At 46.0% G+C, this 144,179-nt stretch overlaps 3 protein-coding genes and 1 long non-coding RNA gene across 4 annotated transcripts in view; 2 read left to right on the top strand and 2 right to left on the bottom strand.

Annotated features, from left to right (window-relative positions):
- Positions 1–16,151, bottom strand: part of itprid1 (ITPR interacting domain containing 1) — a 58,548-nt gene extending 42,397 nt beyond the window's left edge. The window contains exons 1-5 of the mRNA XM_072450449.1: positions 15,959–16,151; positions 11,762–12,219; positions 8,057–8,114; positions 7,857–7,969; positions 3,633–5,246 (exon numbers count right to left, since the gene is read on the bottom strand). Coding sequence (XP_072306550.1) covers positions 3,633–5,246; positions 7,857–7,969; positions 8,057–8,114; positions 11,762–12,219; positions 15,959–16,151 — 2,436 coding nt within the window. The remainder of the gene's footprint in view (positions 1–3,632; positions 5,247–7,856; positions 7,970–8,056; positions 8,115–11,761; positions 12,220–15,958) is intronic.
- A 29,752-nt stretch (positions 16,152–45,903) lies between these two features.
- On the bottom strand, positions 45,904–106,889 carry LOC140364353 (putative ferric-chelate reductase 1). Its single transcript, XM_072450448.1, has 18 exons — positions 106,694–106,889; positions 89,259–89,389; positions 80,874–80,962; positions 80,677–80,800; positions 79,388–79,437; positions 76,844–76,954; positions 63,334–63,487; positions 62,998–63,195; positions 62,727–62,828; positions 59,596–59,737; positions 57,886–57,993; positions 55,762–55,877; positions 51,170–51,256; positions 51,008–51,099; positions 50,874–50,932; positions 49,466–49,609; positions 46,189–46,208; positions 45,904–46,107 (listed from the first exon to the last, which is right to left on the bottom strand). Exons 1-18 carry the CDS (start codon positions 106,887–106,889, stop codon positions 46,018–46,020), a joined length of 2,013 nt encoding a protein of 670 aa, XP_072306549.1. The 3' UTR covers positions 45,904–46,017.
- LOC140364845 (uncharacterized) lies at positions 81,620–82,345 on the top strand. Its single transcript, XR_011927738.1, has 3 exons — positions 81,620–81,691; positions 81,840–82,049; positions 82,251–82,345. It is a non-coding gene; the product is annotated as an uncharacterized lncRNA (long non-coding RNA).
- A 13,764-nt stretch (positions 106,890–120,653) lies between the features above and the next one.
- On the top strand, positions 120,654–122,467 carry LOC140364352 (uncharacterized). Its single transcript, XM_072450447.1, has 3 exons — positions 120,654–120,661; positions 121,105–121,326; positions 121,534–122,467. Exons 1-3 carry the CDS (start codon positions 120,654–120,656, stop codon positions 122,465–122,467), a joined length of 1,164 nt encoding a protein of 387 aa, XP_072306548.1.
- The last annotated feature ends 21,712 nt before the right edge of the window (positions 122,468–144,179 follow it).

Raw genomic sequence — 144,179 nt, 5'->3', positions numbered from 1 at the left:
CATTTTCACTGCGTTTCAACTGATTTAACGGCAGCATGTAGAGGTTGAACAGAATTGGTCCCAGGATTGACCCTTGGGGCACCCCACAGGTCTGAGACACAGTTACAAATTACTTCCTGTCTTCCAGATAGGACTTTAATAAATTTAGGGCAGTGTCAGTGATGCCCACCCAGTCCTCTAGTCTCTGTAGAGGCCCGTTCACACTGCTGTGTCAAAGCGTCCAGTTTATATTCAAAGTATATGTATATGAGCGTCATGGCCATCCAGCGTTTTTGCAGTGGGTTTTGAGCAGTTTTGCGGCACGAATCCTGCGTCGGACACTCTGGACGCTTTGGACAGGTGGCAAGAGCGGCCAGAGCAGCCAGAGCGGCCAGAGCAGCCAACTTTTTGGAGGGAGACGCAGCGCAGCAACCAATCAGAGATTACGCTCTAGTGACATGCCTACACACTACCCGGAAGAAGGCCCAAAACAAACCCTGCAACGATAAAAAAAAAAATCCTCAAGACGCAGCTCTTAGAGCAAATAATGATATTCACTAAACTCTGCTCACCTCTGAAGTATCTGCGTGACCCAGACAGGCCCCGGAGCCCATCTCCTTCGTTTTTGGACTTTGTAAAGTGAATACACCAATCCACTTTCTCTACATGTTCTACCATCGCACAGCTGCGCGGGGAAACACAACAGCTCCTCAACAGCAGATGAAGTTTTTTTTGGACCTAGTTTAAATCGTTTCTGGGACTGTTAAACTACAACGAGTTTCTTCCCAACTTGGCAACAAGGTTGGCTCCTTTACACAAACTGTTGAGTCATGATGTTGGTTGGAATTAGAACAAAGAACAAGAACAAGCTTTTCAAAGCTCTAAAGACTTGTTGAACACATCTAGGGTTGCCAACCGCCCGGGACGTCCTGAAATATGGGTGATTTTGATTTGTCATATCCAGAGAGGGAAACAGAAGGTAAAGCGCGTTGAAACCGAGGCGCCCACACATAAGCTCATAGATTAGGGTCAGTATTTCTCAAACTAAGAATGATTTGTTTCTTTCATTTACTGCAGGGTCAGAGGAGGTCCATGAAACAGACAGAGACACAGACATCTGAGGACAACAACAGAGACACAGTCAAGAAGACAATACAGTGTAAGAAACAACAGAAACAGGTCAGGAGAGCAACACCAACACAATTTATGTTGGAGAGAAAAACTGAAGACAGATGGATAACAACAAACAGTTCTACAGCCGTTAAATGTCATGTTTTTTAAAAGCTTAAATGTCAGAGTTATAATAAAAATGTTAATATATAACTTACATAAATGTCTTTTTTCCCCCTTCAATATGATGTGGCCTCATGTGCTGCTCAGAACTGGGACAAATGAGTTTGACAATGGTTCAGGCCTAAAGCTTTTCAGTGTCTGCAGCGTATTATAGTCTAATGCTAACATGACATTTGAGAGAAACTTGTAATAATTGTCTTCACTATTCCTATGTACAATACATCCAAGCAAGTCCAGTAGTGGTTTGCCAAAATTACACTGAAAATAGGTTTATGTTATGGCTAATGAAACCTTGCTATTTCCATTATTGTTGGTCAGCTGTTGGCGCGAGCGCATGTGCGTGCGCACCTGGAAGAAAGTGTCCCTCATTTGGGGTTGAGATAGTTGGCAACGCTAAACACATCTTATGTTCTGGTGCACTACTCAGCTGATCGAGAGCTGATACTGTCTTGTGATGCTTCGCTTTATGGAGTAGATGCAGTGCTATCACACGTCATGGAAGATGGAAGTAAGAAACAGTTTGGATTTGTCTCGTGCACTTTGCAACCGACAGCGACAAGATCCTCAACTAGACAAAGAAGGACTTGCCATATTTGGTGTTGAAAAATGTCACAAATACGTACATGTGGTTCACCATTACCATGTGTTTTGGGACTGTCGGACTGAGACATAAATATTGGACCGAGATGAATGATATTAATGTTTTTAACATCGCCATCCCACTCGATTTCAGAACAATGTACTGTATCTACTACAATGGACACTGTGACTAGATACCTTTGGAACAAGAGCATACCAAGGCCTTGAACATTGCCCTTCAGGAAAATCAGTTCATATCTGGTGCTTATGTGAATGTATTAAGCACAAAGTTCCTCCGAGGCCACGACCATGAGTGTGGGACTGGAGACTTGGATACGTTGGAAAACTCCTCATTATAATAATATTGACAGTCGCGCCTCATATTCGTGTTTGGACTACTTTCTTCGCTGTTAGGACTTTAAACTGAGATGGTTTGGATGGCAGTGTGGGCAGGTGGATCTGGGATCACAGCGTTGGGTTCGGAGGCACCAGAGAGAAAACTCATCATTATAATCATCTCTAAAAGTAGTAGACCTAAACAATGCTACTGAGGAGGACAGGAGCGACATGTGATGCACACTTTGAACCGCTATAATGGGACAAAGACGCACCAGGCAGTTTGCACGTGTGGTGCTTTGAAGCTGTGCAGAGAGCTGATGCACAACATGGCGCCTCGTCTTTAATCCAAGTTTGGACAAATCTTTCTCCACTATGAGGACTTTATAAGGATGTGGTTTGAAAATGTCAAGGCGCCACATGATGTGAACACTCCAGTTTAGTGGAATACGACTTGAGTAAGTGGAAAAGTTGTAGTGTGCTATTTTTCATTACCTCCACCTTCAAAACAAAACTAAGCCAACTTAATCACTGTAAAAAACTTGATGTGTCAATGCTTTTTTGGTGCTCAAACTGCAACTCTATAGTTTGCGTCACAGAGAATTGCACAATGGCCCTTTCCAGTCTGATCTTGACAAACTTTGGCATCCACACATCCTGTCCTCTCTTTTTCCCCTTTTTAAAACGGTGTACCATGAAATAAAACGAAATTACACATAAAAATGTGACAGGTGTCAATAAAGATTTAGTTGTGAACTTTTTAAGCACCGGCAATAAAATGGAGAAGCCTCTCTTGCACATTGTAATAACCTATGATTCAAGGCTTTAGGTGTTGTAGCACAACATGATAGAATAAATCTCATCTGTGTGTCTGTGTTTTAAAATGTAAATATAATCCACATGCACTGAGCCTGGAAACACTCACAGGCAGTCTAAATGCTTACACGTGTTTCTCCGACACAACCCGTGTGGGGGACTGAACAGGATTACTGTTTCTGCCATGCAAGAATTACATTAATTCAGAGACATTATGAGCAAATATTGGAGGGGTTGAATTGTCTTTCTCTGAATATTGGAGGATCATGAGCCCCCTAACCCACCCACAAATTACGCCCTAGCTTTGAAACATACTTATGGCAGCAGGGAAAAGATCATCACAAAGAAATGGATGACACGGACTGAACCAACGATAAAGGACTGGACTGAAATGCCTTAGTGTTATTCGTCGTTATTGTATGTACTTTTTTACATTTAAAAAAAAAAAATGCTCTCTGGTCCTGTTATAAGTTCTGTTTTTGTGTGTTTAATATATAAAACCTTTGGATCTAATATATCATTAATTCCCTGGTTTTATTTTTTTTTTTTTTTCAGTTTCAGCTCATCTTTTCAAATGTCAAGTGTTAAACTTAATGCGGACTCCTATTGACCAGTATACTGAAGCTTACCATGTGCTGTTGGCTGCCATGTTTTCTGCAGTTGCACTTGTCACAGGTAAAGCATGTCTGTGCACTGTCTTGTACTCCAGCCCTGTCCACTTCCTCGTCCTCGCCCTCTTCCCACAGACCCGTGTCCCTGGAGTCCGACCACGATTCCTCCTCCCGGGACGTTCTGTGGAGACAATCGTCAGACTGCCACTCATGAGCCAGCACTCGGCAGTGCGACCAGTAGCTCTCCATGGGCCTGTTCAGACTTCCCCCGGCGCTGGCGGACACTTTGCTGAACTTTGGGTTGTACTGAATGTGGAGATCCGTCCACGACTGAAGTGCACGGAAGGGATCAGAAGTGTCCAGTTTGAACCTTTTTGGGAGGGCTACATGTTTGGGGTTTTCCATGTAAGGAATGTCCTTTCTGTGGACAATGTGAGAAGAAGACGAGGACAACATCTGAACGGAAAGAGAACGATTGGATGTTTTGTCCTTCAAGTCTGTAAGGGACATTGAGGATGACTCATCTTCAATTTCAGATGTGATTAACTCCATGGAATCTCTGACCGTCCTGTCGTTTTTTAAGGGAGGTTTATGTGTTGAAGGAAGAACATCAAGATCCGACTCCATAGCCAATTCAGACGGTTCTTGAAAGATGTCTAGATCCTCCAAGCTCCCGGATGAAGGGCTCAAGTCTGCAATAGCGATTGGTTCTGCCCAATACACTTGTCCAATTGTGTTCAGCTCCTGGAAGAACGTCTCCACATCTCCAGAGTCTATGTCAAAATTATCCACAGACGTTTCAAAGACGTCATCCAAGCTCTCAACTTCAATCAGCGGTGACGATTGTGGACTCAGTTCATCCAAACATAAAGAATCTTCAGAAAAATTCTTTTCCTTTTCAGAATCCTTACAAAAATCTTCACTTTGCATTTCTTTGTCAACCCAGTTTTGAGTCTCTCCCAGCCAATCAATGTCCGTCTCAAAAACATCTTCTGATTGTGATTTGGGACCATTTGGATAACGTACAATGCACTCTGAATCACAAACATTTTGAACAGGTCCTTCTTCATTTAAAGTCAAGCTTTCAAAAGAATCTTGCCGACTTAGAAAGTGTGACACACCAGGAAATTCTGTCTTTACTTGAGAACGAAAGACCTCTTCAGTAGACTTTTGGTTGTGGTAAGGCCGAAATTTGTCAAAATTATTCGAATGAACAAACATACTGACCTCATTTTTTGGAGAGGGAGCAAAGGACATATTTTTTTCATCCAAGCCAAATGTCTTCAAATGGATAACATCAATGTCTGAAGAACTTGTTTTAGTTTCAGTCTCTTGATTATCATTTACAACTGGTTCCGATATAGCCGGAGAAAACTGATCAGAAGGTAAGAAGATCTCATCGATGGCAATTCCATTCTCATGAGGAACTTGTTTGCAGGACTGGAGTGGGGAAGGAGATCGAGAGTCCAAGGTTACCATGGTGTCCTGCTGTTGGTTTAAAGCCAGTGGAGACCCAGGCCGAGGGAGGGGTTCAGGTATGTCATTTGAGGCAACGGAGGAGCAGACGGTATTCTGTGGGGGCGTGTCTCCAGGGTGGCTGTCAGTGCTCCCTCCGGACAAAGCAGAGAGAGCCTGCAACAACAAAACAAGGTAAGTGGTGGATAGGAAACATATAAACAACATACCTGTTTTTTGCCTCGCCATGTTGCTATTACTATTGACATTTTCATTCCACTATGATGGACGGCAGAAGTACTGCAGATGTACGGGAAAATTATGTAAACTCCGTCAAATAACCTGCCCATTAATAAGCTATATGATATTCAGTTGTCACTATGATTTCCTGTCAGTTTTGCGTTCCTTATTGCTTCATTCACACACTTATGCTGTCTGTCATGGCGCACCCACGTGATAATGTGATGTGATGCAAAGGATCAATGGCCTCGTTTCAACTGGTCTTGGCCCCCCAGACCTGTTTGTGTTAGAGCACTTTGGAACAGATTTGTCTCCAACCTCAGGGTTTGGCCGGAGCAGAGGTCTGCTACATGAACAACTGATATCACCCAAACATACATAATATTATCTTTAAAAAATACTAAATGGAACATATATTTTTACTTGTGATCATGAGGCTGATCTCAGGTATTCACAAAAAGACATTTAGTAATTTCAGGTTTGTGGCACAGTGAGACATTGCTAAAGTGAAACATAATTTGCAAACATAATTTGCAAACATAATTTAACATAACATAATTATGTTTGCAAACATAATTTGCAAACATAATAATGTTTATGTTTATGTTAACATAAATATGTTTGCAAACATAATTTGAAAACATAATTTCCTATAAGTGATCTGTTCTGTTCTTCTGTAGTCTCTACACAGCATTTTATTGTTTATTTAAATAATGCTTTGGGTTTTCATAATGTTAGATGCATTATACACTGGTGTAGGATATGCAGACCCTACACTGAAATATAGTTGGTGTAATCCATCATTCGTCCATGAGTTTTCCATTGTAGAAAAATATTCAGTTGTAGTGATCTGGACACTTCTAGAAAAACAACATCCTACTCTGAGCTGAGTAAGCCCTGTCCACCAGGCAGAACCTCCTGATAATAGCCTGTCCTGTTTATCGATTTGTTTGCACTATTTTAAGTTTCACCTGAAACCAGTAGCATGCGGTGACTTTTGAGGATGGGCAAGCAGACTTGGAGCGGTCATCAATATTTTATACACAAAAGTGAAAGAAAAAAAAACCCGTGTGAACAGAGCCATAGCTACAAACAAAGACTAAGTGACTGATTGAAACTTGACACTGCTGTTGCTTCACTCTGCACATGCTCAGTTAGACACAAGACTCCCACACAGGTTTATTCCGCGTGGTTTGAGCATTGATTTATGTGTTTGAGACTGTGTGGCCCTTTGAGCGCATGTGCAGACCTCTAAAATAAGCTGCTGTCCACTCTGGTTCTAAAGCTCATATTAGAGAGTAGAACATTGCCTCTGAACACGGCCACAGACTGAGCAGCTGCAGGAGAAGAAGAACCAAGCTTCCTACCGTACTGCTCAGCGGCCTGTAGTGGCCACTAAAATACAAAGTTCAGCGGCAGAAGTGAGGCGAAAACAGGCATATTTTTATACATTTTGGAACAATTTAAATATAGTTGTGACACACTGTAATTTTAGATTTTATTGGTCAATCACTGCTTGCCTTGATTGCCCTGACCACATGCCACTGTGCATCCGTCCTGGTCACACAGGTGGCACAGAGGTTAGCAACAGGCCAGACTCAAAGGGTGACTGCAGAAGTGAAATCAGGGACGGGCACGCACACCAAGCATGAGCCACTTTGAGACCCAGGATCAGGTGAATCCCTCCAGACGCTGGGAATAAACAGCACTGACCTGAGACCCCGGAGGACGCTGCATTGATCAAACCTAAGTCTTGCCGCATTCAAACTATTTTGGAGAACCTTAATTTGATATAAATAGAGGGTTGACATGGAGTTTACTACACGGAATAATCAAGGACAAGGGGACGGCCGCCCTTACGCTTGCATTTACATGGACTCAAGCTGTTTTGAACACTGGGGATGTTTCTCACGCCACAAACACATTCTAAACGACTCAGTCTACACGCCAGTTTTGATCTTACGCTGCTACACCTCATATTTGCGTTGTTCTGGTTAGAAAGCATTATGAGGGAATGTTGAGCTGTATTCATTTAGTGGGATTATTTGTGGTCGTCGCTGGCCCTGTTTCTGAGCTCTTTAAATGCTTCAACAAGACGGGATGTGCAGATATGGTGTAATGAACTGATTTCAAAGCATTGATGTCCATTCTCTTTTCTCTGTGTGTCATAAACAATCACGAAGGAAAAACATTCCACTTTATGTCTAAAAATGTTGTCCCTGCGATCCCTGGGCACTCTCCTGGCCTTTCTTGCATGAATGTTGCAGCGAGTGTCCCTGTCTTACCCCATTCTTCCTCACATTAAACTTTTGTTTCTGTAACATTAGATCCAATTCTGAAGTGGCTTAAGTTAGCAGCACCTTACGTGGAGGTTATGTTAGCAACAGGTTAAATGAGCAGCAGGCTAAGCTGATTTGATTTGGGGTTTTACAAAAATAAATTGAATTGAACTAAAAGGGAAAATAATAACAGCGGTTCAAACAGTAATATGTGTTTTGTTTTTTCCTCAAATGAACTCTTTACTTGTAAATAGAGTTCTCAACTAACCTTGAGAAGATCTGTTGCTGGGGAGGTGTCATGAGGCAGAGCTGGGATGAGAAGGTCCTCCAGAAACCCGCTGCTGTCCGACTGGCAGCTGTTGACCCGGATCAGCCCCCGCACTGTGTATAGGAAGGACAAATGCTTTGGTTTCAGCTATACAGTACGGACTCTGACAAAAATCCTCCTCTGTCCAAACCCTGACCCACCAAAGTGTGTCCCTGCAGGGTCCGATCCCACGGTGCTGCTGTCCTCGAAGCTGCCCAGCTGGAGCCATCAGAACACAGAGGGTTAAAGGGTTAGGGCATAGCATTCTGTCCGTCACACACAACTCCTAGTTTTACATAGGATATCAACATAACTTCAACTAATTTCAAATAAAGCGCAGATTTTAAACTTCTACCGCCATTTTCTTGGATGTATTGGATTGAGAATGAACTAAAACTGGACTTTCCTCAGGGTGTATTGCCTCCCCAACATTAGCACAGAACGACTTCACTTTTCTCTCTCTCCAGAATTGTGGCGCAACTGTTTTCAGGCAGAAAGCACGTTTAGATCATAAAAAACACACAGAATAGTGAGAAGTTTGGCTGATGGCAGGTGTGAACACTGAATGGGTGCGAATCGGTGCACACTGCAGATCCGCAAATGTAAATAATAGACGTGACAATTGTCCTACTTTACTGGATTATGTTACTTAAGCACCAGTTTAAACAATATTTTGTATTAATTAATGATTATTATTATTATTACATTTTCTTTTTTTTAAATGGATGGATGGATGTTCATAGGGGACTTTTAAAATAGCAAGAGAGTGATTCATTTGCCTTTAAAAATATCACGGATCAAAATAGCTTATGGCGGAAACTTATTTATTCAACACATAAATGCATATATTTTATGCTTAGTTTTAACCCGTATAGTATTTTTGACAATAGATCTCATGCAAAGCCACAAGCCTGTAAATCCAGGTCATGTGGTGTCCAGCGGTCAATGGTCAACTTTACTCTACGACAACAAGTTTGTGCCCAGGGAAGTGGGCATGTCCTCAATGGCTGTAATACTGTATGATAATGAGGATCCACCCATACCACCTATGGCCCTTCTGAAGTCATGCCTCCTTCTGAAACATGTTGAGTGCCTGTATTGGCTGTTGTAATTGTAGGAAATCTGTCTATGAAGACAGGAGACAGATCATTACAGTGTCTCAGGGTCGAGAGGGAGACACCATCCGGTCCAGCAGATTTTCAGGGGTTGGATTTCCGAAACAGTTTGTTCACATCTGTAAGTCTGGAATAAAACTGGACTAGTTTGTCGGAGCCCACTCCACTCAGAGGTTGAGAACTGCTGCTTCAGACGTGTATTGTACTAGGATCTAGCTCTCCACACATCCTGCTACATCCATACTTTGCATCTTTGTAGCGCTCTCCATCACCGGCCCTGTTCTCCGCCTCCTTCTGCTGCCTCAGCCTCAGTTTAAGTGTGTGTGTGATGTCTAATGCTGTCCTCACAGAATGTGTGACATTACAGTGTCTGTGTCCTCATCCAAACTGTCTGTGGCAGCTCTGAAGACCTCCCAGTCTGTAATGTCCACACACACACATAGCTCCTCCCAGTCTGTAATGTCCACACACACACGTAGCTCCTCCTCCTCTGCCTCATTGGTCCCTCTCTCAGAAGTCCTCACTACAGGTTGGGAGAGCTTCAGCCTCTGTCTGTTCGTGGGGATCAGGTGAACCATGACGTGGTCTGGGGCCACGGCGTGGAAGGCGTGGCTGACTGTTGTGTAGCAGTGATCCAGTGTGTTCTGCTCTCTGGTCGAGACTTTAATAAACGGTCTGTACTTTAGTAGTTTGTGGTTGAGATTCCCCTTGTCAAAATCACCAAGGACAATAAACAAGGAGTTCGCAAAGTTCTACTCGTTAGTAGTTTCCCCTAAAACTAGAATAGGATAAAATTATCCGAGTTTTCAGACTAGATCCACAGATTGAGGATGATTCTTGGATGAGAGCCAAAATGTCTTGTTTTTTAATTAAAAAGTGTCCAGATGACAACAACTGAATGTTGTTCTTCAATACTTAAGTACAAGGGTCTCACTATAAAACTTTACAAGGTATTCTTACAATTTTTTATTTTTTTTTAAACGTCCATAAACCTCCTCAAACTTGCTAATATCAGCACAGATCGCCTGAAAAACCCAAAGTGCAAAGTACAGTACTTTTACTTTTGTACTATGTGTAACAATCATTTGTGACTCGACGCGCTTAAAACCTCAACAAGTCGGCGTCGACGAAACGGAGAAAAAGACCAATTTTATTTATTTTTTTCAAATTTGTGATTTTCATTTTTTTTAAGTTGAAGTCATGGAGCAGCCACTCCATGTATCAGACAACATTATTGGCAGCATTAATAGCATTCATAAAGCCGTTAAAGTTCGGTAGTTTCTGCTCCTCTCTCGGCTTTGTCAGCCAATGAGCTGCGACACACATGGCTACTTATTATTCAGCATCGCCCTGTCCTGTTAGCAACTAGGCTAGGCTAGCGCCATGTTATGCGGCCTCTCTGCTGCTTATTTTTCGGTTTTGTTCTGTATTCGTGCAGGGGGGGTGTTTTATGGTGGTTTGGTGTTCGTTTTCGTGATTTTCGTCACTTTTGCCTCGGGCTTGATCGAGCTAGGCTCCACCGGAGGCTACACTGGAGGCTACACCGGAGGCTACACCGGAGCCGGACGGAGCTAAGCTAAGCTAAGCTAAAACGCTGCTTCAGGCTGCAGCACTGGACTTCTCTGCCCTTTGCAACGGAACTGAGGTACTTTTACACTAAAGGATTGCTTTACCGCTGACTTTTGGGGGCCCACGTAAACTGCGTGCTTTCGGAACCAAACTTTCATTACCATGTAAACGCGTCACGCTGTTGAGCGCACTGCTGTGAGATCTAGCAGTGTTATTGACTCCAAATCACAGGTTGCCAAACGTGAAGTTAAACTGACACCAAAGGGCTTTCTGATAAACGTGATTGACTGCAGACTAAGGAAATCATTGATAAATAAGGCCTCTAATATTAAACGGACAATGCAGAGTTTTATTGAAAATGGTGAATATCTAATGGTCCAAGATGCTCTTAATGAACTGGTTTTAAAGTTGTGGCAAAACAAGATGTGATTTGTTAATGGAAAATAAAATTTCACTTAACTCTGTTTGTGTAGATTGTTACCGTTAGCGATTAGTGTAATAAACATTTCTTAAATCTAAGGTTGTTCTGAATGCACCAAAAACAGTCAGTGTGACAGTGTGAGGAGGGGAGGGGCTTATCTCAATGAGATGCAAATGAGCACATTGACCTCCATGTGAGCCCAGGTCAGGAATGTTTGAGCCCCGTTTTCTCAGTAAAAGTTTTTCAGAGGAGTTTACATTCAAATGACCACAACTTATTCAAATATTATCAGATGTACATGAGTGAGACATCATTGGATAACTTTGAATTTACACTTTCAGAATCTGTGAATAACTCAAAATGTCTCTGGGGAGACTTGTTCCTGGTTTAACCATGGTCAGTCACATTTCTGTATGTTTGGTAACTGGACCAAAATTTGATCCAGTTTTCAAACATACAGAGATGTGACTGACGTACCCTCATCAGGATTAGCATTAGCATTAGCTTGCCCTGACATGGTTGATGTAAGCACACATTTGTAAAGAACGTGATTTGAGGCATAAATGCTCTAAAAGAGTCTGGCGATGATATGTGGACTGCAAGAGACCTCTGGATTTCTACCTAATGAAACTAGCGTGAATTAAGCTAAATACAACTCCAGGTATGTTTTTTATGAGACAAAAATGTTAACATGGTTTAAAGAAGAAGAAAATACATGGCCTAAGTCTAATTGCTATAACACAATATGATTAAGTACACACCTCTTCCATCTCAAACGATTCCCTCATTTGTATACTCCTCTTCCTCTGGAGAACTCGCTCTCTTACAGTTCCCATCCTGGGCTCTCCATCTGCAACATGTGCAGTGGTGTTGTTGTCGGCCTCAGCCTCTTCTCCTTCCTCCTCCACAAATGGACTCAGGCTCACAGTATCCTGCAGCTTGACCCGCTTGAACGGGACCTTTCTCTCCTCTGGCCCGTACATTGGCTCCAGCGCTTTGGGAACGACTGCAGCTGTGGCCACGGTGAGTTCCTGCTGGATGGGGCTGTTTAGCTGGCTCAGAGACTTCTTGGACGCTCTGCGGAGCAGCATGCCCATCCGCCTGCGCCTCTCCTGGGCCTCAGGGGACTTGTCTCTGGTGTAGTGGCCTTTTTGGGCGCCGGCCAGGGCGGAGAAGGCCACGGACACCTGCTGCAGAACCTCCAGCTGCCTGAAGCGATCTGAGAGGACATATAGGAGCAAAGAGGATGAGGAGGAGAGTCAGATTTTGTTTGGCAGAACAAGGAGAACCTAGAGCATATATAGGTTGTTTACATTTTAGATAGTGATGAAAATCCACAAATGCATTTCACTTCCTCAATGTGGGTTGCCAATATGTAAGATTAGTACAATTGGCTATGTGCAGGTAATTCATGTTATAAATAAATAGATTTTTAAGGCACCAGTAAGAGATTTTAAGTCAAGACATTAATAAACCTACCTCGCTGGTCTGGAGGTGAAAAGTTCTCAATTCAGTGACTATTTACATATGAAGTTTTCAAATGGCCGTTTTTGTCCAGTCCGTGTCATCCATTTTGAGTGACGGCCATTTAGCTGCCACCAGAATATACTCCAGATGTATCCATTGCAAGTTATCTTGGCAGGAGTTTTAAGACCCAGGTACATAGTTCTAAAATTGAGTTATGGCAGCTGATCATTTCTATCCAATATGTTTGAGCAACAGGACAGTCCCTAAACACGTTTAGTTTAGTTTAGTCACATGCGCCCCCCGACACCCGCTCCCCCGACACAACCTCCCCGACATGCGCCCCCCCGACACGAGCTCCCCCGACATGCGCCCTCCGACACAACCTCCCCGACATGCGCCCTCCGACACGACCTCCCCGACATGCGCCCTCCGACACGACCGCCCCGACATGCGCCCCCCGACACAACCTCCCCGACATACGCCCTCCGACACGACCTCCCCGACAGGCGCCCTCCGACACGACCTCCCCGACATGAGCCCCCCGACACAACCTCCCCGACATGCGCCCTCCGACACAACCTCCCCGACATGAGCCCCCCGACACAACCTCCCCGACATGCGCCCTCCGACACGACCTCCCCGACATGCGCCCCCCGACATGCGCCCTCCGACACGAGCTCCCTCGACAGGCGCCCTCCGACACGACCTCCCCGACAGGCGCCCTCCGACACGACCGCCCCGACATGCGCCCCCCGACACAACCTCCCCGACATGCGCCCTCCGACACGACCTCCCCGACATACGCCCTCCGACACGACCTCCCCGACATGCGCCCCCCGACATGCGCCCTCCGACACGACCGCCCCGACATGCGCCCCCCGACACAACCTCCCCGACATGCGCCCTCCGACACGACCTCCCCGACATACGCCCTCCGACACGACCTCTCTCCGACATGCGCCCCCCGACACGACCTCCCCAACATGCGCCCTCCGACACGACCTCCCCGACATGCTCCCCCCGACACAACCTCCCCGACATGCGCCCTCCGACACGACCTCCCCAACATGAGCCCCCCGACACAACCTCCCCGACATGCGCCCTCCGACACAACCTCCCCGACATGAGCCCCCCGACACAACCTCCCCGACATGCGCCCTCCGACACGACCTCCCCGACATGAGCCCCCCGACACAACCTCCCCGACATGCGCCCTCCGACACGACCTCCCCGACATGCTCCCCCGAAATGGGCCCCTCAACATGCGCCCCCCGACATGCGCCCCTCGACATGAGCCCCCCGACATGGGCCCCGCGAAATGCGCCCCCCGACATGAGCCCCCCAACATGGGCCCCACGACATGAGCCCCCCGGCATGAACCCACAACATGAGCCCCACGACATGAGCTCTCCGACAGGCGCCCCCCGACACGAGCTCCCCCGAATTGAGCCACCTGACATGCGCCCCTCGAAATGCGCCCCCCGACATGGGCCCCCCGAAATGCGCCCCCCGACATGAGCCCCCCGACATTTGTGAATGTGTACCCTACAAGGCACAAAGAACAGACAAGGAGAATGTACGCAATCTTGGATGAACAGAGCAACCGCTCACTTACAAGTTCCCAGTTCTTTGACATGTTTCGAATCCAGGGAGCAAACCACCCTTATATTTTAAAGACGTACGCTGGACTCACAGGAGTGTCAGGAAGAAGATCTCGTCGCTTCATGGTGGAGTCGGTAAATGAAAAGTTGAGTCTTCCTCTACCAACACTACTTGAATGCAACGACATTCCCAACAACCGCTCAGAAATACTTACTCCGGAAGCTGCTCACCACCACGCACATCTACAACAAATCTCCGACATGATCCCATCATTGGACCCCAACACTGACATACTTCTTCTGCTGGGCAGAGATTTGCTACGGGTTCATAAGTCAGAGAGCAAATAAACTGTCCAGGTGACGCCCCTTTCGCTCAAAGACACGACTTGGAATGGGTTGTAGTAGGTGACGTCTGTCTTGGTGGAGTACATAGACCCTCACAAGTGAACAGTTACAAGACTTTCATATTGGAGAATGGTCGTGCAAGACATCTTCAGCCATGTAACAGTCAGCTAACTGCTAAAGAGACTTTCACAAAAACTCCTGAGTACTGTTACAATCTCTTGTGTCAGGAAGTAATCTGGACCAGCACGAACCCGGCGGGGACGACAGACACGCACGCAATGGCGACGCACCGGCAGCGACTACGAGCGCGACCCCCGGCGGCCACGACCCCCGGCGGCCACGACCCCCGGCGGCCACTAACAGCACCACTCTGGACGACGACGTCAGCGACAACGGCATCACCACAGTTTAACAGACGATTGGGATGCACCTCTTCCGGACAACAGGAAAGCAGAGTGGTGGAAGTGGAGGACTCTCTTCAAAACCTGCAAGGACTCCAATGGCTATTTAAATGTGGGATAGTTATAATGCCTGGCGGGGAGTGTTATGTTACTGTGTTTGGTAACCTCATGTTTATTCTTGGTAAAATGCACTATCCAGTGGTTGTTATAATTAACACCTTTTAGCGTCAGTAGAAGAAGAACTCTACACAGGAAGTAGTTGTTTCTAGCCATGTGTTTCTCAAAATGGCAGCTCCTCATTCCTGGCTTCTCTTTTTGGAGTTAGTTTAAGCATTGTCTGTAAGTATTACATGGTTAAAATCTGTAGACACTCAGAATATTGTCCTATTCATATGTAAATGTGTTTGCTGATTCATATGCTAATCATGATGTACTTATTTGTCACTGTTTGAGCTGTTTGCTATTTGAAATCACTATTGAGCACTGTATGTTGATGTGCATTTTTTAATCCAGTTTAAAAAAAAATATAGATCATCAGTAAATAACACAAAAGGCATCTGTTGTCTGTGGAGTTTCTGAGTCCTTGTTCAGCTGTATCGATAAGCTAGTGAGGCCTAAAACATCTGATTTTGGGGTTCTCCTCTAAGATGTACAAACATTCTCCCATTCTTTGTCAGTCAAAATAAAACTACCTTCTCGCTTCCATTTATTTTTAATGCATTTTGTCAAGTGGTTGCAAAAGTCTTAATACATTTGTATATTTAGATATTATTCCCCTTGAAAGTACAGATATATATTTTTCAGTCAGAGGGTTATAATGCTCATTACTTTGTTTTATTTCTTGGTCATAATAATTCCTGATTCGTAACTACCTATAAAGTCCTGTTTCTACCGCATTATCTGTGAACTGGTACAAACAGTCTTAAAGCTGACATCTAACCATCAGAGCCAAACAACAGCTATATTAACCACAGTTACACTTTGGGAAGACGGACAAGACAATACAACAAGCTCCTGTTTTCCCTGTATGCACCAAATAAAGACCTCGAGAAGGATCCTGGCCCCTTGTAGTTTATTATAGACTAAACTTGAACAGTACGCTTGGCAATCGATTAATAACTAAATTAGGTCGTCTTGTACTTACTGCTGACATCCGGGTTCTCTATGTCAATGCGGTTCTTCTGGGCTTCTAAGAACACCTGCAGGTTGATGCCTCTGGCCTGGGACTGGTAGTTGATGAAGCGGGCAGGGATACGTCCAGACAGGTCAGGTTCATCACAACCAAAGCCCAGCTCCAACAGCAGCTCCTCAGGGTCATCGTTCCACAGGAGGTCCATCTCTGCTGGGACAAGAATATAAGCTCTTTTCATCACTAAAGGGCAAGTTTTTTTGAAAAGCACAATTTGTACTCAAGGCAAATGAAAGTGCTTCACACAACAGGAAAACAATGCATTAAAATCCGAAATAAGAAATTACAGAAATCACAAAAGAGTTTAAGACATGAAAGAGAAGAGTGCAAAAAAATCATTTCAGCCATATGCACAAATGGTTCATATGGCACTAACTAGAGATGTACTTTGGTGCTAGGCCATGGAGAGACTTGTACACAAGCAGAGCTGCTTTAAAGTCTCTTCTCTGAGCCACAGGGGGCAGTGCAGAGACCTGAGAACAGGACTAATGTGATGGTACTTCCTGGTTCTAGTCAGGACCCGAGCAGCAGCGTTCTGGATGTACTGCAGCTGTTTTACAGCTCGTTTGGAGAGACAGTGAGCGGCCGTTACAGTAGTCTAATCTACTGGAGACAAACACATGGATAATTCTCTCTAAATCTGGTTTAGACACTATACTTTTGATTTTGGCAATGTTTTTTAGATGGTAAAAAGCTGCTGATGTTATTGATTTGATGTGTTAAAGTTCAAGTCTGAGTCCATTATTACCCCCAGATTTCTAACTTGGTTTGTAGGTTTTAGAGCGAGACTCTGGAGGTGACGCTGACACTTTCTCTTTGTTTCTGTGACAAAGACGATGATTTCAGTCTTGTCTGAGTTCAGCTGGAGAAAGTTGTTTTGCATCCACAAACTGATCTGTTGGATGCAGTGACAGAGTGAATCCACTGGTCCATATTCACCTGCGACAGTGAAACATAGATCTGACTCGTCTGCATCATTGTGATAGGACACATTTTCACTGCGTATCAGCTGACCTAACGGCAGCATGTAGAGGTTGAACAGAAGGGGTCCCAGGACTGACCCTTGGGGCACCCCACAGGTTAGGGGACAGAATTAAGCTTTGCCCGTGTCAGTGTTCAGGTGGATGTCATTTGTCACTTTGAAAACAGCAGTCTCAGTCACCATGACAACAGCAGTCTCAGTGCTGTGATGAGGTCTAAAACCTGACTGAAAAACATCAAATGAGTTTTTTATTAAGAGGAAATCTGTGACTGTTGTAAACAACCTTTTCAAGGACTTTGCCCCAAAATGTCAGATTAGAGATGGACCGGTCATGACTCAGTACTGCAGCATCAAGACTGCTCTTCTTTAGGAGAGGCTTTATGACCACTCCCCCTGACGCCTGACCCCTCCCCTGACCCCTCCCCCCCTCCCCCTGCTCTTCTTTAGGAGAGGCTTTATGATCGCAGTTTTCAAAGACATTGGGAATGTTCCAGATTGAAGCAACATGTTAACTATGTGAGTGATGGTGCTAACAAACTGTTCAGCACTTTAGAAATCTGGAGGGTCACACATGGAGGCAGCATGTAGAAAACAAACAGGACACGCCAGTCGTTACTGCAGCTTCCTATTATTTCACAAAAATATCTTTCCCTAGTTCTACATAAAATGAGGTTGTACATGTTCAACTTCTCTCTGTAAATCTCTTTTTGAACCTGGAGCTTTGACTCACACCATTACCGTTCAGCCAGGTGGCATTCCCTTTTCTTTGCCCTGACCCAATCATTCTCCATGGCACCTTCCGGTTATTTTTATTTTTTTTTACAATTTTAGCCTTTCAATGCTGCAATGGCTTCCAGAACACTGTTCAAATCCAAGCTAAAAACAGTTTTCTTTAGCTGAGCATATGACTTCGCTATTATGTCTTAAACTTTTTTGTGATTTTAATGCATTTCATGCTGTTGTCTGAAACCCTTTGAATTAACTTGTGTACGAATTAACTCTACAAATAAACTTGCCTTACCACTAGATGTAACAGTGTTCAACAAATCATTTACATTAGAACATGAGACATTTTCAAAGTTTATCATTTCCATAAACAGTGCACCTGTGCCATCACTTATGTGTCTCCACTGAACAGCTGCAGGACCAGCCAGTGGTTTGGGAAAAACAGACCACATTGACGTTTGAAATATTTACCTCCTTTGTAATTATGAGATTTAGAGTGTGCCCTCTGCTGTGGGTGGGGCCTCTCTGCTGTGGGTGGGGCCACTCTGCTGTGGGTGGGGCCACTCTGCTGTGGGTGGGGCCACTCTGCTGTGGGTGGGGCCACTCTGTTGCTGTGGGTGGGGCCTCTCACATGCTGAGTAAGACTGAATGTTTCAAGGACAGCATCAAGCTCTTTAGCGTTTCTGTCCCAATATTATCAACATGCACATTGAAACCACCTGTAATGACCAAACCATCAAAGTCTGTGCATACGACTGAAACATCTCAGCAAAATCATCAATAAAACCTTGGCAGTTGTAGATCATTGCATGATTATATGTTCGCTATTTGTTCACTGCCAGATGCCGTACTTATTAGACAGTGCGCATGCTCCACCTTACGGCACGCGCTTCGAAAGTAGTTCTGCTCTGATACACGGTCACAAAACAATGGAAAGGCACAAGTTTCACACACTAAATCAAAAATACGGTGAGACAATCGAGTCGTTCATCAGTGATTTGAAAATAAAAGCCAAAAGTCGTCACTTTGGAGAACTAACAGATGAACTGATAAAATTGTGTGTGGCATCAACATTGACAGTATCAGAAAAGCCCTGTTACGTGATAGTGACTTAACACTTGCCAAAGTCATTTTCATCTGCCGTATTTATGTGTTTTTATGTGTGTATTTAAGTGACTGAGGAGAATACCAAAGCCTTGGCTAAATAGGCAGTCACCTCAGTGGATGCACTATAACAAAGCTCCACTGGGGGGAACCAAAGATCAAGGTTTAGACATGGAAACAAACAAGATGCAAAGTTGATCTCAAACTGTAACAATTGTGGGAGCAGCCACCCAGCACAAAGAGACAAATGTCCAGCATTTGGCTAATAATGCCACAAATGTAATAAAAAATGCTGCAGATTCAAACCATCCAGTCAACGTTATGAAAATAAATGTTTCACAAAAGGCTACAACAGGAAACATGTGCAAAACTTGGATGTAGAGCAGCCAGAATACACCGACACTGATGACACTTTCTACGTGGATGGTGTGTCAGTGGACACTGTGAATACACAAATGGACAATCGTGAAGAAGGTTTGGTGACTCTGCAGGTCAATCATAAATCCATCCATCCATCCATCTTCTGCCGCTTTATCTGGTCGCGGGGGCAGCAGTCTGAGCAGGGACTCCCAGACTTCCTTCTCCCCAGACACTTCCTCTAACTCCTCCGGGGGGATCCCGAGGCGTTCCCAGGCCAGCCGAGAGACATAGTCTCTCCAGCGTGTCCTGGGTCTTCCCCGGGGCCTCCAGAACAGATGCCCGAGCCACCTAAGCTGGCTCCTCTCGATGTGGAGGAGCAGCGGCTCTACTCCGAGCTCCCCCCGTGTGGCCGAGCTCCTCACCTTATCTCTAAGGGAGCGCCCAGCCACACGGCGGAGGAAACTCATTTCGACCGCTTGTATCCGCGATCTTGTTCTTTCGGTCACTACCCAAAGCTCATGACCATAGGTAAGGGTAGGAACGTAGACCGACCGGTAAATAGAGAGCTTTGCCTTTCGGCTCAGCTCCCTCTTTACCACAACGGTCCGATGTAGCGACTGCATCACTGCAGCCGCTGCACCGATCCGCCTGTCGATCTCACGCTCAATCCTTCCCTCACTCGTGAACAAGACCCCGAGATACTTGAACTCCTCCACTTGGGGCAAGGACACCCCACCCACCTGGAGAGGGCAAGCCACCTTTTTCCGGTAGAGAACCATGGCCTCGGATTTGGAGCTGATTCTCATCCCAGCCGCTTCACACTCGGCTGCAAACCGTCCCAGTCCATGTTGCAGGTCCGGGTTTGATGGAGCCATCAGGACAACATCGTCTGCAAACAGCAGAGATGAGATCCTGTGGTCCCCAAACCGGACACCCTCCGACCCCTGACTGCGCCTAGAAATTCTGTCCATAAAAATTATGAACAGAACCGGTGACAAAGGGCAGCCCTGGCAGAGTCCAACATGCACTGGGAACAGGTCTGACTTACTGCCGGCAATGCGAACACAGCTCCTGCTCCGGTTATACAGGGACCGGACAGCCCTGAGCAAAGGGCCCCGGACCCCGTACTCCCGGAGCACCCCCCAAAGGACACCACGAGGGACACGGTCGAAAGCCTTCTCCAGATCCACAAAGCACATGTGGACTGGTTGGGCAAACTCCCATGAGCCCTCGAGCACCCGATCATAAATCCATTGAAATGAAAATTGACAGACGCTTTCTGGACGCGAAATTATAAAATGTGGCACAAACACCAACCTTGTTGCGTATGGAGGCAGCAAAGTAGAAACTGCCGGTTTTGTCACACTGCCATGTCATTTTGATGGACAGCTACACACGCTACCTTTCTTCCTAGTTTACCAGATCAGCAGCGAGACTAAAGGGGACTTTGTCAAAATGATTAAAGAACAATACAAGGATGTGTTCAACAACGAACTAGGGGAACTTCCAATAACTTACTCCATGACCCTGGATCCAGATGTTCAGCCAGTCGTCCGCCCAGCTCATCGCATTCCACTGGCAAGGCAAACGAGGGTAAAAGCAGAGCTTGACAACATGACGAACAAAGGCGTCATTACTCTTGTCTCTGAGCCCACAGACTGGGTCTCGTCAATGGTCGCAGCAAAGAAGAAAGACAAAGAGATAAGGCTGTGCATTAATCCTAAAGACTTGAACACTGCTCTAAAGAGACCCGACTACCCGATGCGCAGTGTGGAAGAGGTTGCCACTCAAATGTCTGGTGCAACTCTATTTTCAGTGCTTGATGCTAAAAACTCGTTCTGACAAATTAAGCTAGATCGAAAGTCGTCCATGCTAACTACATTCAGTACACCTTTTGGGCACTACAAGTTTCTCCACATGCCATTTGGAATAAACTCAGCAAGTGAAGTCTTTCAACGCTCAATGGAACAGCTATTTGCCGGCTACCCATGTGCTATTATAGTCGACGATATAATTGTGCGAGGCCGGGATGCTGCTGAACATGACTCTAACCTAAAGAAAGTGCTTGACCGTGCATGCGAGGTAAAACTAAAACTAAAACCACAAAAATGCAAGTTTCATCTTGACCAAAAATGCTATGTGGGACACATAGCATTCATAAGCATAGCACACAAAAGAGGGTTTAAAGGCGGATCCAACAAAGACTGAAGCGATCTCAAAAATGCCTGTCCCAGAAGATTCTCTTGCCGTGCAACGTTTCCTCGGCATGGTGAACTATCTCGGAAAGTTTATCCCGAACCTCAGCAGTATTGCTGCACCACTCAGACAACTCACTCATAAGGACACTGAATGGTGTTGGTTTCCACAACATCAACAAGCTTTTGACAACCTAAAGTCATGTCTGTCTAGTGCATCAGTCTTGTCATACTGATGTTAAAAAGCCAGTGACTTTAACCTGCGATGCATCACGTTCTGGACTGGGTGCAGCCTGCAAAATGAAAAACCTGTTACATATGCATCTCGAACTCTCTCAGACACAGAAACATGCTATGCACAGATTGAAAAAGAACTGCTTGCAGTCGTCTTTGCGTGCTCAAAGTTCAAAGACTACAGTTATGGGAAGCACACAGTCATTGAAACAGACCATCAGCCCCTCGCCACCATCTTGAAGAAGCCAATCCACACAGCTCCTGCTCGTTTGCAAAGGATGCTACTTCGGCTACAAGCTTATGACATCACCTTAGTCTACAAAAAGGGCAAACACATGTATCTAGCCGATACCCTGTCAAGAGCTCCAACGAACACTGGCTTCCAGATGCTAAGTCCAGACAAAACATTTGAAGTGATGTCTGTCAGTTTCATTTCTACAGCCAGGCTCGAAGAGCTCAGGGCACATACAGCTGGAGACAAACTTCTTCAAACTCTCAGCGCTGTGATTCAGAACGGTGGCCGAATAAGGAACGCCAGGTACCTCTTGTGTCCAACCATTCTTTCCCTACAGAGAAGAGTTAGTAGTGGAGGATGGCATTGTGGTTAAAGGCCACAGACCAGTCATTCCAGACACACTGCAGCATGAGTACATCCAAATAATGCACACAGGTCACCCTGGTCTCGACTCAACAAAGTGCAGGGCCAGAGGCACAGTGTTTTGGCCAGATATGAACAAGGACATTACAAAAGAGCTACTGTCTTGGGCAGTATGTAACAGTACTCATCCACACCAACAAAAAAAACCTCTGAAACCACATCCAGTTCCAACTCTGCCATGGTCCACAGTCGCCACCGACCTATTTGAATGGCACGGTCAACAATACTCAGTACTGGTAGACTTGTACTCAGGGTGGTTTGAAATCGACCTTCTCCATGACATTTCCTCAGCTACTGTGATCAAAAAGCTAAAGAGACATTTTTTCTGTTCATGGAGCACCTCACACCCTGATCTCAGACAATGCGAGACAGTACACAAGCCAACGTTTCAAGGAGTTTGCTGAACAATGGAACTTTATTCACATCACCAGCAGTCCAGGATATCCACAATCGAACGGACTAGCTGAACGTGCAGTTCGCAGCGCCAAACAGCTAATGGAAAAATCTCATAGAGATGGATCAGATGTGTTTCTCACCTGCTAAACATCAGAAACATCTCTCGTGACGTCACACTGGGCTCACCTGTGGAACGTCTTATGTCTCGACAAACACGTTCTGCATTTCCTCTCAACACCAGACTACTGGCACCTGCGCCAAGGAGCTCAGCACGAGTCTCTACACAACTCCAAAAGAAAAGACTCTTTCAAAAGCAATACTATGACGCAACCAGTTGCCCACTAATGCCACTCACAGAAAGACAAGTCATCAGGCTTCGGACTAAAAAAAGACACGACCGACCGCCTTGGCACGGTGAAGGAGGTGTGTAAAGTGCCACGTTCATACATCGTTGAATCAAATGGAGGGTATTACCGCAGAAATTGCCGCCACATCCTCCCTGTCGCCGAGCCACCACCACCTCAATACGTCGACCCCACTGACTCTTTGTGATAAAATGTAAATATATGATTATATTTCTGTGATGTATTTTATCTGCATAATAGTATATTGTCTGCATCATTAGTCTAAGAGAAAAACGGCATGTGACAAACTGTGTTTGTGAAGGTGTCAAAGGGCCAAAGATGGGCCAAAGAATGTTTACCCTAGGGAAGGGTGTAACACCCCAGGGGGGTTTAGGTAAACATTTCCCATGCTTTATCTCTAACGGAAAATACCAGACTGTTGTAAAAGACAAGTGCCTTGATGTGAAGCTGACCAATGAGAAATGTGACCCGCCTATTCCATAATATCTAATAAAACCAACCTGCATGAGAAAAATCGTTGTGAGACGAAGGAGGGTCGCCAGGCTGCTTACAACAGCCGGGTGACCCAGCCCGGCATTTTCTCCCATGCATGCCACACAAAAGTCTGATATTTCTGTGTCGTTTCCTATTCTAAGTTGAATTGTGTTCTCTGTGTGTTAAGGAATAGCATTGGTCTATGTCTCATTCACTGACATTTTCTGGTCCTATCGAGCCGGACGACCAGTAGCCCCTTCGCAGAGATTGAGGCGGTGAATCGGTGAAAGTCTGTGTTCAGCAGAAGGAAGTCCACTTTTCCCGTGGCCGCCCATCGCACCTCATTCTCCGCGAGGAGAGCGCGTTTCGAGGCAGCAGGAGAACACAGGCGACAAGAAGGTCAGACAAAACTGTGTGTGAAAGAGAGTTAGCCTTAAAACATTTTATGCACTAGTTTAATATTTACTGGAAAAATATTGTAGGCTTTTAAAGCCCAGTTTGATATTACTGAGGAAATATTGTAGGCTTATGGATGAGGTAAGTTTCTCACATAAGCAGAGAGTTTGATATTGCTGGAAAAATATTGGTTGGCTTTGTGTAGATAAGTTTCTCACACAAAGGAGTTAAATTGCTCACCACGAGTTAAGTTTCTCACCGAAAGAAAGTTATGAAGCCTTATGTACGAGTTGTTACTGACATAAAGATGAGTGAATGTAAGCGCTGTGCACGAGCGAAGTAAGTAAGAGAGAAAGTGTGAATGTGTGAATGAGGATTAATAGTGATTAACTAACAAGTGTGAATCACAATTAATCATACAAGGGTCACAAGGCGTTAATCTGAGTGATCTAAAATTTGCAGACGAGGGTGATTGACATTGACCGTGTCTGTAAAGCATGTAGCATTTCTCTCAGATGACCGAGACCACATAATGCCAGAATTATCACCCCAAACTGTAAAAAGAAAAGTCATAGAGGATGTTGGAGGGAGACTTCCAGCGTGCTCAGAGACGTGGCAGAGAGGGGGAGATAAGGGGGGTCAACAAGGCAGGAGAAGGGAGAAGAAAGCAGTTCAGAGGACGCTCTGAATGAATGAATTAGGCGAACTAAACTCAGCTGGTTTAAATTTTAGTATTGAGAGCTCTGTAGAACAAATTTTAAGAGTTTTTGTTTTGATTGACAACAATCAATTATAATGATTTTATTAAACTTGATAAGAGATGAAGATGAATTCAGATTTTTATAGATGGCCAATATTTTGGGGACAGGACACTTCCTGTCCTCGACATAGAATACAAAAGTTGTGTTTTTACGGTATCGTGTTTTTTGAATGCACAGAACAAACCTATGTTTTATTTTGTTTTATTTTTGGACTTGACGAAAATGATCTTTTTGGACTTATTGGTATGAAAGTACTGGACGAAAAGACAGAAATGTTTTTAAATTTAGAATCAAATGCAGGCACAGGCCTGGAAGTGATAATTGACTGACTACTGAAGTTTTTGGACATAAGAGTAGAACGGGCAGTATGTAGAGTGGTAGTAAGAATGATATCAGTAACTTATTTGTATTATCATGAGGAAACCTCGTATTGCGATGTAGACGTAAGTGAGGGAATAAGTTAAATAGTGACGTGCTGATGTCCTCCCAGGAAAGACATGACTGTGTGTCATTAACTAAGGCAAACGACACCAAGTGGGGGGACATGGGACATAATATGGGTCATAAAAGATAGTCAGAGATAACAAATGGGCCTATTGACTGGGAAAACATAGGAGAAGGAAAGGACATGAGCAGGACTCAGGATGGAGCAGATGTCGTTATCTTTACGCATCACAGGGACAGCAACACCTCAGCGGGGGTTGACGTGATGAGTAATAGGAAGAGTTAAATTAACAGGGAAAGAATTTGACATTCTAAAGGAAATACCTGAAGGATTGTGGAGATTCAATCAAGAATTGAATTGATTTAAATAAGACAATATCATCTAAAATTAGACGCTATAGAAGTTATGAAACCAGTGATATCAGGACTTAAACATTACAGGACTCAGGTCGGAGCCAAATGGAATGGTTAGACTACAGAAAGGAAGACAGAGAGGAAGACAGAGAACAGACAGAGGGGGAGACAGAGGAAGATGTGATGAGAGACAAAGAAAAGACAGGAAAGAAGGGAACAAGGGGAAAACCAGGTTGATAAAAGAGACGTGCCTTATGTACAAGGGGAAGGTTTAGGATCATTTTGATTTGTAATATGCATATAGACTTGCTAGAAAAACTAATACACAATGTTTGTAAAGCATCACATGAGCAGGTGTGAGAGAGTTTGAAACTCACCTGAAGCACATATAGAAGATTAGCACATATTACATTAGATGTGTGACTTTATTCAGGCCACACCAACAGAGGAGATGTGAAATTTGATGTTAATTATGTGAAGGATTCTAAGTTGGGAGTTGACCCTTATGGCCATCTCAACGGGGGAATTATTGAGATAATTATTATAGTTTGATGTATTTGAATTACACACACACACACACACACACATACATACATACGCGCGCACACATGGACACCAGACATTTAGAGTTTGAAACAAATGGTGGTAAAACAGATAGGTTTGGGGTGTCGGATTACAGACACAGACATGGGGGCCCGGCGCCTTGGCGGGAGGGGGGCTCAGCCAGGGATGTGTTACTGAACTGTGAAAGGACTGAGGTGACATTGCGGAGTGGAACCACAGACGCAATTCCATCTCTCCCTTGATTACATCCTGGATTAGTGAACATTGTAAACTATCTGGATTATTGAATTTTGTTTAAATGTAGAATTGTGTAGAATTGAGACATGGGAATGCAATGTCTCAAATGGAGAGATGTGTACTAGTAAACAAACATTCTGAATCAATAATTACTAAAAAAAAATTGTAAACAAGAGAACTGTTAAAAATACATGAACTGTCGAAAAGACTTTGTTTATCACCGCAGCAAGATCGTGTTGAAGATGTGGTGTTTACAGAGGCGAGCCAAGGTGGACGGAGCCACACACCGACCATTGGAGGGACGAGATCATGGGTGCAGCAGACAACACAGCACCAGATCCCTAAGCAATCTACAAGACGCAGGACTTCGTCTGTATTTGTCGTTTTTGTATGCAGAGACAACAAACAGAGGCTTCAGTGCGCAAAGCATTATACTCTGCTACGATGAATGGGACCCAGAGTCTACGGTGCACAGAGTACCATACTCTGCTAAAGGAATCAACGAGTTATCATCATCACGGCGATGACGGTAATATGGGTGCTGAACACCTGTATTATGCACCGGACAATCGATCAACATACACAACTGTGTATACGGGAATGGAAAATAGAGGGAAGAAAATAAGTGATCAACTTGAAAGGTTATGAAATGTATAATGTATAATGTATAATTGACATGACAGTGCTGAAGAAACACAATGGCATATTACACCACCACTGTTGGTTACACTAACTAAGAGAGTTATTTTTATCTGCTACAACATAACTACATGCAATGCTAATGAGATTATGAATTGAGATGGGAAATATACCAGTTCATATGTGTCAAAGGTGTGACCGAAGCGAGCAGTGGAAGGAGGTCTCTTAAGAAACCAAGCGAGGACGTATGGTGATGTGAGCACACAGTGCTGAGGGCACTTGGAAGCCAAAGGGACTAGGACGTTGTGCCTATGTATCTCTTTTGTGGCCAGAACCATAACCATCACCCAGAGCCATACCGCAAGGTCAAGGTCGAGAGGTTAGTGGACAGTCTGATCCCAGTAGCACCTGATACTACGTATTTGATTCTATTGGGGTGTCCAGAGGTCCCTAACGAGTCAAACTGACCAGAGAGCAGCGGGTTTAAGGGCTTTCCGCTTGTACTTCTATATTTCCCATCACACCGCACAAAATTATAGACAGAATAAATTGTCTGTTTGTCAAATTACAGAGATTGACCAATCTGACTCACAATTTAGGACAGTTATGGCAGTAGAAATGTTGTGGGCCGAGAGAAAGGAGTTTGTTCATGCTTGAGAACCATGAATAACCTTTTGTGATAAAATGTGAATATATGATTATATTTCTGTGATGTATTTTATCTGCATGATAGTGATCTATTATCTGCATCATTAGTCTGAGAGTAGAACGGGTGTGTGACAAACTGCATTTGTGAAGGGGTCGTAAAGATGGGCCCAAGAATGTTTACCCGAGGGGGGGTGACAGCCCAGAGGAGTTTGGGTAATGTTTACCCAAGGCTTGATCTCTACGGAAAAATACCAGCTGCCACACAAAAGTCTGATATTTCTGTGTCGTTTCCTATTCTAAGTTGAATTGTATTCTCTGTGTGTTAAGGAATAGCTTTGGTGTATGTCTCATTCCCTGACACTCTTGCCCACAATCGCCGGATGCGGTTAAGCCGGACACTCTTCCACCCTCATTGCAGACCCAGCAGGCGTCTCGCCCTTCTCAGTCCACAGTCCACCAGTGAGCACTCGAGAGCTCGCTCTCCCACCAAAGTGTCACAAAGCGTTACTTCTTATGTGACACACTCAGGTTGACTTTGTAAGCCAAATCCAAAGTACAAGGACTAAATGTTTATGTGAAAAAAAGAAGGAAAAAAAAGGAATGTGACAATGTATATTTTCATGCCTGACAATGCATATTTGTATACCTAGAATTAATGTTTTGGTACAAATTTCAAAACGAATACATATGGCACTTGAATGTATTTTTTGGGTTATTTATTGAAGCCCAATGACATGATACATTTACTTTCTAATTAGTGTTACAATTTATTTTACAAATGTCACTCATTTATAAAGTTATAAACAAGCTGTTTATATTTTCACTAAGCTGTTAGATACTGTTTGTTATGTCAGACTTAAGTTTTATTTTCAACAGAAGGCAATAACTAAAAGGAGAGGATGTAGATCATTGCATGATTATATGTTCCCTATTTGTTCACTGCCAGATGAGAAAGTAGTTCTGCTCTGATACACGGTCACACTGTACATGCTGGAAATAATGTGTGATTAAACACGAGTGAAACTCTGACCAAGACTCCTCGCACATTTCGACAGCAGTGCTGGAGAGGCTTGTATAAAACAATGAAGAGAATGATTGAAGTTTGACGGAGCAGATTCTATTAGAACTACATTTCCTGTGTTTTGAATAAAATCAAGATTATAAGAAGAAATGAAATTATTAATTAAGAATGATTTGTTACATAAGGATCTGACATTTAGCACAGCAAGTTTCAGACTAGTTTCAGTGGGACTGGGCTTTATCTTTTCACAGGGAATATGAATCACATTTCTCAAATTGGGCCTGACTCGTCTTTTGTTTTCCCATCTGTGTGATGCTACTCCAGAAATAGCACTAGGGGAGGAACCAGTGAGAAAGAACTGAAATGACTCCTGCGCTGGCTGCGGTGAAGATTGTTGTGGTGCTGTTGCTGATGAGTCCTTTACTGGAGGTGGTGGAGGTGATTGTGGAGCAGCTGGAGCTGAATCCTTTGCTTATGGTGGTGGTGGTGGTGGTGGAGCGGCTGCTGATGAATCCTTTGGTGGACGCTGTGGTTGTGGCTCTTCTGTGCTGAAACAGATCTGTCCCCGTCATATGTCGACTGCACCACGAGCACAATCAGCTGTTTAACTCCTCGATGTTTGGCCATAACGGAAGGAGTGACGTTATCTCAGAAATAGTGGCGCTGAGAAAAGAATGTGGGTTGATCTTTACATGCGTCACGTGACTTATCGCAGCGTCTCCAATCAGGACGGAACCATCAGTGACCTTGACGTTTGACACAGATTCTTTCTCGGTCTGCAGCATTTTGGACACGTCATGTCTTTGTTAATTTACTTGTCTCTGAAAGTGGTAAAAATCTATTTGTAAGCTGTATTTTAGGTGACTTTACATTATCTTTGTATCGTTTAGGCTTTGCACTGAGTTTGTTCCAAGATACAGCCTGGTCTTTCTGGTTTTTAGACAATTTAGGGAACGACAGTGTCACTCCAGTTAAGATTGAATTAGCTGTTTTTCTTGCAAAAAATGTGGACTTCTTACCACTGGATGACACTGGAATTGCATCTTTTTATTTTGTTTGTACATATTGTTAAGTTATTGTTATGTTAATCTCAGATTTTTTACTCTGTTATGAGATGTTTACCGTTGTTTTGCTTACGCATGTTTAAAGGGTCAGTACACTTGGCTCTGAGCGGTGGAGGCCTCAGAAACACTGGCTGCTGTTAGCTTTAGCTTTAGCTTCATGCAAAACCTGCTGCTCCTGCTTTGCCTGGTAAATATGTCACCAAACCAAGTCTACATCAGGACTAAACTGGACCAAAGGTCCAGTTCTAGTCCTGATGTAGACTTGGTTTGGTCCAGTTCTAGTCCTGATGTAGACTTGGTTTGGTCCAGTTCAGTCCTGATGTAGACTTGGTTTGGTCCAGTTTAGTCCTGATGTAGACTTGGTTTGGTCCAGTTTAGTCCTGGCTTTGGTCTGCTTCAGGTTTGGTTTTACAGTAAAGAAAAATGTGCTCAAAATGTCATATGTTAAATCTGCTTTGACACCAAGTTATAGAGAATAATGAAGAATATCTGTGCCACATTTATGAAAATGTCATGTTCTTGTCTGAATGATGTGTTTATGTGACGCTGCTGCAGAGGACACACTGTTACACAGTGTCACACAGTGTTACACACTGTTACACAGCAACAGTGTTACACAAGTTATTCCAGCATGTTATTACTGTATGTGAAGATGATCATAAATGTGGAGCTCAGATCAAGCACCTCTGATCCAAGCAAGGATTCTTTTGAAAATTGTGGCTCGTAGATCTCTGATATGAAATATTGATCATGACGATTGATCGCCAATCAATCAGTGTCAAACATGTGACCAACCCTCAACACAAACATGTGACCAAAGTAAACACAAACATGTGGCAAACACAAACATGTGACCAACAGTAAACACAAACATGTGACCACAGTAACCACAAACATGTGACCAACAGTAAACACAAACATGTGACCACAGTAACCACAAACATGTGACCAACAGTAAACACAAACATGTGACCAAAGTAAACACAAACATGTGGCAAACACAAACATGTGACCAACAGTAAACACAAACATGTGACCAACAGTAAACACAAACATGTGACCACAGTAACCATAAAAAATAGGAGACCAAAGTAAACACAAACATGTGGCAAACAGTCAACACAAACATGTGACCAACAGTAAACACAAACATGTGAACCGTGTAAACACAAACATGTGACCAACAGTAAACACAAACATGTGACTAACAATAAACACAAACATGTGACCAACAGTAAACAAACATGTGACTAACAGTAAACACAAACATGTGACTAACAATAAACACAAACATGTGACCACAGTAAACACAAACATGTGGCAAACAGTCAACACAAACATGTGACCACAGTATAAACACAAACATGTGGCAAACAGTCAACACAAACATGTGAACCGAGTAAACACAAACATGTGACCAACAGTAAACACAAACATGTGACTAACAATAAACCCAAACATGTGACCAACAATAAACACAAACATGTGACCATCAGTAAACACAAACATGTGACCATAGTAAACACAAACATGTGACCATCAGTAAACACAAACTCCTTATGAGCCATTCAGAGGTTATTTTATGTGGTAAACGCATTTATATGCCTTCTATTTTTGTTTGGAAGAAGTTCTGAATTTTACGTTTTTATTTTGGTGAACCGGAAGTTTCCTTGTTCCTCACTTCCTGTTAAAAGCTAGCACAGACGATAGCTGAAGTCAAGCACACTGCCACGCTGAGTCCTGAGCCAGCACAGCCTGTACGTTGGTATAACATACACAACCAATGACTGTGCACCTTTTGAATGCTGTAATGTTTGATTTGTTAAGCAAATCCTGCTAATTTGTGTTTAGCGCCGCATGTTAGCATTACCATTTTAGCGCCGTATGCTAGCGTTAGCATTAGCGCCGTATGCTAGCGTTAGCATGTTAGCTCACATTCACTGTGAACATTATTGTTGTGAGTCTTGATTGTATTGTATTTCTATATGTCAGCTCATACACTATATGTTATGTTTCTTGTTACAGTTTTACCATTCATTTTCATCATCCATGCCAATTAAACTCAGTTAAAGGAACAACGGTGTGGTTTTTGGAGATGATGGTTATCTACCTGTCAAGGTGAGTGCAAGGGCAGGACAAACAGTAAACACAAACATGTGACCAACAGTAAACACAAACATGTGACCAACAATAAACACAAACATGTGAACCGAGTAAACACAAACATGTGACCAACAGTAAACACAAACATGTGACCAGCAGTAAACACAAACATGTGACCAACAATAAACACAAACATGTGACCAACAGTAAACACAAACATGTGACCAACAGTAAACACAAACATGTGACCAACAATAAACACAAACATGTGACCAACAGTAAACACAAACATGTGACCAACAGTAAACACAAACATGTGACCAGCAGTAAACACATACATGTGAACCGAGTAAACACAAACATGTGGCCAACAGTAAACACAAACATGTGACCAACAGTAAACACAAACATGTGACCAGCAGTAAACACAAATATGTGACCAGCAGTAAACACAAACATGTAACCAGCAGTAAACACAAACATGTGACCAGCAGTAAACAAAAATATGTGACCAACAGTAAACACAAACATGTGACCAACAGTAAACACAAACATGTGACCATCAGTAAACATGTGACCAGCAGTAAACACAAACATGTGACCAGCAGTAAACACACACATGTGACCAGCAGTAAACAGAAACATGTGACCAGCAGTAAACACAAACATGTGACCATCAGTAAACACAAACATGTGACCAGCAGTAAACACAAACATGTGACCAGCAGTAAACACAAACATGTGACCAGCAGTAAACACAAACATGTGACCATCAGTAAACACAAACTTGTGACCAACAGTAAACACAAACATGTGACCAGCAGTAAACACAAACATGTGACCAACAGTAAACACAAACTTGTGACCAACAGTAAACACAAACATGTGACCAGCAGTAAACACAAACATGTGACCATCAGTAAACACAAACATGTGACCATCAGTAAACACAAACATGTGACCAACAGTAAACACAAACATGTGACCAGCAGTAAACACAAACATGTGACCATCAGTAAACACAAACATGTGACCATCAGTAAACACAAACATGTGACCAACAGTAAACACAAACATGTGACCATCACAGTGTGTGCTGTCTTCATTCCCCACATCCTTTAGTGTGACATCCATAAATCTTGTAATCAAAAGTACAGTGGACCAGACTTGACAGAAACAGAAAGCTCACGGTGCACACAGCTCTTCAAATGTAGTAACGCAGCTTCCAGCCAGACAATCCCAATCACCATCGACCTAATGTAGACTGTGAAACATTCTCATCCATAAAACTCACCAATGTTGATATTATGTGTCTTTTGATAGTTCTGATATAGTTCAAGACCATTCTAAAATACAGGAAAGGTCACATGTTTTTCTGTATTGATTAAAGAGCTAAGAAAGCAAAGGATAAAAGTTGTTGTTGTCCATACCTCAGAAGATCCAGGACATTTTCACTCAACAAAGATCAAGTCCTTACATAAGCTGCTATAGAGAACACATGTGTGGAGCCTAAAGAAAAGGAGGAACATCTCAACGATCAGGGTGAGAGATGAGTCCTGAGCCGCAGCATGATGGTGCAGACATGTCCTAAACACAGCAGGGCTATATTAGGAAACGCAGCTCCCTCCTCCTGCTCCTGTCCTGTCCTGTCCTCCCAGAGCCTTGTGTCTAACCCTGGCCAAGTGTCAAGAACATGCTCTGCTTTTGCCTCGCTGGAAAACTTCCATTATTCAACTATATGCTTATGGCAGATATTTCTAATTATGACTTTGTTTGGTGGATAACACCTGGTATGAGTACTTTAGAAAATAGTATAACAACAAAGTGATTGAACTCAAACGAGGAATTTCCTTAAATAAACAATCAATATTAGTAGTCAATTTTACTCAAGTAAGAGTAACAAGATGTCACAATTCTCCTCCTGTTTTTACAGACAGCTGATGATACAATTGTTAAGGTGTATTTCTGTAGATCACTGTAGATCTGGAACAGAAGCAAAAGAACACACTTTGAAGATTTAATGCTAGTCTGTCCAATGACCCACAATTTGTAAAAATGTTGTCTGAAAATGTAGTTTATTTCAGCTCAGGTCAGAGCGTTTCTGGTGTGACCCAGAATGTGAAGTTTAGCGGGGAAATGTTGAGCGTAATATTGTGCCGCAGGTTCCTGCAGAGGCTTTACTGGCAGAGAAATGGTTGAGCCATTTTGTAGTTATTCCTGGCCGAGAAGGAGGGTCTAAGGACAGGGGACTCTGGAACATCGTCGCCCTCAGAGGCAACTGTTGTGGTAATTTTGGGCGTTACAAAAATAAATTGAATTGAATTTGGAGGAGATTGAGAATTCCTTGGTAAAATCAGTGCTTACAACATGGAAAGAACTAACCAAAACATACAAACTAAAGAAAAATGATCAAATCTTAAGCTGGTTGGTTTATGATCAAAGTTTTACACCAAACAGGGCAGATTTAAGATTTAAAGTCTGGATAACAAAACATTTAAAGATTATCTAATAGATTATAAAAGAAAATCAGAAAGAAAATATTTCTGTTGGAAAAGTGTGTCACTGACGTGTTGAATATATACATGTGTATATATAATTTTTTTCCATGTATATATGTACATACAAATATTTTGTTATGGATTTTTGAGAACTAGTTTAGTGTAGAAGCTTTTATTTTGGGCTTTTTTCTGTACTTTACTTTCTGACTTAGGTCACGGTTATTTTATTACTTGGTTTAAGGATCCGCCGCACTTAGATTATTGATTTCAAATTTATAAATAAGATACATTTTTATCACAATTTTTTTTATAAAGTACTGCCAACAACGCAAAATAGAATTAAATGAAATATAAAAAAGTCAAAATAGTAGTATACTTCTGGGTATACATCTGGAGTATACATCTGGAGTGAAGCATTTTTTCACCAAAATCCTGCGGGAGTCATTTATTTTGAAAAGCATTATTCTGACGATATGTGCGTGTGTGCGATGCATGATGGGTATTTAAAATGGCGTTGCCACAGTGGCCAGCACGGCGCTCCATGGGCCAGTGAGGTTCTCCATAAGCTACAGTCTGGAGGACATATCGACTTGAGACATACAAGTGGTGATGGAGGTGATACAGCACAAAACATGTGACCGCCATGTCATGGAACCACCTGCAGCAGCAGCAGCCATGAAGCCTCCGATGAAGCTTCTGATGAAGCCTCTGATGAAGCCTCTGGACTCCTCCAAAATGATGAAGCCTCTGGACTCCCCCAAAGTGATGAAGCCTCTGGACTCCTCCAAAGTGATGAAGCCTCTGGACTCCTCCAAAATGATGAAGCCTCTGGACTCCTCCAAAATGATGAAGCCTCTGGACTCCCCCAAAGTGATGAAGTCTCTGGACTCCCCCAAAGTGATGAAGCCTCTGGACTCCTCCAAAGTGATGAAGCCTCTGGACTCCTCCAAAGTGATGAAGCCTCTGGACTCCCCCAAAGTGATGAAGCCTCTGGACTCCTCCAAAGTGATGAAGCCTCTGGACTCCCCCAAAGTGATGAAGCCTCTGGACTCCTCCAAAGTGATGAAGCCTCTGGACTCCTCCAAAGTGATGAAGCCTCTGGACTCCTCCAAAGTGATGAAGCCTCTGGACTCCTCCAAAGTGATGAACCTCTGGACTCCTCCAAAGTGATGAACCTCTGGACTCCTCCAAAGTGATGAAGCCTCTGGACTCCCCCAAAGTGATGAAGCCTCTGGACTCTTCCTCCAACGTGATGAAGCCTCTGGACTCCTTCAAAGTGATGAAGCCTCTGGACTCCTTCAAAGTGATGAAGCCTCTGGACTCCCCCAAAGTGATGAAGCCTCTGGACTCCTTCAAAGTGATGAAGCCTCTGGACTCCCCCAAAGTGATGAAGCCTCTGGACTCCCCCAAAGTGATGAAGCCTCTGGACACCTCCAAAGTGATGAAGCCTCTGGACTCCTCCAAAATGATGAAGCCTCTGGACTCCTCCAAAATGATGAAGCCTCTGGACTCCTCCAAAATGATGAAGCCTCTGGACTCCTCCAAAATGATGAAGCCTCTGGACACCTCCAAAGTGATGAAGCCTCTGGACTCCCCCAAAGTGATGAAGCCTCTGGACACCTCCAAAGTGATGAAGCCTCTGGACTCCTCCAAAATGATGAAGCCTCTGGACTCCTCCAAAATGATGAAGCCTCTGGACTCCTCCAAAGTGATGAAGCCTCTGGACACCTCCAAAGTGATGAACCTCTGGACTCCCCCAAAGTGATGAAGCCTCTGGACACCTCCAAAGTGATGAAGCCTCTGGACTCCCCCAAAGTGATGAAGCCTCTGGACTCCCCCAAAGTGATGAAGCCTCTGGACTCCTCCAAAGTGATGAAGCCTCTGGACACCTCCAAAGTGATGAAGCCTCTGGACTCCTCCAAAATGATGAAGCCTCTGGACTCCTCCAAAGTGATGAAGCCTCTGGACTCCCCCAAAGTGATGAAGCCTCTGGACTCCTTCAATGTGATGAAGCCTCTGGACTCTTCCTCCAACGTGATGAAGCCTCTGGACTCCCCCAAAGTGATGAAGCCTCTGGACTCCTCCAAAGTGATGAAGCCTCTGGACTCTTCCTCCAACGTGATGAAGCCTCTGGACTCTTCCCCCAAAGTGATGAAGCCTCTGGACTCCTCCAAAGTGATGAAGCCTCTGGACTCCTTGAAAGTGATGAAGCCTCTGGACTCCCCCAAAGTGATGAAGCCTCTGGACTCCTTCAAAGTGATGAAGCCTCTGGACTCTTCCTCCAACGTGATGAAGCCTCTGGACTCCCCCAAAGTGATGAAGCCTCTGGACTCCTCCAAAGTGATGAAGCCTCTGGACTCTTCCTCCAACGTGATGAAGCCTCTGGACTCTTCCCCCAAAGTGATGAAGCCTCTGGACTCCTCCAAAGTGATGAAGCCTCTGGACTCCTTCAAAGTGGCCGCTGTTGAAATGTCAACTCCGCTGTTCGTACTCAGATACTTTGGTGCCAAATTCATCAAATGTTTTCTTTAACATTTATATTTTTCCTGCCTGCGCCATATTTCTTTGAATTATTTTATTAATGTTTTATGAAAAAAAAATATTTATTTAGAAATTGGAAATTATATTTATATTTCATCCGCCTGTTCAATATATTTCATTTAAAAATCAGTAAACCAAGTAATAAAATAATCGCGGCCTTATGAGAGAATGTAGTTTCTTCATCTCACAGTCACAGATGATACATTTGTATAAATAGAGATTTGCCTTTGACAAAGTCACAAACCTGTGATTTTCAAAGTGGATTTGATTGATGAAAGCTGCATGAATGAAGCTCAAAACAACTGCTGCTGTGTTTTGGCTGACGGACAGAAGAGGAAGAGAGAGAGCAAATAGTGGAAAGTGTTTCCAGAGTTGTGGCGGCACCATTTGCATGGCGTTTGAATGTGGGAGGCGGCATGTGTGTTCTGGGCGGAGCTTTACATAAGCCTCCACAGCCACACCCAGGAGCATTACTATGTCCAACTCATATTATAGGAGAAGAAAAGTACAATTTTACCACAAACAAACAATAAATGCATTATTTCTCTTCATTCAAGCTGTCTGAAAATATGTTATTTTTTAAGTATGTATGTACATATGTCATGCAACTCTGTCTTATGATTAGAGTGTAATAATACTCAATGATTACAATGATTTATTCATTCTGAGATCCCTTTTCTGCATTAACATGGGGCCAATGGGAACCCAACCCGAAAAATATGATCTGTTCAGGACATGTCAAAAAATGATATAATGACCTAAACTCTACAGGAAGTCGGCCATATTGGACACAACCCGGGGCTGACAAAAGCGCATGTTCAGTTTTGGGAGTTGAACACAATATGATGTAAATCCAGTCTCTCTAGTGCCCTCTTAGAAAATATATTCAGAAATTCATAACAGAAAATGTAATAAATGGAGCTTCTGACTGATGGGACCAATGTATCAGTGTCTTTTACCCTTTATGAAAATGTCCTTTCACATTAGAACGCAATTGGACAAACTGGACTTTTATAGGTTTTTACAAATAAGGAGTTATTATAACAAAGACATTAAACTAAGTAATGACCATTATAACCCTCTGACTGCAATCGTTATTAAGGCTTATGAATCTGGATAACTATTCTACTAAATATATTAAAAACAAATGTGAAAGAGGTCGTCTCGTTTTGACGGATGTATTTATGATACTTCTGGAGTATACTTCTGGAGTATACATCTGGAGTATACTTCTGGAGTATACTTCTAGAGTATACTTCTAGAGTATACATCTGGAGTATACATCTGGAGTATACATCTGGAGTATACATCTGGAGTATACATCTGGAGTATACTTCTGGAGTATACTTCTGGAGTATACATCTGGAGTATACATCTGGAGTATACTTCTGGAGTATACTTCTGGACTATACTTCTGGAGTATACATCTGGACTATACATCTGGAGTATACTTCTGGAGTATACATCTGGAGTATACATCTGGAGTATACATCTGGAGTATACATCTGGAGTATACATCTGGAGTATACTTCTTGACTATACATCTGGAGTATACTTCTGGAGTATACATCTGGAGTATACTTCTGGAGTATACATCTGGAGTATACTTCTGGAGTATACATCTGGAGTATACTTCTGGACTATACTTCTGGAGTATACATCTGGACTATACATCTGGAGTATACTTCTGGAGTATACATCTGGAGTATACATCTGGAGTATACATCTGGAGTATACATCTGGAGTATACTTCTTGACTATACATCTGGAGTATACATCTGGAGTATACTTCTGGACTATACTTGTGGAGTATTCTTCTGGACTATACTTCTGGAGTATACATCTGGAGTATACTTCTGGAGTATACATCTGGAGTATACTTCTGGAGTATACTTCTGGAGTATACATCTGGAGTATACTTCTGGAGTATACTTCTGGAGTATACATCTGGAGTATACTTCTGGACTATACTTCTGGAGTATACTTCTGGAGTATACTTCTGGAGTATACATCTGGAGTATACATCTGGAGTATACATCTGGAGTATACTTCTGGAGTATACATCTGGAGTATACATCTGGAGTATACTTCTGGAGTATACATCTGGAGTATACATCTGGAGTATACATCTGGAGTATACATCTGGAGTATACTTCTGGAGTATACATCTGGAGTATACATCTGGAGTATACTTCTGGAGTATACTTCTGGACTATACTTCTGGAGTATACTTCTGGAGTATACTTCTGGAGTATACATCTGGAGTATACTTCTGGAGTATACTTCTGGAGTATACATCTGGAGTATACATCTGGAGTATACTTCTGGAGTATACTTCTGGAGTATACATCTGGAGTATACATCTGGAGTATACTTCTGGAGTATACATCTGGAGTATACATCTGGAGTATACATCTGGAGTATACTTCTGGAGTATCTGATCTGATAACATCTGATTTGGACTGAAAATCTACTTCTTTGACAGACTTTGTACAAACTGTAACTCTTATTTAAGCCGTGAATATGTTTCTTCAGAAGTTACGCACTTCTTCTTCTTACTTTGTTCTCTGGGGCTGAAAGTGTAACAAGTTTAGTTTCAGGTGAAATTTAGGCAGTGTAAAAAACAGATTAACAATAATCCCAATAATCGAAATCCAGATGATTTCACTTGAATCCTTTTCTACCAGAAATACATTCATCTTGATGTTCGCTTCAGTATCACAAGCATTTTAGTTTTCTGCCATTGAAATGTAGAAGTCAAATAGTCAAATAATAGCCATTACTCACCAGATAAGCATTGTATGAAATGTTTTGAGCTATTTAAAGGAACCACATCCAAACCATGTGTTCTATTACATATTTCAATTAGCTTCATAAAATAAATATTGCGTTGTAACTTTCACAACATTGAGCAGTGGTGAAAACTCTACATCACACAAAAGTTATGACTAATATATGACAACAGTTTTATACTGTTACATAAATGTTTTATGTATTGATGTCAGAGATAGTTTTAGCTCTACTTCCTGTCATTTTGTACTTTTCTCAATAAAGTGCCACTCCACCGAGATCAAACTATGATCAATATTTATTATCCCACAAAACCAAGTCATAATCAGAAACATCAGAATCTGACATGTGCACTTTTTTAACATCACACTCATAAGCTAAGAGTTTATTCATTGGAAAGAGTCAGTAGATGTCTAAGGGATAAATCGATCCAAATAAAGATTGAATTAAGCGCTTAGATGTTGAAAATGAGCGTTCTCTTTCCGTGTATGTCATCCGTATTTAGAGAAAAGTCTAAAATGCCTTACCATGATGTGCTGGTGTGTGAGCGCCGGCTTCCTGTGCAGCTCTGAGCAGGATTTGCATGTTCAGCTCCAGCACCTGGAGGCAAAGGTGGGGCCAGGAGCTCAGGTCAGGCTTTTGCCTTTGTTGCGCTTTCTCATTTTGGGCATCAAAGTGGGTCATGATACTGATGGAGATGATGGTGTCACACGTGATTATGACACCCAGACTTCTCGCTGATGTCCCCCAAACAGCCACAAAAACACATTTCACCCTGGAGAGTCTCAGACGACACAGAAAGGACTGTTTAGCAAGCTTTATTAATTAGGTTATTTGGCGCTCAGACCCCGGCGGAAGACATTGCGATCATGGGCACTCCATGATCTATTTGTATTAGATGTCTCCCCCCAGGGCCTGGAGACTGGTGGTGGTAGATGTGGTGAGAGGGTAGAGAGGATGATTAGGATGAGAGGGATGCAGAGGAGGAGGAGCAGAGGTGGTTGGTCGCAGTACGGTCTGAAGCGGCCGAGCCAACTGAGTGAGGGTTAATTTTGGACCGGCTGTGCGCTGATTGGGAGCAGAGGTGCAACGTGCCACGGGGAGGAGTGACTTGGGTGCGTTGATTGAAGATGGGGAGCAGGTGCGAGGGGCAATGTCCTGGGAATCCCCTGTCCTTAGACCCTCCCTCTGTCCTTAGACCCTCCTTCTGTCCTTAGACCCTCCTTCTGTCCTTAGACCCTCCTTCTCGGCCAGGAAAAACTACAAAAACCTCCATGGGATAAAGTACAAACCTGGGGGAGTTCCGTGGTGAAGGAGAGATCTGAACTCTCACAGACGGACAGGAGGACAGGAGGACAGGCCGGACTGGGTGCGTTGGTTAAGCTGGGGTGCAGGTAGCCTTGATGTAGATGGGTGGAGTTAGGTCTTCCAGGCTGAATTTACGCAGGCTTCATTAGTCATCAAGTTTGTGCCACTGTGAGACGTGGCTAAAGCTAGAGTGGGAGGTAGTGTCTCTGATCCAAAGGTCGGTGGTTCAAACCCCACTCTTGACATAAACATCCTCGGGGTCTGTGTACACTGCTGCATGTACGTGTGTGAGTACAGAGTAGACGTAACAAAGTGTTGAGGAAGCGAAATGCAACTAAAAGTGACAAAAACACTTCCTCTTCATCTCCTCAAATGCAATTCACCCTTAGCCCCTTTAGGTGCCGTGAAAGTAAGAATGTGCCATATGTGACCTTTAGATTAAACAGGAATCTACCTCCAGTTTCTCCTCAGATTTAGCCTTGTTTCTTTGACTTCTCTCAAAGCCTCTACGCCGCGTTTGAAGCTCTCTTTATGTCATGCTAATGCTAATGTTGGACGCTTTATGACCTGGAAATATCAGATTGTGGCTCTTGACAAAGCGAGTGCCGAGCGGCCATAAACACAAAACGGCTGTTGCTAACGTGCTAAACTAGCTTTGTGTTGCTAAGGCTTCACATATAAGTTAGCATCAACGCTTTAGCACGAGATCAAGTCAAGAGTTTGGAGACAAAGGATTCTTTTGTGTTTCTCTGCTTTTTGCCTCTTTTTTTGGCCTGATTCTGGTCCAATCATCTCACTGAAAACAGAGGAGACACCACTGACCATCCATCCATTTTCAACCGCTTTATCCGGGGCCGGGTCGCGGGGGCAGCAGTCTAACCAGGGACTCCCAGACTTCCCCTCCCCAGACACTTCCTCCAATTCCTCCGGGGGGATCCCGAGGCGTTCCCAGGCCAGCCGAGAGACATAGTCTCCAGCGTGTCCTGGGTCTTCCCCGGGGCCTCTTCCTGGTGGGACATGCCTGAAACACCTCCCCAGGGAGGGGCCATGGAGGCATCCGGAACAGATGCCCGAGCCACCTCAGCTGGAGGAGCAGCGGCTCTACTCCGAGCTCCCCCCGTGTGGCCGAGCTCCTCACCTTATCTCTAAGGGAGCGCCCAGCCACACGGAGGAGGAAACTCATTTCGACCGCTTGTATCCGCGATCTTGTTCTTTCGGTCATTACCCAACGCTCATGCCCAGAGGTGAGGTCAGGAACGTAGACCGACCGGTAAATAGAGAGCTTTGCCTTTCGGCTCTGCTCCTTCTTTACCACAACAGTCGATGCAGCGACTGCATCACTGCAGCCGCTGCACCGATCCGTCTGTCAATCTCACGCTCCATCCTTCACTCACTCGTGAACAAGACCCCGAGATACTTGAACTCCTCCAATTGGGGCAAGGACCCCCCACCCACCTGAAGAGGGCAAGCCACCTTTTTCCGGTTGAGAACCATGGCCTCGGATCTGGAGGTGCTGATTCTCATCCCAGCCGCTTCACATTCGGCTGCAAACCGTCCCAGTGCAGCTGCAGGTCCGGGTTTGATGGAGCCACCAGGACAACATCGTCTGCAAACAGCAGAGATGAGATCCTGTGGTCCCCAAACCGGACACCCTCCGACCCCTGACCACACCCTCTGACCCCTGACTGCGCCTAGAAATTCTGTCCATAAAAACTATGAACAGAACCAGTGACAAAGGGCAGCCCTGGCAGAGTCCAACATGCACTGGGAACAGGTCTGACTTACTGCCGGCAATGAACACAGCTCCTGCTCCGGTCATACAGGGACTGGACAGCCCTGAGCAAAGGGCACCGGACCCCGTACTCCCGGAGCACCCCCCAAAGGACAACGCGAGGGACACGGTGGAAAGCCTTCTCCAGATCCACAAAGCACATGTGGACTGGTTGGGCAAACTCCCATGAACCCTCGAGCACCCGATGGAGGGTATAGAGCTGGTCCAGTGTTCCACGACCGGGACGAAAACCACTCTGCTCCTCCTGAATCCGAGGTTCGACTATCGGTCGGATTCTCCTCTCCAGTACCTTGGAATAGACCTTACCCGGGAGGCTGAGGAGTGTGGGACTACCACCCCGGTCTGCCAGTCCAGAGGCACGGTCCCCGACCGCCACGCGATGTTGAAGAGACGTGTCAGCCAAGACAGTCCTACAACATCCAGAGACTTTAGGTACTCAGGGCGGATCTCATCCACCCCCAGAGCCCTGCCACCGAGGAGTTTGCGAACAACCTCAGTGACTTCAGCTTGGGTGATGGATGAGCCAGCCTCCGTGTCCCCGGTCTCTACTTCCTCTTTGGAAGACGTGACTGAGGGATTAAGGAGATCCTCAAAGTATTCCTTCCACCGTCCAACCACATCCCCAGTTGAGGTCAGCAGGCCTCCACCCGCACCGTAAACGGTGTTGGTGAGGCACTGCTTCCCCCTCCTGAGGCCCGGACGGTTTGCCAGAATTACTTTGGGGCCGACCGATAATCCTCCTCCATTGCCTCCCCGAACTCCTCCCAGGCCTGGGTTTTTGCACGAGGTGCGGCTCGCTTGGCCTGCCGATACCTGTCGATGACCTCAGGAGACCTACAAGCCAGAGTGGCCTGATAGGCCTCCTTCTTCAGTCTGACGACATCCCTTACTTCCGGTGTCCACCACCGGGTTCGGTGGTTGCCGCCACGACAGGCACCGGAGACCTTGCGACCACAGCTCCGAGCAGCCGCATCAACAATGGAGGCGGAGAACATGGTCCACTCAGACTCAATGTCCCCAGCCTCCCCCGGGATCTGGGAGAGGCGTTATGCCGTTATGGACAATCCGTGGCACAGAAGTCCAATAACTGAACACCGCTCGGGTTCAGATCGGGGAAGCCGTTCTTCCCGATCACCTCTCTCCAGGTGTCCCTGTCTTTGCCCACGTGGGCATTGAAGTCCCCCGGTAGAACAACGGAGTACCCGGTCGGTGTACTGTCCAGTACCCCTCCCAAGGACTCCAAGAAGGCCGGGTACTCTGCACTGCTGTTCGGCCCGTAGGCCGCTACAACAGTGAGAGACCTGTCCCCCACCGGAAGGCGAAGGGACGCGACCCTCTCGTTCACCGGGGTGAACTCCAACACGTGGCGGCTGAGCTGAGGGGCTATAAGCCCACACCAGCCCCGCCCACACCAGCCCGCCGCCCAGATCTCTCTGCACTGGCCCCTTATGGATCCTCCTGCGGGTGGTGGGCCCAAGGGAGGGCGGCCCCACGTCGCCGTCACATTCCAGGCCTGGCTCCAGGATGGGGCCCCGGTGACGCCGATCCGGGCGACGTAAACGGCCTTGTTCTTTTTGTCATCATAAGTGGCTTCTGACCAATCCACTCCAAACGTTCCTAGACTTTTTTTAAATTTCACCAAACACCTACTGTGATCATCTCTCCACCACTTGTAACTTGGCCTGGAGGCGGGACCAGCTCGTCTCCATGACGATGCGTCTGCTTTGGTTTAGTGTGTATGACAGGTTTGTAGTTTTGACTTCATTTAGAGGGATAAAAGCTGTTGTAAAATATAAAGTTGGTATAGGAAGTTTTACACCAAACAAGTAGAAAATCTTATTTGAATCATTTAAAATAGATGATAATGTGATTATGCTTTTACTTTTTGTATTATTTAATGTCAGTTTTGATGTGTGTAAAGCATTATGAGTTACGTTTGTACGGATTGTGCTGAAGAAGAACAGATGTCAAAAACACGACATGAGGGACACTCAAATGTTTTAGCATTATTTACACAAAGAAACACATTTATCTGATCATATATTTTTATTTGTCAATCATTTCTGTGATAGTGAAGGAGGTTTTGGCTCAGTGTACATGGTTGTCTGGAAACAAATTGAACTGGGCTAAACGTTGCATTTTAGCAAAATCTTGAATAAAATTGTCTTAATTGTGTTGTATACCGAGTAGTCCCACCGGTCATAAGCACAAAACGTTTGAGTCTTATTTTGAGAGAATCAAATAGTATTAAAAGTGTCTAAGGTTTTGCCTCTGTGTGTTTTTCAGATTCATTTCTGGTAAAGCATCAGGGCAAACCCTGGAATGTTCCGCAGTATGGCTTTAAAGGTTAGTATGGCTTTTTTTTAGGAATAAGCAGCAAAATTGAAGAAATCAAAGTGCAAACCTTCTTGGGCAGCTCCTTTACCCCATAAATGCACCACCAGGGGGCAGAAGGCCTGGTTTATTGCACACTGTCCCAGTATAAATAAAAGTGCATCTCATGTTTGGACGCAGTGACAGAGGACGCCAAGTTTGTGTAGGAGGAAGTACAATTCTTTATTCTTTAATGTTAGTGACATACACAAAAACACTGTAACTTAGTAACCATGTCCATTTTGAAATAGCTGTCTACACTGTATTATAAGGCATTCTCTGCTAACCTAGACATAATCAAAACATAATTTAAAAATATATGTATTTTCCCAAAAATATTAATAATGATAGTGGCCCTGCGACGAGTTGGCCACTGTCCAGGGTGTACCCCGCCTAAGGCCCAAAGTCACTGGGATAGTCACAGAGTGAACCACCCACTTGGTTCACTCTGTTCTTACTACATCGAAGGAGCTGATCAAAACATACAAACTAATGTTTGTATGAAAAAAATTTAAAATCTTAAATTGCTTGGTTTATGACCCAAAAATACTGGATTGAGAAGACGTCATCATCTCACTTCAGAACTATGTATTTCGGCCTCAATAATTTAAGACACAATAAATGGATATCTCTGGAATATTCTTCTGGCTGCAGTGAAGTGAAGTAAGGACTGGACTGACATTATAATTAACGTTCGAAAAAAGTAAAATATTTAATTTGGGCTAAAAAATTGCCTGAAGTGTCTCAACAGTAACAGAGCAATGCAGAAATGAAAGTTTCCTGTGCCATACAAGAACAGGTGTAGTGACCAGCAGAGGGCAACAGAGGGCGCCGGTGGTGAACCTGCAGAAATGGAGGGGAAGAAGCTGTAATTTGAATGCAAATGAGCATTTGACTTTATTCTTTATTCTGATCCAACGATAAATATAAAAGATAACTGCAATCAACTGAGACACACATGAATGATGAAACAGAAGAGTCGTGATGTTAGGACAGTCCAATGCCCGCCAGCAGAGCCACAAGGAAGGCCAGATTTCCCAGAAGGAAGAGTCCAGGAACCAGGGGCCCATCCATCACCTGCACATCAAGAGAGTTCAACAGGTTCAGTGTGTCTGATTACACAACTCTAGTCATAGTATATGGGATGTTTGTCCGTACCACTTTCAGTCGATGAGTATCTGTAAAAGAAATAATTATATTATTAATAATCAGCCAAATCTCAAGCTCTTTAAGAGAAGAGGTGAAATGGGACAACTTTTGATTTAAACATGAATTATCCTTTTTATAGCAATACTTTACTTTAAACAAACGTTCAAAAAGAGCTTGTGCACATTTTGTTAGAGATCGTTAGCTTTAGTGTGTCATTCTGTACTTTACAGAGTAAATGACAAAAGATAATGGGGATATTCCATTTAGGAATCACCTTTATACATCTATAAGTGTTGTCTTTTTAAATATCATTCATGCTCTTCATACATCTGTGCGCTCTCATAAAAGATTTGTCTCATGTCTCCTCTGCTTGCTCTCTCGCTGGCCCCTGGTTCAGTCAGTTGGGTTCTAGTCTCAGAGCAGTTTTCTTGTTTTATTCAGCAATTTAAACTGGTCCGGAGCATGTTAGTTCCAGGTCCAGGACTTTGGCTAGTCTCACTTTGTCTGATTTCAGTGTTATTCAAGCCAGACTTTTCAGAAAACCTGCTTCGTGAACCGAGCCTCAGAGCGCTCACTCTGGCATTATTAAGTTTACCTCCAATCTCATTTCGGAACACTTCACTTCCTTGTCAGCTTTCCCTCCCGTTTGATTACAACATACTCTCCTCCTTCCCTTTTGTGGTAAGACAGTGATTGGAGCCTGTGCCAAAGGTGCGTTTGCCCGGCTCCTGGCGGCGTGGGCTGGTGGACTTTATAAGCGCTCTCTTTCTCGTTGCTCCCCCTTTTGCCCTCACACATTTCCAGGTCCTGGTGTTGGCCGCTCGTCCTCGTGGTCCTGTGCCGTTGTCTGGCTGCCTGCTCGGCACCATGACCAGTTACCATGCTGATCTGTACGGAGCTTAAAAAGTAAATGTGTTGTGTTTTTGAAAATGTAAAGCACTGCTCTCCTGCTACAGACACAGCATCCACAGGCTTCCTCATCTCTGGTGACTTTAACCACGCTTCTCCCTCTTCTGTTCTACCAACATACACCAGTATGTTACCTGTCCCACCAGAGACAATAGAACATTGGACTTGTTTTAGAGGCTTATTCTTCTTCCCCCCTCCCTCCCCTGGGCAGCTCGGACCACAACCTTGTACATCTGAGGCCTGTGTATGAACCCATCGTGCACAGGCAGCCTGTGGTGTCCCGTGAGGTGAGGATGTGGTCTGCTGAGAGCGAGGAGGTTCTGAGGGACTGCTTCAGCACCACTGTCTGGACTGAGCTTTATGACCCACATGGGGAGGACATCAACACCATCACAGAGTGCATCACGGACTACATCAACTTCTGTTTTGAGAACATTGTTCCCTCCCGGACGGTGCGGTGTTTTCCAAACAACAAGCCATGGATTAACCGTGAACTGAAGGCTCTGCTGAAGGAGAAGAAGAGAGCCTTCAGGTCAGGGAACAAGGAGGAGCTGAGGACTGTGCAGAAGGAGCTGAGGAGGAAGATCAGGCAGGCTGAAGCCGGCTACAAGAGGAGGATGGAGGAGCAGCTGCAGCAAAAGAACATTCAGTGTGGAGAAGCCTGAAAACCATCTCAGGCTTCAAAGTCCCCCCTGTTCAGACGGAGGGGGATCTACATTGGGTGAACAAACTCAATTCTCACTTCCTGAGATTCGGTCAATCACCCACCCCTCCCCCTGCACAGCAGCATGCTCTCTCTTCCACAGCTGGACAATGCCCTGCATCCGTTCCTCTTCATTTCTCCGCCCCTGACCATCAGCTCCCCACCCATCCCCCAGCACCCAGTCCCCCTGCCATCCACTGACTGTCACAGCAGCACAGGTGAGGAGAGAGCTGAAGAGGATTAAAGTGAGGAAGGTAGCAGGACCTTACGGCATCAGCCCCAGGCTCCTTAAGTCCTGCAGATGAACTGTGTGGAGTTATGGAGCATGTCTTCAACATGAGCCTGAAGCTGAGGGTGGCACCACAGGTCTGGAAGACCACCAGTCTGGTACCTGTGCCCAAGACACCGTACGCCAAAGACCTCAACAGCTTCAGGCCGATGGCTCTCACGTCCCACCTGACTAAGACACTGGAGCTGGTCCTGGACCACCTCCGCTCCACCGTGAGCCCAGCCATGGACCCGCTGCAGTTTGCACTACCTAACAGACCAACCCCAGTTTGTGAGAGTCCGGCACTGTGTGTCTGACACTCAGACCTGCAGTGTGGGGGACCTGCAGTGTGAGGGACCTGCAGTGTGAGGGACCTGCAGTGTGGGGGCGCCCCAGGACACCGTCCTCGCACCCTTTCTCTTCACCCTCTACACTGCAGACCTTAGACACGACACGGACAGCTGTGTCCTGCAGAAGTTCTCTGACGACTCTGCCATCATCGGACTCATCACGGACGACGATGTCGCGGAGGACAGAGGACTGGAGCAGGACTTTGTGGACTGGTGTCAGCGGAACCACCTCCTCATCAACGCGGGGAAGACCAAGGAGATGGTGGTGGACTTCCACAGACACCGCTCCACTGCCCCCCTCACCAGTGAACATCCAGGGACGGGACATTGAGAGAGTGACTCATACAAGTACCTGGGTGTTCATCTGAACCACAAACTGGACTGGACTCATAACACAGACGCACTGTACAGGAAGAGCCAGAGTCGGCTCTACCTCCTGAGGAGACTCAGGTCTTTTGGAGTGACAGGGCTGCTCCTGACAGGGCCACTCCTGACAGGGCCACTCCTGACAGGGCCACTCCTGAAGACCTTCTCTGACTCTGTGGTGGCATCAGCTCCTGTAGGTGTGGTCTGCTGGAGCAGCAGCATCACAGAGAGGGAGAGGAAGAAGCTGGACAAAGCTCCGTCCTGGGCTGTGCTCTGGACTCGGTGCAGGAGGTGGGGGACAGAAGGGTCCTCGGGTGCTATGCTCACCCGTGTGCTTTAGGGATCCCATCTAACTCCGGGGTCGGCGTTGTTGCAACACTCATTTAAAAGAAACATTTTCCCTCTTGTAGCTGCCACATACTATTTTCTGCCTTTTGACCCTTGCCTGTGTTTGTACTTCAACTTTGCTTATGACTTTAAATAGCTTCTAGTCTTTTGTGTGGTTTTGATTTGACTGGACAAACGTGAGTTGCGGCTTTCCTTGTGTTTACCTGCCCAGGAGCTTGATAGATTTATCAGATCAGTGAAATCAATGAAAAGAACAAAAGTTAAATAAAAATGATTGACTGGGTGATGGCCCAGTGAATACTAGAAATACATCAGACATGCTCCCAAATAAAAGTATTTGACCTGGACTCTTCTGGCTCCACCTCAGATTCAGGTCAGACAGGAGGAAGAAGACCGCTTCCCATCCCATGAAGCCTCCCATCACCTTCATCAGCCATTGGTTCCCAGAGCTGTCAATCAACTTCAGCCCAGTCAAAATGGCCGCCACTACATAGAAAATGGTTGGCACAAGTTCATATACAATATATATATATATATATATATATATATATATATATATATATATATATATATATATATATATATATATATATATATGGTTAACCCTACTGAATCTAACATGGCGACGACTGAGACCGGTCCCGCTTATACACAGCCAGCTCAGGCAATAATGCAATCATTTTCTCTCTTGGGTCCAAGTCCGAAGTGTACGAGGCAGATGAGGGCACGACGGTCCCTCATCTGCCTGAGGAGTGGGTCCAGTTCGCCTCCGACGGTCCCTCATCTGCCTGAAGAGTGGGTCCAGTTCGCCTCAGTCGGTCCCTCATCTGCCTGAAGAGTGGGTCCAGTTCGCCTCAGTCGGTCCCTCATCTGCCTGAAGAGTGGGTCCAGTTCGCCTCAGTCGGTCCCTCATCTGCCTGAAGAGTGGGTCCAGTTCGCCTCCGACGGTCCCTCATCTGCCTGAAGAGTGGCTCCAGTTCGCCTCCGACGGTCCCTCATCTGCCTGAAGAGTGGGTCCAGCTCGACTCAGACGGTCCCTCATCTGCCTGAAGAGTGGCTCCAGTTTGCCTCCGACGGTCCCTCATCTGCCTGAAGAGTGGGTCCAGTTCGCCTCAGTCGGTCCCTCATCTGCCTGAAGAGTGGCTCCAGTTCGCCTCAGTCGGCCCCTCATCTGCCTGAAGAGTGGGTCCAGCTCGCCTCAGTCGGTCCCTCATCTGCCTGAAGAGTGGGTCCAGTTCGCCTCAGTCGGTCCCTCATCTTCCTGAAGAGTGGGTCCAGTTCGCCTCAGTCGGTCCCTCATCTGCCTGAAGAGTGGGTCCAGCTCCAGTCTCCTTGTGTCCGTCTGTCCGTCTGTGAGAGTCGGATCTCTCCTTCACTGGAACTCCTCCAGGTTTCTACGCTTTTTTCCCAAAGAGGTTTTTTTTGTAGTTTTTCCTGGCCGAGAAGGAGAGTCTAAGGACAGAGGACCCTGGGACATCGTCCCTCGCCACCACAGACATTGTTGATTCATTTCTCCCTGTGGCCCTCAGAGGCAACTGTTGTTGTGATTTTGGGCCTTACAAAAATAAATTGATTTGATGTTTGCAACCCTAACCCTTAATAATACAATCTGAAGCGTATCGAGGGCCGCCATATTAGATTCTGTAACTTCCGTCCCGTTTCCGTATATGAACTCGTGCCGCCCCATAGAAAATGCATCAAATATTCATAATAAATGAGGGTGACAAGACAGTTAGTGAGAAACTCTTACCAGACAAAGCTTTTATGGCCAGAGCATTCAGAGCATGAGACCAATTGAAGAGGAAGCGTCTGGAAAGGATTATTTCTTAAATGTCTTATTAATTTTCTTTTAATCAAGAGAAAATCTTGCTTGTTTGCACTCACTTTGGATGTTCAGGTCCACAGCGTAGCACTGCCCCTAGTGGCTGGAGGAGGGACATGATCATGACCAGACAGCCCAGCACTGGATGCGCCCCCTGGAGGCACACAACAACATCAACCTGCTTGCTTTCCCTCCACAGTGAGTAAGAGTAGAGTGAGACTGACCCCAGACCAGGTGCGGGCGTGCGAGAAGACCAGGATGAAGGCGATGATGGTGAGTGCTAGGGTTAGACACATGACCAACACGTGCACCTACGTGAACAAAAGTCCAGTCCTGTTTTAAGACCGTAATCATCATTCCTGTGCCAATGAAAACTCAAATCCCCTAAATCAGGAACCACCGGTCAGTGGCACTATCTCTGACCATGAAGACGTGCTTTGAAAGACTCATAGACTCAGTGTTGTGCCTGAACGCGTTCATTGAACGAAAGTTCATGAACGCGTTCATAATCTTGGTGAACTGAACGCACTGTACTACTGCTGACGAACGAAACTGTGAACGCGTTCATTCTGGTGTCTGTGAACAGCACATTCATTGGCTCGAGGCATGAAGTTCCAACGGAACGGAATGCTCGAGACTTTGTTCTTGCTTATAGTTTTGCATGGTAATTTTGCCAAAACTCTGGCTTTTTTGACCCCCTGAACATTGATGAATGTCCCACATGGGACATAGACGCGATCGGCTCGGCCTGAACTCCAATAAAATGGAGGTTGTAGAACGCCCATCGCAACAGTGGCGACTAGTTCAAAAAAGAAAAAACATGAAACGCTTAATCTTTGGCCTAGGCACATGAGACTTGGGACAGTGATAGAGCTACCTTTGACCTCTGACCTCTGACGAGTAAAACACACCTGGAGCATCGCTCTATGATAAACAGGAAGTCAGCCATGTTGAATCACCACAGTTGACTTTCTTTTTTCAAAATCGTACTTGTCCTAGGTTTTTTGTCCGATCGAGCTCAAAACAACACTTTTTGCATCTAGAGACATTGAAATTCAATAAATATTCAAAAGAATGTTGATATTCTTTACGGTCTCTGCGTAACACGCCCTCAAAAAAGGCTTAATTTCCTGTTTTTTCAAGGACAAGTCACGCCTATTTGAAATGATCTACGGAGCTCATATTTCACTCACTAATGTGTTTTTATGTCTGAGTGGAAATAAATACCCATGTAACAAATTGACTCTATAGCCCCCCCCACCCATTGTGTGAAAAACTCAACATCTGATTTGTTTGAAACTCATGGATTATATTCTCCTCGAGACGCCATGAAAAAAGTGTATTGCAGATATTTTGTATTTTCACAATTGGCCAGCAGTGGTGCAATGAATGCCTTCACTTCCTCTTTTATTTTGATGGGACATTTCCTCTCGTGCCGCAGTCTTAGCATTAGCATTAGAGTTAGCGTTAGCATTAGCGGCGGGTCTCTGTTTTTAGGTGACGGAGGTACAGGGAGGAGGGGGTGCAGCCGGGTCACCGAGGCTCTCTCTCCCTTTCTCCCTGCTCAGGTCAGTGCAGGACCTGGATCGCCTGTGACATTATCAAAATAAAGGCCTCTGTGTTTTACAGATACAGAAGGAGTTTTATTTTGACATAGCCTGACAGTGACAGATGATTGCCTAAAGAACTTGTTAAAAGTCCTATGTTTGTTTCTGATGTTAAACAAAAATATTATTGTGACCACGCCCTCAGACTAACCCTATGGTCGCCATAGTCTTTGATAATGAAAAGACGCTCAGTCAGCAATTTGGTTCACGTCAAACTTTAACAAACTCCTCCTAGGGCGTTACGCCCACTGGCCTCAAATTGGTGTACGTCCTCTGGACAAGTGGGGCGGTTGCACGGAAAGGCGGTTGCGCGGGTGGCGATGATTCTTTTTGATTTTGTTCAATAAGGTGTCGGATTTCTACAGACTTCCAGGCGAAAATCACACCGTCATGTTGCCCAACCAGAGCCTGGCGAGTGTGAGAGCTCCGAAGTTATATAGGCCGATGGCGCAGACAGAGTTCGGGTGTTGCACCACACTGCACATGTGCATCAAAACAAAAAGCAGCATGAACGCAACAGCAACAGAGCAGCAGGAGTCGCCCTACGACCAGTTACAAGGAGTCGCCCTACGACCAGTTACAAGGAGTCGCCCTACGACCAGTTACAAGGAGTCGTCCTACGACCAGTTACAAGAAGTCGCCCTACGACCAGTTGCGTGAGTTTTATGATGCGGTCGGTGAGGATGGAACAATCTGCATTTCTGTGCAAACTTTGCCTCTGGGGAAGTCTGTCCCTTCAGTGTGAATGTAAATCCTGGGTAAAGATTCAAAATATGAAGATGAATCTGACACATATTTTCAGCATTAAACTAATACAATAATTGCTGCCTGTGGTTGTATTTGGGCTGTGGAAATAATTTAGAAACATTATAGCATAATATTGAAAATAAGAACTGAACTAGTTCATTTTTTGGAGCTGTGAACTTAGTTCAAAATTTTGAATTATGAACTACGAACTGAACTAGTTCATGTAGAACGTGAACTTTCCCAACACTGCATAGACTTTCACTGAAGCTGCTGGACTGAGGGCGCGGTCCCTCTGCTCTACACCTGAGCCATCATCCCTCAGCATCTGGTGATAGTATCCTCAGTGACTTTTATGACTAGGCAAGCAGACTTAGGCTTATCATCAATATTCAGTCAATAACAATCACTAAATCCATTTTTTTTACTAATTACATTGTAATTTCGTGGGTTATTATTTTCTACAGGTATATTAAACACATATAAATAGTAGTTCCAAGATGGCGCCACAGACGGCCACCCTGGTGTTTCGGGTCTTCTTCCTGGTCGTGCGTTGCACGTCACTGGAGCATAATCTCTGATTGGCTGCTACGCCGCGTCTGCTGCAAGAAAATTCAGCTTTGTTCAATTTTTCTTTGTCGGATGCGCTGGCCGCTTCGACCGTGCTGGACACTCATCCAAAGCATCCAAAGCGTTTGGCGCTCAAACGCCCTCGGCGCATCGCGTCTGACGCTCAAAACGCAGGATTCGTGCAGCAAAAACGCTGGGCGCCCATGATGCGCGTCCACATAGACTTTGAATGTAAACTGGACGCTTTGTACGCTATAATGAAATGACTGGCTGTATTTCTCTCGTGAAAACAGCCTTAGCTACAAACAATGACCTGTTGCTAAAAGCTAGTAATTTTAAGCACTTATTGAAAGCTGCTGTCGTCATGCTCCACATGCGCAGTCGGTGCCTGGGAGCAAAAGGTGCCATGGTTTTAATCTGCACTGTATTGGCCTGGCGTGTCCTCAGAGCATGTGCAGAGCTCTGAAAGAAGCTGCTGTCCGCTCTGGTTCTAAAAGCTCATGTTAGAGAGCGGAGCTTGGACAGGCCTCTGAACACGCCCACAGACTGAGCAGCTGCAGGAAAAGAAGAACCAAGCTTCCTGTAGTACTGCTCAGTGGCCTGTAGAGGCCACTAAAAGACACTGACTTCGGCCAAGCTTCAGCAGCAGAAGTGAGGAATTTAAATATAGTTGTGACACACCGTCATTTTAGATTTGATTGATTTGATGGTCCTGACTTCAGGGTGGACAAACTGGGACCACAAGGCTTCAGCACCCCTCTATGTAACTGGCTGTTAAGGTACGCGCACATATACAGTATCAAAACACTCCAGACACCATGTGTTGGATGCCTGAAAATTTACACTAATTCACACGTATGAATCTGCGACGCACACTGGTCTGAAATTTGCCTGACCAGCCGTTCCCAACACGTTTTGACAGACTTTACAAAACCTGAGGGTCTGGGATCCAACCCAGTCGCGCCAATTTCCAAAGAGAGTGATTGACAGGCGGATTAACCAATCAGACAAACGCATTGTCCGTTCGTGTCTAAACAAACATGGAGGATTACGAGGAAAGGATAAAAATAACACAGACTGAGAAACGTTGCCGACTTCTGCTGAGTCAACAAGCGACGCACTAAACTCTGTAAATCTGAGGTAAATAATGTTATATATTTTGTTCTGAACGTTCCGAAAATACTTGAGAGACACGTGACACAAATTAGCGGCGATGGTTGGAGCGGTAAATGCTGGAAAGTGTTTTTTGACGCCCTTCAATGGTCTGAATCCAGACCGAGACGCATTCGAACAGAATGTGAGGCTGGCGGGTCAGGCAAGTCTGAAATAGTGACAATACTAGACTGAAGCTGATTTTGGAAGAGAGACATATTCCCCGCTGGAATAGAATATCACAAGCTCTTATTTCATCCTCATGAAACTTAGAAACAAACGTTTTTGCATGACCAGAGGGCTCCTCTGATGCTGCGGTGCTTAGCACTCATCTGAAGGTATAAAATGCACAGAAACGACACAAATACAGTCTACCACCGGATATTTTGGCTCATAGGCTTTATTAGACAGGAAATCCTGCGTGAAATAGGGGTGAGAGAGAAGGGAGGACATGCAGTAAATTGTTAGGATTCAGGATCCTGACACTGCGGCCGGCTGCACTTGGAGCCTGGCGTACGTGTGCTGTGCCCTAACCACTCGAACACCACTGCTTTGTATAGACAAAGTATCCAGGGCAGAATCTAAACTTAATGGACCTGATGGAACAACATGAAGTGATGGGAGATTCAGAGACCCTTATTTTAGGGCCTAATACCTAAAACTTCACGTCAAAAGTATCCATTATGACCCAGTATGTTACACCACTGAGTCACCTCATGTCTCAACCAGTGCTTACCACTTACCACAAACCACAAGTCCTTCCCACAGACAGTGTGACCCTTGGCCAGTCCCTTGTTGAACCTGGCCACCATCATGCCCAGGGAGCCTGTGCCCATCCAGGCGACCAGCATCAGGGCACCTATGGGAGATGGTTCACCAGGTCAATTCACTTCAAACATGCACAATGATAAGAATAAGAAAGACATAATAACACTAGCTCTGCCGTGACTTGCTAATGTAAGCACAGTTGTAATAAACACGATTTGAGACAGAAATGCTCCGAACTGTCTGGTGATGATTTATGGACTTAAAAACATCGCGGAAGGGAAGGACTTCTGAATGAAACTGAACCGCTGGATTCTTTTAAGGAGGCTGGTCTTTCTACCTGAGGAGGTTCAAGCGTCCTGTCCTTTATGACACAATGACATGTACTGTGAGTATAATAATACTATATCCTGTGTTCCCACATAGATGTAACAGTCGGGGGGGAGGGGGGGCCCTACTGTTCACATGGTTTTGGGGCTGTGGGTCGTCCACAGCAAAGTTAGAGCTAAAATGAATGAAGTAAAACAATAACATGAGTTCCTCAAACTAAAGTCTTGTGTTTCAAAGCATTTCACAGAAAACAGTTAAAATATTCAAGAAGAATAAAACATCAGATACAAAAAATAACTGCAGAATGTTAAATGACAAAGGGGAGAGTATCTGTCCACACAGCAGAGAGGACAGGAGAGGACAGGACTGACCCACGCTCTGTCCACACAGCAGAGAGGACAGGAGAGGACAGGACTGACCCACGCTCTGTCCACACAGCAGAGAGGACAGGAGAGGACAGGACTGACCCACGCTCTGTCCACACAGCAGAGAGGACAGGAGAGGACAGGACTGACCCACGCTCTGTCCACACAGCAGAGAGGACAGGAGAGGACAGGACTGACCCACGCTCTGTCCACACAGCAGAGAGGACAAGAGAGGACAGGACTGACCCACGCTCTGTCCACACAGCAGAGAGGACAAGAGAGGACAGGACTGACCCACGCTCTGTCCACACAGCAGAGAGGACAGGAGAGGACAGGACTGACCCACGCTCTGTCCACACAGCAGAGAGGACAGGAGAGGACAGGACTGACCCACGCTCTGTCCACACAGCAGAGAGGACAGGAGAGGACAGGACTGACCCACGCTCTGTCCACACAGCAGAGAGGACAAGAGAGGACAGGACTGACCCACGCTCTGTCCACACAGCAGAGAGGACAGGAGAGGACAGGACTGACCCACGCTCTGTCCACACAGCAGAGAGGACAAGAGAGGACAGGACTGACCCACGCTCTGTCCACACAGCAGAGAGGACGGGAGAGGACAGGACTGACCCACGCTCTGTCCACACAGCAGAGAGGACAGGAGAGGACAGGACTGACCCACGCTCTGTCCACACAGCAGAGAGGACAGGACTGACCCACGCTCTGTCCACACAGCAGAGAGGACAAGAGAGGACAGGTCTGGCCCACGCTCTGTCCACACAGCAGAGAGGACAGGAGAGGACAGGACTGACCCACGCTCTGTCCACACAGCAGAGAGGACAGGACTGACCCACGCTCTGTCCACACAGCAGAGAGGACAAGAGAGGACAGGTCTGGCCCACGCTCTGTCCACACAGCAGAGAGGACAGGAGAGGACAGGACTGACCCACGCTCTGTCCACAGCAGAGAGGACAGGACTGACCCACGCTCTGTCCACACAGCAGAGAGGACAAGAGAGGACAGGACTGACCCACGCTCTGTCCACACAGCAGAGAGGACAGGAGAGGACAGGACTGCATCACTGAGTTGCTTTGCTAAATTCAACAGTCACTAACATCATTACGGTGGCTTAAATGTACAGATTAAAAGCATGTTTAGTTATAATATATTCTTATAGAAGCTTGTAGCCTCCTTTGAAAAAATATACTCAAATAAAATAAAATACGTTGGGGCAAGTGGGTCCCCTGAAAAAAGTTTGAGAACCACTGATCAACATAAACAAAAAAGTCTATTTGTCATAATTATGTTTAGAACTTTACATGAATCAAACATAATCATGATAATCACCAGAATGAACCTTTTCACACACATGTACATTCATATTGTCCTGGAGCGTGCAGGCCTCACCGTGCGCCCTGATGATGCTCGGCGTCTGCGCTCTCTGGACCTGGGCTGGTTTGCTGATGTCCACCTTCTGACCACTGACGAAGGTCTTTGTGTGGATCTGGATCTGACCTGAGAGACACAAGCACGTGTTTGGATGTGTGAGGCCGGACACATGCTCGTGCTACTGTTGTTTCTGGCTAAAAGCAAACCGAACACAGTACAAGCCTAAGAAAACCACTAGGAGGCGCCACAGTTGAATGTTCTGCCTTGACTGGTGAGAGATCAGCCCAGACACTTTGATGAGGGAAAATCCAGATTTTCAGGTTTTACTGGACAAAAATGTTGATCCCCAATGTTTTTTTTTTCTTTTTTTTAAATTTACATACAGATATATTACATTACCACAAAGTATAGTTTTGTGATGCTCAAATATAATTTTGAAGATAGAAAATTATTTTTTTCTCATATTTTTTAAAGTTAATTTTTTACCCTGGAAATTCATACGAAAGCCGATTCAAAGTGCTTCACACAACAGGAAAATGCATTAAAATCACAAAGACATGACAGAAATCACAGAACCTTGCAATTCATTCAATTTAACTGTTTTGCTGACATGAATCATACATTTTGTCCATGTTTAGTGATCCACCAGATGGAAAACCAAATCTCTTGGCCCACACTGGACCGCACTGGCCCACACTGGCCCACACTGGCCCTCACTGGACCGCACTGGCCCACACTGGCTCTCACTGGCCCGCACTGGCCCACACTGGCTCTCACTGGACCGCACTGGCCCTCACTGGACCGCACTGGCCCACACTGGCCCTCACTGGACCGCACTGGCCCTCACTGGACCGCACTGGCTCACACTGGATCGCACTGGCCCACACTGGCCCTCACTGGACCGCACTGGCCCACACTGGCCCTCACTGGACCGCACTGGCCCACAGTGGACCGCACTGGCCCACACTGGCCCTCACTGGACCGCACTGGCCCACACTGGACCGCACTGGCCCACACTGGCCCTCACTGGACCGCACTGGCCCACACTGGCCCTCACTGGCCCACACTGGCAGACACCCCAGACACTCTTTCCCATATTTATTTGACATTACCATGGTGACAGGCGTCTCCGGGATGGACACATCACTTTTATATTGATTCTTTCCCATATCAACGCGCTCTCTGCCTCTGCACACGTCTGTGCTGAGCGTATGTGTCTTTTTCGACGACTCTCTGGTCGACGCCTCCATCTTATGTGTGGAGCTTTGTATCTTTACCGACGGACCCAGTCTCGTGTGCCCTAGATTTAGCTTTCACTAAACTATTTTTTCCCAGACAAAACTCCACCAAAGCTTTTTGTGTTAAACTGGCTCTTGACCTGTGGGTCAGTGCCAGGCTCTTCCTGGACTTTACAGCGGCTTTAGTGCCGACTGACAATCTGACCCCGTGTATTCTGACCCTCTCCCCAGGCTCCTGCTCTGCTGCTGGACTTGGACACGACACAATGGCCTTTTGTGTCCAGCAGAAGTATTTACATGTTCAATTGTAATTGTAACTTGCAAAATTGTAATTCTAAATTAGCTTTAGAATCGTGAAGAAGTTCTTTAAAGAAAGACCTTTTGATTTTAAGAAAATTAAAGGTGTTTTTTTCAGGCTATCCATCAAATAGTTTAAGACATAAAAGAGAAGAGTGCAATGAAAAATAAAACGAAGATGTCAGCTCCTCACCGTTGCTGCTGGGCCCGCGGGCGTACAGAAGGTAGTAGCTTTGGCTGCTGCTGCTTCTCTGGGTGGAGATGCTGTTGGTGGAGGTGAAGGAACATCTGATCACTCTGTCCTGCACTGACATCTTTATGTCCCAAACGTTGCCCTGGAAAACATCATGTGTGAGTCATGGGCCGCCACAGGTTTGTCTGCATAACAATCCTCAAGCGAGGTAAAGTTCAGCAGGGATAACCCAAGTGCTCTGTGGTCCACCAATGCTACTCTCACAGTCTATGGAAGTGTGGGTCAAATGCAGCAGTCTGTGTAACAGGGCACATTGGTTTGCCTGCACTGAAGTCAGTGCACAGCTTGCGTTACAAAGGAGAGTGAACTTTACTAGATAGAGTGAACAGTGTAATAGATAACGTTTAGTATCTATTACACTGGCAGATCATTATTTTCCATTTTAAAATGCAACATTGATTCTTAAAAATAGAAATGGGTTCATTAACTTTACAGTACGTCACTATAAATTCCCCCAGCACACATCTCTGCTCATGAACTGGACTTGTGTTCCATAAACAAGGGCAGGCAGCAGCAGAGCCACGGGAGCGGGGGATCCTGAAGCACACACCCCCAGACTGATTCGATGACCCGCATTAGTCCCCGGTGATGGTTCTCACCCATGTGTGCGCGTGGACTTCTGTGCATGCTGTACACAGTACCACACTGTGACGCAGAGCTGGACACCTGAGTGCTCGGTGGGAGAGCGAGAGGACAGAGTCCCCTGGGGTCTGCTCTGGAGCCAAAAGCCTGATGGAACGTGCAGATCTCGTGTTGTGCTGTCAGTCTGTGCCAGTTTTACTTAGACTGGGACAAGGATTTTGGGTGAATGTGACGGCTGGTCCAGAGCGGAGGTCCAGAGCGGGAGGTCCAGAGCGGGAGGTCCAGAGCGGGAGGTCCAGAGCGGGAGGTCCAGAGCGGGAGGTCCAGAGCGCAGGTCCAGAGCGGAGGTGCAGAGCGGGAGGTCCAGAGCGGAGGTGCAGAGCGGGAGGTCCAGAGCGGGAGGTCCAGAGCGGAGGTCCAGAGCGGAGGTCCAGAGCGGAGGTCCAGAGCGGAGGTCCAGAGCGGAGGTCCAGAGCGGAGGTGCAGAGCGGGAGGTCCAGAGCGGAGGTCCAGAGCGGAGGTCCAGAGCGGAGGTGCAGAGCGGAGGTCCAGAGCGGAGGTCCAGAGCGGAGGTGCAGAGCGGGAGGTCCAGAGCGGGAGGTCCAGAGCGGGAGGTCCAGAGCGGGAGGTCCAGAGCGGAGGTCCAGAGCGGGAGGTCCAGAGCGGAGGTCCAGAGCGGAGGTCCAGAGCGGAGGTCCAGAGCGGAGGTGCAGAGCGGGAGGTCCAGAGCGGGAGGTCCAGAGCGGAGGTCCAGAGCGGAGGTCCAGAGCGGAGGTCCAGAGCGGGAGGTCCAGAGCGGGAGGTCCAGAGCGGAGGTCCAGAGCGGAGGTCCAGAGCGGGAGGTCCAGAGCGGAGGTCCAGAGCGCAGGTCCAAAGCGGAGGTCCAGAGCGCAGGTCCAGAGCGGGAGGTCCAGAGCGGGAGGTCCAGAGCGGGAGGTCCAGAGCGGAGGTGCAGAGCGGGAGGTCCAGAGCGGGAGGTCCAGAGCGGAGGTGCAGAGCGGGAGGTCCAGAGCGGGAGGTCCAGAGCGGGAGGTCCAGAGCGGGAGGTCCAGAGCGGGAGGTCCAGAGCGGGAGGTCCAGAGCGGAGGTCCAGAGCGGGAGGTCCAGAGCGGGAGGTCCAGAGCGGGAGGTCCAGAGCGGAGGTCCAGAGCGGGAGGTCCAGAGCGGGAGGTCCAGAGCGCAGGTCCAGAGCGGAGGTCCAGAGCGCAGGTCCAAAGCGGAGGTCCAGAGCGCAGGTCCAGAGCGGAGGTGCAGAGCGGGAGGTCCAGAGCGGGAGGTCCAGAGCGGGAGGTCCAGAGCGGGAGGTCCAGAGCGGGAGGTCCAGAGCGGGAGGTCCAGAGCGGGAGGTCCAGAGCGGAGGTGCAGAGCGGGAGGTCCAGAGCGGGAGGTCCAGAGCGGAGGTCCAGAGCGGAGGTCCAGAGCGGAGGTCCAGAGCGCAGGTCCAAAGCGGAGGTCCAGAGCGGAGGTCCAGAGCGGGAGGTCCAGAGCGGGAGGTCCAGAGCGGGAGGTCCAGAGCGGGAGGTCCAGAGCGGAGGTGCAGAGCGGGAGGTCCAGAGCGGAGGTCCAGAGCGGAGGTCCAGAGCGGAGGTCCAGAGCGGAGGTCCAGAGCGGAGGTGCAGAGCGGGAGGTCCAGAGCGGGAGGTCCAGAGCGGAGGTGCAGAGTGGGAGGTCCAGAGCGGGAGGTCCAGAGCGGAGGTCCAGAGCGGAGGTCCAGAGCGCAGGTCCAAAGCGGAGGTCCAGAGCGGAGGTGCAGAGCGGGAGGTCCAGAGCGGGAGGTCCAGAGCGGAGGTCCAGAGCGGAGGTCCAGAGCGGAGGTCCAGAGCGGAGGTCCAGAGCAGGAGGTCCAGAGCGGAGGTCCAGAGCGGGAGGTCCAGAGCGGAGGTCCAGAGCGGAGGTCCAGAGCGGGAGGTCCAGAGCGGGAGGTCCAGAGCGGGAGGTCCAGAGCGGAGGTCCAGAGCGGAGGTCCAGAGCGGGAGGTCCAGAGCGGAGGTCCAGAGCGGGAGGTCCAGAGCGGGAGCAACAAGTGTGTAACGGCGCTGCGCTGTTTATGTGAGTGCGAGAAAAAACAACCACATAAAATTGGACTGAATTTATTATTCTATAACTTATAATCCGTGTTATTTATGCCCATGAAGGTTGTTTCATTATGATTACCTGGTCCATGTGGGGAAAGCACCAGACCACGCCTTCAAGTTGCTTCACTCCACCTGATATTTTGGCATAATCACGTCTCTTTTAGAACTCATCTACTGTGCCAATGAAAGATGTCAGGAAATGAGCTCCGCAGCGCCCAAGTTATCGCTGAGACTCGGGCAAAATTGTCTATTGTGAATCTGGTGTGTGATCAGCAGCCTCTGTTCTGTCAGTCTGCCCCAGGGCAGCTGTTGCTACAGAAGCATCCTACCATCCCCACCAGGTGTGGAGTGAATACGGAATGCACAGAATTGTAAAGTGACTAATGTATTATTATTATTATTGAAATGTTTTACCAGAGAAACATTTTGCGGTGTGACTGTCCCCGTGGAGACGGCGTGCTGGAGCTGCAACTGACCACTGCTGTCCAGAACACACATGTATATGTCATCGTCTCCCTGGAGAAAAGAAAGAGCAATCAATCAAAACCAAAGCATTTCAGCAGCAAACAAAGCAGGTGAATAGTTCAAGACAAGGGCCGGAGGAAATAAGATCTTCCAAGTTTTTTACTTTTTTACAATTTAAGGAGAAAATGGAGAAAAAAGTCTAAAATCTTGTATTTATTACCATTTCTTGGTCGTCTGAGAAGCCGAAGGAGATGTAGCCGTCAGAAGGGCCGGACAGATGGTACTGGATGGCAGAGGACCCAGGGGACACCACCATGGCTGACAGGAAGTAACAGGAAGCAGGATCCAGAGCCGGGTCACAGCCTGGAGGGTCCCGGAAGCACACCTTGGACACACCACAGCCCCCCGCTGAGATGTTCTGTCAGGAGAGTGTTGTCATTAATAAACATTTCATACATATATATTCTTGCTCTGTCGGCTTCTCTCTCATGGACTCGAGGTTAACTCTTAGTGTGGGTCTGTCTCAGATGAAGTAATTCTGTTCTTCTGCCCTCACCTGTTTCTTGACCACAACGTTGTTAGGAACGGACAGAGAAAGAACATCTTCATGGAAAAGTACTGTCTTACAGCAGAAGAGAAAGTTTGCCACGCAGAACGCCCGGTGGACGCGCACGTGAGGGGCAGAAATGTGCTGCTGTGATTGTATTAGCCTGTAATTGTCAGGGAATAAACTCATGTTTTCTCAGATATATTGAATCCAACCAGAGAGCACAGTGGAGCTGGATCACATTTTGATCAGTTCTACCACGTGTAGGGCCCGTACGTGTGCACATGTAACCACTCCAGGTGAACTGTTCCCCAAACGGAATAAAGAACAGAAGGAACACACCCAGAGCGAAAGGAGGAGGTCCTTTTGAACTGAACTGAGGATAAATCGCTATGAGCCAAATGCGCTGCACTGACTCTTAAAGCGATTTTATAAAATAGTCCTACAGTTAAGTTAAGTTCCAAGTCATTTCCTCAACAAAATGACTCAAAAACCTGTTGTTTACAGGAGCCGTGTGCAGCCTGCACGCTCAGCGCTTTAAAACAGGTTTAGTTCCTGTTTTAAAGCGCTGAGCGTGCAGGCTGCACACGGCTGAACCTGAGTCAGAGCCTTCAGCTGCAGAAGAGCCACTCGTGTTTCACAGGCTGGACTGGGATCTGGCAACTCAGAAGAGACTCATGTGAGGCTCATTCTACTTTCTGATTGGACGATCGTCCTGAGAACCAAAACACCAAATGAAAACCCTAACCCAAACATGGACATGTCCACTGTTTGTGTAAATACCAACATGAACTCTAAATTTTACATTCTGTGTGGTTTCTTTAATAAGTCTGTTTGTCAGTGATAAATGTGAGTGACATGTCATTCCTTTGACGCTTCTGCTAAACATTATGAATGTGTGTCACCTGCAGAAGCGCCACATTTGACCCAGTCAGCATCTTGTTCTGGTCACAATATGAGCACATATTCCCATGAGCGGACTCTGTTCAGGAACCTACACTGCAACTAACAGAGGCCAATGCTTCCTGCCTTTTGAGTTTAGTTTGTAACAGTTTCTGTCCATCTGCTGTTGGATCATGAACATTTCTCAAACACTGTCACTTTAACCATCGTTTAATCTCTCACTGTCACTTTCTGCTCTTCATATGTAAACTCAACTGTACATGTGGGAACATAGTAAGTTTATTTTCATTCTTATTTTTGTATCTTAGAGCAGATTGTAATTGTTTTTTTTTCTTCTATATGTTATTTTATCATTGTTTTATGTTGCACTGAATCACCAGGACAAGTTCCTGTTTGTGAATTCTGTTTATTGATAATGGCAATAAACCTTTTTCTGATTCTTAAATAAATAAATCTGAATTTATTGAGCGATATGCTAAATATTACAATCATCTGTAGGTTTGTGTCAGATACATGAGACAACATGACTTACTCTCTTTGGCCTTGAGGAGGTGACTGAAGCCATCTGCTGCTTATGAGGGTTCATACTTCACTGTGATTGGTTAAATCCACCTGTCACTCACTCAGAGCATGAGGAGTGGGTTCGAGCATCGAGCTGACGCTCTTTTGAAACCTTGTCTACAATGGCTCACTGCTGGACACATGAGGGACACAAAGACGTCCCAATGTTGTCCAAGCCTAATTCTAAAGTGTCCAAAATGTGGTGGAAAGTATAGAATGTAGCATAATGTCCCTTTAAAGCACAACTCAAAGACAAATGTGTTTAATATACACAGAGGCTACAAGAACAGGTCCATCACAACACGTCCAGAAGCGCAGTCCAAACATAGAACATCAGAGGCTCCGCCCTCTCCTCCTGGTCAGGCCCTGGGGAAAGGGTCACCTTTAACCCCGTCACCCTTTGACTGAAATGTTTTTAAAAGCTTATAAATTAGAACTTTCAAGAGCAATAATATCTAAATTATATAAGTGTCTTAACTATTTGGGCGAAAGGGTAATTCTATTTTGACTGATGAAGAATGGGAAAATACATGTACATCTCAGGTGAGGACCACCGGGAATTCTGTTGGAAAAGTGTGTCTGGTTTCTTTCTAAGCCCATGTCAAAGTGCCCATTCCTCAAAGGGAAATGCAGACTGTTGGAGAGGATGTGGCAGCAGGAGACAGACTGTTGGAGAGGATGTGGCAGCAGGAGACAGACTGTTGGAGAGGATGTGGCAGCAGGAGACAGACTGTTGGAGAGGATGTGGCAGCAGGAGACAGACTGTTGGAGAGGATGTGGCAGCAGGAGGCAGACTGTTGGAGAGGATGTGGCAGCAGGAGACAGACTGTTGGAGAGGATGTGGCAGCAGGAGACAGACTGTTGGAGAGGATGTGGCAGCAGGAGGCAGACTGTTGGAGAGGATGTGACAGCAGGAGACAGACTGTTGGAGAGGATGTGGCAGCAGGAGGCAGACTGTTGGAGAGGGTGTGGCAGCAGGACGCAGACTGTTGGAGAGGATGTGACAGCAGGAGACAGACTGTTGGAGAGGATGTGGCAGCAGGAGACAGACTGTTGGAGAGGATGTGGCAGCAGGGGACAGACTGTTGGAGAGGATGTGACAGCAGGAGACAGACTGTTGGAGAGGATGTGGCAGCAGGAGACAGACTGTTGGAGAGGATGTGGCAGCAGGGGACAGACTGTTGGAGAGGATGTGACAGCAGGAGACAGACTGTTGGAGAGGATGTGGCAGCAGGAGACAGACTGTTGGAGAGGATGTGACAGCAGGAGACAGACTGTTGGAGAGGATGTGGCAGCAGGAGACACTGTTGGAGAGGATGTGGCAGCAGGAGTCAGACTGTTGGAGAGGATGTGGCAGCAGGAGTCAGACTGTTGGAGAGGATGTGGCAGCAGGAGGCAGACTGTTGGAGAGGATGTGGCAGCAGGAGTCAGACTGTTGGAGAGGATGTGGCAGCAGGAGGCAGACTGTTGGAGAGGATGTGGCAGAGTGTTGGAGAGGATGTGTCAGCAGGAGACAGACTGTTGGAGAGGACGTGGCAGCAGGAGACACTGTTGGAGAGGATGTGGCAGCAGGAGTCAGACTGTTGGAGAGGATGTGGCAGCAGGAGGCAGACTGTTGGAGAGGATGTGGCAGAGTGTTGGAGAGGATGTGTCAGCAGGAGACAGACTGTTGGAGAGGACGTGGCAGCAGGAGACACTGTTGGAGAGGATGTGGCAGCAGGAGTCAGACTGTTGGAGAGGATGTGGCAGCAGGAGGCAGACTGTTGGAGAGGATGTGGCAGAGTGTTGGAGAGGATGTGTCAGCAGGAGACAGACTGTTGGAGAGGACGTGGCAGCAGGAGACACTGTTGGAGAGGATGTGGCAGCAGGAGACAGACTGTTGGAGAGGATGTGGCAGCAGGAGGCAGACTGTTGGAGAGGATGTGGCAGAGTGTTGGAAAGGATGTGTCAGCAGGAGACAGACTGTTGGAGAGAATGTGGCAGCAGGAGACAGACTGTTGGAGAGGATGTGGCAGCAGGAGGCAGACTGTTGGAGAGGATGTGGCAGCAGGAGGCAGACTGTTGGAGAGGATGTGGCAGCGGGAGGCAGCCTGTTGGAGAGGATGTGGCAGCAGGAGACAGACTGTTGGAGAGGATGTGGCAGCAGGAGGCAGACTGTTGGAGAGGATGTGGCAGAGTGTTGGAAAGGATGTGTCAGCAGGAGACAGACTGTTGGAGAGAATGTGGCAGCAGGAGTCAGACTGTTGGAGAGGATGTGGCAGCAGGAGGCAGACTGTTGGAGAGGATGTGGCAGCAGGAGGCAGACTGTTGGAGAGGATGTGGCAGCAGGAGGCAGACTGTTGGAGAGGATGTGGCAGCAGGAGACACTGTTGGAGAGGATGTGGCAGAGTGTTGGAGAGGATGTGTCAGCAGGAGACAGACTGTTGGAGAGGATGTGGCAGCAGGAGGCAGACTGTTGGAGAGGATGTGGCAGCAGGAGTCAGACTGTTGGAGAGGATGTGGCAGCAGGAGGCAGACTGTTGGAGAGGATGTGGCAGCAGGAGTCAGACTGTTGGAGAGGATGTGGCAGCAGGAGGCAGACTGTTGGAGAGGATGTGGCAGCAGGAGGCAGACTGTTGGAGAGGATGTGGCAGAGTGTTGGAAAGGATGTGTCAGCAGGAGACAGACTGTTGGAGAGAATGTGGCAGCAGGAGACAGACTGTTGGAGAGGACGTGGCAGCAGGAGGCAGACTGTTGGAGAGGATGTGGCAGCAGGAGACAGACTGTTGGAGAGGATGTGGCAGCAGGAGGCAGACTGTTGGAGAGGATGTGGCAGCAGGAGGCAGACTGTTGGAGAGGATGTGGCAGCAGGAGACAGACTGTTGGAGAGGATGTGACAGCAGGAGACAGACTGTTGGAGAGGATGTGGCAGCAGGAGACACTGTTGGAGAGGATGTGGCAGCAGGAGTCAGACTGTTGGAGAGGATGTGACAGCAGGAGACAGACTGTTGGAGAGGATGTGGCAGCGGGAGGCAGCCTGTTGGAGAGGATGTGGCAGCAGGAGACAGACTGTTGGAGAGGATGTGACAGCAGGAGACAGACTGTTGGAGAGGATGTGGCAGCAGGAGACACTGTTGGAGAGGATGTGGCAGCAGGAGTCAGACTGTTGGAGAGGATGTGGCAGCAGGAGTCAGACTGTTGGAGAGGATGTGGCAGCAGGAGGCAGACTGTTGGAGAGGATGTGGCAGCAGGAGTCAGACTGTTGGAGAGGATGTGGCAGCAGGAGGCAGACTGTTGGAGAGGATGTGGCAGAGTGTTGGAGAGGATGTGTCAGCAGGAGACAGACTGTTGGAGAGGACGTGGCAGCAGGAGACACTGTTGGAGAGGATGTGGCAGCAGGAGTCAGACTGTTGGAGAGGATGTGGCAGCAGGAGGCAGACTGTTGGAGAGGATGTGGCAGAGTGTTGGAGAGGATGTGTCAGCAGGAGACAGACTGTTGGAGAGGACGTGGCAGCAGGAGACACTGTTGGAGAGGATGTGGCAGCAGGAGTCAGACTGTTGGAGAGGATGTGGCAGCAGGAGGCAGACTGTTGGAGAGGATGTGGCAGAGTGTTGGAGAGGATGTGTCAGCAGGAGACAGACTGTTGGAGAGGACGTGGCAGCAGGAGACACTGTTGGAGAGGATGTGGCAGCAGGAGACAGACTGTTGGAGAGGATGTGGCAGCAGGAGGCAGACTGTTGGAGAGGATGTGGCAGAGTGTTGGAAAGGATGTGTCAGCAGGAGACAGACTGTTGGAGAGAATGTGGCAGCAGGAGACAGACTGTTGGAGAGGATGTGGCAGCAGGAGGCAGACTGTTGGAGAGGATGTGGCAGCAGGAGGCAGACTGTTGGAGAGGATGTGGCAGCGGGAGGCAGCCTGTTGGAGAGGATGTGGCAGCAGGAGACAGACTGTTGGAGAGGATGTGGCAGCAGGAGGCAGACTGTTGGAGAGGATGTGGCAGAGTGTTGGAAAGGATGTGTCAGCAGGAGACAGACTGTTGGAGAGAATGTGGCAGCAGGAGTCAGACTGTTGGAGAGGATGTGGCAGCAGGAGGCAGACTGTTGGAGAGGATGTGGCAGCAGGAGGCAGACTGTTGGAGAGGATGTGGCAGCAGGAGACACTGTTGGAGAGGATGTGGCAGAGTGTTGGAGAGGATGTGTCAGCAGGAGACAGACTGTTGGAGAGGATGTGGCAGCAGGAGGCAGACTGTTGGAGAGGATGTGGCAGCAGGAGTCAGACTGTTGGAGAGGATGTGGCAGCAGGAGGCAGACTGTTGGAGAGGATGTGGCAGCAGGAGTCAGACTGTTGGAGAGGATGTGGCAGCAGGAGGCAGACTGTTGGAGAGGATGTGGCAGCAGGAGGCAGACTGTTGGAGAGGATGTGGCAGAGTGTTGGAAAGGATGTGTCAGCAGGAGACAGACTGTTGGAGAGAATGTGGCAGCAGGAGACAGACTGTTGGAGAGGACGTGGCAGCAGGAGGCAGACTGTTGGAGAGGATGTGGCAGCAGGAGACAGACTGTTGGAGAGGATGTGGCAGCAGGAGGCAGACTGTTGGAGAGGATGTGGCAGCAGGAGGCAGACTGTTGGAGAGGATGTGGCAGAGTGTTGGAAAGGATGTGTCAGCAGGAGACAGACTGTTGGAGAGAATGTGGCAGCAGGAGACAGACTGTTGGAGAGGATGTGGCAGCAGGAGGCAGACTGTTGGAGAGGATGTGGCAGCGGGAGGCAGCCTGTTGGAGAGGATGTGGCAGCAGGAGACACTGTTGGAGAGGATGTGGCAGCAGGAGACAGACTGTTGGAGAGGATGTGGCAGCAGGAGGCAGACTGTTGGAGAGGATGTGGCAGAGTGTTGGAAAGGATGTGTCAGCAGGAGACAGACTGTTGGAGAGAATGTGGCAGCAGGAGTCAGACTGTTGGAGAGGATGTGGCAGCAGGAGGCAGACTGTTGGAGAGGATGTGTCGCAGCAGGAGGCAGACTGTTGGAGAGGATGTGGCAGCAGGAGGCAGACTGTTGGAGAGGATGTGGCAGCAGGAGACACTGTTGGAGAGGATGTGGCAGCAGGAGACAGACTGTTGGAGAGGATGTGGCAGCAGGAGGCAGACTGTTGGAGAGGATGTGGCAGAGTGTTGGAGAGGATGTGTCAGCAGGAGACAGACTGTTGGAGAGGATGTGGCAGCAGGAGTCAGACTGTTGGAGAGGATGTGGCAGCAGGAGTCAGACTGTTGGAGAGGATGTGGCAGCAGGAGGCAGACTGTTGGAGAGGATGTGGCAGAGTGTTGGAGAGGATGTGTCAGCAGGAGACAGACTGTTGGAGAGGATGTGACAGCATGAGGCAGACTGTTGGAGAGGACGTGGCAGCAGGAGGCAGACTGTTGGAGAGGATGTGGCAGCAGGAGGCAGACTGTTGGAGAGGATGTGGCAGCAGGAGACAGACTGTTGGAGAGGATGTGGCAGCAGGAGGCAGACTGTTGGAGAGGATGTGGCAGCAGGAGACAGACTGTTGGAGAGGATGTGGCAGCAGGATACAGACTGTTGGAGAGGATGTGGCAGCAGGAGGCAGACTGTTGGAGAGGATGTGGCAGCAGGAGACAGACTGTTGGAGAGGATGTGGCAGCAGGAGGCAGACTGTTGGAGAGGATGTGGCAGCAGGAGGCAGACTGTTGGAGAGGATGTGGCAGCAGGAGGCAGACTGTTGGAGAGGATGTGGCAGCAGGAGACAGACTGTTGGAGAGGATGTGGCAGCAGGAGGCAGACTGTTGGAGAGGATGTGGCAGCTGGAGAGGATGTGGCAGCAGGAGGCAGACTGTTGGAGAGGATGTGGCAGCAGGAGTCAGACTGTTGGAGAGGATGTGGCAGCAGGAGGCAGACTGTTGGAGAAGATGTGGCAGCAGGAGTCAGACTGTTGGAGAGGATGTGGCAGCAGGAGGCAGACTGTTGGAGAGGATGTGGCAGCAGGAGTCAGACTGTTGGAGAGGATGTGGCAGCAGGAGGCAGACTGTTGGAGAGGATGTGGCAGCAGGAGTCAGACTGTTGGAGAGGATGTGGCAGCAGGAGGCAGACTGTTGGAGAGGATGTGGCAGCAGGAGACAGACTGTTGGAGAGGATGTGGCAGCAGGAGACAGACTGTTGGAGAGGATGTGGCAGCAGGAGGCAGACTGTTGGAGAGGATGTGGCAGCAGGAGACAGACTGTTGGAGAGGATGTGGCAGCTGGAGAGGATGTGGCAGCAGGAGGCAGACTGTTGGAGAGGATTTGGCAGCAGGAGGCAGACTGTTGGAGAGGATGTGGCAGCAGGAGTCAGACTGTTGGAGAGGATGTGGCAGCAGGAGGCAGACTGTTGGAGAGGATGTGGCAGCAGGAGTCAGACTGTTGGAGAGGATGTGGCAGCAGGAGGCAGACTGTTGGAGAGGATGTGGCAGCAGGAGTCAGACTGTTGGAGAGGATGTGGCAGCAGGAGGCAGACTGTTGGAGAGGATGTGGCAGCAGGAGACAGACTGTTGGAGAGGATGTGGCAGCAGGAGGCAGACTGTTGGAGAGGATGTGGCAGCAGGAGACAGACTGTTGGAGAGGATGTGGCAGCAGGAGGCAGACTGTTGGAGAGGATGTGGCAGCAGGAGGCAGACTGTTGGAGAGGATGTGGCAGCAGGAGGCAGACTGTTGGAGAGGATGTGGCAGCAGGAGGCAGACTGTTGGAGAGGATGTGGCAGCAGGAGACAGACTGTTGGAGAGGATGTGGCAGCAGGAGGCAGACTGTTGGAGAGGATGTGGCAGCAGGAGACAGACTGTTGGAGAGGATGTGTCAGCAGGGGGCAGACTGTTGGAGAGGATGTGGCAGCAGGAGGCAGACTGTTGGAGAGGATGTGGCAGCAGGAGGCAGACTGTTGGAGAGGATGTGGCAGCAGGAGACAGACTGTTGGAGAGGATGTGGCAGCAGGAGGCAGACTGTTGGAGAGGATGTGGCAGCAGGAGGCAGACTGTTGGAGAGGATGTGTCAGCAGGGGGCAGACTGTTGGAGAGGATGTGGCAGCAGGAGGCAGACTGTTGGAGAGGATGTGGCAGCAGGAGGCAGACTGTTGGAGAGGATGTGGCAGCAGGAGGCAGACTGTTGGAGAGGATGTGGCAGCAGGAGGCAGACTGTTGGAGAGGATGTGGCAGCAGGAGACAGACTGTTGGAGAGAATGTGGCAGCAGGAGACAGACTGTTGGAGAGGATGTGGCAGCAGGAGACAGACTGGAAAACCACTATCATGTGTTTTGGGATTGTCCTGTTGCTCAGAAATATTGGACTGATATCATTCAAGTCCTGCAGACGGGGACACCACCGTCACACCTGATTTCAGAACTATCTACTTGGACCTCAAAACTCCTGTCATGGACACAACAAGTGGATTCCTTTGGACTCCTGGCTGCAGGAAAGAAGCCATTACAAAAACATGGATGACTCAAACTGCAATCTGGACTGGATATTATAATCAACATACGGAATACAGAGATTACATTAGGACTTTATTTTGTACAAATCTGTTGATCATATTCATGGAGAAAAAGATGAGGAAATATAATGTGAAATACAAAATGTGAGGCGCAGTCATCACAATGGGGAAATCTTCAGAATAATCATTATAACTTTTGCCTTTTGTCTTGACACTGAGGCTTATAGACAGAACAGAGGGCCCTGCTGCAGGGCCGGATCTGAGACAAGGACAGCAGGGGTTGGGCCCCCAATGCATCTGGTCCAAGCTTTTGAAAGTAAAATATTAAAACATGCCTTGTTCGTTTTTAGTAATTTTAATATATTAAATATATGCAAATGCTGTTGTTTTTAATATGACAGAATACAGCAAATATTTAATCACTGATTAAAAACAATATATTACAAACTGATGTTTGTAATATAAGGCTCTGCGTTGGGAATGGTTAAATCAAATCACAATCGGCACACCCGAGCGTTTTAAAAAATAACTCAAAATGATCTTATGTCAAATGGAATTATTGACATGAGGCAACAGCGGACATATTGTTGTTTTGCTCTTCAATGCTAATGCTAGCTGGGTGCAGTCTGAGTGAGCTACAGTGGAAAAGGATGAACATGTGATGCCATGGTTCTAATCCCCAGTTCTTCATGGACGAGACAACTTGGACAAAGAGTGGATGTCCCAGGCTGAGACAGGGAGATGTCAGGGCAGAGGCGACGTCACAGAGACCAGTCAAAGAGGACCATCAGGAGGAGGCTCTGAAACACACACACAGTTAGACATGTCTTAATGAGCTAAGACAGGAAGTAGGACGTAAAATGAGACAGTACTCTCGCATTACCATTAATGAATATTATTGTATAATCTTTCCCTTTGCATAGTTCATTCATGCACAGCAAAACAGAGGTAAAACCTGACATGAGGAGGTTTTGGTTTGGAACTTCGTCTTCCGAACATGAGGCTGTCATTAATGTTCTACACGACAAAACGATCCCTTACACAAGGGGGCGAAACACAGTAACATAATCATTCAAATATCAAATAAACAAGAAAAGAAAATGCATTTTACTTTATTAGATTAGCAAGAGCACCGACGCACAACAACAGAAGACACTTGTTTTAGCACTGTAGTTTAACGCTGTTACCTACATTTACTCCTCACATACAAAATAGTGGTTATAAGTATATAAATTAATTTCGCTTTGGCGTGAAGACAAGACTCCCAGTCACTGATCCCTCACAACACGCCGAGCTCTGGGATTGTGCTGAGGAGATGAGACCAAAACAACTCATTACTGAGTTGAAAACGTGTAAAGTTCCTTGTTACTCTAAAAAAAGTAATTGGAGTACTCTAACGCGTTACCCCCAACTCTGATGCTGGGAAAGGTTTTTATTATTATGTCTTAAGTGTTTGTAGAAGCTGTGTAAGTTATGTTAGTGTAGTTTAAACTCCTATAATACGGTAAATCAAACTTTTGGAGCTTTTAGCTTTTAACGTTTCCTCATCAAAGACATACCTTGGGTTGTGTTTTGTTTCACTGATGCGTGTTGGGCTCGTCTACCTCTCCAGATGTAAAAATGCTTGATTCCACCTTGTGATGTCATTAGATGGTACTCCATGAAGTGCTCTTCTGTGATTTATAGTAGTTAGAAACTCTAGACTAACTAAATAGTCCTTGTGCCCTCTGGTGGCAACTGTGTTATTATTATACAAAGTACATCAATAATGACACACATGGATTATTATTTTATATTTTGGACATTTCAAAAAACAAAAATATTGATCTTAATAAGAAAAGCATCTGGTTGAAAACTGTGGCTCTGACTCTTGCTCCTCTAAACACTGTTTCATCTTACACATTCGCACACGTTTGCACAAGGCGTACGGGGAAACTCATCGCATGCGTGTAGAATACATACAATCTAACCTATTTTTTCACAACTGATGCAAGCAGAGGTCCTTTCAAATACATAAAAGCATGCATCTGTAACCCTGGTTAAAAACTCGGCTCTGATCTCTCTCTCACTCACTCTCTCTCTTCCGTTACGTCATCACGTTGTTGCGCTGTGTGTCGTGCGTCAGTCCGTCACCTGACGATGCGCCGCCAATCGGCTGCATATAATCAGGAAGTTAGTTGCGGCTAATGACATGTCAGGGGGAATTCGGGTTGTTGCTACAGGAGCCGTCTACCAAGCTCAGATCGTCTTATTTAGGGTGTGTTTTTGCTAACATTGAAACCGGTCAGCTTGGCGAGCTAGAAACTGAGCCGAACTGAGCCAAACTGAACTCCAGGCAGCCTAAAGCTTCACTACAAGCCCGGACGCTACCACAAGAACTCTACCTGCTCTGGTTGGGCCGGAAGAGGCTCTTGTAGCCACCCTTTTGTTTTTCTCTTTTCTTTTGCTCGTGGTTTACACACATTCATACATTCACTGCCTTCCGCATTACACTTCCTTCTGCCCAATGGACAATTCCAACCACAAGGCGCATTGCAGCGTGAAACATGCTGGGGACTTAAGAAATTTCCTACCTGGATGAATTAATGAATGAATTGTGTTTAACAATATGATGTTCCTATCTCTATCTCTATTCTCTATTGTAAATAAGTGAATGGCCATTCTTATGTACGTTTATATGTCGTTTATGTTTCACTCAATATATATAGTACCAACACGCATTCTGATTCCAGTCTTAATCATCACCCCAGCTCCAGCAGCCGAACTACAGAACCTTCTGAGCTTAGCCCAAACAGTCAAGTCTACCTTTTTATATATATTCCAATAAATCCTGCTAGTATCTGAAATACATGCATCTTGTTGAGCTAGCCAGGAGCTGGGTTGTATGATAATTAAGTCGGAATAACCTCTATGAAGTCTCATTCAACCTCATCAATCCGATTCGCAATGGAGATTTTTGAAAAACCCGGGATTAAAATTCCTAACGCAGTTTTAGTGGATGGGGCGGTTGAGCATAATTTTTCTGAAGTCCTAGATTTTCTTGAGCAATATGGTAATACAAATCGCAATGATACTGGTTATAATGAATCAGCGTTTCATCAAAAGCTATACGTGTCAAGATTGTCTGTAGCCAAATTAGCTTCAATCCCACCGTATAAATTCATTTCTGAGGAAGAAAATAAGTTTCATATTCAAAATTTGTCTGATATATACTTTACTCAAAGTTGGGCTCAAAGAATGATGCCTATTTGTCTGATTTACAGAAGAGAGCTAAAATGTCTGGGAAAGACTATGAAATTGTTTTGGGAGAAATGATGTCCCAGATTCAGCAGTCCATCTCACAACTCAACCCTGCTGTCCAAAATGTCCGAAAAACTGAACATAATTGATATAAGATCCACGCAACAAGCACCACAGACAAAGCAAAAAGAACAATTTATCCCACCCTCACAACCAGCTCTCAATACTTCTTTTACTTTCAGCAGTGCAAACGTACCAAGCACAGAGAGGCGATCCATTGCAGCTGGTGAACTAAATCCACCGGAAGTACAACTTTACGTCGTGGAGCATGTGGTCCGGAGCAGCGACACCTCTCTACATGGTTCTCACCGTCTGCGATCATTCTCTGGCAAGTGCCCAGGCCAAACCATGTAATAGACTATGATCCCTGGCTGTCTGGCATCGAGTTAGTGCTGCGTGATCCGTCCATCTCTGATCTTCAACGCACCAGACTAATTTGTGATAGCCTGGTGTCCCCTGCCTGCGACATGGTGAAACATCTAAGCCACGACACATTCCCAGATGTCTACCTGCGGCAGCTAGAGTCTGCATATGGCACTGTACAAGATGGAGAAGAACTTTATGCCAAATTCATGGACACTTATCAAAATCATGGGGAGAAGCCTTCGGAATATTTGCAACGTCTACAGGTGGCACAGCAACATGCTGTAAGGAGATGTGGAGTACCTGAAGGGGAGACTGACAAACGCATGTTGGCTCAATTCTGCAGAGGATGTTGGGACAAAGGATTAATTTCAGAGCTACAACTTAAACAAAGAAAATTAAATCCGCCTTCATTTGCTGATTTCTTACTACTCCTGCGAACCGAGGAGGACAGGGAAGCAACGAAGAATGTGAGAATGAGACAGCACCTTGGCAAGGCAAGGCAAGGCAAGTTTATTTGTAGAGCACATTTCATACACAAGGCAATTCAAAGTGCTTCACAGCAGGAGAAATGCATTCAAATCACAAAGAAATGACAGAAACAGAAATACAATAAAATTAACTAAATAAAAAATTATCAATCCAACTGATTTTCTAAACTAATAAAATCACAAACAAAAGAGAAGAGTGCAAAGAAAAAATCCTTTCAGTCATATGCGCAGCTAAACAAAACTGTTTTTAGCTTAGATTTGAACATTGTCAGAGTAGAACCTGTCTCACATCTTCAGGAAGAATGTTCCAGATTTTAGCTGCATAAAACTGGAGCTAGACAAAACGTTGTCACTCAAGCCCAACTTGTACCTAGTGAAGATGAACCAAACCTATGCACCACTTTAACAAATATAACTAAACAACTCTCCCAACAGATGGCTATGCTTACAGCCAGTCAGACAAGAAGTTCACCGGACTCTGCTCAAAGATCTGAGAAGAAGAACCCTGGGAAGTTTTCAAGGCCAGTTTCTTCCAACCCAAAATCTGATTTTTGTTTCCGCTGTGGGGAAGGTGGACACGTTAGATCACAATGTGATGCTAATCCAAACGCGGCATTGGTTAGTGCAAAGCGCAATTCCAATTCCAAGATAAGCAGCAAAACTGAAAAAAACCCACTTCTGGACATTTAAATTAGCTTCAGTTTCTGATATGGGACACCCAGGAACTGAGCAGGACCAACCTCGTCCCACAAATATTTAAATTCCTGCCCACTGTGGTGAGCTACAATCGAGCTTAAGTTCAAGGAATGGGGTACCAAAAGGACTTGTTGGATCCAGATGTACAGATGTAACCATCAATGTCACCAAAGCTCCTGTCTTCTCACCATTTCCACCAGAGTGGAAAGAAAGAGTCAAGACCAAGTTAAGGACCATGTCTGAGGTATTCTCACGTCATGACTTGGATTTTGGTTGCACTCATCACGTAAAACATCATATTAATCTGCATGACAACACTTCGTTCAAGCACCGAGCAAGACCAATTCACCCTCAAGATAAAGAGGCAGTCCGCAAACATCTGAGGGATCTTCTTGACGACGGTGTTATACGAGGATCTGAGTCACCTTTTTCATCGCCAATTGTTGTTGTCAAAAAGAAAAATGGAGACATTAGACTTTGCATTGACTATCGCAAGCTCAATATACAAACAGTCAAAGATGCCTACGCACTACCTAACTTGGAAGAATCATTTTCAGCACTTCCCGGATCTAAATGGTTTTCAGTCCTTGACATCAAGTCGGGTTATTACCAAATTGAAATGAATGAAGCAGACAAACAAAAAACAGCATTTGTCACACCGCTCAGATTCTGGGAATTCAACAGAATGCCGCAGGGAGTAACTAACGCACCCTCCACTTTTCAGAGACTGATGGAGAAGTGTATGGGTGAGCTTCACTTGAAGGACGTCCTAGTGTTTTTGGATGACCTGATCATTTTCTCCAATACACTAGAGGAGCATGAGAGTCGACTGCTGAGGGTGCTGAGCCGTTTACAAGATTATGGATTCAAACTTTAACCTGAAAAATGCAAATTCTTTCAAACATCTGTCAAATACTTGGGACAAATTGTTTCAGAAAAAGGAATTGAGACCGATCCAGACAAAGTATCTGTACTCAAATCCTGGCCAAATCCAACTAATTTAAAATCTTTACGCTCTTTCCTAGGATTTGCCGGCTATTATCGCCGTTTTATCAAGGGATACTCGGCTATTGCCAAACCTCTCATTGACTTGACCCGCGGATATTCATCTACTCTCAAGAACTCAAAACTCAAGACTCCAAACCGCAACAGTTTGCGCCTTCAGAGTGCACCTCTCTATCAAGAGCAAGATGGGAAACTCAGGGCTATTGCTTACGCAAGCAAAGGTCCATCAGCGAGTGTTACCTAAAGATTCCAGGACTATTTGTATGGTGCTAATTTTACAGTAGTGACAGATAATAACCCCTTTACTTACATTCTGACCTCGGCCAAGCTGGAAGCAACCAGCCATCGGTGGTTGGCCGCACTTTCTACACTTCATTCAGATTACAGTACAGACCTGGAAGACACAACATGGATGCGGATGGACTCTCCCGCCGTCCACATGAAGAGTCTTCCCATGCCATATCCTGTTCACAGAGCAACATACTCCAAGTCCTGGTGATGCCATTCTAACTCCCGATGTGGTTGATCTGTCAGAGTGGCCTACTCCGCACCGAAACATCAAATACATTTATTGACTCCCTGTCCATCATGGCTGATGCTGTTCCTGAATGCTACATGGATAATAATGGGCTGTCTGAAATATATCTGAAATACATGCTACACATCCAGTCTTCTCTTTGCACAGTTACCACCAGCACAACACATTCCTGGTGCAGTAATGTAAGTAGGTGCCCAGGTTTGTGAAGACTGCACATTTGTGCTTTTAAATTCCATTTTAAAACCTGTCTTGACCAGCTTTCCTTTTCAGTTAGTTATTTGACTGCATACCTCTTGTAATTGTCTATACATGCACGGTAAAGTTTAAATGGCTCATTAAAAAACACAGCCAGTGCTGGATGCATCCATTGTGTTTGGGCCCTTGCCCCAGGCTCACATTGCATGTGGTCCAGCTCCGCTGTCTTTCTGTAGATTGAAATTTTCAACCATTCTGCTCTTCTCCCTGTACACAAACTGCTGCACCTCCAGCCACGACTCCGTAAAACTAATAAAGTTTGCGGATGACACCACCCTCATCGTGCTCATCTGGGACGGGGATGAGTCTGTCTACAGGAGGTGGAGCGGCTGGTGTCCTGGTGCAGCGGTAACAACCTGGAGCTCAACGCCCAGAAGACAGTGGAGATGATCGTGGACTTCAGGAAAGTCACAGCCCCCCAGCCCCCCTTCACCATCTCAGACCCCCCCATCTCCACTGTGGACTCCTTCAGCTTCCTCTGCACCACCATCACCAGGACCTCAAGCTCAGCTCCTCATCAGGAAGGCCCAGCGAGTGCGCGATCAAAGCCTGTGACAACAGCACAGCAGAGCTGCAGAGGTAATAATGGCAATCCACTGCAAGAACACGTCCAACACAGCAGCCGGAGCTGGGCCGCGTGCAATGTGAGCCCAGGGTGTCAGCTCGACCGGACCATGCTGACGGCCCCGGCTCTGTAGAGCTGCAGATCATGAGAGAGCAGAGGGGGAAGAAGAACCGAGCAGTGGGGTGTATCACGAGTGGGGAAAGAAATTAGAGCAATGACATCTTGAATGCAGCAGAATTCTGAAACGGATAATGCAAGGATTCTGAGTATGTAATGTAATGTTCAAACTTGGTTAGAAAAGTTGTGAAAAATTACCTCTGAGGTGAGATTACTATAATCTAGTTTTTCAGAATAAAATGTATCCAGATTTGGCTCTAAAATGTTGATATATCCAAAAGAGCAAAAACATCCAGCTCAAAGTCAGGATTGGCGATACAAATCTGGATTTGCATCTTGTGGATCAACTCTGTTGACACAAACATTGTTTGAAATACTCATTTCTGATCAGATTTGGAAAGAATACAATTTACCTGGTTGCTTGAGATACTGACTCCAAGAAATCACCCCAGACTGTGCTGTTTAAATCATGGCAATCGCATGGCTATGCTAATAAAAGCATTTGCTACTGTCCAGGTGCTATACTTTAGTCCCTCGGCCTTCCATGAGAATGGCCGAGTCCACACGAGTTTCTTTCTGATTCAACCACAAGATTAAACAGTTTACTTTTGAAACAAGACAACTTGCTTCTTTGTGTCATCGAGAGATTTTTGCCACCACACATGGAGACGAGACAGTGGAGACAGGCTACGTCATGTGCTCAAAGTGGAAACGACAACAAATCACGTGACTTGGGATGTCAAGATGATTTTGTTGATACTCGATCGATACTCGTCATTATTCAAGTCGTATATAATCGTAAGAACCAAAAAAATAATTGTGACATTTTTAGAAAACTAGAACTTTATTTTATCTGGCAGTTTTTGTCACATTTTTCTTGATTTTGTTTTTCAGAAAGTTCAGTTTTGTGACATGTTTGACCAGAAGAAAGAGAGAAAATGAAGGATGTCACTGTTGTTTAGGTCTCAATAATCATGAATAATTGTTAAATGCTGATGTTTTCTCCTCACAATAATCATAACACTAAATATGGTGACATCCCCACACGTGACTGATCTCGTGAATATTAAAAGTGCGTGATATCTGAATATCCGAGTTGGACTCACCAGAGCAGCGGGCAGAGCGGAGGGCGTGGACGAGCCGGAAAATAGATCTCCAGTGCCGTTGAACTGGACTTTCGGACTGGACAAAGCCACCCAGTATGTCTTGTAACTCTGCACAAAGGTGGCGCTAGAGAGGCATTTTACATTGATTAACATTAGTTCCTGATTGGAGACAGCAGAATGACAGAGAGGAGACTTACAAGAACTGCACGTCATTGTTACTCGCAGGTTTCCACTTCACCTGCACAGAGGTGGTGCCGGCGCTGGAGGTGTGCGACAGCGCTGAGTCCTGAAACAGAACACCTCTTTTACATGAGTTGAAGAATATCATTAAGACTGTCGTCTCTGTCGTGACACTAGTACACACAGATTTGAGAACAAGTCAGGCAAAGTGTCGTACCCTTGGCACAAAAACAGACAACCCTTCTCCACCGAGTCTCCGTGGAGAAGTGGTATTTGTGGTCACAAGTTCACAACTCATTCTCACGATCGGTCATGCTTTGCTTGGCTTAACTACAATGGCTGAATTTTTTCAGCCAATTCATGACAACAGAGGCACAACAGTGAGAAAAGGTCACCAAAGCAGGACCACCACTATTGTATTCTGTCCAGCAGCAAATCACAGATAAGGTGAAATGTTGTAATTAGCTAATTTGTATGTATCAGCACAGAAGTTTTAGAATCAGAATCAGAATAAATTTTATTGCCATTTATCAATGAACATAACTCACGGACATAGGAACTTATCCTGGCGGTTCATGCAGCACAAACATCAAACACTGAAGAATAAATACAAAAACAATCGACAATATATAAATAACTACTAAATAAATAACTACCGGGTATTGAAAATAGGTAAGTAGAGTTAAAAATAGACATGATATGTACATAAAATAAAATATGTAGTGCAATAAAAAGTGAACAGTGCAGTGAGTGCAAAGTGCTTAGGAAGTGTTCATGAGTCCAACGGCAGAGGGAAAGAAACTGTTCTTATGGCAGGAGGTTCTGCCTGAGGGGAGTGGCCTCCTGCCTGAGGGGAGTGGCCTCCTGCCTGAGAGGAGTGGCCTCCTGCCTGAGGGGAGTGGCCTCCTGCCTGAGAGGAGTGGCCTCCTGCCTGAGGGGAGTGGCCTCCTGCCTGAGGGGAGTGGCCTCCTGCCTGAGGGGAGTGGCCTCCTGCCTGAGGGGAGCGGCTCAAATAGTCCATGTCCAGGGTGAGAAGGGTCAGCAGTGATCCGACCTGCTCGTCCCAGAGTCCTGGAGACGTACAGGTCCTGCAGAGATGGAAGTCTGCAGCCGATCATCTTCTCATCAGAGGGCGCTGTAGTCTCTGTTTGTCCCTGGCTGTGGCTCCAGCGTACCACACGGTGATGGAGGAGGTGATGGAGGAGGTGATGGAGGTGATGATGGAGGAGGTGATGGAGGTGATGGAGGTGGTGATGGAGGAGGTGATGGAGGAGGTGATGGAGGAGGTGATGGAGGAGGTGATGGAGGAGGAGATGGAGGTGGTGATGGAGGAGGTGATGGAGGAGGTGATGGAGGAGGTGATGGAGGAGGTGATGGAGGAGGTGATGGAGGAGGTGAGGATGGACTCAATGATGGCCGTGTAGAACTGCACCATCATCTGCACTGGCAGCTTGTCTTTCCTCAGCTGCTGCAGGAAGTACATCCTCTGCTGGTTCTTCTTGAGGAGCTGATGGTGGCTCCTCCCACTTGAGGTCCTGGTGATGGTGGTGCAGAGGAGGTGGAGGAGTCCTCAGTGGAGATGTGGGAGTCTGTGATGGTGAGGGGGGGGGGGCCTTGAGCTCCAGGTTGTTACCGCTGCACCAGGACACCAGCCGCTCCACCTTCCTCCTTCCTCCACTGACAGTGATCATCTCCAAGTTCATGAGCAGTTCACAAATGAGCTCCAAGCAGAAACAAGCTGAACCCTCATGATGATTCCTCTGGGCGGGCTTCCCATAGACATGCTGTATAATGAGTCGACACGGCGACGCTAACGGCGACACTTACACGTCAACATACTGGTAAGGAGAGCAAGGAAGTGACATCATTTTCATGAAAATAATATTGAAATATGGGGATTGGTGAAGAAACATTGGATTTGAAATAATTCAGAATTTTGTGTCTATGGAGCTTCCCACATCCAAGTGTGAGCAGCACTTTACAGAGGAAAATAAATTCTGGTATTTTTAGCCTTGTTAACAATGTTAGCCATGATAGCCATGTTAGCCATGTTAGCCATGTTAGCCTCGGTACCTTGTGAGATGGTCTGTTTTCTGCTGAGGTTATGGTCCATCAGCTTTGATTGTTTACCTCCCAAAGCATTACCGACTTAATGACACTGAACCTCAAAAAATAACAACATTTTGTTATAAACAATTCTATTACTCATCATACAAAGGGAAGCATAGAAGGGTTAAAGTTAGTTATTTCAAACCAAATTGTATTTGAACAGAGTTTTCAATGTAAGGATGAAGAGGGCAGATATGTGCTGGTTAAAGGGAATATTAATGGAAATGTTTTCCCTCTTTTGAATGTCTAAACTCCACCAGGGGGCGATATCACTTTCTATGGACCTGATAGTAAACCACTCTGAGGGAACCCTGATCTGTGGAGATTAGAATCTTCACATTCAGCTACATTAGACGTGTCAAACTCAAGAGGCTCTGGAGGAACAATCAACAAGAAGTTCTGTCTCTTATTGAAGAATATAGGATTTATTAACATATGGAGGGAAGTGAACCTGCACCACCCATTCTTCTAATCCACAAACAATCTATTCCAGAATAGACTACTTTTGTTCTCAATAAAGACAGATCTAAAATCACTGAGGCAGATATAAGCAAAATAGACCTAAGTGATACATTTCTGTAGATTTAAAGTCTGGACAACAAAAGGTCTAAATGTCTTTTTCCAGATTGTAAAGGAGAATCATCTGAAGAACTTTGAGTGGAAAGAATCCTTTAATAGTTTTTTACAAATAAGAAGTTATTATAACCAAGATATTAAAAGGAATGATGACCATCGTAGCCTTTAAACTGAATCATTTATCAGAACTTATAAATCTGAACTTTCAAGAGGATTTATATTTAAATGATTCAAATGTATGAAGAGTCTGGACAGTCACATGACACATGAAGGTCAATGGGAGAGAGGGATGTGGCAGCAGGAGGCAGACTGTTGGAGAGGATGTGGCAGCAGGAGACAGACTGTTGGAGAGGATGTGTCAGCAGGAGACAGACTGTTGGAGAGGATGTGGCAGCAGGAGACAGACTGTTGGAGAGGATGTGGCAGCAGGAGACAGACTGTTGGAGAGGATGTGGCAGCAGGAGGTAAACCACTATCATGTGTTTTGGGATCGTCCTGTTGTTCACAAGTTTAGACTGAGATGAACAAAGCTTTACAGAGTTTATGACATCACCATCCAGGGTAAATGCTTTACATACGTTTGGTCTTGTCTTTTGTTTATTAATGTTTATGATTATCAGCAGAGTAAAAGATGAACCGACCCCCTTGAAAAAGAGATGATTCATCTCAAGGGGCTCCGCCTGCAGGATGGATGTGCCGTACAACCTGGATGACAAGGACAGGTGGGGGTCAGGTTTCACAGAGTGAGTATGAGACAGTGACTCTGCAGTTTGCTCCACTCTGACTGGCTCTGTTTGTGCTCAGCTAATATGTCACAACATGGAAATATGAAGTCATACTTAAGATCATCTTCTCCGAACTCAGAAATGACCTTGTCATGGCTGGAAAACTCTTAATAAAAAACAACACAATTACGCTTTTATCTTATTCCACAATGATCGCGATTTCAGGAATAGACAATGGAAGTTTTTCCAGGCACTCACTTTAGTCAAAAACATCTGTTTTACTTATTTAGTACATTTGATTCCTAAATGTCGCCTGACACTGGACAAAATGTCATAAAACACTGTGGTCTTTATTCGGACGACATTAGTTTGACCTCAGGACGACAGTAAAAGTCAAACGACCCCACAGCGTCTGAGCATTTGCACGGGATATGCAATGTCAGTCATTCTCTAGTTTTTACAGACGTTATCTGTGCTGTAGCGTGTGAAGTTTTTCTTTTAACACGTTAATGCAATCAGCGATCAAAATAACAGAGTCAGATTTCTTCCGAAGCAGCAGGAACCGATCTCCTTTGATCCATTCATTCTGACACAGCTGGAGCCAAACCTTCCCAAAAGAGCCTCTACGCCGCTACAGCAGGTGGTTTATTTGTGTGTGTCTCTTTTACTTATTCAATGTCTGCACAGGTTGTGACAGGCTTTCATGTTTTTCTGTCAAGAAATGAGACATACACCAGATGCTATTCCGTAACACATCGAGAACACAATTCAACTTAGAATATGAAACGACACAGAAACATCAGACATTTGTATGGCAAGCTTGGGAGAAAACGCGGGGACTGATCACGCAGGCTGTTGTAAGCAGCCTGCGTGATCCTCCCGCGTCTCACCCCGTTTTTTCCCATGCTGGTTGGTTTTATTAGATATTCTGGAATAGGCGGGTCACATTTCTCATTGGTCAGCCTCACATCAAGGCACTTGGTATTTTTCCTAGAGATCAAGCCTTGGGTAAACATTACCCAAACTCCTCTGGGCTGTCACCCCCCCTAGGGTAAACATTCTTTGGCCCATCTTTACGACCCCTTCACAGATGCAGTTTGTCACACACCCGTTCTTCTCTTAGACTAATGATGCAGATAATATATCACTATTATGCAGATAAAATACATCACAGAAATATAATCATATATTCACATTTTATCACATTTTCTAATTGTTACTTAGTTTGGCAGGACAATACCTTTTCTTTGTGTGGCAGTGTGTGAAAAGAAAAGTTGGAAAATTACGTAGTGCTGTGTTCTTTACAAAGGAAAATTCATCTTCATAGAGACATAGATGGCACCACCATGCCAGGTCAGGTGTGTGGAGAGGCGAGCCCCACTCACACTTTATCAAGTTATTTTCGAGCAATAAGAACAGTTGTCATTGAGTTATGGAACCATGTAACCCTCCACCAGATGGTTACATGGTGCAGGGTTTCACATCCTCTATCTTCTTCCACTTTCCAGGCCTGGGCCGGTTCAAAAAAGTACTGCATCTTTTCTGTGAGCAGACTTCATCTCCACAAACCTGACTCGTACTTGGCCTCCTGCTGATTTCCACCGTATGGAATAAAACTCATCTATATATGTTCAGAAGAATGATGATACAAACTATGGGCATCACTTTATAATAACTACACCTTAATTTGCCTTAACAAAGCATAAACAGACTTAACTCATAATGAACACATAGTTTATTAAGCATGATTTAGGCTTAGTTACTACTTAATGTGATGGAATTAGGTGTTTGAGAATTAGTGAAGTAGTTACTAACCATGAATCATCCTTAATAAACTATGTGTTCCTTATGAAAGTCTTTGTTCATGCTTTACTAAGGCAGGAATAAGTGTAGTTTATTCATTATACATTATTATTAAATTGTATCCATCCATCCATTTTCTACCGCTTGTTCCCTTTCGGGGTCGCGGGTATTAAATTGTATATTCAATTTCATAATATATATGTAAATTATATATTAAATTATAAAGTATTACCAAAGTAATATTTGTTAATGATTAGTTCATTTTTGTCAATTGTTAATAATTGATTATGAAACATGTGTTAGTTTATTTTTGTTTATGACTAGTTAATGATTATCAAAGGTTTTATAAATGCTTTTTAGACATGTCGTCTGGTCAGTGATTAGTTCATGTTTTGTTCATAAGTACTGTTAATGAGTCATTTATTTGTATTGTTCATGATTAATAAACATGTATACATGCTTTGTACACAGTATGTGCATATCAGATACTCTTCTATACATCCACGGGGTTCAGAACGGTGAGATAATAGGGCAAAAGTCCTTCAAATGTGTACTATAACGGTCTTATCTTGGGTCATTTAGGGACACTCCGGTGACATCACTCCACTCAAGTTACAGTCTTTGTTTACTGCAAACATATGTGCATCGTCCCGTGTCCTGAGCTGCCACCAAAACACATTTAGGAACTGGATAAGACTTCCTCTGAAGCAAAACGGGCGGCGTTTCTCTCCAGGACCAGTGGCTTATTCACTCAAGTTGTCACGATACTACAAAGGAAAAGATTTGATTCTCTAGATTGAAAATGCTCTTTTTACATTAACAATGGCAGGTGCGTCCGCTCAGTAAGACACAAACCGTTGTGTTTTCACTCACAAAATTAGCCAACTCACCTCATCAATGCATCAAATCAACCTAATTATTGAAATCATTTGAACGAGCTTATTACAGCTTTAGTAATATGTCGCTCTACGTTTTGAAACGAGGCCTAATATTTTTGGGTCTAAATCAAAAACTAATCTTTTTAGCATTGCCTATGTCTGATTTATTAATAAATGTGTGTAATATGTATTCATTGATTTTAAAGTAGTCTTTGTATTTCAATTCTATGTAAAGAGTTGTCTGTGTGCATGAAAAGTGCTCTACAAATAAAATTGATTTGACTTATTCAAGAGTAAAGCTGTACAGAGCGCCACATAGTGAGACTAAACAGCCACTGCACGAGAGGCTTTCTCAGCACGTCAGACACTGGAGTTCAGGACCACAGAGCGCCGTGCATCTTCATCTTAAGACACAAACCACTTGATCAAAGACAATGAGGAGAAGATTCTGAGCAGGACAAAAGATGCTTTGAGGAGTTCTGAACAGCAGCATTTTTAAGCAGTGGGTGGCATCAGCCTGATCAGGTACTCATCAGTGATGAGGGAGTGGCAGCCAACTAACAATAGGATTGTTTGGCCCATTACAGGGCAGTTAGGGTAACAAAGAATATATTAGTTTCAGGGGGAACTTAAAACAGTGCAAACAAATAGGCAACAAAATAGGCTTACTCAGTAGGATAAATATCCCACTTCTCAGAATAGATCTGCAGATTGATCACATGCAATGGTATTTATGTATTTATTTATTTATTTGTTTGTCTATGGGAGTTTTTATTTATTTATAGGAGATCTTCTACTGAAAGTGTTTTTTAGACTTCCTATAAGTGATCTGTTCTTCTGGATCTACCTCTGTATCTACCTGCGTTGCACCAATGAAATTTCCCCATGTGGGACAATAAAGGAATATCTTATCTTATCTTAGATTGACAATGAAAAGAAAAGTCTTATTTTTCTAACGATTATTTGATTAATTGTTGCAACCCACGAGCAGGTTTATCCTTTCAATGAGCTGCTCATTTGCACTGCACAGTTTTCAGAGCAAAATGTTCTAGTAGAAGAATTGTTGACTCTTTTAAAAATAGTTTATTGTTGTGTGGATTATACAGACTATATTTTATAACACCGACAGCATTGTTTTAAAAAACACATCTGATTTAAAGGATGAATACACTTATTGAAATATTATGTCTGTGAATATTCTCTATCGAGAGGATGTGCTGGATGTGTTGTTGAAGCATTTAGTACTGCTACTATTTAAATATGAAATGAAATATGTATGTGAAATATGTATGATGGTATGGTCAAGTATCCATCTATATTTAGATTCACCTTTTCTAGATTGTAACGTCAACCTGCCCAGGAAAGACGCGTGGAAATGAGAATCTGACCACAGGGACACGCCCACGTTCCAGCTATTGTTGCAGGGAAAGTCATTTTTCTGTTTATTAGCTGTCTAATTGTTTTTAAATATTGCAATTGTATTTGAGTGCAATAATAATATTGGATTTTCCCTCTGCTCATCAGTATGCACGGGATGTGCACGAGAGCTGCACACTTTTACCCATTACTAAAGGAAGAGGCCTCCAGCACGTTGCACTCGGGCCGAATGAATGAAGACATATAGCTCATGAAGCTGAGATCTCAGGTGAAGGGGCCGACGCACCACGCACTGGTAAAACAACAGCATGAACTAACATGTGCATCCCACTGAAAAAAGCATGATCTTTATTTCCCACGAATGGTAAATGGTCACATGTATACAGCGCTTTTCTACCATCGACCTCAAAACGCTTTACATCGAGGAACGAGTCACCCAACTTGCCCAAGGTCACATGAGGCAGCTGAGCGGTTCGAGCACTCTACCACTGAGCTACTGCCGCTCATGTATAAACAAGTTATCTTGGTCTTGGTGTTTCTTCAAATATTATCTGGACAAACATCCACCCAGCTACAACCGCTTGAAAACACTTAAACATCACACATCAGACATTACAAAAGTATACAATAAAACTGTAAAGTACAACTAATGCTCACTACTCTGTGTTTCTACACGACACTTTTCAGCATTCTTTTTAAAAGAAAGGAACACGGGAGGCTCTTGACTGGCTCCGGGACAGTGTTCCACTGTTGGGAAGCGCTGACGTTGATCTGCTGCAGACTTCCATCTCAGCAGGACCTGTACGTCTCCAGGACTCTGGGACGAGCAGGTCAGATCACTGCTGACCCTTCTCACCCTGGACACGGACTATTGAGTCACTCCCCTCAGGCAGGAGGCCACTCCCCTCAGGCAGGTGAGGTGTGGAAGACTCACCTTTGAGCCACATGTGAGAGTCTGAGTCCCAGAAGGTGCAGAGACGAAGGAGCCCACCGCAGCCGTACTGCCATCCTCCCGCGCCTGCAGCAGGAAGCCCTCGAACGCACTGGAGCTGGAGCGCAGGAACACTGTAACACACACGGCATCAGCACTGTGACACACACGGCAGGAACACTGTAACACACACGGCATCAGCACTGTGACACACACGGCAGGAGCACTGTAACACACACGGCATCAGCACTGTGACACACACGGCAGGAACACTGTAACACACACGGCATCAGCACTGTGACACACACGGCAGGAACACTGTAACACACACGGCATCAGCACTGTGACACACACGGCAGGAGCACTGTAACACACACGGCATCAGCACTGTGACACACACGGCAGGAACACTGTGACACACACGGCAGGAGCACTGTAACACACACGGCATCAGCACTGTGACACACACGGCAGGAGCACTGTAACACACACGGCATCAGCACTGTGACACACACGGCAGGAGCACTGTAACACACACGGCAGGAGCACTGTAACACACACGGCAGGAGCACTGTAACACACACGGCATCAGCACTGTGACACACACGGCAGGAGCACTGTAACACACACGGCATCAGCACTGTGACACACACGGCAGGAACACTGTAACACACACGGCATCAGCACTGTGACACACACGGCAGGAGCACTGTAACACACACGGCAGGAGCACTGTAACACACACGGCAGGAGCACTGTAACACACACGGCAGGAACACTGTAACACACACGGCAGGAGCACTGTAACACACACGGCAGGAACACTGTAACACACACGGCAGGAACACTGTAACACACACGGCAGGAGCACTGTGACACACACGGCAGGAACACTGTAACACACACGGCAGGAGCACTGTAACACACACGGCAGGAACACTGTAACACACACGGCATCAGCACTGTAACACACACGGCAGGAGCACTGTAACACACACGGCAGGAGCACTGTAACACACACGGCAGGAACACTGTAACACACACGGCATCAGCACTGTAACACACACGGCAGGAGCACTGTAACACACACGGCAGGAGCACTGTAACACACACGGCAGGAACACTGTAACACACACGGCATCAGCACTGTAACACACACGGCAGGAGCACTGTAACACACACGGCAGGAGCACTGTAACACACACGGCAGGAGCACTGTAACACACACGGCAGGAGCACTGTAACACACACGGCAGGAGCACTGTAACACACACGGCAGGAGCACTGTAACACACACGGCAGGAGCACCGTCTTGGCCAGCTGAATTTCCTTTTTGACTACAATCCTACGGTGATCGGATCACGCGTTTCTATATATACATATATCATTTCTATACTTTGATCAAATGATGGTATAAAGTGGAGGATTCAGATGTTCCCTTGTTATTTTCACATACACAGTACCACATGTGCCTCCTGTAGCAGCTGGTACATTAAACGTGACGAGCTCCAGTGCGTGTCTTCTGCTTCGTGCACATTTTACAGACTGACTACATCCCCATGCCGTCTATGCACCTTCACTTTAGCCTATGAGGAACCTTCAGACTAGCGAACCTTCGGACTAGTGAACCTTTAAAACCTTCGGACTAGCGAACCTTCGGACTCGTGGGGGGTAACTGTTGTAACTCCAGTTGTGAAGGTCCTGATGTTCCCCCGGCCTACAGGCGACTGTGGCCCTTTCACAAAGACACTATGACTACGTGCAGGTGATGCAGCTCTAGGTGCGCCATGTCTGCACGCGCCATGTCCACGCCCGCCATGTCATGTCCGCGCCCGCCATGTCATGTCCGCGCCCGCCATGTCATGTCCGCGCCCGCCATGTCATGTCCGCGCCCGCCATGTCATGTCCGCGCCCGTCATGTCATGTCCGCGCCCGCCATGTCATGTCCGCGCCCGCCATGTCATGTCCGCGCCCGCCATGTCATGTCCGCGCCCGCCATGTCATGTCCGCGCCCGCCATGTCATGTCTTTATAATAATATTTAATGGATGTCTCAACGAAAAAAACAGCACCAAAAGATTACGCTGCCTGTAATCGAACAAAAGATCGAATTGATCAAAAACACGGCCTCACAGGTGAAAGTGATGTGTTCTTACTGGCCGCACTGACGCCGCTCTAGGAGAGACTGTCTGACCAGGTCACCGGGGAGGAAGGTTGTGGGTGCCAATGCCACTGACTCTATCAAACGCATGCACGCATTCAATTAACCATACGCCTTAGACTCTGGTCAAGCTGACCAATAGCCATCTGAGTCAGAGCCTTTCACGCACATGTTTGGCTCAAACACGCCCACTGACTGATGTGGCCCTGTCAACACTGAGGAGATGGAGGAATGACTGTGACACTTTCTTGAATGCATTTCTTTTATAGAGTCATCATAGTGGCATTGGCCCCCACAGGATGGAAGCACATCTTACATAGATCCAGTGCGTAGGTCCCTCACGTACAAGGGTCAGAAACAGACTTATTTTAATCGTTTGCAGCTCTGCCCTGACTAAAGAGCAACACTCCAAACCCTCTGCTGGGTTATCTCAGTTGTTGCCCTTTTAAAAAAAAAAGTTTTATTTCAAAGTGGATAGGCTACTTAAATCATCTTGATCTATAAGAGGCTAAATGGACAAGGGGTTGTGCGTGAGGAGAGATGAAGACGTTTGCTTCAATCCAATAATGTCAGGGCAACACGTGCGTGGACCGGACTGCAGCACAAACCCTCAACGTAACATTCTCTGAATGCACTGCAGGTCGTGGATCGTTTGAAAATCCTATAAGCACCAACAAATCTGGAATAAGTGAGAAGTGCGAGAGTCTGGATGGATAAAGGCAGAGATGCAAAGTCTGTGCCAGTGCGTCGATGCTGCTCCGTAACTGGATATACTGCTGTTAATACTGGAACCTTTATAAAATATTAGGAACCGCTGTTCCCCGGCACCGTAGTTCCCCTGTCCATAGAAACAAAATAATGTTGCTCAGAACACATCTGTTATTGTGCACATTATGTGCACATTTCTCCAAACGTCTCGCGGCTGCTGTGCCTTACTGACAGATGGCAAACGGTTGGAGTAATTTGGAGGAAGTGGAAAATCCTTGGGTAAAATCTGATTTTACAACATGGAAGGAGCTGATACAAACTAAACAAAGATGTTAAAATCTGGTTGGCTGGTTGGCTTATGATCAAATTTTGCACCAAACAGCACAGATTTAAGATTTAAAGTGTTTTGAAACCTTCAAAGAAAAAAACAAATGTGTCAAGCAATTGGAATAGACTAAGACTAAGTGCAAAAGAAAACAAGTTCAGACAAGAAAAAGAGATGCTACATCTCAGTGGGACTTAATGACATCATCCTGTCCAGGGACAACAGGTGGAAATGAACACGAGCTACAACCGGCTACCACCTGGTACAACGCTCTCCTGTTGAGTTACTGTGACATTACATGGAGGTTTTTTTATCCTTAATCCATGAATTATACACAAACTATTTTTGCTTCCTATATGGTCCATACAACGGGACTCTGCGCATGCATAGCAGCTGAGAACACGGTGAGGACGCAAAGCTCTGATAAATTGGTCAAATTGCGGTTCTTAACCGATATAAAGTGTCTCGAAAGTTCAGCAGATCAAAGTTGAAAGACTTTACTCTACTCTATTAAACCTGACGGAGAAGAGGAGGAAGTCGTGACTCAACATATGGAAGAGCGCGAGATGAGTGTGGTGGTAACCCAACTTCATACCATCAAGAATGACATCTCTGCACCCAAAAGATCACTCAAGTGGATAAAACTGTGCTGATCATGGATGAGCGCGTTACAAAGTTGGAGACGGTGTGCGAAGAGCTGAGCAGAGCCAATTTGGAGCTGCGTAAAGCCAATGTCGAGTTAAAGGAGAAAACGGAACGACTAGAAATGTCGTAAACACAATGTCTGCGTATTTGGCCGAAAGACAGTGAGAGGGCAAAACCCAACAAGCTGCATGTCCAAGATGTTCAAGGAACTATTTCATGAGAAACTGCAGTCGGAGCCAGATGTGGAAATAGCGCATCGGATCGGTCCAGCGGGAAAGTCGGACAGAGCGATGATTGTGCGCCTGAACAAGAGAACAACAAGAGGAGATCATCAGCATCGTAAAGAAGGAGAAGGTGCTTCAAATTTGTGGAATGAAGCTGAAGATTTTCCCGGACCTGACCACAGAGATGGTCAAAAAACGTGCCAGCTTTCGGGAGATCAGGGCCAAGACGCTGATGTGAGACATGGATCATTCATCCAGCCACGCCCATCATTCATCCAGCCACGCCCATCATTCATCCAGCCACGCCCATCATTCATCTAGCCACGCCCATCATTCATCCAGCCACGCCCATCATTCATCCAGCCACGCCCATCATTCATCCAGCCACGCCCATCATTCATCTAGCCACGCCCATCATTCATCCAGCCACGCCCATCATTCATCCAGCCATGCCCATCATTCATCCAGCCACGCCCATCATTCATCCAGCCACGCCCATCATTCATCTAGCCACGCCCATCATTCATCCAGCCACGTCCATCATTACATTCAAAGGTGAGAGTCAAAAGTTCACAGATGTCAGTGAGGCTGACAAGTATGTCAAGACTGTAATCCAGCCAGAGAAAAGTAACTCTGGCTATTAAAGCGGGATGAGACATGAACTAAGTACAAATGGAAGGACATAATAATAAAAGAGACAATTAAGCCTATGGAGGCAATATAACTTTCCCTTTTTGTTTTAGGAAGAACCCAAATGCGTGTGTGTGTGTGTGTGTCTGTGTGTGTGTGTGTGTGTGTGTGTCTGTGTGTGTGTGTGTGTCTGTGTGTGTGTGTGTCTGTCTGTGTGTGTGTGTGTCTGTGTGTGTGTGTGTGTGTGTGTGTCTGTGTGTGTGTGTGTCTGTGTGTGTGTGTGTGTGTGTGTGTCTGTGTGTGTGTGTCTGTGTGTGTGTGTGTGTGTCTGTGTGTGTGTGTGTGTCTGTGTGTGTGTGTCTGTGTGTGTGTGTGTGTGTGTGTGTCTGTGTGTGTGTGTCTGTGTGTGTGTGTCTGTGTGTGTGTGTGTGTGTGTGTCTGTGTGTGTGTGTGTGTCTGTGTGTGTGTGTCTGTGTGTGTGTGTGTGTGTCTGTGTGTGTGTGTCTGTGTGTGTGTGTGTGTGTGTGTCTGTGTGTGTGTGTGTGTGTGTGTGTCTGTGTGTGTGTGTCTGTGTGTGTGTGTGTCTGTGTGTGTGTGTGTGTGTGTGTCTGTGTGTGTGTGTGTGTGTCTGTGTGTGTGTGTCTGTGTGTGTGTGTGTGTGTGTGTGTGTCTGTGTGTGTGTGTGTGTGTGTGTCTGTGTGTGTGTGTCTGTGTGTGTGTGTGTGTGTGTGTCTGTCTGTGTGTGTGTGTGTGTGTGTGTGTGTGTGTGTGTGTGTCTCTGTGTCACAAAGGCCCAATATACAATTAAAAGCAAAATTATGATAAAAACCTTTGTTGGATAAAAGAGGGTTTAAAATAGCTCATTTAAATGTGCAGTTTAAGAAACAAGGTTAATGATGTTCTGTATTTGATCATTATAATTCACAGGTAGTAGGGTTATCAGAAACACAGTTTAGAAATGATTTCAATATTGAGGGAGTAGAAGTCATGTGATCACAGTTACAATGACCTCATGTGAAGCCTCTCCTGATTGGCTGGTGTTATAGACAACCTAATGCTACAATAATGTATCTGGATCAAATCTGTGAAATGCTAGATAAGACGTGCGATAATGAAAATGACATTCATTTCTTAGGAGATTTAAATATAGACTGGAAATCTAATGGTTGTGGCTTGAAAAGTAAATTATGTTCATGTGCCAATACTTGTCATTTATCACAACTGGTCAGTAAATACACCAGAGTAAATATGAAAGTATTCTGCGTCTCTAATTGATTTGATCTTCACAAATGTGCCAGAGTTATGCTCAGAGGCTGTTTCTGTTACAGTGGGTTGTAGTGACCACAACTTAACTGCAGTTCTAAGAAAAACAAAGGTCCCTAAAGCGGGACAAACATTTAAATGTAAAAGATCGTTTAAGACTTTAATGAGAACGATTATGTTGAAGATGTACGAAACATAGATTGGTCAGAAATAAAACAAGAACCAGATCCTTGTAGAGCTGTGGGTGTTTTTAATACTTTAATGACACTGGTTATGGATAAACACGCTCCCTGGTTATGGATAAACACGCCCCTATAAGAAAGCGAGCTGTAAGAAATATCTCCGCTCAGTTCGACCAAGAACTTCAAGAAAATATGAAGCAAAGGGACAAAGCCAAAAAGGAAGCAATTGATACTAATATTGTGGAATTATGGAACAAATATCGAAACTTAAGAAATGATGTGACCAAACTGAACAGAAGTAAAAGATGTTCATATTATAAAGGTCAAATTAAAGATGCAGCATGTGATAATGCTAAAGTTTGGGGAACATTAAATGAAATACTGGGAAAGAACAACAAATACATTTTTGGAATCAAACAGAGTTTATTTAACCAAACCAGGTGAAATAGCAAACTATTTGAGTCAATTTTTTAAAGATAAAATTCAAAAATTGAGAAATGCCATGAAAACTGGACCATCTTATGAATCAATAAGAAAACATATCATGTGCACCAAAAAATGTAAATTCAAATTTGATACAGTCACGGAAAATAATGTCAAAAACTTATGACAGAAAAGCGAGGATAAAGCAGCTGTATCGATCATTTAGAAACAAAATGATTAAAGCTGGTGCAGATTTAACTGCTTTACCAGTTTCTCACATCATTAATTTAAGTTTAACGAAGTGTCTTTCCCTCTCAATGGAAAACGCAACAATTCCTCTCACTAAAAATAATAAAGAACCATTATCAGGTAAAAACAGCAGATCAATTAGTTTGTTCCCAGTATTAAGCAAAATGATGGAAAAAGTAGCACATGATCAAATTCAAAATGATTTCTCAGAAAATGGGTTAAATACCATTTATCAACCTGCAGATCAAATGTGTCACTCCACAATAACTGCTCTGACTCAGAAATTTATCAAAAAAATGTAATAGGGACAATATTCTAGATTTGAGTGCAGCCTTTGATGTTTTAGACCACAATATTTTATTAAACAAATTGAGCTGTTATGGATTTGAGTCATCAGCATTAAAGTGGACTGAAAGTGATTTAAATAATGGAGATTATAGAGTCGACTTTAATGGCAGCTATTCTGACGTTGAGGGGATGTGGAGTTCCCCAGGGCAGTGGCCTTGGCCCGCTTTTATTTTCTATTTTCACCACTGACTTTTCATCTATATTAAAACATGTAACCATGGCCATATATGCAGATGACACTAGAGTACACGCCTCTGCACCGACAGCAGATCAGCTGAGTAACATCTGACAGGACGAGCTGAACGCAGTAGTTCAGTGGATCCAACATCATAAATTAGTAATCAATATTGAAAAAACTAAATGTATTTTATTGGGTCACATGTTAAAAACAACATCTAGGCAAGGCAAGGCAAGTTTATTTGTAGAGCACATTTCATACACAAGGCAATTCAAAGTGCTTCACAGCAGGAAAAATGCATTCAAATCACAAAGAAATTACAGAAACAGAAATACAATAAAATTAACTAAATTAAAAATTATCAATCCAACTGATTGTCTAAACTAATAAAATCCCAAACAAAAAAGAAGAGTGCAAAGAAAAAATCCTTTCAGTCATATGCGCAGCTAAACAAAACTGTTTTTAGCTTAGATTTGAACATTGTCAGAGTAGAAGCCTGTCTCACATCTTCAGGAAGAATGTTCCAGATTTTAGCTGCATAAAACTGAAACACAGATTCACCATCTTTAGTCCTGACTCTGGCACCAGCAGGAGGCCGGTCCATGTTTAGTCCTGACTCAGGCACCAGCAGGAGGCCGGTCCATGTTTAGTCCTGACTCTGGCACCAGCAGGAGGCCGGTCCATGTTTAGTCCTGACTCTGGCACCAGCAGGAGGCCGGTCCATGTTTAGTCCTGACTCTGGCACCAGCTGGAGGCCGGTCCATGTTTAGTCTTGACTCTGGCACCAGCAGGAGGCCGGTCCATGTTTAGTCCTGACTCTGGCACCAGCAGGAGGCCGGTCCAGGTTTAGTCCTGACTCTGGCACCAGCAGGAGGCCGGTCCATGTTTAGTCCTGACTCTGGCACCAGCAGGAGGCCGGTCCATGTTTAGTCTTGACTCTGGCACCAGCAGGAGGCCGGTCCATGTTTAGTCCTGACTCTGGCACCAGCAGGAGGCCGGTCCATGTTTAGTCCTGACTCTGGCACCAGCTGGAGGCCGGTCCATGTTTAGTCTTGACCCTGGCACCAGCAGGAGGCCGGTCCATGTTTAGTCCTGACTCTGGCACCAGCAGGAGGCCGGTCCATGTTTAGTCCTGACTCTGGCACCAGCAGGAGGCCGGTCCATGTTTAGTCCTGACTCTGGCACCAGCAGGAGGCCGGTCCATGTTTAGTCCTGACTCTGGCACCAGCAGGAGGCCGGTCCATGTTTAGTCCTGACTCTGGCACCAGCAGGAGGCCGGTCCATGTTTAGTCCTGACTCAGCACCAGCAGGAGGCCGGTCCATGTTTAGTCCTGACTCTGGCACCAGTAGGAGGCCGGTCCCTGAGGTCCTCAGAGTTCGAGATGGTTCATATGGCACTAACATATCCAAGATGTACTTTGGTGCTAGGCCATGGAGAGACTTGTACACAAGCAGAGCTGCTTTAAAGTCTCTTCTTTGAGCCACAGGGGGCAGTGCAGAGACCTGAGAACAGGACTAATGTGATGGTACTTCCTGGTTCTGGTCAGGACCCGAGCAGCAGCGTTCTGGATGAACTGCAGCTGTTTTACAGCTCGTTTGGAGAGACCAGTGAGCAGCCGTTACAGTCTAATCTACTGGAGACAAACACATGGATAAGTCTCTCTAAATCTGGTTTAGACACTATATTTTTGATTTTGGCAATGTTTTTTAGATGGTAAAAAGCTGCTGATGTTATTTATTTGATGTGTTAAAGTTCAAGTCTGAGTCCATTATTACCCCCAGATTTGTAACTTGGTTTGTAGGTTTTAGAGCGAGACTCTGGAGGTGACGCTGACACTTTCTCTTTGTTTCTGTGACAAAGACGATTATTTCAGTCTTGTCTGAGTTCAGCTGGGGAAAGTTGTTTTGCATCCACAAACTGATCTGTTGGATGCAGTGACAGAGTGAATCCACTGGTCCATAGTCACCTGCCGACAGTGAAACATAGATCTGACTCGTCTGCATCATTGTGATAGGACACATTTTCACTGCGTATCAGCTGACCTAACGGCAGCATGTAGAGGTTGAACAGAAGGGGACCCAGGACTGACCCTTGGGGCACTCCACAGGTCAGGGGCATGTGGTCTGAGACACAAAGTACTTCCTGTCTTCCAGATAGGACCTTAACCAGTTTAGGGCGGGGCCAGTGATGCCCACCCAGTCCTCTAGTCTCTGTAAGAGGATCCCATGAGCGACAGTGTCAAAAGCAGCACTCAGATCTAACAGAATTAAGACTGAGGCTTTGCCCGTGTCAGTGTTCAGGAGGATGTCATTTGTCACCTTGACAACAGCAGTCTCAGTCACCATGACAACAGCAGTCTCAGTGCTGTGATGAGGTCTAAAACCTGACTGAAAAACATCAAATGAGTTGTTTATTAAGAGGAAATCTGTGAGCTGTTGGTAAACAACCTTTTCAAGGACTTTGCCCCAAAATGACAGATTAGAGATGGGCCGGTAATGACTCAGGACTGCGGCATCAAGACTGCTCTTCTTTAGGAGAGGCTTTATGACCGCAGTTTTCAAAGCCATTGGGAATGTTCCAGATTGAAGCGACATGTTAACTATGTGAGTGAATGGTGCTAACAAACTGTTCAGCACAGACTTTAGAAATCTGGAGGCTCACACATGGAGGCAGCATGTAGATGAACTCAGACTGGTGATGATCTCATGGACAGTTTTGTCAGTTACTGGTGCAAAGTGAGTTAGCTCTAAGTGTCTAAGTGGTTTTAGGGTATTTTTTGCATTGTGGGATTTATAGCATTTTTAATGCCCTGAACTTTGTCATTAAAGAATAATGCAAACTCATTACACTTGGATGTGGAAATGAGTTCTAACGGCAGCTGAGCTGGAGGGTTTGTTAATCTGTTTACTGTGACAAACAGGACACGCGAGTTGTTACTGCAGCTTCCAATTATTTCAGAAAAATATCTTTCCCTAGTTCTACATAAGATTAGGTTGTACATGTTCAGCTTCTCTTTGTAAATCTATTTTTGAACCTGGAGCTTTGACTTGCGCCATTTCCGTTCGGCCCTGCGGCACTCCCTTTTCTGTGCCCTGACCCAATCATCATTTCTCCACGGCGCCTTCTGCTTATTTTCAACCATTTTAGCCTTTATAGGGGCGATGGTGTCCAGAACATTCAAAACACTAGATGTAACAGAGTTCAACAAATCATTTACATTAGAACATGAGACATTTTCAAAGTTTATCATTTCCATAAACAGTGCACCTGTGCCATCACTTATGTGTCTCCTCTGAACAACTGCAGGACCAACCGGTTGTTTGGGAGAAACAGACAGGTCAAAGAAGACACAGAAATGATCAGACAGAGCAACATCGATCACATTAACATTTGAAATATTTACCCCCTTTGTAATTATGAGATCTAGAGTGTGTCCTTTGCTGTGGGTGGGGCCTCTCACATGCTGAGTAAGACTGAAGGTTTCAAGGACAGCATCAAGCTCTTTAGCGTTTCTGTCACAAATATTATGAACATGCACATTGAAATCACCTGTAATGACCAAACCATCAAAGTCTGTGCATATGACTGAAAGCATCTCAGTAAAATCATCAATAAAACTTTGGCAGTGCTGGGGAGGCTTGTATTAAACAATGAAGAGAATGGATGGAGACCGTTTTAGCTCCATTTTAAAGGATACATTCTCAAATGATGAAAACACCCCAAAAGACAACCTGCGGGTAATTATTTCATCTCTAAAGACAGCACAGACTCCACCCCCTTTTTTGTTTTCTCGTGTTTCAGATTCAAACTTAAAGTTGGGTGGAGCAGATTCTATCAGAACTACATTTCCTGTGTTTTTGTCAAGCCATGTTTCAGTTAAAAACATAAAATCAAGATTATAAGAAGAAATAAAATTATTGATTAAGAGAGATTTGTTACTTAAAGGATCTGACATTTAGCACAGCAAGTTTCAGACTAGTTTCAGTGAGACTGGGCTTTATCTTTTCACAGGGAATATGAATCACATTTCTCAGATTGGGCCTGACTCGCATTTTGTTTTTCCATCTGTGTGATGTGACTACAGAAATAGCACTAGGGGGGGGGCTATTTTTACATAGGGCCCCGGGTTGGTTTGATTTTTAATGTGACAATAAGTCCCGACAACGCTGAGACCCAGTGCATCCTAGCTATGGGAGATACCAGGTGAAAGGTGAGGTTGGATGGGTGGTGGGGCTTTTGTAGCCAAGGAGAGTTTGGGACCAGGTGAGAGGCGAGGGGGGATGGGTGGTGGGGCTTTTGTTGGTGTAGTCGGCTTGTGCAGGGAAGAGTTGATAAGTATTGACATAGCCCTTGCTATATTGGGCGTGAGTGGAGCCATCTTAATGCCTGATTTGATCAGACTTTCAAAATGGCTGGGAAGGCCCATGGGTGAGAGTGGAGATGAGAAGGAGAATGATGAATCTTTAGTGGGAGTAGATGTTGCAGGGGGAACCCAGGGCTGGTGTGAAGGCAGGGGCGATGACAGGGATGTTGTTGGGCTTGTCACAGATGGGTCCAAGGCCTTTGAAGATTGTTTCTTTGCTGGAGGCGGTGGAGGTGAATGTGGAGCAGCTGGAGCTGAATCCTTTGCTGGTGGTGGTGGAGCAGCTGCTGATGAATCCTTTGGTGGAGGCTGAGGTTGTGGTGCTTTTGATGTTGAAACATTGGCTCGGTCTCTGGCTGATGGAGCAGGAATTCTTCTCTCATTCCTCTCTTCTCTATCTGCTCAGGACCCTGTCCAGGCCCAGTCCAATGCCTCAGAGCGTGGAGCTGGTTCTCTGTCAGCACCCTCACTCCACCTCTGCATAGGTGGGGGCCATTTCTCTTAAACAGGTCCTCTCGTTTCCAGAATAGATAGAAGTTCTCAATGTAGAGTAGTCCTCTCGGGGAACACTCTTTGGACAGCCATGTGTTCAGCTGAAGAAGCCGGCTAAACTTGTTTATCCTCCTGTCGATGTTTGGAAGAGGTCCACTTATGAATGTTTTGATTTCCATTTTATCAAGCACGTGGAATAACTTCAAGAAGTCTTTTTTCAAAACTTCAGTCTGTTCCCGCCGCATGTCCACTGCACCCACGTGCACAATCAGCTGTTTAGCTCCTCCATGCTTAGCCATAATATTTGGAAGGAGTGACGTTATCTCAGAAACAGTGGCGCTTGGAAAAGAATGTGTGTTTATCTTTTCATGCGTCACGTGACTTATCGCGCCGTCCCCAACAAAAACAATCTGCGTGACCTTGGCAGATCCTCCTCGCTGTATTTTGGCCTCGTCATCTTTCCTTTTTTCATTTAATTCCATCTCTGAAAGTGGTAAAAATCTGTTTGTGAGCTGTATTTTAGGTGACTTTACGTTATCTTTGTATCGTTTAGGCTTTGCTCCAAGTTTGTTCCAAGAAACAGCCTGGTCTTTCTGGTTTTTAGACAGTTTTGGAAACGACACAGAGTCACTGCGGTTTAGGTTGAAAGTAGCAGTTTTTCTTGTAAAAAGTGTGCTCTTCTTACCGTCGGTTGACACAGGAATGGTATCGTGAAGAACTTTTTCAGATTCCAAAACAAATATCCGTGTTTTCAGCTCATTCATTTCTTGTTGATATTTCCGACAGCGTTCACAGTCTTTCTCACTTCTTCTCCCGGACATGTCGCTGGCGTCAGATATGTCGTTAAAACTGGAAAAAAATTCTTAAAATCCTTGGTTTACTTGAAAAAGTCTAAAGCAAAAATGTTTGGAAGACAAAAACTGATTAAAAAGCAAAATAAATAAGGAAAGCAGCATAGCAAGCGGAGCGAGCAAAAAAGCGTGTGCACTCTTCAGAAGCAGGATATGTGCAATTCTTCTTTTGAGAGTAAATATATCATTTATCTACCAAATTCACACTGAAGGTTACACAGCTATTATGAGTGGAAGGTGAGGATTTACTTTAAAGGTGGTATGGATGATTTTTTTTCAGCAAATTTTTTATCATATTTCCTCGTGGCGAGGATAAATCATTTGTCCTGCCACGTGTCAATCATAAAACGCACCTACCGCTCACCTGCAGCCGCGTCAGGCTCGTCCCCACGTTTCCGCGTGCCTAAGCGCATGGATCTATCATAATATAGTTCCCTCAGTGTACGGGGCAAAATGAAGACTGAGAAAGACAGTTCGAGCTGACGCAGAAGTGGACAGAAATCTGCGGGAGACGAGAGATGCGATGCGCTCCGTTGCGCTAATAAACAAACGCAGGTGTGTGTTGTATCAGTCCAAACGGGGGAGTGGCATGTGCACTTCCACCTGCGTTCTCAAATCGCCGAAAAATCGTCCATACCGCCTTTAAGATCAATGCTGAAGTAAAACTGTGCTTTCAGGGTTATTAAAGGTGCCATAACATGCTTTTTTTCACGTTTCGTAGTCTATCCTAAGTGTATAATTGATAATAATAAGTGTTGTGCAACAGCCTTAACATAATAGTTAAGAAATATCACCCAGACCTTGGACCCCCTCACCAACCCGGAAATGCAAACGGCTTGGTTTGATATTCGCCCCCACCCTTGCGAAGAGCGATCTGGCTCCCCCGCCCAACCCGTGACATAGTCTCAGACCGCGTGTGTGCCCCGCCCACCCCGGAGACGGTGGGGGTGTAAACAAACTAACTCAATAATCATGTTTTCGATTCTAGTGGCGGTGAAAGACGACGGGGACGGTCCCCTTGTCATACGTTGCCCCTTGGCCGTCACTTGTTGCGTTCCTTTGCACTGATAGAGCGTGGAAAGTGATCTCAGACGTACATTATGGAGCCCCCAGAGCTTTCAGATTATTCTCTAGCGCAGACAGCGGTGCGTGAGGCTTCATGGCCGGGGTTCAGTCACCTACACCGGGCTGAACAGCTGTAAGGTCCCCCGTGCGCCGCTCCCGCCGCGCGAGTGAGTGACAACCGATAGAACTTCAGATCAACAAAGAGTCCACTTTGAGCCTAATCAATCAAAAAAACACTCTGGACATATATGAAGCACAAATAGCAATGTAAGAAGGTTAAAAGCTCTGAAAAGTCCATTTTGCATGTTATGGGACCTTTAAACTGTTGTGAATAATGGTAAATCAATCTTTCCAAGTAAGGTGAACATTACTGCACGATTTGTGTTCCTATGTAAAAGTTATCATTTTTTTCAGTAATTAATCAAATCAAATAAAATATGGTTTGTATTTTTATGTGTGTAAGTCAAAACATTGTGAAAAAATGTCAAACGTAAAACAAGACTGAAGAGGTCAAACTTATGGTTTAGATATGTCTTTGTTTTGATCTTTGGTCACTGTCGATATAAAACATGTCACGTTCTCATGGAAACCACAGCCGCTTTGATCTTTTCATCCACTTCATCCATATTTCTCTGGGACAAAGTCACTTCAGAGGCTGTTTTCTCCAAATTATTTTTTCTCTCACATTGACTTAAACAACACTTTTCATGCTGAATTCACTTTTTCTCTCTTTTAACCCCGTTCTAACATTGTCCCCTGATCAAAAACACACCAGTTGTGTTCAGCTTCATTCACAGTTTGATGAATCCTGTGACGTGAGAATCTTCTGCTGTTTTTCAAATCCATAAATCGTCACAAACTCATTCTGTGAATTTCTCCCGTCTCATCATGACCAGTACAACTGTGTGCTGAATGTTGTAATTCCCTCTGGGATACAAATATATATATATATATATATATATATATATATATATATATATATATATACGCGGTTTACGTAAGGAATATCATTTTTTTTTTTTTATTTGTATTAAATTTCAATGTCTTTAGATGCAAAAAATGTTGATTTGAGCTCGATCGGACGAAAAACCTGGAACAAGTACAATATTTTTTTTTTTTTTAAGTCAAACGTGGCGGCGCCGCTTCGATTCAACATGGCTGACTTCCTGTTTATCATAGAGCGATGCTGCCAGGCATGGGCGGAGCCAGGTCCTGGCTTTGGGGCTTCAGCCCCGGACCTTTGTCCAAAAGCCCCGGATCTTTTATTGTTTCAAAAGGTAGAGCTTTGGGTTGGGATGTAGGGGCTCAGGGTTCGAATCCAGCAGTGGCTTCAATTTAAGGTTTTATTCATCTACAAAGCTAAAACAGAGAAACTACAGGACAAACAGCTCACTGAGGCAGGTGTCTGCTAAAGGTAAGACTGACTTTTACTTTCATACGTGTGTATGTGTCTGATTAGCTCAGTCAGCAAAGCATGAGACTGTGGATTTCAGGGCCGTGAGTTTGAGCCCTGACAGGGAGTATGTTTTTTTCATATTTGTTTTGTCACTGATTGTTTTAAATCAGAACACCAAGTTGTACAATTTCTTGACAAAGTAAATGTAACTAAACGTCACTTCTGCTGTTCTGTTCAATGTTTTTAGAGGGAGGATCTCTGTCAGAAAACAAAAAGGTCATGGTCTGTCTTTGCCTTTGGGGGTTATTGTCTGTAACTGCACTAAAACCACATCATAATGGCCCAAATGAACCCTTCCCTTTCTTTTTGGGCTAAGCCCCGGATGTTTAGAATGTCTGGCCTCTGCTGCCAGGTGTGTTTTACTCATCACAGGTAGCTCTATCACTGTTTCAAGTTTCATGTGCCTAGGCCAAAGAATAAGCGTTCCATGTTTTTTCTTTTTTGCACTACGTGGAGCTGTTGCAACAGGCGTTCTCGCAAGCTCCATTTTATTCGAGTTCAGGCCGAGCCGATTGCGTCTTTGTCCCCATGTGTGACTTTTCATCGATGTTCAGGGGGTCAAAAATGCCAGAGTGGTGGAAAAATGACCATGAATAATAATAAGAAACAAAGACTCCTCGCATTCCATTCCATGGCTCGAGCCAATAATGCATAATATTTGTTCTTTAAAGTAGCACCTACACCAGGGGTGCCCAACACGTCGATCGCGATCGACCGGTCGATTGCAGAGGCAGTGGGGTCGATCGCGCCGAAGCGCCCTGGAAAGATCCGGAAACGCCACACGGAGGTCAGTCAGCGGGAGCGCAAAGCAGTCGCTCAGTGTGGCTCGCAAAGTGGAGCCACGGAACGCACAAGCAACGCACAAGCTCAAAGGAGGAGAGGGCGAGGGGGGGAAAGAGAGAAGAGGAGACAGGTAGTTCCAGAGCGTATTACCTGTAAATGCTTTTTTATTCTTCACAAATCTTTTTGTTGTTGGCCTGAGCCAAAGGAAAGTGACTTTCTCAAAGTTTCAAGCCCCTCCCCCGAGCGTTACCATGGAGATCATCTCACTAATAAATGATATAATGCTTAAAAGAGCTACAATGAGGGGCCAATAAGCATATATTTATATTATTTAATCCAATTGTGGCCATTTTATTTTTAAATGAATACGCTGTATTAAAGAGTGGGGAAGTTAATTGTTGGCAGCGACAGCATGAAGCCAAATAAATGACACATCAATAAAACACACACTTTGCTTCGCTAACATACCGGGGGTGCAGAGTTTATACGCTCATCGTATTTGTAGTCGCTGTGGAGAGTCGGGGGGCGCGAAGTGTTTTCTTCTTCGTAGGGGAGGGGCTTATCAGAAAATAATTGAGAAGCTGCTATAACCTAATTATGGACAAACAAAAATAAAAACCTGTTTGACACTGGCAATAAAAATAATTCTAAATTTTACAATAATTTAGATCTAAAGTAGATCTTCGAGCTTTGTCGAATATAAAAGCCGCTTGTGAGACATAAATGTGTGGGTGCCTCTGGTCTAAACACACAAAACTTTGCAATCTTGGCCTTAACAACATTTTTGACCGATCAAACAGAAGGACTTATTCAGATCTAAAGCCTGATTTATTCTAGTTTTAACAACAACAAAAATATGTCAAGTTTTGGCCAATTTAACAATTTAAACTGCTTAATTTACATTTTGGAAATTAAACTGCAGAAGTTTCAAATGAATGTCTAAATTAAATATGTATTTCCTTTTCACCTACACTGTCCCGCCTTCTTTAACATTTTAAGTTTATGGATAAAAATTGTTCAAATGTTTAATTTGTATAAGTAGATGAACAATTTCAGTCCATGTTTATACGGTAACAGTTTGGTCAGTCTTACCTGTGACCTCCTCCCCTGCGCTGTAGTTGGTCTTCTCCGTGCTCACAGTGAACGGTGAGGCTCCGGTCTGAGCGCTGTTGTCGCTGTGCTGAGGGGTCATGTCCACACAGGCGCGTTCCACTTTCCCGTTTTTGTAACCTTCCGCCAGCAGCACACAGCCCAGCAGCAGCAGCAGCAGCAGTACGTGGCTCTTCATGGCTCCAGAATGTCCGCTCCTGCCCCAAACCTCGCTCAAATATCCCACTCAGCCCCGCCCAGGCATAGAGAATGGAGGGAGGAGCAGGGACCTGCCTCAGTCCCATGACACCTGATAATGTTGTGGCTGCGCGGATTAGCGCCGCGTCCGAGGCCATGAAGAGATTTTACTTGTAAGATTTGTTTTATTGTGCCCTTTTCAGCTACTTAGTATTTAACTATAACTTAAGGAGATCATCACTTTACATTTTGTTCACTGTAAATTGCAATATTGATCTAGAAAAGCTAAGGAAACAAGAAGGTCCATTGACTTCCTGTTCAATCCGGAAGAAGTGATAAGGCAATTATCAGGAGGTTCCACCCGGTGGGCAGGTCTTGAGCACCTCGACCTTTGGGAATAAAACATAACCATAATAATAATTCTCAGTGGCTGTTCTTGTACACTGTATGTAGGAGTGGTGATGCCATACGGTTGTAGATGGTACACACCCCATGCTGCTGCACTGCTGGTTTCTATGGGTTTCTATGGAAAGTGAACGGGAGCAAGACTCAAAGGAAGCGATCCGCATGCATTCTGAGTGTGTGTTTGTACAGCACAAGAGAAATATGATCGTCATGTTACAGTGAATTAGTGGATTTAACATTTGTCTGCGTTAAGGTTACAGTCGGTTATGTAAAGGGTTAAAACTACAGAGACAGGCTCACCAGCAGAAGACTTTAACATGAATGAATGAAACAACATGTTAACACAGAGGGGGAAATCCACTCTCTGTTCTGCACATAAAGGTGTGTCTCCAGCATCCACTCTCCCTGTGGCAAATACTTCACTAAGTCAATTTAGTTACACATTGTTTGGCTTTTCAATACTAACCATTAACTGGATTTAATAAAACCATACACAAAGTTTATAAGCACACATTGTGCTTATAAACTTGAACTTCTGCCAAGCCACTCTCAGATAAGGGCTTGACTAAACTACCTTGGCGTCTGAGATGTGGCAGTAGTTTGGTCGTGTGTTTGAGATGTGGCAGTAGTTTGTGTGTCTGAGATGTGGCAGTAGTTTGGTCGTGTGTTTGAGGTGTGGCAGTAGTTTGTGTGTCTGAGATGTGGCAGTAGTTTGTGTGTCTGAGATGTGGCAGTAGTTTGGTCATGTGTTTGAGGTGTGGCAGTAGTTTGTGTGTCTGAGATGTGGCAGTAGTTTGGTCGTGTGTTTGAGATGTGGCAGTAGTTTGTGTGTCTGAGATGTGGCAGTAGTTTGGTCGTGTGTCAGAGATGTGCCAGTAGTTTGGTCGTGTGTTTGAGGTGTGGCAGTAGTTTGGTCGTGTGTTTGAGATGTGGCAGTAGTTTGTGTGTCTGAGATGTGGCAGTAGTTTGGTCGTGTGTTTGAGGTGTGGCAGTAGTTTGGTCGTGTGTTTGAGATGTGGCAGTAGTTTGTGTGTCTGAGATGTGGCAGTAGTTTGGTCGTGTGTTTGAGGTGTGGCAGTAGTTTGGTCGTGTGTTTGAGATGTGGCAGTAGTTTGGTCGTGTGTTTGAGATGTGGCAGTAGTTTGTGTGTCTGAGATGTGGCAGTAGTTTGGTCGTGTGTCTGAGATGTGGCAGTAGTTTGGTCATGTGTTTGAGATGTGGCAGTAGTTTGGTCGTGTGTCTGAGATGTGGCAGTAGTTTGGTCATGTGTTTGAGATGTGGCAGTAGTTTGGACGTGTGTTTGAGATGTCGCAGTAGTTTGGTCGTGTGTTTGAGATGTGGCAGTAGTTTGGTCATGTGTTTGAGATGTGGCAGTAGTTTGGTCATGTGTTCGAGATGTGGCAGTAGTTTGGTCATGTGTTTGAGATGTGGCAGTAGTTTGGTCGTGTCTGAGATGTGGCAGTAGTTTGGTCGTGTCTGAGATGTGGCAGTAGTTTGGTCGTGTGTTTGAGATGTGGCAGTAGTTTGGTCATGTGTTTGAGATGTGGCAGTAGTTTGGTCGTGTCTGAGATGTGGCAGTAGTTTGGTCGTGTGTTTGAGATGTGGCAGTAGTTTGGTCATGTGTTTGAGATGTGACACTACTGTTTGTGTGGTTCGGACCATTCATGGCTCCGACTGAGGCATGAATGCTGGATGTTAAAACTCAAGAATAAAAGTGAACTTCTGCACAGATCACACATTCAACACAGGACATATTTTTGATCAAAGTGTCAGTGTGGAGACGAGAGAAGATTCTGGTCAGCTAAGGATCTAGAGCAGTAGTTCTCTGACCACAACCCCGCTTCTATGTGGAGTGGGCTCCGGCACCTCAACTACTAGTCTAAAGCCCTCCATGTGGCAGATGACCGGAAACTAGCTGAGGAGCTTAACACCTTCAACTCCAGGTTCGAGACTACCCCCTCCCCCACTGTGTCTCTCCCACCACCTTAAGATACTGTACAGGTGAGCTGACCCCCATCTGGCATTTTTAACACCTCCCTGGAACCTTGCCATGTCCCAGCTTCAAGTCGTCCATCATTGTCCCTGTCCACAAGAAGCCCCGGATCACTGGACTTCATGACTACAGACCTGTGGCTCTGACGTCTGTAGTCATAAAATAATTTGAACGCTTGGACTTGCCCGACTTCAAGTCCTTCACCTCCTCCCTGCTGGACCCCCTGCAGTTCGCCTACATCGCCAACTGGTCTGCAGATGACGCCATCGACCTGGCTCTACACTTCACCCTGCAGCATCTGGACTCCCTGGAAACCTATGCCATATACATTTGTGGACTTCAGCTCTGCATTCAACACCACCTCCTGCTCTGCTCCAGGACAAGCTCTCCCAGCTCAACGTGCCTGACTCCACCTGCATGGGGGAGCGCCGACTCCACCTGCAGGGGCAGCACTTACTTCCTGATGGATCAGAGACAGTGCGTGCGGCTGGGGAAGAATGTCTCAGACATTCTGACTATCAGCACAGCAGTTCCACAGGGTTGTGTACTTACTCCTCTGCTCTTCTCATCGGCCTCATCTTGGACGGGGTTGCATCATAATGGCCTGTCGGTGTAAGGTGAGCTCACCTCCACCTTCGGACAAATGCAAGCTTGGAGACCCCACTTCAGGGACAGGGCTTTGTTTACCGGCGGGGAGAGGGCTGTCAGCAGCTGTGCCGGGCCTGTTAGCCATGTTAGCTTTGTTAGTTTGTGAGGTGGGATTTTTTCCTACAGAGCCATGAATCAAAATTACAATGCTGCTCTGTGAAGTACTGCGAGCGGGCCCAAAATGCCATTCATCTTGCTGGCAAGGTTACATTTGTTGTGCCAAAAGCCACATCTTGTCACAGGCTCTGCTGCCTAGCGACCCCGCCTCTGTCTGATGTGAGCGTGAGAGAGGGAGTTGGGGCCGAGCAGACATGGAGCAATAGAGCAGAGGTGCTTGTGCACCCCTGGGAGATGCTAGCAGTAAGGAATGTCACTTTCTACACCAGTGTCCTAAACATAAACCTGATTGCAAACCATTCTGAGGGAACGAGGTCTAAGTCATCATTGGAAGAAAAACCACAACAAAAACACACTTTGGGGGTTTAATTCCAGTCTGCTTAATATGGCGTCCCCCAAGGGACGATGTAAGCGACCTTCATTTGACCACAGAAATTTAACAAGACTGGAGCAGAAAGCATCAAAAGAAGGACCACTATTTTAAATCCTCTTCCTCCAAATTAGATCTTAGTGAACGTTCTAATGATCTCCTGAACAGACAGAGACGTTGCTGTTTAGAAGTTGATTAGACATTTGTTTCAAAACTTCAAAACTGGATCAATATGGACTCATAAGAGCCCTTTCTTTTCCCTCGAGTGAAAGTCACTATACAGTTAGAGACTCTCATCTAATTAAAGACTTCACAGGATGAATTTTCAATTATAAATTGTGATTCATTTCCATATTGCCTGCACTCACTGTCATGTGGAGGTCTTGTGAATGCATTTGTTTTCTGTTTGCGTAATTTGGTATTATAGCCTATAATGCTCTACATGATGGACAATGAGTTACCCACTTCCTTCTCAGGACATCTGATCAGTCTTCCTGACTCAACACAATAGCATGCGTGCTAACTGGTTGAACAATGGCACCGAACTCCAGGCACCGGCTTAAAACAGAAGCCAAACCAAACTCCAAGGAATCAGTCGGAGACAGAGGAAGGGTTGGAGTAACCAGTTCCATCAAGAACTTTGAAGGAGATGCAAAAAGACACTCGGAGGGCGACTCTCGCTGATCTTATCTCATCTCAAGAACCTTTGAGACAACCAAAGAAGCCAACTTTAGTCAATCTTATTCATAATTCTACACCCGCTCTAAGGGTTAGGAATAGGGTTGCTTACTGCAACACGTAAGACACTGTGCAGGAGAGCTGATCCCCTGTCTTCACAGACATTTTTAACACCTCCCTGGAGTCATGCCATGTCTAATGGCCCGTTCAAACCGCAAACGCCTATTCGCGCGTTATGGCGAAGTTGGACGCAAGTACGCATGAAGAAAAACGCAAATACGCCGCGTTCTCGACGCAGCGGAGCAGAGACGAAATATAGTAAGCAGACGCGCGTTTGCCGCGTGCGCATGCGCAGTGGAGGTGTTGTCAGTCTGGCTTCTCTAATGGCGGATCAAAGTTGAGAAAGTGCCTTTTGCGTATTTGCTTTTCAAAGCCCAAAAACGGAGACGCTCGGCGGCGTGTCTGGATCCACATTGATCCCAGTTGAGTCAATACCATCAATTGCTTCAAGACTGGATAAACATCGCTCTCAGCTGTAGTTTCGTTTGTCCGGGTCCTGTTTGATGACTTGTTTTCCCGCATTGGTGCGCGGACATGTACCAGGACAACAACTACAGACGCCTGTCCATCTGTCCATCAGGTCAGTACACAAATATTCATGTCTGAGCGCAATAATAAAGTGTATGTGCTGTGTGTGTGCTGTGTGTGTGCTGTGTGTGTGCTGTGTGTGTGCTGTGTATGTGCTGTGTGTGTGCTGTGTATGTGCTGTGTGTGTGCTGTGTGTGTGCTGTGTGTGTGCTGTGTGTGTGCTGTGTGTGTGCTGTGTATGTGCTGTGTATGTGCTGTGTGTGTGCTGTGTGTGTGCTGTGTATGTGCTGTGTGTGTGCTGTGTGTGTGCTGTGTGTGTGCTGTGTGTGTGCTGTGTATGTGCTGTGTGTGTGCTGTGTATGTGCTGTGTGTGTGCTGTGTATGTGCTGTGTGTGTGCTGTGTGTGTGCTGTGTATGTGCTGTGTGTGTGCTGTGTGTGTGCTGTGTGTGTGCTGTGTATGTGCTGTGTGTGTGCTGTGTATGTGCTGTGTGTGTGCTGTGTGTGTGCTGTGTGTGTGCTGTGTATCTGCTTGTGGTGTATAAAACCAATGAAAAGTACATAGATAGTAAAAATTAAACATAGTTTTCATAGCATTAATATGTTGTTTCTACAGGACAATCACCAGCAGCTTCAGGTCCACAACAGAGGACTGAACGTCCACAACAGAGGACTGGACGTCCACAACACAGAGGACTGGACGTCCACAACAGAGGACTGGACGTCCACAACAGAGGACTGGACGTCCACAACACAGAGGACTGGACGTCCACAACACAGAGGACTGGACGTCCACAACACAGAGGACTGGACGTCCACAACAGAGGACTGGACGTCCACAACACAGAGGACTGGACGTCCACAACACAGAGGACTGGACGTCCACAACACAGAGGACTGGACGTCCACAACACAGAGGACTGGACGTCCACAACAGAGGACTGGACGTCCACAACACAGAGGACTGGACGTCCACAACACAGAGGACTGGACGTCCACAACAGAGGACTGGACGTCCACAACACAGAGGACTGGACGTCCACAACAGAGGACTGGACGTCCACAACACAGAGGACTGGACGTCCACAACACAGAAGTGTTTTTGATAAAGGGATTTTCATATTTATAGCAAAGACCACATGCTCACTCAAGATTGAGCCCAAATGTCATCTTGTTTACACAGAATGAGATAAAGTTAAATGAATAAAACAGTGAGAAGCTTCTCTTAAGTTCTGTTCTCTTTACTTCTGCACCTACTTGTGCGTTGTAACACTGAAATTTCCCCTCTGTGTGGACTAATAAAGGATTATCTCATCTTGTCATTGTTTGTTTTTGTTTATGATCTTGAATTGTGGTAAATTAAATAAGTACATCTTTAAATAGCCACTGAATTTCACACAGACTCCCCAGTATTATATATATGAACAAGATGCATGTAAACAGGACACACATTTATAATATAAAATAATTTATTTTGTGGAAAAATAGAACAGGCGCGGCGGGACACCAGCCAATCAGATGACGCTCCGGTGACGTACGTACACATTTCACCTGAGAAGAACCGGTGCAGACGATATATATATATATATATATATATATTATATATATAATATATATATATATATATTTATATATATAATATATATATATAATATATATATATATGAATATATATATATATATATATCGTCTGCGCCGGTTCTTCTCAGGTGAAATGTGTACGTACGTCACCGGAGCGTCATCTGATTGGCTGGTGTCCCGCCGCGCCGCAGAAAAGCTCAAAATTCTGAACTTATTTGCGGCGAACCGTTTTGATGCATTGAAGCTTATACGCCCGTCAAAGCGTCTCGAGCGGAAAACGCAAAAGCGCACCCGCCTCGCCGCGCTCCTCGGCGAATCGCGCCGCAAATAAGCGGAAGCCGCGCGGCAAAAACGCAGGAGGTGCTCGACGCGCGTTTACATAGACTTTGAATGTAAACTGGACGCTTTTGCCGCACCGGTCTGAACGAACCATAAGCCTGCTTCAAGTCGTCCATCATTGTCTCTGTCCCCAAGAAGCCCCGGATCACTGGACTTAATGACTACAGACCTGTGACGTCTGTAGACGTCTGTAGGTCTTCCCCCACCTCAAGTCCTTCACCTTCCTCCTGCCTGACCCCCTGCAGTTCGCCTACAGAGCCAACAGGTCTGTGGACAACGCCATCAACCTGGCACTCCACTTCATCCTGCAGCATCTGTACTCCCCGTACTAACCTATGCCAGGATCCTGTTTGTGGACCGCATTCAACACCATCCTACTGCTCTGCTCCAGGACAAGCTCTGCCTGCTCAACGTGCCTGACTCCACCTGCAGGGGGAGCTCCGACTCCACCTGCAGAGGGAACGCCGACTCCACCTGCAGGGGGAGCACCGACTCCACCTGCAGGGGGAGCACTGACTTCCTGACGGATCGGAGGCAGTGCGTGCGGCTGGGGAAGAATGTCTCAGACACTCGAACTATCAGCACAGGAGCTCCACAGGGCTGTGTACTTTCTACCCTGCTCTTCTCCCTGTACACAAACTGCTGCACCTCCAGCCACGACTCCGTAAAACTGATCAAGTTTGAACCCTCATTTGGCTAATCTCGGATGTGGAGTCTGTCTTCAGGAGGGAGGTGGACCGGCTGGTGTCCTGGTGCAGTAACAACCTGGAGCTCATCTCTGTTTTCAGAAGCCATCCAACTGTGTGAAGCGCTGGCATCAGAGAAGGTACGGCTCCTGGTGCTGAGGCCATCGTGCAGACCCAGAGCTGGGCGTCGCCTTCCTTGGCGTCTTTGTTGGATGAACAAAGCCCTGAAGCGACTCAACAATGTCATTACCAGCCAAAGCCTTCTGTTTCTGACCTGAGTTGGATTTATTTTCATGTCCATTTATGAATATTCAGTGGATCATGAGTGGAAAGAGTAAAGACCAGTTCCGCCAATCGCAGAAGGCCTTTGTTTTTATAAGAATAGTAAAAGTAAAGGTAGTAGTACATCATTTCTACAAAGTAATGGTCCGGTCGGGGCAGAGAGGGGGAGGTCTCTGGGTCTTCACCTTCGTACTTTTACCCATGATCCTTCAACAGACTGGACTTTAAGACAAGTCCAACGTATTCATTCAGTGTTTTTTTTCACAGGATTATTTGCTTTCAGAACACAATTACCTAAAGGACGAGCTGGGACTGTCTCTGGAGCAAATCAGAACTCTGGAGAAAGAGAACGCAGATCTTTCACACGGGCTCGAGGAGAAGCGGGAGCTCGACGAGTTTGAAAACCTCGAGCAGCAAATCATCCACGACAATGAGGTATGGCCTGAAGAGGGCGCCGTCCATGAGTCCATGAAACGTCTGGTTCATAACCGTTGTTGTCGACACCAGGAGGAACTGCGTGAGGAGATCTCCCGGCTGAAGATCGCCCTCCAGTCCTCTGAACGGAATTGCCAGGATTGCTACGAGCTCATGCAAAGGTCAAATGTGTGTGAGCCTCACTGTGGTCAGAACCAGTGCTTGTGGTTGTTTGTTCAGCTGGAGGAAAGTGAGTGTCTGCGAGTGTCTCTGACTGAGCAGCTGCATGAGATCCATCAGCTGAAGGCCGACCTGGAGGAGAAGATTGCCGACGGTGAAACGGCCAGAAGAACTGATGACGACATCCAGAAAGAACTGGAAGAACAAGTATGTGGCTGGTCCTTTCTTTTGATGATTGTGGACTTCAGGAGAGCAACAGCCACCCGGCCCCCTCACTATGACTGACTCCCCCAATCACCCCCATCAGACTCCGTAGACACCACCATCACCCAGGACCTCAAGTGGGAGCCCGCAATCAGCTCCCTCATCAAGAAGGCCCAACAAAGGATGTACTTCCTGCGGCAGCTGAGGAAAGCTTAGCTGCCAGCGCAGATCCAGTTTTACACGGCCATCATCGAGTCCATCCTCACCTCCTCCATCACCTCCTCCATCACCTTCTCCATCACCGTGTAATACGCTGGAGCCAGAGCCAGGGACAAACAGAGACTACAGCGTCCTCTACTGAGAAGGTGATCGTCTGCAGACTTCCATCCCTGCAGGACCTGTAAGTCTCCAGGGCTCTGGGACGAGCAGGTCAGATCACTGCTGACCCATCTCACCCTGGACACGGACTATTTGAGCCACTCCCCTCAGGCAGGAGGCCACTCCCCTCAGGCAGAAGGCCACTCTCCTCAGGCAGGAGGCTACGGTCCATCCGGACATGAACCTCCCGCCACAAGAATAGTTTCTTTCCCTCGTCGTTGGACTCATGAACACTTCTTAAACACTGTCACTTTAACTATAATTGAATCATTCTTTGCACTGTTCACTTTCTGCACTACAACTGTAAATTTAGCTGTCAATTTTGGGTACATAGTAAGCCCATTTTTATTTTCATCCTATAGCAGAAGAAAATGTTTTTCTTTAATGCATGCCCTTTTAGATTTTAAATAGGTTGTTTTATTGTACATTGTTTTATGTTGCACCGAATCACCAAAGCAAGTTCCTATGTTTGTGAATTTTGTTCATTGGCAATGGCAATAAACCTTTTCTGATTCTGATGCAAAGTTGGCATTTTCCAGCCAACAACTTTTACTCTTTAACAGTGCACCTTCAAGACCATCTCCAAGACCATCTCCATCGCTTGCTCCTCTCAAGGAAGAGAGAATCCAACGATTCTTCAGCATGATGCCATCGAAGTTTCAGACTCATCAGCTCATGTCCTTCCCAGCGTGACCCCTGCAGCGCTGAACCCTGCAGAGCTGAACCCTGCAGAGCTGAACCCTGCAGAGCTGAACCCTGCAGAGCTGACCCCTGCAGAGCTGACCCCTGCAGAGCTGAACCCTGCAGAGCTGAACCCTGCAGAGCTGACCCCTGCAGAGCTGACCCCTGCAGAGCTGACCCCTGCAGAGCTGAACCCTGCAGAGCTGAACCCTGCAGAGCTGAACCCTGCAGAGCTGACCCCTGCAGAGCTGAACCCTGCAGAGCTGAACCCTGCAGAGCTGACCCCTGCAGAGCTGACCCCTGCAGAGCTGAACCCTGCAGAGCTGAACCCTGCAGAGCTGACCCCTGCAGAGCTGACCCCTGCAGAGCTGAACCCTGCAGAGCTGACCCCTGCAGAGCTGACCCCTGCAGAGCTGACCCCTGCAGAGCTGACCCCTGCAGAGCTGAACCCTGCAGAGCTGAACCCTGCAGAGCTGACCCCTGCAGAGCTGACCCCTGCAGAGCTGAACCCTGCAGAGCTGAACCCTGCAGAGCTGAACCCTGCAGAGCTGACCCCTGCAGAGCTGAACCCTGCAGAGCTGAACCCTGCAGAGCTGACCCCTGCAGAGCTGACCCCTGCAGAGCTGAACCCTGCAGAGCTGAACCCTGCAGAGCTGACCCCTGCAGAGCTGACCCCTGCAGAGCTGAACCCTGCAGAGCTGACCCCTGCAAAGCTGACCCCTGCAGCGTGACCCCTGCAGAGCTGACCCCTGCAGAGCTGACCCCTGCAGAGCTGACCCCTGCAGAGCTGACCCCTGCAGAGCTGAACCCTGCAGAGCTGACCCCTGCAAAGCTGACCCCTGCAGCGTGACCCCTGCAGAGCTGAACCCTGCAGAGCTGACCCCTGCAGAGCTGACCCCTGCAGAGCTGACCCCTGCAGAGCTGACCCCTGCAGAGCTGACCCCTGGAGGCGTCAGCTCCATCATTGCAGACTCCAAGGGCCCACCTTCGACTGGATCACACAGCTCCAAATTCTGGTGGTTTAGGGGCACATGTTTCGCAGTTAGACAGACTATAAACCTCTTATCCTCAACTCTAGATCACAGTCAAAGCTCCTTGACTGTGATCTCTCCTTTTTTACCTAAGCCTCATTTGCATATTCAATATTCAGAGGCCCTTTGTTTGAATGTTTGGTCAATACTTCTTCACAAAAGTATATCATTTATTTCCAGCTATAGTCAATGTCATGGCTACACCCTCACGAGCTAACTACTAATTATTGATAATACTTAATATTCAATTGATTATTTATAATAAACCTTAATAATTGATTTAGAGAATACGTGGTTCCCTATCTAGTGCATTTTCATATTTATGAGGGCATGAATAATACTACAGTATTTGGACTATTATTAATACTACACTCTCTACATGTATAATTTAAGTATTTCTCCCCAAGTGTGTTACTCTTAGTTATTATATTTTTGATCACTCACTCTTTACGTCTGCTTATTTTACGAGACCTTTACCTGAGTACGTTTGTGTGTTTTTATTAGCTAATAGACAGTATCAAGATTAGTCAAGAGGTTTATCTAAAACACCTTGCTAGGATAAAGCGTCAGATAAGAGACCTGACATTGGCCAGACAAAAGGCACACATTATTTGAATGTTTTACTTTTGAATGATCTTGATGATGACACTTTTGGAACTTCAGAGTGACGCAGAGTGAGAGGAGGCTGGAGCTCCCTTGAGTGCACAGGTGTCAGGAGGTTGAAGCGGATCTGAAGGTGAGGGCAGGGTGTAGGAGGGCGAGGACGTGAAGGTGCTCGGTGTCGTATTTCTGCTGCAGGACTATGACTGGGCAGAAAAAGCTCTTTGATGAAATTGCTTCCTTTTGTGTCCCAGAGACAGTTTTAGTTCTATTCGATCACAGAGGCAGTTTTTGTTATATTTCTATCATTTTCAACACATTTCAATCAAATTAAAAAAACTAAATTCACAGTGCGTATTTTGTGGGTGTCCCTAAATGGAATTGCTTGTTTAAAGCAAGATGATGTGTAAATTGCAAAACCATGAAGAAACTATTAAGTAACAATTTATTTTGGTCAGACAGGAGCGTTTGTTTGCCTGATTTCCATGTCTTATTAACTAGCTCAAACATGTGAAGCATGTAAAGTAAACACACACTCCTGTCAGACCAAACCATATTATTACTTATCAGCTGAAAATATTGGACAGAATGAACCGTAACCAAAGGCATGAAGAAACTACTTTTTCTTAGTTACTTCAATATAAGTAATTGCATTTCAATGTGTACAGCATGAGACTCTGTACAAGTTACTATGAACTAGCAATTGGCAAAATAGCTTAAAGTAGAACTAAGTACCAATTTCATCTTATTGAATGTTCAAGTCCCTTTGATGGTTACATATGTATTTTTGGGGTGTTTGAAGTGTCCATCATCTCCCCGTTCTGTTTCTGGGCGGAATACCAGCTTGCAACATTTACTGATAAATCCTGGCTCTTTTTATATATATATATATATATATATATATATATATATATATATATATATATATATATGGAGCACCTAAAGTCCCCTAAAAAACTTTTTATAGACTAAACATGGGGAATCTGTGTTTCAGTTTTATGCAGCTAAAATCTGGAACATTCTTCCTGAAGATGTGAGACAGGTTCTACTCTGACAATGTTCAAATCTAAGATTTTATTTAGCTGTGCATATGACTGAAAGGATTTTCTTTGCATGTTCTCTTGCAATTCTCTTTTATGTCTTAAACTGTTTTGTGATTTCTGTCATGTCTTTGTGATTTTAATGCATTTTGTTCCTGAATCACTTTGAGTTGCCTTGTGTATGATTTGTGCACTACAAATACATTTGCCTTGCTTTAGTCTGGATTGAATTTCATAAGAGGTCAAACTGGTGCACTTCATTGTTGTGGAGAACAATAGTGCTTTGCTTTGTTTATCCATGTGAGAAGCTGTAGCAACGTAAATCTCTCTGTTGGACCAGTGCATCAGCTCTCACTACACCCGACGTATTATGGTCTATCAGGGCTGCTGCTAGCCATTTGGACCTAAGCAGAAATGCTCAGTGGTGTCCCCCTTCGAATTTGTAAAAAAAATACATATTACCAACTTTTTATTTTTTATTCGCAAGGGCTTGGAAAACTGTGGTCATAAAGCCTCTCCTAAAGAAGAGCAGGGGTCAGGGGGAGGGGTCAGAAAGCCTCTCCTAAAGAAGCGCAGTCTTGATGCTGCAGTACTGAGTCATGACCGGTCCATCTCTAATCTGACATTTTGGGGCAAAGTCCTTGAAAAGATTGTTTACAACAGTCACAGATTTCCTCTTAATAAACAACAAGCAAAAATGTGTCCAATCACCAGTGTTGGGAAAGTTCACTTTCTACATGAACTAGTTCAGTTCATAGTTCAAAATTTTGAACTTAGTTCACAGCTCCAAAAAATGAACTAGTTCAGTTCTTTTTTTCAATATTATGCTATAATTGTTCTAAATTATTCCACAGCCCAAATACAACCACAGGCAGCAATTATTGTATTAGTTTAATACTCATCTTCATATCCAATTTAGAATTCTTACCCAGGATTTACATTCACATTGAAGGGACTGACTTCCCCCTGGTGTTGCTGTCCATTCAGTCCACTACTGCTGCTAAGCAGTAGTAGTAGTAGTAGTAGTAGTAGTACTAGCAGCAGTTGCAGCTTTCAGTCCCACAGTATATTCTCAAAAACATGAGGGAAAACTTTCTGGGCAAAGTTTGCACAGAAATGTTAGATTGTTCCATCATCACCGACCTTATCATAAAACTCACGTAACTGGTCATAGCAGGGCGAATCGTTGCTGCTCTGTTGACTACACGTTGCAGTCGCGTCAATGCTGCTTTTTGTTTTGATGCACATTCGCAGTGCGGTGCGACACGCAAAATCTCTGTCTCCGCCTTGCCGGTGTTTTTCGCCTGGAAGTCTCTAGAAATCTGACACTTTATTGAACGAAAATAAAAAGAATGAACATGTCATTCACAGACACCAGAATGAACGCGTTCACATTATCGTTCGTCGGCAGTAATACAGTTCGTTCAGTTCACGTTCACCAAAATTATGAACACGTTCATGAACTTTTGTTCAATGAACGCGTTCAGGCACAACACTGCCTATCACAATGATGCAGACGAGTCAGATCTATGTTTCAATGTCACAGGTGAACATGGACCAGTGAATTCACTCTGAAGGAGCGACGTGGGGCCGCCCTCCCGTGGGCCCACCACCCGCAGGAGGATCCATAAGGGGCCGGTGCAGAGAGATCTGGGCGGCAGTCGACGGCAGGGGCCTCGGCGACCAGATCTCCAGACACAGAGACTAACTCTGGGGACATGGAATGTCACCTCGCTGGGGGGGAAAGAGCCTGAGCTTGTGCGGGAGGTTGAGCGATACGACTAGATATAGTCGGCCTAACCTCCACGCACAGTTTGGGCTCTAGAACCCATCTTCTCGAGAGGGGCTGGACGCTCTACTTCTCTGGTTGTTGCCCGCGGGGAGAGGCGGCGCTCTTGACGCCCCGGGCACTATACACAGGCGTGCGCACGGCGCGCCTTTCATTGTGTGAAATCGAGAGCGTTGTTTTCACGTATTTGGTTTTTCAAAACCCTCACACGGAGGTGCCGGGCTCGGCGGCGACGTGCCTGGGAACACCAGATACTGCAGAGACGGTCTGAGTTTGGCGAATACCACCATTTGCTTCAAGAGCTGCGTCTCGACGAACAACACTTTCACGACCTGTTTGACGACCTGTTGTCCCGCGTTGGTGCGAGGATAACATACCAGGACACCAACTACAGACGCTCGATTCCAGCTGCTGAGCGCTTGTCCATCTGTCTTCGGTCAGTAATTCATCAGATGTAATAATAACCGAGTGTATTGTTAAACATACATAGCTAATAAAAGTAATCAGTGTAAATAGTCCTGTAATCGTTAGTAAAACGTTTTTATATTGCTTGTTCTTGATATATGTTCTTGGTATATTTGATAAAAGTATAAGTAAACTGTATTCAGGCTATATAGTTATTTGTGTTTGTTTTTTGATCCAGATATCTTGCCACTGGAGACTCCTACAGGACAATTGCCAGCAGCTTCCGGGTTGGTGTGTCCACAGTCGCCTCCATTGTCCCTGATGTAGCAGCTGCCATCTGGGACTGTCTTGTGGGCGAATTTATGGCTGTGCCCACAGCAGAGGGCTGGAGGTTGATTGCAGCAGAGTTCAAGGAGCAGTGGAACTACCCTCTCTGCTGTGGAGCTGTGGACGGCAAACATGTGCGGATGAAGGCCCCCCCCAACTCAGGATCCAGCTTCTTCAACTACAAGGGGGATCACTCGCTGGTTTTCCTTACCGTGGTCGTTGCCCGGTATCGGTTCCAGGTTATCAATGTGGGGGGATACGGGAGGACGAGTGATGGGGGAACCTTTGCCAACTCCGCATTTGGTCAGGCCCTGCGCGAAGGCACTCTCCAGCGGCCCCCTGACCAGAACCTGCCCGGGACTGAAGGCAGAGGCCTACAGCCCCATGTTTTTGTAGCAGATGAAGCCTTCCCGCTGCAAAGACATCTGATGAGACCCTTCCCTGGACGTGGGCGCCTCCCCATTGAAGAGCAGGTCTTCAACTACCGCCTCTCTCGGGCACGGCTGGTGGTTGAAGACGCCTTTGGGATCTGGACTTCACAGTGGAGGATGTTTCTGCGGCGGCTGGAAGTCCACCCTGAAGTTGTAGCGAAGTGTGTGAAGGTGACTTGTCTCCTCCACAACTTCATGCGAGCCACAGCGCCGAAGCATGTGCCTGGAGCGTGGGAAGATGGAGAATGGGGAGCTGGAGCACAGGAGGAGCCACTGCCAGGTGTGGGGCGGACCGGGGCAAACAATGCATCCCGAGAGGCCTTGAGGGTGCGGAATGTGTTAAAGGCCCATTTTAATGAAGAGGCAGCCAACAGAATAGTCACGTCCGCCACTGACCCACAACAGCTCTTTTAAGAGCCACCCACTACACAATAAAGAGCCTAACGGACTTTTAAATAATCAAACTCTCCTTTTAGGTATATTTTTCTACAGTCTGTTGTACACAGATTTGTTATTACCCAACGATTGTAATCCAGTTTCTTATTTTTTTACAATTAGCTATATATTTACAACACACTGTCTTGTGAGAGAAGAAATAAAAGTTTGTTACATGACCTTCAATCCTACCTCTCCATCATCCACCATTCAAAATGCACAGCTAAGTACTTAATTTCATCAAAAGGTTCTGATGTTTATTTTTGTTGTTGCTGTGATGTACAGTTAAGTGCAGTTAATGGCCTATTTGAAAAGCAAATCCTTAAACAATGGATTACCAACTTTAACCCAGCGCTGCACAAGAATCCCTCCGCTTATCCCAATCAGCAGCAGGGAGGGAAGGCAAATCCACATCTTCTAAAAGAACATTGTACAGGAGTTATATTTTAGCCCAGTACATTGTTATATTATCCAGTTTCATAACAACATACCTGATTCGGAGACCCCTGCTGAAGCGGCCTCTTCAGGCTCTTCTGGGTCCTCTGCGGGGTCCTCCTTCACCCTTCTCTCCATGTTCCCGCTGGTTTCACGGGGGGTGATGAAAGGGTCGAGGAATGAGAGGACGGCAGAATAGCGCCATTTGGCATCTGACTCTGCTGCAGATCCTCTTCTTTCTCCTTCTTCCTCTCCCTCATGTAGGTGTCCCTCAGACTTTTCCAGCGCTTTCGGCAAACGGCCTCTGAATAAACACATGAACTCGTCAAAACACAAACTAGCGCAAATTCTCTCGGGCGCATCAACTATCAACACGTGTATCGGTTAAAAGTTGTAAAAACTTACCAGGCTGTCCAGTCTCCTCGCTGATCTTTCGCCATACGAGGTCATTCTTATTTCGGTCTCTGTATTCCACTGTGAACACATGGTACAGCTCCTTTCTCCCACAAACAGCCACAATCAATCGTTCGTCTGCCATGGTTGACGAGCAAGGAAGAAGTGGCGCTTCTTGGGGAATTCCACGGGGAATACCGTAAATGCGAGGGGCAATACGTACGTACATACGTCACTGGAGCGTCAGCTCTGAATGGCTGCTGCGGCGGCTGCTACGCTTCAGCTGCAGAGACCTCAACATATCTGAACGTGTCGCGTAAGCCGCTTTCGTTGCCTCGGCCGCGCTCAAAGCGTCGAGAGCGTAAAAAAACGCACCAATCGCGCCGCAAAAACAAAGAAATCGCGCCGCGGATAACGCACTACGTGCTCGACGCGCGTTTACCATAGACTTTGAATGTAAACTGGACGCTTCGGCCGCCGCGGTGTGGAACCCCCTTGAGAGTCGAAACGTCTTGTTTTTTCTTAACTGAGTCCAGATGAAACAATTGAACCTATTTATATCCTAAATAAGGGGCATGGTTGAATGTGCTGAATCAAGTAATGTATTATTTAAGATGTAAATTATCACTTTTTTTTAAAGGAATTAACAATGTGTAAATCACTTTCAGAATCAGAATAGGGTTTATTGCCATTGTCAATTAACAAAATTCACAAACATAGGAACGGGTCTTGGTGATTCGATGCAAGACAAAGTGTAAACTTTCAACACTGGCTCAAATTTAAGTCTTTATTACATCCAAAAGTGAATCATTTTCCATAACATACAATTAGAGCATCAATCCATTTAGTGCAAATATGCAGAATGTAAACATATCCACTAGTGTAAGGCACTCATAGCATGTAAACACTAGATAAGCATGAGGTTGATAATAGTAACTGAGGTATAGATTGTGTTTGCCCAAAGTCCACTTTAGTTATGGCAGGTGAGGAAAGTAGAAGGTTAATGAAGACCTGGTGAAGGAGCGAGCAGGGACAGTGTGGAGTTATTCTCATGGCCTGAGGGTAGTGATTGTTGGCCATTGTGGTTCTGGCTTTGAGTGGGAGCTGCAGAACAGCCGTTTTGCCCGTTTTAGGGGACACACACACAAAATGAACAACTGTCGGTGGGAACCCAACACATTCTGTGTGGTACCAGCGGCCGCATCTGGTGCATTCGATCTGAAATACGGGACATTTTAGTGGGTAGCCCAGTAATGCAAATGTATGGGCATGCTTACCCAGGAATCATCATCAGGGCCATCATCCTCCTGTTTCACCCCATCCTTGCCCCCTGTGCAGCGGAAGCCACAGTTTGTGCAGTATTCCGAGAGGTCATCTAAGAAGAATAAATCATGGATGAAATGTTGATTGTGCGACACAAAAACAAGCATGTTTGGTCAGGGTTAAAGACAGTCCAAGCAAAAGACTGGCCTGTATTCAAATTGCTAAGCATGAAACAAAGCCGCCATAAATTCGTGCCATGCCACAACTTCTCACATTACCTGTATTTTCCAGCAGGGCTCGAGCCACCTAGATCCTCAGCCCGTTAACCCCCTCCTTGTCCACAGCGTACCCTATAGTCTCCCCCAGCAGGATCTGCGCTGCAAGCTACAAGAAGGCAATTCATTGTTGCATCAACGATGAATACAACCCACACTTACCGTGCACACAAAGATCCCACATGAGGTGCCATCCTGCTGCTGTGGCATTACTTTGAACACCAACTAATTTGCCCATTAAAGGACTTATAGTAAACTAGAGGCTAGCTTGATAGAAAACAAAGAGATATAAGTTTCTGTTGGGCCCGCCGTGGCTGTGGGAGCAGATGGCCCCAACGGCCACATTTTCCTTCAATAAACCCTGCAATATAAAAATGTGACAGGTAATGAATCGGCCTTTAATAGTGTAGGCTACTTGCCAAGGGTTTGCTTTTCCCTCCCACAGTGGAGTCAGCATTAGGGAGTCCAGGACTGTGGCTTTGACCCTTCGTGCCAGGAGAGTCAGGTTTGCATTTATTGCCTACAAGTGTCAATTGAACAGGAAAGTAAGGTTATTTATACTGTGATTCATTAGGACATTCCACGTACCTCACTCTCTACCTTCTTGTTGGGGCCCAGTTGAACAAAATCCCACGTAAAGAGTTTGTAGGCCCCAACAACACTCCACAAGACACTACCCATGTCCACACCAGCCCATACAAGTTGTAGGACTGCAAATGTGCTTTATGGTTAAGTTTCATCTTCAAAGCACGAAAGATGTTAGTCATTACTTAGTTATCCTTGTCGACACTAATCGTAACAGTAGGAGGAGGCGCAGCAGGAGAAGGAGGCACAGTAGCAGGAGAAGGAGGCACAGTAGCAGGAGAAGGAGGCACAGTAGCAGAGGGAGGAGGCACAGCAGCGGGAGGAGGAGGCACAGCAGCAGGAGGAAGAGGCACAGCAGCAGGAGAAGGAGGCGCAGCAGGAGGAGGCACAGCAGCAGGAGAAGGAGGCACAACAGGAGAAGGAGGCACAGCAGCAGAAGGCACAGCCTCTACCACCTCCTGGATCCAGGGTGCTGTAGGCTGCTCAGCCTGCACAACCTTCTGCTTTCTGGGGACCTGTGGCTGAGGTTCAATGAACCTTGTAAGATGGTCCAGATTGAGTCTCCTTTTTATTTTCCCCTTCTCATCTTCAAGGTCCACACTCTTTCCTTCAATCAGGACTATTTTGAAGGGCCCCAGCATCTCTGAGGCCATCTTCCCACCTTTCCTCTGCTCCTGGCGGATGTTCTTCAGGAGCACCAGGTCCCCCATGTTAAAATGGTCATCAAACCCGCCTTTGTGCCTCTTCTCCCTGGTCCTCTTCTGGCTTTTCACAATGTTGGCCCTTGGCTGTTTTTTTTAGGCCAGTACACACTTCCTCCCGCTGGATCAGGGACTATGTAGTCCTCCCTCACTTAAAAATCATGACATTGAGCTAAAGCATGGAGAGCATTTAACTAAGTGTACTTACATTGTACTCCTCAGGTATCTCTGATGGATATCAGGGCCTCTCCGCCAAAAAGTCAATAAAATGGTGGCTGCCTGGTGGTGAGCTGCATTTTGGTGCGCAGCGCAAACATGGTCGGCTGGAGGTGTTGCTCCAAGTGTTGGGGTGGTTTTTCACCATTTTATTCAGACACCTACAATGGGGAAAGAAATCTCGTCAAACTTGCAAAATAAAAGTTTAATGGTGAAGAGGCAACGCTTCAGCATCTAGGCCTTCGTCAGGCAAATGGGTGACTGAGGATGAGACAGAGGTTTTAATAGGAGTGGCCTCAAAAAATGGGAGTGGTCAATAACAGATGTTTTTAGAGACACGTCAGAACTAACACAAAAATACACAAACAATATCCAAACACGAAAGACTAATATTGACACCTCATGATGAATAACACATACGTGAAAAATAATGATAAATGCAGTACAGAAATGATAGCAGAATAAAAGTATACATAAATGTGTTGAATAAAACAAATAGGTCAGTGGGAAAACCCTGTGAGTATTATTCAAAACTGCATGTGTACTGTAAATCATTTACAGGATAATGTTGAGATTGAACTCGTCATTCAACCCCTTAGGAGCCAGTGTCTGCAGGGTATGGATCCAAAACGCTTCGCGTTGTTTTAAAAGTAAGTCATGGTCCCTCCTCTTGGGGGCGGAGGAACATGTTCAATGCCGGAAAAGCGGAGTGTACAGACTTTGTGTTGACGGTCGTTAAAATGGAGGGTATTCAGACACCTACAAAATAGGACATGTTTAAAAGTAATTAGGGGACAGTCCGGGGTCTTGTTTTACCCCTGAATTGTACCATTCATTTTTTCCACCAGGCCATTGGTTTCAGGGTGGTTTGGAGAACAAAAACTACGCTTTATCCCCAGTTTCTCACAGAGCTCAGCATTTACCTATGAGATTGAGGGAAAAGGTTCATGCTGAAATGGCAACAGATCGGAGGTATCCCATGTTTATTTCCTTACTTTATTCTTAAACTCTGTGCCCTGGTCAGTCACAATCCTTTTGCGGGGCCCCAAAACGGTAGAAGAGCTGCAGTATGCAGTTTATCACCTCCACTGCCGTTTTTCCTTTCAAAGGATGCGCTTCTGCCCAATTAGTGAAGTAATCAATGAGTACACATGTATATATGTACCCTTTGGCTGTTGGGGTCAGCTTTCCCACCAGGTCCATTCCCACAAGCTCAAATGGCTCGCTAACCTGCGTATGAAACAATCAGGTGAAGGGTTTTTAACAGTGTTGCTCCGTACATGCAATTTACCTCTATTGGCTGGTACTGCACTTTCTCCTTCAAGTTGCTCCTCCGCTTTTGACACTCTGGACACTGTTCTATCTGAATTGTTAGAAATTAAAATACCTTTACTTCCGTACACACAAATTTGGATAGTACTGTACATGTCATTGTCAACTCACCCAGCTTCTATTGTCCTCCTGCATCCCACTCCAATAGTAGCGGCCAATTATGGCCCTGTGAGTTTTCTCCCAGCCACAGTGGCCCCCAATGGGACTGGAGGGAAACCCCTGGAACAAGTTGCTGGCTTCCTCTGCAGTACAGACCACTTCTCGGCGCCTCCTACAGATGTAATGAATGGCCCCGTCCAGCAGGTAAAAAAAACAGTGCTTTGCCATGTGCGTGTTGGCAATAATACAGTGCAGGACAGAGTAAGCATACAACTGGTATAGTCCCATGGCAAATGATGTACTCTACACTTAAATGTAAAAGTACAAAGTACAAAACTATTCAGGAGTGACACAATTTTAAAAATAATACCTTTTATTTATATAGCGCTTTTCAATGACCCAAAGACGCTTTGACATATACAAAAAGGGGGGGGGGGTATTTAAAGACAGGGGGGACAGCACGTACAATACACCATAATATACACAGTCCAGGAAGATACAGAGGTAGATACAGAAGAAAAGAACAGATCACTTATAGGAAGTTTGAAAAACAGTAAATGTTGTGAGTGAGGGAGAGTGGGACAGGGGGGGAGGGAGTTCCAGAGTCGGGGTGCTGTTCGGGAGAACGCTCTGTCACCAAAAGTTTTGAGTCGGGATGTTGGTGCAGTCAGGGTGAGAGAGGATGAGGATCGGAGAGCTCGGGTGGGGCGGTGGGGGGTGAGGAGGTCAGACAGGTAGGGGGGGGCAAGGTGGTGAAGAGCTTTGAAGGTGAGGAGGAGTATTTTGAAGTTGATGCACTGCTTGATGGGGAGAGAGTGGAGAACGGGAGTGATGTGTTCACGGGACCGGGTGTGGGTGAGGAGTAATCAAGTAAATGTACAGCTAAAACTACAATTACTCATTGAATATAATCAGTTACAGTTACATAAGTAGTACTCATATTCCACCCCTGCAAATGTGAGCATCTAAAATGTAGTAATGGAGAAAAGATCAAACTTACAACAGAAGACTCACCTTTCATTACGTAGTTTTTTGCCCGCTTTCTGATGACATCCCTGAGCCCCTGATTCTCAGGTCCTGAAGGAGCCTCTCATGGACGAGGAAGTCCAGCAACTGGCTGAGCATTTGTGCCTCCATTTTAATTTAGTCTGACCCTACAACTGTCCCCTTCAACTAAGATCTTACAATAATCTAACTGAAACCTTTCTATCATTAAACTTAAACACTAACTTAAACTTTTCCTCACACATCACCTGAGACTAAATTACCAACTGAAACTATTCTTTATAAAGCTATACTGAATTGTAACTAAACACTGTCTCAAAACTGACTGTCCTATATGAATGTAACTCAAAACTGGCTCAAAATTGCCCTCTCAATACGCCCCTTGAGTTTAGTACCTGGACAGGTGTTTTCATGAGGTGTCATTACTAAGGACCGCGCTACAACAACAATGGAATATGAGGAACAATAAAAATGATAATACCGATGACACATGATTAGAGTTGGGGATTGTATCAGTGATAAATTTGATCTATTTTGTGTAAATGGTGTTTATTTTAATATTTATACAGAAACTGGGTATTATGTTCCAATGAATACTGAAAATGTAATTGATAGCTTAGTGGCAAGATCATGTGCGTATGTATTTGTATTGATCCTTATGTATTTAACACAAGAACAGCACTTTTAATCTCCAAGTGAAAAGACCAGAACACAATAGCATTTCTCACACTATAAATACAAACAATCTCCAGCCTATATGTGCATTATACACAATTCATCCTTAGCTAATCCAAACAGTTCAAACTCCATATTTAGCAATACCTCCTCCTAAAATACATGTTACAAGACATCGTAACAGAATACATGTGTTCGCGGTGACGTCATACAGCCGGGACTTCCCCATAGCGGCCATTTTAAAAGGAGCACGCAATATATAAAAAACACCACCACTGCATCCTTTTCTACGGCATAATGAGCTACGAATACTTTTATTCTTTAGACGATAACGGCAAACTAAGGTACACGACAAAGCTATAATTTCTTGGTCAGTCAACAGAGCAATGTCCTAACAGAACAATGTCCTAACAGAACAATGACCTTACAGAACAATGACCTTACAGAACAATGACCTTACAGAACAATGACCTTACAGAATAATGTCCTAACAGAACAATGTCCTAACAGAACAATGTCCTAACAGAACAATGACCTTACAGAACAATGACCTTACAGAATAATGTCCTAACAGAACAATGACCTTACAGAACAATGACCTTACAGAACAATGACCTTACAGAACAATGACCTTACAGAATAATGTCCTAACAGAACAATGTCCTAACAGAACAATGTCCTAACAGAACAATGACCTTACAGAACAATGACCTTACAGAACAATGACCTTACAGAATAATGTCCTAACAGAACAATGACCTTACAGAATAATGTCCTAACAGAACAATGACCTTACAGAACAATGACCTTACAGAACAATGACCTTACAGACGCAGGTTTTTGGCATTTTGGCCTCATATTTTCTGGATTTCGTATGTAGTAGACGTGCTGTTGTGCCCCTTTCAAAATGGCGGACTCAGTTGCCACTACACAAGTTCCCGGATGTGCGAACGCATGTATTGTTGCCAGTCTTCACCATCCATGGTCTGAGCCACGCCCACCACATCTCTATCCTTCCACTTGATCTGTCTGTGTGTCTTGTGGACGTAAGCGCTCCACAACTTTAACTGGCCAGATCATCCCATGTGAGACCAGAGAAGGCGCAGTGGTGTTTGTTTAGACTTTTGGAACCAAAAACACATGCCCCACTTTGCTTATGGGATATCATCATATCATCATTTTATGAACAAACATCTTTCACAAACGTGCTGTGAGTACAGCGCCAGATCTACTCGGGGAACTTGCAGCTGTTCAGATCAGCGAGCAAAACGTGTGGTTTGTCACCGTGAGCAAACCAGGAAGAACTGGTCACAGAGCGGTGTTGTGTTGTGTTGCCTGTGAGAGCACGTGTGAACGTGGAAACTACAAAACCAAACAATCCTGTGTTCGCTCATTTCCTCATTTCTTGTAACATTTTAGGGCATTTACATAGTTTTTCTCCAACAATTTTTATTTTTCTTGCAGATCTTTTGCTTTTTCTTCCTTTGTTTCTTTTTGTCGGAGGCTATGGCTATAATTTGTCCTCAAGTCTTCTTTGGAAGCGTCCCAAAGGATGGGCGGAGACATTTCCCAAGTATCATTTTCCTCCAGATAAGTCTTAATGTTGTTGGACATTTTTTCCTTAAAGGTCCCATAACATGCAAAATCGACTTTTCAGAGCTTTTAACCTTCTTACATTGCTATTTGTGCTTCATATATGTCCAGAGTGTTTTTTTGATTGATTCCCGCAGTTTTTAGCTGTATTACAGACTATTTCCTTTCCTACAATCTCCAAACTGAAGGGCGGTGGGGGCAAGACCGCGTCATAATCACAGGCACGCGTCATCATCCCCCCTCGGGGGGGTGGAGATCGGGAGATTGGGCGGGGGAGCCAGATCGCTCTTTGCAAGGATAGGGGCGAATATCAAACCAAGCCGTCTGCATTTCCGGGTTGGTGAGGGGGTCCAAGGTCTGGGTGATATTTCTTAACTATTATGTTAAGGCTGTTGCACAACACTTATTATTATCAATTATACACTTAGAATAGACTACGAAACGTGAAAAAAAGCATGTTATGGCACCTTTAAAGTAAAGGATTAATAAAGGCGCAATGGACGATTTTTTTGCGATTTGAGAACTCAGGTGGAAGTGCACATGCCACTCCCCCGTGCACATGCCACTCCCCCGTGCGACTGATACAACACACACGTGTGTTTGTTTATTAGTGCGACGGATCGCATCGCATCTCTCGTCACCCGTAGATTTCTGTCCACTTCTGAGTCAGCTCGAACTGTATTTCTCCGTCTTCATTTTGTCCCGTACACTGAGGGAACTATATTATGATAGATCAATGCGCTTAAACACGCAGAAACTGCTGCTCTCGGGGGACGAGCCACACGAGGCTGCAGGTGCAGTAGGTGCGTTTTATGATTGATACGTGGCAGGACTAATCGGCCGTCCACGCCACGAGGAAATAAAACTCAGATTTTGGTCAAAGAAATCGTACATTCAACCTTTACGAAAGCTGGCATTGAACCTCCACACTGTTTGTTTGTTTTTTTACTTTCTTCCAAATCTACAGAAATATAGACAGAGGCATGATCACTTAGGTCTATTGTGCTTATATCTGCCTCAGTGATTTTAAATCTCTCTTTATTGAGAACAAAAAGTAGTCTATTCTGGAATATATTATAAATCCTATATTCTTCAATAAGAGACAGAACTTCTTGTTGATTGTTCCTCCAGAGCCTCTTGAGTTTGACACGTCTAATGTAGCTGAATGTGAAGATTCTAATCTCCACAGATCAGGGTTCCCTCAGAGTGGGCACTAAAGGAAACACTTACAGTCTGGAATAAACGTTGAATGCATTTTAATAATTCATAATGAATAATGGTTCTTAGAGCCATTTCCCCAGATGTGCTTTATTCACTCACTGCACACTTAGCCACGGCTGCCTTGGGGCAGACTGACTGAGGCTGACAATCTGTGCCATCGACTGAACTCCCTCTCGCCACATTCACAGGTGGAGGCGTGCCCTATCGTTTTCCGTGTCCGATCACCGGCACCACCACGAGCCGCACGCGGCGCCGCTTCTCCTCCGCTGCACCGGCGTTTCCACGCCCGAACACCGGCTCCGCGCTTCCACACCCGCCGCCCCGGAGGTCTGTACCTGGGCAAAGGTGTGGCCCCAGCCCGCCACAGGAGCAGACACGGAGAGCGGGGCACCGGCTCCACCCGGAGAAAAGCAGCCCCATACAACCAAGGTACAGCCCCGTTTCTCTGCTTTCCCCGCTCCACAGACGGGGGCGATCTGGTCACAAAACTGGACTCAAATGCGTCTTGATTGGGCTAGAGCAACGCCGGCGTCTGGTATGTGGACTGCCGCTTCTGTCCCAACGTCTTTGTTTTGTTAGTCGTTTCCATTGTTTTGTTTTGTTCCCGCGTCTCTGTGTTGTCTTCTGTCTACATCCCTGTTCCTTCACGTCATCGGACATTACTGCACCGTCCATCGCTCATCTCCTCCCTCACTCCTGGACTATCTACTGCCCTAGCCGCCAGCTAACAGCTGGCTTAACACCTGCTGAGGTCCGTCATGGTATCGCGGGGCCTCCCTGCCGTGCCGACAAGGTCTGGGGCAACCAACGCCACTCACTCCACCAGCTTCAACACCCGGTCCACTGCTGCTTTTTCACAACTCTCTGCCCACCAGCTTCTAGTTAACCAGCTTCTAGCCACCGCCAACATTCTAACTGGATTACTCTCATCTGCTGCTACGTTCCATCTCCTCCTCGGACTATCACTCCCACGCCTCCAGGCCACCGCTCCACCAACTTCTCGCCTACTCACCTACACCGCTGCTGACCTTCACCTCCTCAACCATAACCACCGTCTCCCAGCTGCTGCTGCCTCTGCAGCTAGCTCAGCTGGGATCCTTCGCCGGCCCCGCTACATCCACAGGGGCTCTGGTCTCTCCCATAACCAACACTCCAACGACGGCTCACCTATCCCCTCACTCTGGACTAGTTTTCGCCCCCCCGTCACCCCCACCTGCCGCACTGCCAACCTCAGCAACCTCCGCCCCCCACCCCTGCGCCCCCATCCATCTCCGCGCCCCCATCCATCTCCCTTGCACTGCTGAACTGCCGCTCCCTCTCCAACAAATCACCTGTTATATCTGAACTGCTACTGGACAATAACATTGATATGCTTCTCCTCTGTGAAACATGGCAACAGCCCCTGGACTTCTATGCTCTCAACCAAGCCACTCCCTCCAACTACACTTACACTGCCAAACCCCGCCTCTCCGGGCGTGGGGGAGGTCTTGCTGTTATTCATAAAAAATCTACATCCATCACTGAACTGAACCTCAACCTTCCATCCAGCTCATCATTTGAATACCTCGCCTTCTCCCTCCCCAACTCTATCACCGCTATCCTGATCTATCGTCCCCCAAAGCCCCACCCCTCTTTCCTCACTGAATTGTCTGAACTCCTCACCATGGTATCCTCTCTCTCTGCCCGCCTCCTACTCACTGGTGACTTCAACATCCACATTGACTGCCCCAACACCCCACTGACGTCCGACTTCCTCTCTCTCCTGGACTGCTTCCATCTCACCCACCATATTGACTTCCCCACCCATACCAAAGGCCACACTCTGGACCTAGTCTGTTCCTCTCTCCTACCCATATCTAAGCCCCACCCCCTCCCCTTCCCACTCTCTGATCATCTCTGCATCCTTTTCTCCGCCCCCCTACCCTCGCCCCACAACCCCAAAAAACGCACCATCACCTACCGCAATATCAAGTCAGTCAACCCCCTCACGCTCTCCCAGCTCATATCCTCTGCTTTCCCCCCTGACTCCCCCCCCTCTTCCCCCGACGACTATGCTGTCATGCTCAATACCACCCTCTCCGACTCCCTTGACTCCCTAGCCCCCTGGAAAACCTCCTCCGTCTCATACATCAACCCCGCCCCCTGGTACACCCCTGAACTCCGCACCATGAAGCAGACTGGCCGCCAACTCGAACGACTCCTCAAAAGAACCCGCCTCACCGTCCACGCCGAAGCTTTCAAATTACACATCTCCTCCTACCGTGACGCTCTCCAAGCCGCCAAATCTGCCCACCTCTCCACCCTCATCAACAGCTCCCACCGGAGCCCTCGCACCCTGTTCTCCACCGTCAACAAGCTGCTCCAGCCACCGGACATCACTCCACCCTCCTCCCCTGACCTCTGCAACTCTTTCCTCCTTGCCTTCAATGACAAAATTTCCAAAATCAACAGCTCCATGACTGCCGTCTCCATTAACTCCATCACCACCCCCACCCCTGCCCCCCCCTCTCCCTGACCACCCACCCTTCCCTCCCCTCACCACCTTCTCCTCTGTTAACTCCTCTCATATCATAGACCTCATCACCGCTTCCAAAACCACCACCTGCTCTCTCGACCCCCTCCCAACGACTCTAACCAAGGCCTGCCTCCCTGCTCTCATCCCCCATCTCACCGCCCTCTTCAACCAGTCTTTATCCCTCGGCCATGTTCCTTCCATCTACAAACTGGCCTCCATCACCCCCATCCTCAAAAAACCCACCCTAGACTCCGCCAACCTCTCCAACTACCGCCCCATCTCCAACCTACCGTTCCTCTCAAAAACGCTGGAACGCATCGTCGCCGCCCAACTTCACACCCACCTCCAGTCAAACAACCTCTATGAACCCCTCCAATCTGGCTTCCGCCCACTTCACAGCACTGAAACAGCCCTGGTCAAAGTACTCAACGATCTCCTCACCTCTGCAGACTCCGGGGCCCTCAACGATCTCCTCACCTCTGCAGACTCCGGGGCCCTCAACATCCTGTTACTACTAGACCTCAGCGCAGCCTTTGACACTATAAACCATTCCATCCTCCTACAAAGGCTGCGCCAACTGGGTGTTGAGGGCTCTGCACTTGACTGGCTCACATCCTACCTCACCAACAGGCAAGAGTTCATTTCCCTCTCCGGTCACTCATCCACCCTCTCCCCAGTAACGCAGGGGGGCCCCCAGGGCTCAGTCCTCGGCCCCCTCCTCTTCATCTGCTACATCTTCCCCCTTGGTCACATCCTCCGCCAACTCAACCTGGACTTTCACTGCTACGCTGACGACACCCAGATATACCTCACCACCAAACCCACCCAAAACCCTCCCCTCAGCCACATCCAAACCTGCATCTCTACAATAAAATCATGGCTCACTCTCAACTTCCTAAAACTGAACAGTGACAAAACAGAGCTCCTCCTCATTGGCACCAAATCCACTCTCAATAAAACTGGTCCCTTTTCACTCAGCATCGACACCTCGACCATCACCCCCTCTACCCTGGTACGCAATCTCGGTGTCATCATGGACCCCACCCTCTCCTTCACTCCCCATGTCAGCCACATTGTCAAGACCTCATACTTCCACCTCCGCCGCATCGCCAAAATCCGACACTGCCTCACCCTCCCCGCTGCTGAATCCCTCATCCAGGCCTTCATCTCCTCCCGCCTCGACTACTACACCTCCCTCCTCCCTGGCATCTCCTCCCATTCCCTCCATAGACTCCAAATGGTCCAAAACTCCGCTGCCCACCTCCTCACCCACACCCGCCTCCTCACCCACACCCGCCTCCTCACCCACACCCTCCTCACCCACACCCGCCTCCTCACCCACACCCGCCTCCTCACCCACACCCTCCTCACCCACACCCGCCTCCTCACCCACACCCGCCTCCTCACCCACACCCTCCTCCTCACCCACACCCGCCTCCTCACCCACACCCGCCTCCTCACCCACACCCGCCTCCTCACCCACACCCGCCTCCTCACCCACACCCGCCTCCTCACCCACACCCGGTCCCGTGATCACATCACTCCCGTTCTCCGCTCTCTCCACTGGCTCCCCATCAAGCAGCGCATAAACTTTAAAATACTCCTCCTCACCTTCAAAGCTCTTCACCACCTTGCCCCCCCCTACCTGTCTGACCTCCTCATCCCCCACCGCCCCACCCGAGCTCTCCGATCCTCCTCCTCTCTCACCCTGGCTGCACCAATATCCCGACTCAAAACTTTTGGCGACAGAGCATTCTCCCGAACAGCACCCCCCCCCCCCCCCCCCCCCCCCCCCCCCACTCTCCCTCACTCACAACATTCAAATCCCGCCTAAAAACATACCTCTTCACCCAAGCCTATGACCTCCCCTACCCCTAGCCTCCTCTACCCCATTGCCTACACTTCTACCCTCTGTTACATCCCCATCTTTTTCTCTCTACTTCTTCTGTCTTGTTCATTTTATCTGTATATTAATGTGTTCTGTACGTGTTGTCCCCCCTGTCTGTAAATACCCCCCCTTTTTTTTATTATGTTCAGCATCTTTGGGTCACTGAAAAGCGCTATATAAATAAAAGTTATTATTATTATTATTATTAGTGGTTTACTATCAGGTCCATAGAAAGTGATATCGCCCCCTGGTGGAGTTTAGACATTCAAAAGAGGGAAAACATTCCCATTAATATTCCCTTTAACCAGCACATATCTGCCCTCTTCATCCTTACATTCAAAACCAGTGGCGTGTAAAATAAAGGGGGGTTAGCTTTTTTTTTAAATGTCCTAAATTGAATATTTTACATTGAAATACATATTTTAAATACACATTTACAACTGAAGTAATTAAGTAAACACACTTCTGGTAATGATAATACAATGACTTAGAGCAGTGCTTCTCAATTATTTTTTGATAAGCCCCCCATAGGAAGAAGAAAACACTTCGCACTCTCCGCCGCGACTATAAATACGATGAGCGTATAAACTCCGCACCCTCGATATGTTAGCGAAGTGTGTGTTTTATTGATATCATTTATTTGGTTTCATGCGGTCGCTGCCACATTTGAAGACAGGTCTTTCCTCAAGTGCTACATTCACTTCCTCATATTTCCTCGTCTTATTAGCTTTTGGGTGACTTTTGTTTGTTTTGTTATTAGGGATGTCGCAATATTAATTTTAGTCACAATTATCATGAGGAGAAATATCACAATTTTACGATTATTCACAATTATCAGAAAAAACAAAGGAAACACATTTAAATTGTATTTTTTATAACAACTTCCCCACTCTTTAATGCAGGGTATTCATTTAAAAATAAAATGGCAACAAATGGATTAATTCGTCTAAATATATGCTTATTGGCCCCTCATGGTAGCTCTTTTAAGCATTATATCATTTATTAGTGAGATCAGCTCGGGGAAGGGCTTGAAACTTTGAGAAAGTCACTTTCCTTCGGCTCGTGCCAACAACAAACAGATTTGTGAAGATTAAAAAAGCATTTACAGGTAATATTAACTACCTTATGCTTACAATTACGCTCTCTCCCCCCCTTGCTCTCCTCCTTTGGGCGTGCACTGCCACTGCTTTGCGCTCCAGCCCCATCAGCAGTGGGGCCCCTTGCTTTGCCTAAGATAAAAAATGCATTAAAAAAACTACTCACGCTGACTGTTAATCACACAAGTGTGGACTTCCGTGTGTAACAAATCGGTCGTTCAGCGCGTTTATTCAGTCTTAAAGAGCTCATTCACCGACGTCACAAAACCACGTGATCGCATACTGCCCCCCTTTGTCCGTCCCTTGTTGCTGTCAGAATGCACTGACAAGAGTGTGGAAAGCAGTGGCGGCTGGTGGTGCAAAATATGGGAGTGTCTACAGAGCCGCGGCGCGCGGCCGAAACTGCATGAGTTTTTTGTGCCACGGCTCCTGAAACTGCTGCGCTATTTGACCGCGTTAAGGTTAAGGTTAAGGTTAGGGTTAAGGTTAGGGTTAGGGTTAAGGTTAGGGTTAAGGTTAGGGTTAAGGTTAGGGTTAGGGTTAGGGTTAGGGTTAAGGTTAGGGTTAAGGTTAACCATGAGGCTATATGGCCGTGCCGCGGCTCCTGAAACTGCTGGGTTATTTGACCGCACCATTAGGTCACGCACGCAAAATATAGGGGGCGCTATTTGACATGATCGTGTTTTTGTTTTTTTTAAATGTCCAAAATTGAATATCTAACATTGACTGTATGGACACATATTTTAAATACACATTTACAACTGAATGAATTAAGTAAACACAAGAGCAAATCAAACATCTCAGAGATACTGTCACTTATAGAGCAGAGTAACATTACTACATGAAGAGGAAATAAAAACACAAACAATTGTTGGTGTTAAAACAGCTTCTAAGTGGCATTAGTTACTCTGAACTACATGTGTAACATTTACATTTTTATATTTCATCATCACATCCATTATTACTGTTGGAGACGTGTCATTTATAACTTTCTTTCATGGGTTTTCTAATAACCAAAGCATATTTTTTATGAATAGAAGTTAATACTTAATTCGTAGCGTTAGCCTTATGCAAACAGCGTGTCATGGTAACGGCGCACGCAGTTTGACACATCACATGTCTCGGCTCAGATTGATATGAAATCAGCCGCTTTCACTTCAACATGAATAAATCCAGCCAGAGTTGAGCAGCTCATTCTGAGTCGTTTTGGACGTACTTTTGTCACAGACTCTGTAGATGCAGTTTTAAGACATAAACACGGGAAACACGGCGTGTGGCACTTCCTGTAGGCGCGTGTGGCACTTCCTGTAGGCGCGTGTGGCACTTCCTGTAGGCGCGTGTGGCACTTCCTGTAGGCGCGTGTGGCACTTCCTGTAGGCGCGTGTGGCACTTCCTGTAGGCGCGTGTGGCACTTCCTGTAGGCGCGTGTGGCACTTCCTGTAGGCGCGTGTGGCACTTCCTGTAGGCGCGTGTGGCACTTCCTGTAGGCGCGTGTGGCACTTCCTGTAGGCGTGTGTGGCACTTCCTGTAGGCGCGTGTGGCACTTCCTGTAGGCGTGTGTGGCACTTCCTGTAGGCGCGTGTGGCACTTCCTGTAGGCGCGTGTGGCACTTCCTGTAGGCGCGTGTGGCACTTCCTGTAGGCGCGTGTGGCACTTCCTGTAGGCGTGTGTGGCACTTCCTGTAGGCGTGTGTGGCACTTCCTGTAGGCGCGTGTGGCACTTCCTGTAGGCGCGTGTGGCACTTCCTGTAGGCGTGTGTGGCACTTCCTGTAGGCGCATGTGGCACTTCCTGTAGGCGCGTGTGGCACTTCCTGTAGGCGCGTGTGGCACTTCCTGTAGGCGCGTGTGGCACTTCCTGTAGGCGCGTGTGGCACTTCCTGTAGGCGCACATGTCTTTGTCACAGCGTAAAAAGCGTAGCTCTGTGGCGTAACTTCTACGTTCCAAAGAGCGCTCCAGATATCGTCCATCAGTTGCTATTTTCCTCTGGAGAAAACCATGTGACGTAGTCACTGCTGATTGTTAGTTTGATGCTTGTTAAAGGAGCGGGTTGTGCTTTGGTTTGGGTGTAAATCTTGTAACTTCTCGCTCAGGTCAGTAATGCTGGTTTAGTGCTCACAAGTTGTCACTTTATTTCTTGAACAGAGTTGGTTACTGTTGGCCGTAACCATGGTGATGGAACAGGAACATCAAAAATCACCTGGTCTCCTGAGCCGCTCTTAGCTCCGCCCCAGAGACCACACACACTAGAGACTAGGGTCACTACAATATGAATAAAATAACTGTTATGTTGTGGTGTAGCATTTATTTAGGTGGGTTAATGTACAATATACATAGTTATACATCGAAGTAAATACTAAGTCAAAGTAATATTGTTTAATTGCTGGATTCATTAATTGGAGCTTATATTTTGTAATAGTATTTGTATTCTACAGTTGTTAAATATGGTCTTGTGTTTAATGCTGTTAATATGATGTATTGTGTGTAGTGTCAAATATTTTCATATTCTATTTTTCATACTGCTAAGTTGATTGATTTATAGTGGTTCTAGTTGTTATGCTAGTTTTTGAAAGTTTTTACATGACTTTGATGCCAATGGATCTGCAAAATTAAAGAGTGTAAATGTATCTAAAGCATTAAACTTCAGGTGTGGGAACAGCCCAGTCAAACCAGTAACACACTTACAAACATAGTATCAGCAGAAACAGCTGCTCCAATACCAATACTCAACATGCTCTTGTTCCTCTAGTAAAACACATGCATGTGTGTTAGCTCTTAGCTCGTAGCTTGTGATTTGTAAGTTGTAACTTCTGTTAATAAACAGTGAATAAACCAGATAAATTCAGTTTATTTCACTGCAGTTAAGTCCTTGTTCATGTGTCTTCAACTTAAAGGTGGTATGGACAATTTTTTTCAGCAATTTTTTATCATATTTCCTCGTGGCGTGGATAAATCATTTGTCCTGCCACGTATCAATCATAAAACGCACCTACCGCTCACCTGCAGCCGCATCAGGCTCGTCCCCACGTTTCCGCGTGCCTAAGCGCATGGATCTATCATAATATAGTTCCCTCAGTGTACGGGGCAAAATGAAGACTGAGAAAGACAGTTCGAGCTGACGCAGAAGTGGACAGAAATCTACGAGTGACGAGAGATGCGATGCGATCCGTTGCGCTAATAAACAAACGCACGTGTGTGTTGTATCAGTCCAAACGGGGGAGTGGCATGTGCACGGGGGAGTGGCATGCGCACTTCCACCTGCGTTCTCAAATCGCTGAAAAATCGTCCATTGCGCCTTTAATTTAGCGAAGTAGCTTGTGTTATGCTGTTATAACATTATGCAAAAATGGCATGAGTTCAGGTCTGGACTCATTAGGTCCGGACCTGAACCTAAACCTCTGGATTCGAATCCGAACTTGAACCTGAACGTGGGTTTAGGTCTGCATCCCTACTCTCGACGCTTTGAGCGCGCGTATGAGCCGGCCGAGACGGCCAAAGCGGCTTACGCGACGCGTTCAGATATGTTGAGGTCTCTGCAGCTGAAGCGTAGCAGCCGCCGCCGCAGCCAATCAGAGCTGACACTCCAGTGACGTATGTACGTACGTATTTCCCCTGCATTTCCGGTATTCCCCGTGGAATTCCCCAAGAAGCGCCACTTCTTCCTTGCTCGTCAACAATGGCAGACGAACGATTGATTGTGGCTGTTTGTGGGAGAAAGGAGCTGTACCATGTGTTCACAGTGGAATACAGAGACCGGCGCCTCCGTGTGAGGGTTTTGAAAACCAAATACGTGAAAACAACACTCTCGATATCCGCCATTTTACACAATGAACAATCAACTCCACTGCTCATGCGACAACACCTCTACTGCGCATGTGCGCAGAGAGCTCGAGCGCTCTGTACGCGTGCCTGTGTACAGTGGCCGGGGCGTCGATAGCGCGCGTCCGGTGCGTAAACCTTTCAAATGTACACGCGCTCAAATTCTGCGTGGGGGCGCGATTAGGCCGCGGCGGTCTGTACGTAGCTTTACACTTTGTCTTTGTTTCTGTGACAAAGACGGTGATTTCAGTCAGTGAATTCAGTGAGTTCAGCTGGAGAAAGTTGTTTTGCTCCACAAACTGATCTGTTTAATGCAGTGACAGAGTGAATCCACTGGTCCATATTCCATATCCATAAGTGGCATTAGTTACACTGAACTACATGTGTAACATTTTAATTTTTTATATTTAATCATCACAGACATTATTGCTGTATGGACACTTTTTCTTAAAGACATGTCATTTATAACATTCTTTCATGGTGTGTTTGTAGTCAAGGTAACGGAGTTACAGTTGTAGTTTTAAGAAGTAAAAACGGAAAACAAAGCGTGTGGCACTTCCGTGTACAGCGCGCGCGTCTGTGTCTTCAGCTTAAACTACATAGCTCTGTGCGTACCTGCTACATTCAAATGGCCGGTGGAGAAACTGCCCCTCAAGAGTATTTTCCTATGGCTTTTCCATAGTGACGTAGTCACTTTTTGTTGGCATTTGATTGGCTAAAAATCCCCACTGCTTTTCTATCAAGCTCAGGGCGCTTTTCAAACAGCCCCACGGGTACGAAGAAAAGCCGGCTGCGCCACGCAGCAGACCAAAGTATCATAGATATATGTATATATATTATTTTTTTACATGCTTTAACTACTAAGAATATAACATAATTCTTAACAAATAATATTGTTTTTAGACACACAAAAATGTACGTACTTGGCTGATTGACAGGGGGGCGGCGCCCTTAAAGGACCAGATGCCGTTCAAAACGATTCAGTTTGAAATCAAAGTTGCATTTATGTTTCCCTTTGTATGATGAATAATAGCATTTTTATAATAGAAATTCAGTAGTTTTTGATGTTCAGTGTTATTCAAATGTGTCTCTTGTAAATATACAATGGCTATTCTTTCTTTTTATTTTTTGTCAAATCTGCCTATTCTTTCTTTTTTCATTTTTGTTAAATTTGTTTTCATTTGATTGGGTTTAGTGCCGTTCACATTGAATGATGCACTTTTTGAGATTTGATCAATCACCCGCCCCGCCCCCTGCACAGCTGCATGCTCCCTCTTCCACAGCCGGACAATGGCCCACCCCCGTTCCCCTTCACACCTCTGCTCTGGCCCATCAGCTCCCCACTTCACCTGGACTCACCCATCCCCCCAGCACACAGTCCCCCTGCCATCCACTGACTGTCACAGCAGCACAGGTGAGGAGTGAGCTGAAGAGGATTAAAGTGAGGAAGGCAGCAGGACCTGATGGCATCAGCCCCAGCCTCCTTAAGTCCTGCGCAGATGAACTGTGTGGAGTTATGGAGCATGTCTTCAACATGAGCCTGAAGCTGAGGGTGGTACCACAGGTCTGAAGACCTCCTGTCTGGTACCTGTGCCTAAGACACCGCGCCCCAAAGACCTCAACAGCTTCAGGCCGGTGGCTCTCACGTCCCACCTGATGAAGACACTGGAGCGGCTGGTCCTGGACCACCTCCGCTCCACCGTGAGCCCAGCCATGGACCCGTTGCAGTTCACATACCGGCCTGGCATCGGAGTGGAGGACGCCGTCATCTCCCTGCTGCACCGCTCTCTCTCTCACCTGGAGAAGCCTGGCAGCTCTGTGAGGATTCTGTTCTTTCATCTCTCCAACACCATCACCCGCTGCTCCTGAGGGACAAGCTGGAGACGGCTGGTGTGGAGTACGACCTGCAGAGTGGATCCTGGACTACCTCACAGACCGACCCCAGTTTGTGAGAGCACGGGAGCAGTGTGGGGGCGCCCCAGGGCACTGTCCTCGCGCCCTTTCTCTTCACCCTCTACACTGCAGACTTCAGACACGACACGGACAGTTGTGTCCTGCAGAAGTTCTCTGATGACTCTGCCATCATCAGACTCATCACGGACGACGATGATGTGGAGGACAGAGGACTGGAGCAGGACTTTGTGGAACCACCTCCTCATCAACGCGGGGAAGACCAAGGATATGGTGGTGGACTTCCACAGACGCCACCCCACTGCCCCCTCACCAGTGAACATCCAGGGACGGGACATTGAGAGAGTGACTCATACAAGGACCTGGTGTTCATCTGAACCACAAACTGGACTGGACTCATAACACAGACTGTACAGGAAGAGCCAGAGTCGGCTCCACCTCCTGAGGAGACTCAGGTCTTTTGGAGTGACAGGGCCACTCCTGACAGGGCCACTCCTGTCACTCCTGAAGACCTTCTACGACTCTGTGGTGGCATCAGCCCTCCTGTAGGTGTGGTCTGCTGGAGCAGCAGTATCACAGAGAGGAAGAGGCTGGACAGAGTCATCAAGAAGTCCAGCTCCGTCCTGGGCTGTGCTCTGGACTCGGTGCAGGAGGTGGGGGACAGAAGGGT

Source organism: Eucyclogobius newberryi, unplaced genomic scaffold (genome assembly GCF_026437365.1).
Source record: "Eucyclogobius newberryi isolate DKJ021-1_F unplaced genomic scaffold, fEucNew1.0.hap1 SCAF_18, whole genome shotgun sequence".
Lineage (NCBI taxonomy): Eukaryota > Metazoa > Chordata > Actinopteri > Gobiiformes > Gobiidae > Eucyclogobius > Eucyclogobius newberryi.
Note: the sequence above shows the minus strand (reverse complement) of the source record. Positions and strands in the feature narration are given on the sequence as shown.

Bases quoted from the DNA above. Each gene is read 5' to 3' on its own strand.
- LOC140364353 (XM_072450448.1), bottom strand. From the start codon at position 106,889: ATGAAGAGCCACGTACTGCTGCTGCTGCTGCTGCTGGGCTGTGTGCTG. The intron at 63,196-63,333 runs GTGAGGGCAGAA...CTCTCCTGACAG, and splicing joins ACGTTGTGGTCAAGAAACAG to AACATCTCAGCGGGGGGCTG. The intron at 59,738-62,726 runs GTAAAACATTTC...GATGTTTTCCAG, and splicing joins CACCGCAAAATGTTTCTCTG to GGCAACGTTTGGGACATAAA.
- LOC140364352 (XM_072450447.1), top strand. The intron at 121,327-121,533 runs GTCAGTAATTCA...TTTTTGATCCAG, and splicing joins CGCTTGTCCATCTGTCTTCG to ATATCTTGCCACTGGAGACT.